The 144,179-nt window shown below is 33.9% G+C and overlaps 1 protein-coding gene across 4 annotated transcripts; it reads left to right on the top strand.

The window, feature by feature from the left end:
- The first annotated feature begins 50,034 nt into the window (after positions 1-50,034).
- Positions 50,035-90,703, top strand: LOC106709439 (irregular chiasm C-roughest protein-like). 4 transcript variants are annotated; one of them, XM_045684627.1, is made up of 20 exons: positions 50,035-50,071; positions 69,988-70,290; positions 72,587-72,737; positions 76,379-76,459; positions 77,130-77,281; positions 77,439-77,530; positions 78,070-78,178; positions 78,536-78,709; positions 83,015-83,117; positions 83,238-83,371; positions 83,502-83,628; positions 84,194-84,339; positions 84,657-84,810; positions 85,104-85,339; positions 86,022-86,180; positions 86,914-87,008; positions 87,167-87,324; positions 88,006-88,113; positions 88,438-88,530; positions 90,430-90,703. In XM_045684627.1, exons 2-20 carry the CDS (start codon positions 70,066-70,068, stop codon positions 90,459-90,461), a joined length of 2,529 nt encoding a protein of 842 aa, XP_045540583.1. In that variant the 5' UTR covers positions 50,035-50,071; positions 69,988-70,065; the 3' UTR covers positions 90,462-90,703. The 4 variants fall into 4 exon arrangements, with proteins under 4 accessions (XP_045540583.1, XP_045540584.1, XP_045540582.1 ...); XM_045684628.1 differs by lacking the exon at positions 50,035-50,071 and adding an exon at positions 59,443-59,619 and having other exon boundaries at positions 83,505-83,628; XM_045684626.1 differs by lacking the exon at positions 50,035-50,071 and adding an exon at positions 59,443-59,619.
- Positions 90,704-144,179: the final 53,476 nt, after the last annotated feature.

Genomic DNA, 144,179 nt, shown 5'->3' with positions numbered 1-144,179 from the left:
TAATAGCCGGCAAAGATTTACAAGGTGGGCGTTTCGGTGGCGGGCTGCTTTAACCTTTACTCGCATTAACAAGATATCGATCAGCTTCACTACGTTTGCAACAACTCTGCTGACGTGAATACAGCTTGTTATCGACATTATTGTAATTTGATGGACATCACTAATCGACGTTTTACTATGTTTATTTGATATTAAAATTCATTCCTTAATAAAATGGAATATAAATATAACTAGCATTTATATGTTTGTATTACATTATGGTTATGTATTACATAGTAGAAATACATAATAATTAAAATTGTATTATTAAGATACTAGATAGAAATATTATTCGACAAGTTTAATAGATTATTTAAATTCTGCTGCTGATATTACTTTGAGTTTTCACTGCCGAAATACTGATATAATTTCAATGTGTATCAGGAATGGAAAATCACGGAAAATAATGAGATTTTTTTGGAATATTTTATACAATTGTGATGTTAAGGGACAGTTTTTTTTAAAAAAAAGTTGCTATGATCAATAGTTTAATGAAAAACCGTTGCTAAGATTTCATTTTATCATCATCATCAGCCTACTATATGTCCCCACTAAGAGTCTCGGAGCCTAACCTAAGTAAGGAATGACTAGGCGATAGTCAACCACGCTGGCCCAGTGCGGGTTGGTTGACTTCACAGATATCTTTGAATTTCTTCGCAGATATGTGCAGGTTACATTACGATGTTTTCCCTCGTCGAAAGAAACTCGGATAGATATGTAAATCAAAAATCGAAAAACACATTGGTACATCGCGGGATTTGAACCCAGGGACTCTAGATTACAAGTCAAGTGCTTAACCCCTGAGCCACTGACGCTCTTGATTTATTCTATATTCTATTATAATTATAAATTTTCTTTGAGATTTTCTTTCATCATTAAATCGTAACACAATTACGGTAAAAGAAGCTTGTTAGAACATAGAGGCAATATTTAACGTGGGAACACAGTATATGCTATTGACGGCGCAGAGTAATTACCCGTCAGCTACCAAGATACTTGAATTTTTTCCCTTAATGCGAATATAACGGTCTCTATTATGTAGCTGATCTGTGTACATCTAATAGTCTTTTGTCTGGATGGTATTTGGGGCAGTAGTGTGAGATTTCTTACATGTCACTAGGGCTTGTTACATACAGTCGAGGACGTTTATTTCCTACCCATACAATATCTTTTAAAGCTCATAATGCACTGAAACTTGTCACAGATATATATAAACATGCTCAACATACATTAAAATGTAAGTGGGCAGGCAATATAATTCCTTGACTGTGTGAACTCATTTTTAATATTTAATTTCTTTTACTGTTGAGTTTAACAATGTTATGTTTTGTTATCTGTCTGTTTTATTCTTTGCTATTGTTTTATTTTATAAGATCTTGTTTTACAAAACATTGTCTTACAAAGTTGTGAATTGATTGTTACATGTAGTGTAATAGTTTATTGTTATAAAGAATGTATTGTAATATGTTGAATAAAGAATATCGTAAGAGTATTTTTAATTTTTATAAAGTTTTAACTAATTTTGTCAATATTTCATTACTTAACTCTTTATCGCGTTGATTTGTTGTTTGATATTATATAATACATTTTATATTCTTTAGGCTTAGCTGAGGGCTATCTTACTAATATAAATGCGAAAGTTTATATCAGGGATTCCCGATGGGGGTCGATATCAACCCCCTGGGATCGATATTGAACTTATAGCATTCCTAATTCTCATTCTGTCTTCTGCTATTGACCTAAGTCAGAATGAAAAATAATAATAACAATAATTGATCTTAAAAGTAGATAATTTAGACTTGGGGGTGTCTGTAGAAACGGTTCATTTTGGAAAAGGGGCCACTTGTCCAAAATAGTTTGGGGATCCTTGGTTTAGATGTATGAATGTTTATTTGAAGGTTTCTCAGGAATTGATCAACGTATTTTGATGAAATTTGGCACAGATGTAGAACATAGTCTGGAAGAATACATAGGTTACTTATTAAGTTTTTTTAATCCGAGCGGACGGAGTCGAGGACGACAGCTTGTTTGATTATAAAGTATCGATTAATTGCTTAAAATATAATATAGAGCACTTTAATATCCAAGTAAAGCATGTTTTCTTTAATTTTCTTACCAATTTATGATTTAATATAAGAGCGTCGGTGGCTCAGGGATTAAGCACTTTACTTGTAATCTGCGGGCCCTGGGTTCGAATTCATGTACCAATGTGTTTTTTGATTTTCGATTTACAGATGTACATTTATTTGACATTCTCAACCTGTACATATCTAATGAGGTCAACCAACCCGCACTTGGCCAGCGTGGTTTACTATGGCCTAGTCACCCCTAACTTGGGGTAGGCTCCAAGCCTCTCTGTGGGGACGTATAGTGAGCTGATGATGACTTTAACTTATACTTCAGAAAACCTTCTATGTTACTTCATTATAATTATTTCAAAGAGATTTCTTCGTAATTTATATATTTTTATTACTTGCTTTACAACTCATTAAAATGATCTCAAGTAATAAAACCTCAGACTTAATTACACAGGTGAGCGAAACTTCAAATTAAAAGAGACAGTACACTAGTCGTTTATTTTTGTTATGCATGATATAAATTACTTCTGTGGCACGCAATCTGTTAATTGTGACGTGAATGGAATATAAAGTCATTATATTTAACGATACCCTTCAGGATATTGTTTAAGCAAGCAGCAAAGGCGCAAAATTTTATAGAGACTCAAATTAAACGAAATTGAAACTTATATACAAGCTATAAGGATCATTTTTGAATACCATTGTTTGGATAAGGAATTTTTAAGTCTAAAATATCGTTTGCGAAACTATCTCAAGATTTTTTAATGCATTTTACTAGTCGAATAACTTCATTTAGACATATATTTCGACTTTAAAAAGAGGAGGTTTTCAATTTGTATTGTTTTTTTAACATCAGATGCGAATAATTTTATTCTATTAAAATATTTATGATAACATTCAAAGAAGAATATTTTCCTTAAATCTTCCTTTACTATAATAATTTCCTTTTGAATGTACCGCCAATGTACAGAAACATAGGGATCTGATTTAATTACTTCAGAGATTAATTACTAAACGAATACAATCTTTATTCTAAGTATAAAAAGAGAGGCAACAAGGAAAAATAAACTTCGTAATAGATTTTGCTTTTATATAAAATATTACGGAGCTCCTCATATATAAGATATTCAAATGAATTATGTAAGGTAACGTCTCGTGTTATAATTTCCTTTGAATAGATATAGATGGACAATATCTATTCATGCTTTTAATTAATTTATTTTACACCACGCAGATGGAATCGCAGACAAAAGCTAGTTGACCTAGTCTTGTGTAGTAATAGCTAGTTCACAGATTCATATGTCATAATATTTTTTAACGAGACGTGTTAAGATATGAACCGATCTTATTCTTCGCCTCGTATGCAATAGTGTGAACAGTATCCGCACACCTTATAACGTATTCCCTTTAAAGTGTACAGAAGTGTCTCTCCGTACACTTCCAACATTTACTTCGGTTTCTTGCAATAAATTATTAATATCACCTTCCTTGCTACTCGGGTTTAGCATGTCAATGAAAAGGGTGGAATTATTATTTACTATACGATCACGACAACATGTGATCTGGAATAAATAATCTGTTACAGTTAATGTTCGTTTTAATATAATTATTCTAATAGTAGAAACCTACACTTAAAGATATTTTTAAATTAACTGTGGCCCGCGACTCCGTCAGTGAAGAATTTAAAAAACACTTAATAAGTAGCCTATGTGTTTTTCCAGACTATGTTCTACATCTGTAACAAATTTCATTAAGATCTGTTCAGCCGTTCCGGAGATTCCTTCAAACATCCATCCATCCATCTAAACATTCGCATTTATAATATTAGTAAGATGAATGTGCATCGGTGGCGCAGTTGTAAAGCGCTTGATAGGATCGGACCAAAATTTATTAGGTCCAGGTTCGATCCTCACTATGTACCAATGTGTATTTACTATATATGTAATTACTATAATATGTAATTACGAGTACATACATATATTTATTCAACATTGTTAAGGTAAGAACACGTTGTGATGCAACTTGAAAAAATTCAAAGATATGAAATCAACCCGTACTAGGATAGCCTGGTTGACTATGACCTAGTCACCCCAATTTGAGTAAGCTTAACTTAACTTCGCAGCTTTTAATTGTGTTAGTGAACAGAGTATTAGCAAGTGAAACGTTTAATTGTAACCTCATTTGAATGAAACGTGATAGTCGTGATTTTTGCAGCGACTATATCGTATTGTGCATGCAAACAAAAGCCACGACATACAAGTCTTTTGTATGTTTTATGACGGCCGAGGAATACTCTTAGGCCTTTCGTACACAAGGAAATGTAAATCGTCGGAACTAATATTTTATGGTCGCGAGAATCGCGTTGCCAACGCTCCGTACCCAGAAGTTTAATACGACGCACGTCGTCTATATTACTACATGTCAACTGTATAGATTTACTCCGCCATCTTGAAAATCACAACAAACTTTCTCACAACAATCTTGACAAACAGGTTGTGAGCAACGGGCTTTGACGATGACAGAAATGACAGCAACGCGTGCTATATACGAAGTAGCTTAGCGACTGAACTCGCCAGGTTTCGAAGATTTACGTTGCCTTGAGTACGAAGAGTCTTATGATTCTTAAACCTTCGGTATCTACAGAAATAATAAGCACAAAATTGATATTAATATATTTAAAAGTCTTATTGATCCTTTGAGCCGGATCTTTGCACCATCATGATACTAAGTTATTGTGTACACGTTGCAGTATTAAACCATAAACCTAATATCTTAATATATCCTTAGATAATAATTACTTTAAACTAATTTCTTCGAGCACTTTATCATGGGACGTTAAGGTCAGAGGTTCGGGACCTGCCTTCATAAAGTATCATAACTAACAAGAACCAGTAGACTGGGGCCCATTTGAAACTTCACTGTAAATATAGTTAAGCCATTTGAGAGGTACTCCGGCTTAAAACTGAAATTACTGCCGCGATATAGACACAACGGGTGTGGAGTTAATACCTAATTCATTGCTATAGGCTCTAATAAATATTGTTTAATATTTTTTGGAGCAATTTGTTAGGTTGTGGTATATAAAGCATTCTCAAAATAGTCCGCATTCGGTGGTAAAATAATTCGTTAAATAAATATTAAGTTAATAAAATGAGAAAAGATGTATAGAAAGGGAAAATACCCGCTTTCTGTAGGTACTCTACTCTATCCATTTAAGGTTGTCAACGCATCGTTAACTTGTTTGAGTTGTCTAAGGACAACGGTTACTTCGTTACTTTCAAAATCAGGTTGGCGCTTGCTCGTTTGTCACCTTATACTATAAAAAATATATTTTATTATATTGTAGGTGCTTGGTGTGTCACTAACTTAACGCACAGGCTGACCCACCACGGGGGTTTCTATCGAGAGCTTACGACCACTAAATACGACACTGCCCGTTCACAAATATATGGAAATTATACCGTACATGGACCCCCTTTGTTTGAATTTAATCCCAGACTCTGCGCGGATTATGCTCGTTCTAAAACTTGGAAAATCGTTGGATGATCTTTTACGCTGGTTGATTGGAGTTTTTCCACTTTTTAACGCTACCTGTCATTTATAAGCTTGTAAATTAGTAAACTAGATTTATCCGTAAAGTTACGAACTTGTGAAAGTACCCTAAGATCCTAAGAGAACAGGATTATTAGACTATGTTCACGCCCTCTCCGAGGGACTATGTGCCCTCAGATTCTATCTCTATCTATTTTATAGATTGCAAAAAGATTTAATGAAGGATTTTAATAGTGAATGGTGAAGATTTTATAGGTATACATATCAAATAATAAAGAACTTCTGAACTTAATATGAATTTACCTGTTTGAACGGTTTTAGTTTCTGGATTATTTGAAGTCAAGATAATTGGATGTTTGTTCGAAGGTATCTCCAGAATGGCTAAACGGATCTGCATAAAATTTGGCATAGATGTAGATCATAGTCTGGAAGAACACATAGGCTACTTATAAAGTTTTTTTTTTTAATTCCGCACGGACAAAGTCGCGAGCGACAGCTAGTCTAACTATAAAAAAATTATTACAGAAATATACAGTAAATTGATTAATGTTGATCAAAGTTCGATCGCGGCACACCCTGTGAATAAATAGTACAAACAACAATATTCAACGAAAAGCTGTCGAAATTTGAGAATATACGGAATCACAGCAAAGAGCTCAGGTGGGCAACATCGTAGTGTTAGGGTTGGCAATAAAATTGCAAGTCAAAGTTGTGCGTAATAAAATGGAACCTGTTTACGACTCACGTTGAATTTACAATGTACGCTTCAAATCACAATGCAATGCTACAAAAGTGTTACGTTACTATTGTAATAAAAAACCGAAATAGTGACTTAAATAAAAATATATAAAACTAGCTCCCGCCCGCGACTCAATCCACACGATTTTTAAAAATTTATTTAATGTGTTCTTCCAGACTATGTTATACACCTATTCCAAATTTAATAGAGATTCGTCGAGCCGTTTTGGAAATACCTTCTAACAAATATCCATCCATCCATCTATATATACATCCAAAAATTCGCATTTATAATATTTGTAAGATTATGTCATAAAACCTAAGAAATATGTTAACTTGTACTGCATTACAGTTACACACTGTTTAGTTAAACATGTTTTTTAACCCTTTGTCCACCGGCGATTGATATGGTAGTTAACATGGTCATAAGAGTATATCTACTTTTTTTTTGGAAAAGGTTTGATAAAAGGATTGACATATATTTAAACTAAAATGTAATGGTGTTTCCATTGTTGAGTTTTTTTGGTTACGCCCAAATATTTTGGTTGTTAATTTTAAGTGAGTGCCAACCCTAGGTTGGGCTTGAATATTGCAGGCATGGCTGCAATCGCAGCTTGCGTAACTTTTAGTATTTACTGCACACCTCATTGCAGTGCCGAGTGCCGTGGGAATTATTTATTTGCATGTTTCCAACGGGCCTACAATACGTGGAAGCTGTCTTCTTTGGCACAGACTTATCTTGCATGCAAAGCAACAGCAAAGAACAGGTATTCGATTCAAAAAATTGATACATACGTGATGATATTTCTATTGTCTCTACGTTTAAAGTCGTAAGTTTGTTTTGTTAATTTTACAGGACTGAATTTTATAAATTATTATAATTTTAGTAATATATAGGGTGTAACTATGAAATACTTAGTGTTTCAATTTTATTTTATCTTAAACATATGTCTATCTTTTATAGCAAGCTGATATGAAACTATCAGAAATCGTTATTATTGATATATAATAACGTGTAGGCTTCTGAAATGCGATCTTGATAAATAAATAACAAAGTACTTAAACCCAAAGCTTTTGGTTATACATATTTAAGCTTAACTGTCTTTTATAAGCACGTTGTCGTCCATAATATCAATCACTAGAAATCAAAGGATTAAAACGTACTAAACTAAACAATATCGTAATGTATATTTTGTATTAATACAGACTAATGGTTAATTAAAAAATATTTTTTATCCAAATAGGACCACCAGGGGCGGAGTTTCGCGGTAACACACATAATAAATACAGTCGAATTGATAACCTTCTTCTTTTTGAAGTCGGCTAAAAATTTGAGTGTTGATTCAGTGATGTTTTTATAAAAACACTTTGGTTTCTTTTCAAAGAAATGAAGTGAATTCTGGATAAAATGTTGCACTTTTTTTGTTCGTTGGCTTTACAAATTGTACTTTGTTGTTAGCAACACTTAAAGTATTAGATAAGTATTAACATTTGCTTGCGAAGATGCCTTTAAAAAATCCTCTTAACAGCAGATGTGAAGTGCCAAAAGATTTATTCATTTTGTTAATTAATCTCACTTGTGTTTTGAATGCGAAAGTTGAACAGTGAACGGGATCTAGATGAAATTTCTAATATAGATTGCAGTCTAGAAGATCGATTTGGCCACTTTCTATATCTGTAAAAAATACGGTTCACATGCGTTAATTATTAATTAATTAATAATCCCGCTGTTAAATATCCACTTTATTCTTTAATTCCATAGGGATGATGTCTAATCCTTGTTTTAAAATGTAATCTTAAACTTAACAGTTTGACAAATACTGATTAGAAATACTAAACCGTACATGACATCGTACATTCATTGACAAGACAAGTCAAGAGAAAGTTGCATCGAATGAAGTAAGAAAGCTTGTTATAAATACGTATTACTTGATATCTTATGTCCGTCTGCACGCTTTCTGATTGACATTGGATCGTTTTTCATTAATAACTAATACTAGAGTTATACAATTACATGGGAAGTTTGCAAAATACACAGTATTATTAAAAATACGCTCTATTATTTATGTGTTGACAATGTTACTAATATTATAAATGCGAATGGATGGATGGATGGGGAATGTTTGTTTGAAGATATCTCCAGAACGGCTCAACGGATCTTGATAAAATTTGGCACGGTTTTAGAACAAGTTTTTTTTAATGCCGCGTTGACAGAGGCGCGGGCGACAGCTAGTTTAAAAATAATTGTATGAAAGGAAGTTTTTAACAATCATCGGATAAATAATTATTTTTAGAAATAAACTAGAAATTGAGTACTCGTAAGTAAACAATTTTTTATAAAGCACATTTTAAATTGCCTTTTTCAAAGTAATAAATTTAAACATAAAATAGTACTCTATTCACTTCGATGTAGGATCGTAAAAATTCGTTATCAAAAACCTAAAATAGTCAAGTCCAAATTGGTCAAAACATTTGCGGCGTACTATATTCTGTCGTAAACTTTTTTGGGTGTCGTAAATTCGAAATGGATATGGACTTGTTCATGTACTATAAAAACTATGCAATAACCACTTAAATTTATACTTTTTATACACATTTTTTTGTTAGAAATTAATAGAACAATATTAACCCAAATGGTGGTGTAGTCGGCTTTTCTAATCAGTTTCTTCCACTTCGCTCTATCCTCACCATCTTCGTCTAAGACTTGGCACTCACTCATGTCTTTTAGCACTACATCTGTCCATCTAGTTTTGAGTTTGCCTCTGGATCTGCGACCGGTAAGGGAAAGATGTAGTGCTAAATTACAGACGTAGTTCGACGGCCTCCTCCTTAAAGAACCATCGTAGCCTACTTTCCTGCATCTTGTCGGCGATGTCGCGCACACCGAGGCTGCTTTATACCTATATATTTTCTAATTTTTATTAATGTTTTCAATTCTTATTGTAGTCGTTTTATTGAAAAGATTATGTAAAGGAATATTAGTAAAAAAAATGCAGTCGAATTAATAACCTCCTACTTTTTGAAGTCGGCTTAAAATTACGTAAATATATCCTTACTAATTTTTAATAAATATAAATTGCTTGTAGTTTTTTTAAAGCTTTTTTTTGTTTTGAAATTAAGAAGTTAACTGTAATCGATCTTAAATGGTCAGTACAACTTATTAAACACAAAATTGTATGGTTGATACAAGTTTTGGTTTCTCAAAAAGAAATCTCGCGAAGGAATGTACTTGCGGAGCTGTTTCGCACCTGTCACTTCTCGATACCTGTTTCAAACGGATGTTGAGATCGTTAACCCAACCAGACAGAGATAGATGAATAAGTGTGCCGTGCGACAAAGAGGTGAATATCAAAATTATTAATGTGCAATAAAGATGGGTTTACCGTCGCGTGGCGGTAGACAGAGAGCGATGATGTCGATCTCCGATCCTGCCGTGCTTGTTTTATTTAATAATCCAGTTATAATAAGGTAGCGTGTACTTTGGTTGGCTTCCGAAGTAGGGCTGGCAACTATAAAGAACAGAGATCCGAACACTGACAGCAAAGAAAAAATGCAAAGTGTCTTATCAACCCTTGACTCTTTTTATCAAAAGGTAGCAATTCTTTGAAATAGCGAAGCGATTCCTGCCCTTAGACATCCTTAACTGCAGATGAGGATGTCTAAAGGACCTTTTATCAACGTAAGAAGTGACGCACAGAAAGAAGATGTTTCCCTTTAATATGCCCCTAATCCGTCAAAACTACTTCTCTTTCCCATTATTTTTTTATAAGAAAAGGGGAAAAGGGACTAAAATTAGGCATCCGACACGCACGATGGATCCTTGGTAAAAACACAGACCCGAATTTTGTGGGCAAAACAAAAGACTATTAGTGACTTGTCAACCCTTGACCGGCTCTGAATAAATAATAGTCCACCCTTGATCCTAGTAGAAAACAAAAAAATACGTCATCTACTGTTTTTTTTTCACAAAATTTGACCCGAAGATATTGTTGTCCCGTAGCCAGAAAATTCAATATACAGTTGTGGAGTTTATTTCCTTCCCATTCCGATGAAATCTAATGCTCATAATACAGTTGTAAAATCTCATCATAGCAACATATGCTCGTGCTTATAGCTCTTATGGTGATAGTTTACGATATACCTAAGTGGGCAGGGAATTAAATTCTTTGACTCTATAAACTCGAAGAATGTACAGCCCTATTCTGAAGGTTTGGATTGTTTTCTTTAGAGGCGTGCATACGTCGCATGCTTTGACGTACGAATGCACCTTATAAGGTTGTGGTTTGATCAGCGCGAAAAGGTAAATTAAAAAAATGCAATACGTGTAAAGCTTGTCAATTGAAACCAGTTTTTTAAAGTTTCATAACATTAACAGTTATCATAGCATTTAAATTTTTGTACATGTTACGTACACGAAAAAGTCCATGTATGAATCTTCTCTTTTTACATAAAAACTTTTTAATAATGTTTGTTTGTCCCCAATGCATTTGTAAAGCACATGACAGACTGATAAAATTTTGAAAGAATGTCCTCAGGATGCCGAAGCCTAAAGAGATAAGGTTTAGCAATAAAATATATATATATATTTTTTTTTTATATTGGAAAAGTTAGCGCTTGACCACGATCTCACCCGGTGAGGTGAAGATGTGGTCTAAAGATGGTACGCTCTAGCTTTGTAGATGCCTATTCACTCTACTCTTGAAGGCCCCCACATCGTACTTGGACGGAAAAACTGACGCCGGCAACTTATTCCAATCCTTAGCAGTACGCACAAGAAACGATGATTCAAACTTTTTCGTTCGAACGCGTGGCACGTCTACTACATAAGGATGGATTCCAGCCGTATGTCTGAACGTCCGATGATAGAATGGTGATGGTGGAATTATATCGTGTAATTCCTGCGCACACTCCCCAAAATGCAGCCTGTAAAATACCGAGAGACTAGCCACTCTACGCCTGTGCTCAAGACTGATTAGATTTAGGTCTTGGTCACCGAACAACTTTTTGGCTCGCCTCTCCACCGAATCTAGTGCCGCGAGTTGGTACTTTGCTGCGCCTGCCCAGATATGACAGCAGTACTCCACACATGGCCGGATCTGTGCTTTATACAGGGTCAAAAGCTGTCGCGGTGTAAAGTACCGCCGTACCTTTGAAAGGACTCCAAGTTTCCTTGCAGCTACCTTCGCCTTAGACTCTATGAACTGTCCGAAGTTAAGATTCGACGAAATTTCGACGCCCAGTAACTGCAGACAGTTGGTGAATTCGAGGGACACATTCTGGAAAGTGGGAGCTAGGGTGAACTCGCTCTTTTTGGCGGTGAATACACACGCTTGTGTTTTGGCGGCGTTGAATCGCACAAGATTGGCCTGTCCCCAAGATGAGACTGCCTCGAGTGTGCGATTAGTACGCTCTACCATGGCCTCACGTTCAGACTGTACTTGATCTCGACTGGTCCTACCTACCGGTAGATATCTCTGTATAACTGTGCTGTCATCTGCATACCCAAAGATACCGGGAATGAGCAGGTCGTTAATATGCAGCAGAAAAAGAGTTGCGGAGAGAACGGAACCCTGAGGAACACCAGCATTAGTGGCCATAGTGTCAGACGAAGAACCGTCGACAACGACGCGGAGCGATCGCTCACTCAGGAAGTCCTTTATCCACTCGATCAGACCAGGGGATATACCGTAGGCTGGAAGCTTGCTAATAAGGCTGGCGTGCCAAACCCTGTCAAAAGCCTTTGAGATGTCGAGAGAGACAGCAATGGCCTCCCCGTTCTTTTCTAGGGCCTCGCCTATTAGGTGAGTGGCATACGCTAGAAGGTCTCCTGTCGACCGATTTCGGCGAAATCCGTATTGTCGGTCGCTGAGGAGATCATTCTGTTCTAGGTACGCGATGAGACGGGAGTTCAATACACGTTCTATAATCTTACAGAGTATAGAAGTGATTGAGATGGGTCGATAATTTGCAGGGTCGGCACGACTGCCTTTTTTAGGCACGGGCTGCACATTAGCCAACTTCCAGGATTTAGGCACTTTTCCAGCTTTGAACGAGAGGCGATACAAACGTGTCAGAATTGGAGACAACTCGGCCGCGCACGTCTTAAGAACAATAGCTGGAATTCCATCCGGTCCACTGGCTTTGTTCACGTCTAGACTACGCAATACTTTTAAGACCTCTTTCTGCCTAATGCGGATTTCCGACATAATCGTCTCGCAGTAGGGGATTGAGGGTGGTTGAGCATTGCCGGTGTCTAGTCGCGAATTATTGGCAAAGAGGGATGCAAATAGGTCCGCTTTCTCTTTTGCCGTGTGAGCTAGTGTACCATCGGGTTTTACCAGCGGTGGTAGTGAGGGCCTACAGAAGTTCGCCTCTACCGCTTTAGCTAGGGACCAAAAAGCTCTACTACCGCAGGGTTGCCTGGAGAGCTTTGCGCCAATGCGATTTATGTGACTCAGGCGAGCCTTCTGCAAAATCCTTTTGTAAGACTTGGCGGCTTGGTTAAAGGCTCTCTTCCTATCAGCTAAATCTGGTAATTTACGCTGTCGAGCCTCAGACCATGCAAGATACGCCGAATGTTTGCGCTTTTCAGCTGCCGCGCATTCGGCGTTAAACCATGGCCGAGCTTTGCCACCAATGGGGACGTCTTTATAGGGTATGAAATATTCCATAGCTTGACGCACCACATCGGTTATGACATCCGCGCATTCCGACGGATCTTCAGAAGAGAAGCAAACCTGCCGCCAAGGATAAGATGCAAAGAAATGACGCATCTCGTCCCAATCTGCTGCCTTGTATTGCCATATTCGCCGAACTCCGCGTATATCACGGTCTGGGGGAGAATAAGACGACACAGATTTCACCAGACAGTGGTCAGAGGTTCCTAAGGGTGAAGTTACCGCGACAACGTATCTGTCTGGATCGGTAGTCAGCAGAAGGTCAAGGCAATTAGCTGTGTGACCAACTATGTCAGGTACCCTAGTCGCTTCTTTTACGAGCTGGGTCAGGTTAAACGACGACGCAAAATTTCGCGCTTCTTTCCCAGCGTGGTCGGTTTTCTGGTATGGGAACAGCCAGTCTTGGTGACAAGCGTTGAAGTCCCCCAAAAAGACAAGTTGCGCTGTAGGATACCGGTGTTGGACTTTATCAGCGGCCTTACTGAGTTGTTGAAATAGCCGAGTCGTCTCCTGGTCACCACTGTGTGCGCGATAGACGCAGGCATAAACGATCTTTTCGATGCCTGTGTCCACCATAACCCAGATTGTGGAAAATGTGGGGTCCTCCAAATGACGCAGACGCTGGAGGCAGATGTCACTGCGGACGTATACACAAACTCCGGCGCGTGGATGAAAATTATGCTCCATAGAATAACCTGGGTAGTCAAGATACGCCGCGTCTGTGGGACATCGAATCTGCGTTTCCGTAAGAAAGAGTAGGTGCGGCTTACTGGTCTCAAGGTGGTGGTGGACCGCATTGATATTAGAGTGCACTCCTCTGATGTTAGTGAAGTGCACTTTAAGCGAGAGGAAGTGCATCCGCTGTAATTTCTTACTCTTTCTTTTTTGCTTGGCCATGAGGAGGGAGTGAATGGATGGAGGAAGGAAGTTGAGCGAGGCAATGGTACAATAACCCCATAACACAGCCAGATATGATGTGCCGATGGGGGCTTGACACGGAGACTGCGGGGACGCCCGAACCCCCCCAGAGATCGCCATCGGGTCCTCTCACCCGGTCGCCAATCGGCACGATGAAGCCACTCTGGGATTTTTCACAGTTGGCGGGGCAGCCTTTCGTGAGTGGCTAACCCACTACTTGGGCCCCCAACTACCTGCGGTCGGCCAGCGGAGAACCGTGCTTCGGATCCCGCTACCCTCCGAGCTCAAGCACCCGACCCATCAATATATAGCGTGTTAAACCCGGCCATCATTCGCATTGCAACTGCTCAGACCCAACCTCCATAAGGCTTCACCAAACATCACACCGGAACGCGACAGAAGTCGCTTGGCGGCGAGGCTTTGCTTGATGGGTGGTAACCTTGAAGCCTGCGGCGAACCTACCACCGAGATTTGTTGCTCGTTTAGCACAACCCAGGGGACACGTGTAGGGTATCATTCAAGTAATTCCTACGGACGCGAGCAACACCATCCCCCAATATTGAATAGAATGTTTAGAATTTTTAATCAAACTTATTAATATTTCAACGAATAAGTACCATACGTTTACATGCATAAAATACTAGCTGTCGGCCGCGACTTCGTCCGCACGGAATTAAAAAAAAATTATAAATAGCCTATGTATTCCTCTAAACATTAAGCTAAACATTCGCATTTATAATATTAGTAAGATATACAAATTATATTAATTGTAGTCGTTTTAGCGATAAAATCCGAGTGCCTAGAAGGAAAATTCACGATAAAGTATTACTAACTACATCGACATAATTTGTATTAGATTAGTACAGTATAAAGTACAACGACAAATTTCGTACAAATTTTGACATAGTTAGTCGATGATTATGAAAACGTATATCGCAATTATTCCTGATAGACTCTTTGAAGCAACGAAGCATAACTTTATATTATTCACATTAAGATTTAATTTTCTAATACCGGATAGGATTATAAAAAAAAACTGATTAAAACTGCAGGTAACTTGAGCACTACGATTTAATTAAAACAAGGACTTTTCGCTAACGTAATTTATTAAGTTAGGTACTTTAAGTTACGTTTACGCCAGGCTTTATATAAAATTGTAAGCCATGCGTTAAGTCAGCCACTTGATAGTAGGCGATTAAAATATATTTTGCGATATTAAATAATTAATTTTAATTACATCACGAATGAAAATATAGCTTCGGTTAGGATTTGACGAGTTAAAAAAGCTAGAATAATATAAGGGATTAAAATTACTTAAAGGTGAATAAATGGCTTGCGACACAATATACTGATTACGAAATTTATAATGCACTTCGAAGAAGTTGTGAATTATATGAAAACGTGATTAACATTAAAAAAAGCTCAAAAAATATTTATTACATTCATTGCCATAACTTCTTTTCTCATTACTGATTTCATTATACTTTCTTTAAATTTATTTTAATTTTAATTATCATACATATCTAATTTTATTTTATATTAATTTAAATTTAAATTAAATTTTTTATCCCACAGTCAAATTATTTTATATAATTTTGTGGGACATAGTTCTATTTTAGGTTATCATTGTATTGTAAATAAATAAATATATAAATAAATAATAATAAGTGGTAAACGCCAACAACAATAACATCAGGTGTAATAATATCACGACCACACAGAAGACACGCGACAAGTGGAAGCAATTTCGCGTTTCGTCTTATGTGTGTAGTGCCGGTGGCCTAATTTTAGTCCTCTTTCCTGTCCCACCCTTTTCTTGTAAGGAAAGTATGGGATTGGGCAGTGGATTTGAAAGGACGAGACGCATAGGAAATGGATATACAGTCAAAATCTGTTATAACGACATCGAAGGGACTACTCATATTGAGTCGTAAAAACCGATAGTTGTAACAACCGGTGACAGGTATTAATAGGAAAGATATGTAATAACATTCAGCCAGGACCTTTGATTTTGGTCAATTTAACCGGTATGTTGTTCTAAACGATGTCGCTATAAACGGTTTTGACTGTATTCTTTTTCTGTGCGTATGTAGGAGGTATTAACTAAAGGTAGGCAACGGATCTGTAATTGTCTATGTGTAGCGGTTGGTTCGCTATTTCGGCGAATCGTTTGCCACCTTATAATTGAAAACAAAAATTATAGATCATGAGGGAAATTTCTATATCGGTGCAAAAACTTGTTATTATCTCTGTTTTGGTGAGAGAATTCACAAATATGTTTGTATGCATGTATTTCAATAGTGAAAATACACAGTACTATGAAAATGATGATGATGATGATGATGTAATCCCGGCCGATATCGGCCACGGCGACTGTCTTCAGCTCCGGTTATAAAAAAAAAATATTTATAATAATAATAAATAACTATAAAAATATTTCGTCCATAAAGAAAAAATACATATAAGTCGGTAACACCTGCGTCTACGATTTTAATTATAGTTCGAATTCAAAATACACTGCAAAATGAGATTGAGAATTTTAAAACGGTTAATTATTTAAGGGCTGCTTTACCAAATCTAGTAACTTGATAAATAGTCTGGATTTGTTTACTTTTATGACTTGAATAAGTAACAAATGGAGTTGACATGGCGTTTATAAAAAACTAGTCGATAGACCGGTCTTTGATATGGTCTTCTAATGATATAGTTTTAACGTTCTTTGAACTAGTTAAATATTTTAAATCTCTAATGAGTATTAATGGAATAAAATATTATTAGATATTGGAGACTTTGGTATATATTGGAGAGAGTTTGGTAACAAAAGTTAATTACTTTGTGCACAAAAAATAGGTTCGATTTTGCTCAAACAATATTCCAGTTAAACGCACTTAGGCTACCAAACTTTATAAATTTCTGATAGGCTAAGTTGGTAATTCTAATGCAGTCTATGAAAAAAATGTTAAATTAAATTTTAGGTCGCTCTGACGCTAAGACTTTTACCATTTAGAGCAGGTCTAGAGCCTGAGGAAGAACATAGGCTACATTTTAAGGCGAAAAAAGGGGTTGAAAATTTGGATGGAAATATATGATGTTTATGTGAATATTATATAAGTTAAATTTAAGTAAAATTCCACAACAACAAAAACAACTAAATTCCCGCCTGTTATCCAGAGGAGTAGGCAGAGACAAAGCACCTACATTTGGCGCGGTCCTGACACACCTCTCTCTATGTTCTTCTACATCCATACATCAAATCATAGCACGTCGGTTAAGTAAAAAAATTAGCCTAACTAAATGCTACCCGAAGACAGTATTTCACGCGGACGAAGTTGCGGTCACAGCTAGTATTGTATATCTCACACATATTATGTTGAAAAAAACTATTCAACTATTTATCTTATATGCAAGAAGCTAGGACAAGTTGCTAGTTACAAAATAAATAAAATGAATTAAAACAGTCACTTAAAATAACTGGTATCCAAAGATTCTGTTGTTTCTAAACATAAAACAAACAATTTTTTGTAACGTCCTGTTAAGGCATCTTTAGTTCTAAGGTTTTTATAATATATCACTATCTCTTTCATACGTATGGTTGGGGAATTTTATAGTATATTCTATTTCCCTCGCACTTGCAGTTAAAACTTGTCGGCAGGTGCAAGCAGCTTATACGGGATCAAAGCGAAAGTGGATATTGAGTTTTGATTCTATTTAAGTAGAACTTAAAGATGTCGATTAATTTGTTGAAAGAAACACTTTTTAAACGAATAATTTTATCGATACAACAGTGATTTAATAGAATTAATAAATATTAAATTTCTATTTTAGTACTTTAGACTACAAGCCAATACAATTGAATTCAAATTATATAGAAGTACAACATTCAATCACACAAAATTTTATATTAATGTTTCGACAAACAACCAACAGTTGACTGAACTATTGCGGTACGAAAAAAGTAAACAATATTATTGGAAAATGAAATTTTCAATGTTCATTACGAAATTCAAATATTCAGCCAGTATTGTATTGCCAATATTCAGTCAGTATTGTATTGCGAAGCCTCTCCTATTGCGTTAATTAATTATTATTTCAATCTCGAGGAATTGCAATTCGTTGAATGAATCAATTAAGCAATCGGATTGTCAATTGGCGATGCATTTTTCATAAACCTAAGGCGCTATTTGTATTGAAGTTATTTTGAATTATATAATACGCATGGACAAATTTCACGCCTGTAACCGTAAAGGGTAGGCAGATATTAAGAACTTCCATTTGGCGCGGTCTGCCGCACCTTTTTTTTTGTGACTGAGTAATCACTGTTTGCCTTGAGGAGGCATTTACAGTTTCACCGGGCTTGAGGTGGCCGGGCGCAGAAGGCGCTTAGCCTAAACCTCGTTTAAGAGTAACTAGGCTTGAGGCTCCCTCAGAAGCCTCGGCTCGGGCTGTTACTTCATTAATGCCTCACCTTTATCACCTCTTCCATATTCATATCGACGGGTCCTATGTATAAGGGCCCTATATAGGGTCCTATATATATATAAATTGATGATTTTTACTTTTTTATTTTAAAAACTACTTCTTAGTCTATTTAACAACATGCACCAAACACAAACACACATTTACAGGTGTCTTATTTTTTCAAAAGAGCATATGCGTCATCTTTTCCTTTATGGTTGAAACTTTGTGACCCTCTCCTGCAAAGTTGTCAATTTACACATTGAGCCTTATTTGTATCGCCATCGATATATGTACGCATGCACGTTCGTTGATTTTGAGTGCTTTGAATACAAACTGTATATACATTTATAATACTCCAAGTATCAATAATAATCCAAGTACCCAGTATTCCTTATGACGAAATAAATACTGAACAGATCTGCACACAAACATACTGTCAGCAGGAAAACTTTTGCGGAAATTATTAAAAACATTGGAAACGAGAGAAAGAAAATAACTAACCTATTATTTTATTTGCAACAACGTATATAAAATACAGACGCGTTGGTGTCGCATGTGAACGCAGGCTAAAGCATGAAAAATAATTTGAAACCTCACCCAGTTGAATGGAAATAGAATTTCAATTGGGGCTGCATTTACACATCTATGGAGCGAGAATTTCGATATTTAAGAGACAGGATCTGGCAAGAGCGCGCTTTCTTCTCAGTAAAATAAACACGAACAATATCTTTTAAACTTTTTTTAACTGTACTGTGAAGAGCATCAGTAGGGACGATGTTAATTGTGAATGAGTTTTAAACTTGCTTGCTTGTTTGTTCGTTTTATGCGTCAGTAAAGACAATCGGCGTAATAATTACACATGCATGTATGATCTTAAACTCACCGTACGCGAAGTGGCTGAATTTATTATTAAAAAACTTAATTAGTAGTCTATGTGTTCGTTTCGGAGTATGTTCTACATCTCTGCCAAATATAAGCGAGTTCCATGTCGTTCTGCAGATACCTTCCATCCATACATCCAAACATTCGCATTTCTAATATTACTAAGAGTAACAGTTGCCTGATAATTCATATGTTTGGAATTTAAAAACATTCTAGTAATAAATATAGTATTTTTAGTGTAGCTTTGTAGCTCTTTGCCTAGTCCGTTTCTTCATAACCAAAGACATTTACCCATCTATAGAGCGCGGGCTTCGACGCGAATAATATTTGATGTCTGTTCGAAAATTTTATTCGACTCGATACGTATGTCATATCCAAATAGTCGCGTTTTATGTATGATTTTATTTATATCAACACTAACATAAAGTTATGTTTAAATAAAGAAAATAACTAAGTATTAACGTACAATTGTCAATACTTAACTTCTTGGTATTTTTGTGTAGCCAGTTTTTGTAATTATATTTTTGAGGTTAGGTTTCTGTCCTTAAATTAACTATCATTTTAAATAGCCTTTTTTGAAAATTGTGTAAAACCTTTTAAATTAGATAAATGTTTTCTTGTGTAAAATATGCTTGGTTGTATTTTTTTTACTGCGATTTCTTTAAATGCAGTTAAGTTCGTATTTATTTCAATAGAGTAAAAAAACTTCCAGTAGTCCAGATGCAGTTAGTTTATCGACATTAAAAACAAGCTTTCATATTTCGATACAAGACATTTGTTGTGTCGATGAGTATCACACGAGGGCAGAAAAGTAGATAAAGCACTACTGGTATTGTTTAAACGCATTGTTGACAAAACAGTACTGTTCTGTCTCATGCGTTAAAACAATAGTAGTACTGCAATATCTACTGCTCTGCTTCACTTCAACCCTCGTGTGATTAGTTCAAACGCGTCGAATGCAGGCACAGCGCGGCTTATCAAGCGTATAGTGCACACAAGTTCGTCTGCACCGCCCGCTCACTTTTGTGATCCATCAGTGCATTGGTTACCTCAGTGCGGTGTCAACTTGGCGCCAAAGCGGACGTCTACTCTATGCCCTTTGACCTAACGTTTTGTTTTGACAATTCTGACGTTTCGCTCGAAGGGTTTCGCGCGTTTACTTTTCGAACACGTTTGACATTTTATTTTTTTTTAAATCAGTTTCAAAAGTTTAGGACGTACATCCAGTGCAGTGTTGTGATTTTCTTTTGTGTTTTAAAAATCGGATTTTTTTAATGGATTTTTTGCACTTTTTTTGGATTGTGTTTTAAACATTTTATGAGGTATGTAATTATAAGTTTTTTTAACCTTTTTAAGTAATTTAAACTGAAAATGCATGTGCTTCGTTGCCTATTTAAAATTAGTAAGATTAGTAAATAACAAATAAATATAATATCATCAAGATTTTACAGTACACGTCAGAAATCAGAAGGATGATTGATTTATGTGTTAGTTAAAAAATCTTTAACTTGTGAAGTAACAAATTTATTTTATTTATATTTGTTATTAGATTCTTTTAATGTAATTAAATAATTTACAAATTAAAATTAGATATGAATCTTACCTATCTACCAATGGAAGTTGTCCTTATCCTTAATTAAGATTGCATTTATCAACAACTTTTTTTGTAATCTCTTTATGAATAAGGTAATGCCATTTTGTGAAAACGCTTAATAAATCTTCTTCAATATACATAGTATAAAACAAAGTCGCTTTCGCTGTATGTCCGTATGTATGCTTAGATCTTTAAAACTACGCAACGGATTTTGACACGGTTTTTTTTAATAGATAGAGTGATTCTTAAGGAAGGTTTGTATGTATAATAAATGCATAATATAGTAGAGAAACACTGATAAATTTAAAGGTTTCTAATGTGAACGCTGTGAACGTTGTGTATAAGGACATTCTGTAGTAGGTATATTTTGCATTGCACCCGTGCGAAGCCGGGGCGGGTCGCTAGTTATATCATAAATGCGAAAGTTTAGATGGATGGATAGATGCATTTTTGTTTGAAGATACCTTCGGAAGGGCTCAACGGATCTTAGTGAAATTTGGCACAGATGTAGAACAGAGTCTGGAAGAGCACATAGGCTACTTATTCAGTTTTTTTTTTATTAATTCCGAGCGGACTAAGTCGCGGGCAAAGGCTAGTAAATAAATAAATTAGTAATATAAATAATAAGAAACATAAACGTTAAAATTTCAAAAAGTTCTTAAGTTTTTTTCGTGTTCTAATAGACGTTGCGGAGCGATATTGTTTTAAAACACATATTTTTTGGTCTTGGTCTTATCGCAGAATTTCACTGCTGTGACAATTGTGTTTTCGTCCCTTAAATTGTCTTTAACAAAAGAGACTTCAAAATATTAATACAAGTATCACGACAGTGGAGTTCTATGGTAACGTTGATTTCATTTTTCACATCACGTATTGGTGACCGTACTGCATGTGCGGTTAACACCTGTATGTGTACTGCATACGTATTGTATTGCAATGGTTTACCAACTATTTTCTTTTATAAAGAATCTTTAATCTTACTTATACCTATATTATAAATGCGAATATTTAGATGGATTGAAGTTTGAAGGTATCTCCGTTCAACGAATCTTAATTTGGCAAAGATGTAGAACATAGTCAAGTGGAAGAACACATAAGCTACTTATTAAGTTTTTTTTTAATGCCGCGCGGTCAGAGTCGCGGGCGACAGCTAGTGAGATTATAAGTAGATAAATCAATGTTTAGTTTTTAAGTAACTTTTTAACATGATAAGGCTTTTTAATGCGTGTAGGTTTTTATGTTTGTTCTCTAGGTATGTTTTTTTAAATAAATGTCGTACAGACTTTTGTTCCATATTCTCTCAATTTTTAAATCGTTGATCAGATGTAAATAAACTTAGATAGATAGTATTGCTGATATAATCTGTAAGGGAAATGAAAAATTTCTCGTTTTAATGGACCTATGAAGTTTTTTTACTAAACCTGTTATTGTATATTTTAACTAGTTTTTTAACAATGTTTGTTAAATTTAACCCAAACGATAGTTTTAATTCTCTGTAGTTTACTAACTCTGAACACAAAGTTGTTTACTTGAACGATGCTTTATTATAGACTAGACTTTGGACGCGACTTCGTCAGCGCGGAATTAAAAAAAACTAGTCTATATTACGCGTACACACATAAGCTACCTTTCAATAGAAGTCCCGTACAAGTCCAAGCAGTTTCAGACATTACCCGGAACAAACACGGATTTGAAGACGGACACAAATAAAAAAAAATGATTATTTTTTAATAGTTTACATATAGACACTTCAAGTTAATTAATTGTACAGATTTATTATGAAAAATATTCTCTAAGAGTCTTCTAAATTAACAAACTCTGAGTAAGGTAATAACTGTTCTTAACAGAGTATAAAAAAATATTTGAATAGAATGACATTTGAATTTTACTGCAACCTATTTATTACCATTGCTCGTTTTTATGTTTTTAATGCTGTAGAAAATGGAGCGATCTTTTTATAGTAGAGAAATGGTTATTCTGCATTCGTGTTGGTGAGGCAGAGTTTCAATACCTAAGCGAGTTTTACAATGTAAGTGTGACGTAGTGTACTAGGTCTTTGAATTTAATTACTAAAAAAATATATGTTTTGAATTACATTATTAGTGTTAAAAACTTTACGGAATATCATAAGGTAATAAAGTAGGTTAAGAATAATAAGGTTACCTTTTGTGAAAAGATATAATTTGAAATTTCTTTTGTAAGTTTATTAAATTGTACGTTAAAATTAAAAATACACTCATAATAATAATAATTCCTTAATAAGAAAATACATTTACATCTTCCTAATATTATAAACGTTAATGTTAGGATAGATGGATGGATATATGTTTATTAGAAGGTATCTTTAAAACCGCTCAACAGATCTTGTTGAAATTTTGTATAGATCTGGAAGAACACATAGACTACTAAGTATTTTTTTTTTTGGAACGAAGTTCCTTATCGCGCGTTGTGAAAGGGGGCTAGACGGAAAAAATTCTTACGAAAAGTTGTCACGACACTTTTTGCTATAGTAAGCTATTGTAAGCTGTGCGGCGTCGCATGTTTCTCTGTCTGTCTCTCTCTCTCTCTCTCTTATAAAAAGCAAGCTAGATATTTTTATTTCTATTTGGCATTGAACAGTGTGGTGTTGCGACTTAAAAAAAATAACAAATTTTTATTACAATTCCTTCACTAATTAATCGAAAGGAACTTCGTTCCATCCGGGTGTCCCTTGACACCTCTCAAGTTTTTTTTTAAATTACGCGCGGACAGAGTCGCGGGCGACACCTAGTTTGTAATACTATCTGACTCAGCAGGAGTCGTTTTCACGTACATCAATCGATCGATCAAAAATTTCGTAACCTCCTGCTGTTCCGAACTTAATTTTCCCGTTTTTAACTTAAAAAGCCGAATACGTGTTGTCGAGTGCGAATTGAAAAAAAAAAAGAAAACAAATAAAAATAACGACCAGTATCTCGAACAAAATTCTGTAAATAGCCATCCAATAAAAAAGATATTATGAAGTAGTTGTCCGGGAAAAAAGCCGTCGAGATGAGTACGAAATGACAAAGATAAGTTTACGTTGAAAAACTTAAATTACGTTCGATTTAGAATCTTATGGCAATAGAGATAAGTGTTATGTATTGTAACAGAATTGGTATTTTTATATTTGTTTGTTTTTGTACATGTGAACAGGTTTGATTCGTATTAGGTCTTGTAATTAGGGCAGGTGTTCAACGGAGATCACATTATTTTGTTGTTTTATCGTATAATTTTTGAATCCCTGAGAGTTCTGAGTTGTGGAGTTATTCTTAAACGAATTAATTTACTATTGATATCAAGTTTTCATATTTATTAGAAACTAGCTGTAGCCCACAACTCCGTCCGAATAAAAAAAACTTAATAAGTTGCCTATGTGTTCTTCCGGAATATGTTCATCTGTGCCAAATTTCATCAAGATCCATTGATCCGTTCCGAAGATACCTTCAAACGAACAGCCATCTAAACATTCGCGTTTATAATATTAGGTAAAGTGATTTTTTTTTCGTAAAAAATTGTTTTATATATGAGACGAAAGATCTCTAAGTCGGTCTCTCATTTCTGAGGATCGTGATCAGTGTGTGTAGGGTTGCATCTGGAGTGGATATGCCTTTACTGACTCCTGTCTTATCTCCTGTCCACATCTTGACTCGGTAGGTCCATCTTGTTGATAAGCGGTCGCAAGATCTTTTACCTTCAGTGTTGCCAACAACAATCAGTTTACACTTTCGTCTCCGAAAGTATGATAGAAAATATATTTATTATAAGTATTATTAAACCAATTGTTGATGAATACCGTAAGATTATCCAAAGATTCGTAATATTATAAGGCATTTAATTAAAGGAATAATAATAATTAAATGGATATGACCGTTGGCAGAAATCTGATGCAATAAACATAATTCCGTTGAAGTCAAATCGTCGACATATTATTATCTAAGACAATATAGGATCGATTTTCGATTATGCACAAGATACTGCGCGTTCCCACTAACGAAACATCGATACAAAAACATAATCATTATTCTGTTTTTTTTTTAAAGAAAGAAAGAAACGAAAAGAAACGCACGGTTAGGATTTCTTAAGTAGATTTATAACAAAGCTTAGTTTCGTAAGTAACAGCATAAAAAATTGCCCATTCGAATAGATAAAAGCGTGTATTACAATAGTCACCGACCGATTATGAATTTCGGCAATTAATAATCAAACTAGATTAATTCCTGTCAAAAGCTGGGCTACGGCATTATATAATTGGTCAGATTATGAACCGTTAAAGCGTAATTATCAGATAGTTTTTCTTTTGAACTACATTTAGTAAAGTTTTCACAAGCTTCATACAAAAGTACAGATAAGTTTAGTCGTCTTTCCGGAAGCCTAATTTTAGTCCTCTTTCCCTTCCCACCCTTTTCTTATTAAGAAAGGATGGGAAGGGGAAGTGGATTTGGCGGAAGATTGAACGCATAGGAACGAGAAATATCCTCTTTCTGTGCGTCCCCTTCTCCGTTGATTAAAGGTAGGCAACGCATATGCATTTGCGGATGTCTATGGGCAACGGTCGCCTCGCTATTTAGGCGAATCTAGGTGGCCGTTTGCTCGTTTGCCACCTTTTGATATAAAAAGGGTAAAAAATTTAGAGATTATACTTGGCATTGTCTATTCATTTCTTTAGTTCACAATATAGTGAATATTATTTTAATCATATATCTAGTCCGATTACAATCTGTTTAGAATCTATCAGTGACATACAGAACGACAAAAAATTGCATAATTATAGCTATAAGGCGCTTGTTCGCCCACACGGTCGTTACAGCCACAAAAGAATCTACGCGTAGCCTTAAAAAACAACAAAAGGTTTTACGCATCAATTCGCTTTTGACCTTAATATAAATTTATTTTAAACGTAACATTACGTAATTTTACTACTTAATGACTATTGTAATAGGTCTTATTATACTGGTTATAATAACAAAGGAAAGACCACATGGTTTGATAGAGCAATTTAGAAGTTACCTTGAATGTGGCCTGTCACTAGTTTTATATTCTGAATCAATATAAATAAATTGACGCAGAGTAAAAACATAACGGAGTACAAAAATCTAAGCCCTCATTCGCACAGGCGCTTTTTTATCGCACGTTAATAAAGACTTCAAATATAGCAAATGCGTTTCAATCGCGCTTTTAGAACGTAACGCTTTTTTATCGTGAGATTTTAAAGCGTTCGTCGCTCGAGCTCCGCCAGCGCCTAGTTTTAACGCAGTGTTTAAAAAGCGCCCGTGTGAATGAGCGCTGAGAGACACTAGTGAAGAGCATGTGACATCTACACTCGTCATCATATCCCTGTCCTTATGGCACTCACGTAAGGTCAGCGCATCAGGTTTTTGTCATCCAGATCTATCTATCTTCTGTCATTCAGTGTCACACACAATCCATCCCCTTGTTTCTAGGCTATTTACACTAAGTGGTTGTTTTAGTAGCTATTTTTGACTGATTATGGCGTTAAAATACATTATTTTCAAAAAGCCATTAGAGAGAAATGCATTTAAACTTCCTTGTAATACGTTTTGTTAATTAACAAGCAGCACTCAAAGCTTTGTCGCAGACCGTTTGAACGAACGTGGTTAGGTACGATCAGTTAAATTTCGTCAATTGGCTATTTTGTACTCACAGTCAAATATAAAGGTAAGTTAACAATTATATAAGATTTTATTTGTAAAGTTTTCAATACTTTAATTATAAACAACATTAAACGAAGTTGTACTTGGGTTTGAATCAGAGACGAGATCTGTTTAAAGTTAGGGTTAGGATTGATATAAGGTTAGGTTGCACTTGCCAAGGTCAAGGCTAACAACAAGGCCTCTGAAGTCAAATCTTAGGTACTGCTATTTTTAAAGTTCTAATAATTGTAGTTTAAAATAAATACATTTAAAATTTTACAATTTTGTGACATTATATTTCGTAATTTGTCGCTTGCCACGTAAACTCGACAGTTTCGGAGTGGCGGGGCGTTGAGGTCTTGTTCTTAAAGTGCTCAGCAAATCCCGAGCACCCTACAATTCTGCGGATAATAGCAAAGCTTAAATGCAACGTGTTATTAACTTTGTTCCTGTGAAACGGTTACGGACAAGAGTTGCTACATTTTACGTAAAATTGTGTGGCTTGTTTCAGTGATATTAATAGACAATTTTACTGGTTATAACTTAGTTATTGAAGTTATACTACTTTAGGCATAGAGTTAGTTAGTAATTGATCGGCTGTATAGGTAGAGGGTGACCAAAGACAGCATTTAATGGATTGTGTGAATAAGGATATTCCTAAGAAGGGAATGAATTCACATAACACTCTTGATAGAGATGTATGGAAAATTAGAACCTACTATGTCGACAGTGACGCTGGGAACTGACAGGAAGTTGATGAGATAAAGTATTGCATAACATTATATTGCTACCAGACTTTCTACGAGAAATTCCTTGCATAATCTAATACGCATTTAGTTTCTTGTGAAAGAAAATCAAATAGCGACAAAAGAAATGGTTTTCTCGCAAGTTGAAAGAATAAACGACACAGCCAGACATTTCCCGGTCCCATTTTTAAAATCGGATTTTATAAATAAAACTCTTTGGTGGGTTAAAATTGAATTTAAAACTCCGGTAATCCGTACGACCACAATCGTTACATTAATTTGACATGTGCAACAGACGGACGGCGCGACGGACGCATTATGATTAATATAAAGGACAATTAAAACAGTTCGGACTCGGTTTAATTTAAATTTCCCGAACGCGTGACTCACGTGCTGAATTTCCGTTTTAAAGTACATTTTTGGTTTATGACTACTACCGGAAGTATTAATCCGTTCATAATGTAGACCTTTGCAATTAAAAAAAAAAAGATAAAAACCTGCCTGTCTTTAATGTTATGACAATCTGGTGAATTAAATTCGATGATTGACTCATTCTACAAAAAAGGTCAAATTATTTTGGTTACAGGAAGACAAAAATTTTAATAAATGCGAAATTTATATAGAGAAGGAAGACAATAACTGTACGGGTCTAGATAAAATTTAAAATCTTCAAAAATAAAAAACTATGTTTTGTGAAGAGTTTTGTTGGCAAAGCCCACTTCGGATCATTGCGTCACTCTAGTTAGCTAGTTATCGTAATTTATAGTAATATTAAAGAGATTGAATTTGGATGGCTATAACGTAGTACATATAGAAGTAGGAGGACCGAAAGAAGTATTGTTGAAAGAGGATTTGTGTAATAAAGCAGTAAAGTTTATTATGAAGACTGATAAAGAGGTACAGAAGAGTAGTAACTAAGTAACTACGCTACGAAATAAAGACTCTACTCTTTTTAATTCCACGTGGATACAGTCGGGCTAAAGTTAGCGTATCAATAAATTAACATAATAACGTAACAAGGCGTATTACGTCGTCTTGGGAGTACAAGTAACACTAACAAGAGTCAGTCCCAAGCGGTTGCAGCACTGTCACTATGAGTGAACGCGGTCAGACCACGTTATCGAATTACAATGTATAACTTGAAAATTGGATTTATGTATCAAATGTCACTTATGAATTTAAGAGGCATTTCCACTAGTAATTCTAGAGATATGCTAAACAAGTAATTATTAAAGGAAGTATTTTGTTAATTTAGATTATGTGAAAAGCCGAATAAATGCATGGTGACAGGTCACCGGTGTGACTTGTGATCGAAGAATGCCTATCAAGCTTAAGGGACAGATATACAATTCGATCGTTGACCTGTCGTATTGTACGGATCTGAATGTTGGGCCACCAACAGAATGTGGATGGCTATAAAGGTAGAGGACGACCAAAGGAAGTATGTTTAGATTGTGTGAAAGAGGATATGCTTAAGAAGGGGGTAAATTCATGACGGCTGATAGAGATGTATATAGGAGTAGTACATACTGTGCCGACCCTCCGTAGGGATAAGGGCAGGTTGATGATTATGATGATGAGATGTATACTTTGTAATGGTGGCGTTTCGTCTACTGTTTGTCTTCTTCTTTGGAAAGGATGGGAAGGGTAAGTGGAACTTTCTGTAACTTCCCTCTTCTGTTGATTAAAGCTAGGCAACGCATTTGCAAATGCGAGTGTCACTTCGTTATGCAGCTTGCTCGTTTGTCTTTTAACAAAATTATTTTTCTTAAACGTAGACAATGTTTAAGAATTCAAATTGATATGGGAAAAGGTGAATTATCTGTATATTTAAATCTCTCATAGCGATGTCAATTATTTTATCGGGGACATGTTGAGTATAAAAAGCCATTTCATAAAAATTTAACAACGCCTAATTGACAATTCCTGTTCAAGTGAACAATTTAAGGGTGCGGTTATATTAAAAGAGTAAGCGTAAAATGTTGAAGTTGTTTACGAAAAATTTACATTATGCTTATGAATCAATAGTATCTGTTGAAAATCTTTAATAAAGTATTTTAGCTTATACGCTATGTTACATTTTGTGTTCACCGCTGAAAGACATATGTAAAATAATGTTGTCATCTCTTTCTTTGTGAAAAAGAAAAAGTGAGATAGCAACATGTTTTTTACGCGTGAAAAAAAAAAAAGAAATTTACACCGCTTTGCGCGTCTTAATGAAGCTTCAATCTAAAACCGGTCTTCCAATATACATGCCGACAAAAGTGTCAGTGCTTTTGTGTATTCGTTTTATTAATTCCCGTTACCTCTACGTCAGTGCCACAATCTCTTGGTAAAAAAACAAACAAAGTCTAACAAATGAATTGTCACGATTTTCTTTACACGAAGTTTACATTAGGTTCTATTATGATGTTTCTTGCTCCTTCTAATTTATAATTCTTAAACAATGAGCAACTTACTTCATGCTTATACTTGGATAAACCATATCAATCGAGATACTAAATGGTAAAAAAAAAATGCATTAATTTTACAAAACCTAATTACGCTTAATTTAAATTCTAATATATAAAATTCTCGTGTCACGGGGTTCGAACTTGAACTCCTCCGAAACGGCTTGACCGATTCTCATGAAATTTTGTGAGCATATTCAGTAGGTCTGAGAATCGGCCAACATCTATTTTTCATTACCCCCCCCCATTTAGTTTTTTTTTAACTGCGCGCGGACGGGGTCGCGGGCGACAGCTAGCATAATATAAAAAGTAAAATATGTCATTAAAAGGTGTCCCTTTAGGCAAGGTTCCGAAGATACTGGCAGCGTTCCTCCTTTGAATGGCTAGACTAATTCTTTGTCCGAGGTAGCTGCCAGCTCTTCGGTCTCCTGTGATACCTTATATGATTATATTCTTTCACCACCAAAAAATTTTCATCACCGTCATCCATTCTTAATTATGGGAGTTTTCACGCAATCCACCCATGTCTTTCTGAAATCGTATAATTTTCTACGTTTATGCATAACTGAGAAAGTATGAGTATGGTCTTCTATAAAGTGTAAATTTATAGTAACACTAGCTGTCATCCGCGACTCCGTCCGCGCGCAGTTAAAAAAATACTTAATAGCGGTATGAAAAATAGATGTCCGATTCTCAGACCTACTGAATATGCTCACAAAATTTCATGAGAATCGGTCAAGCCGTTTCGGAGGAGTTTAACCACAAACACCGCGACACGAGAATTTTATATAAATACTAGCTGCCGCCCGCGACTCCGTCCACGCGCAGTTAAAAAATGGGGGGGGGGGTATGAAAAATAGATGTTGGCCGATTCTCAGACCTACTGAATATGCTCACAAAATTTCATGAGAATCGGTCAAGCCGTTTCGGAGGAGTACGGGAACGAAAACTGTGACACGAGAATTATATATATTAGATTAGATTATAAAGAGCTTTAAATAAGATTGAATAAGCTCTGAAATTAAGGAATCGATTTGAAAAAATCTTTCACTTTTGGGAAGCTACATCAATCCTCGAGTGACATAGGCTAATTTATGACAGGATTTTTTCACACGGACAAAGTCGTGGGTAATTGCTAGTATATAATAAATTAAGTTCGTTATTATTAATACCTGGATTTTTAAATTAAACTATGACTTGCCTTAAACGTTCAAATCAGTTCCAAAGTCTCGTCAAAAACTTGCGCTAAATTCTCAATGCAGTCTTTGTGGCTTAAAGTAATTTTAAAGTAAATTTGCGAGCGTCTCAAATGCGCATTAATCTGACATTATCGACGCTGAAAATTTCCCAACGAACATCGGCTGTGACGTGAATCTCAAATTAATGATTGTGGATTCATTCTAGCATGAATATGAAGCTAGAAGCAAAAAAAATATAGGTTATATTCTGGTATACTAAAGACAATCACAATTTATATTAATAGAAGTCACAACGCGAACCAAACAGTAATCTAGGAATTGTAACAACCAGGTACAAAGGCTAGTTACCATACTTAAGTTAGGGCACGAGGGGGTGCTCTCCTTTAGGTCGTGCAGAAGCCCTGCACAGAGTCCCGGTGCGATCCTTTGGAGATCCCGGAACTCTTAACAAATGCCCTTGAGGATGGCCACCAAGGGGGTTTTAGTAAAGTCTCACATAAACCCTGTCTTTCCCCCAGAAGGCAGAGTATCTTTTGAAGATTTCCCTCGCAAAAAAAGGCAAAAAGATAGATAGATAGATTACATCGACTTTTTACCACTTGGTAATAACTAGTTTGAGTGACCCACATGTTAGAAGGCATCTCTTCGCTACTAAATATGATTTTACAGCAAGCCTCCGTGATTGGATTTATGTCATTTAAAAAATAAAGCTGAGACATTGTCAGCACAGTCTTTTTAGTTATCAAATTTGAGTAATATCTCACTAAAATCCTCAATCAAATTTGTACTCTTTAGTTATGCTATTAAAATGCAATTTCCTTTAATGATTACACGAAAGTATAACAATGTTGCCAGTTGAGTTAATAGAGCTTTTAAAGCAAATCAATTTAAAGAATAAAGAAAAGAAGCGGAACTAATTACTTATTATGAATGCAACGCTATGACACTGAAGTTATCTTTTAATACCTTTTATCTTTTAACGCCACCTTTTACCTTTTTTACTCAGTACCCAGTGGACCATTCGTTATAATATTAAGATGGGTATTAATGTCAAGTAATTGATAGTATAAATATTACAAATTTTAAGATAGTGCTCGTAATAAGAAATTGAGGCATTGCTACAGCAAAAGATTGTAGTAAGTTTATGACGTCATTCTTTCTGCCAACGACTTTGTTCAGGAGTAGTGTGAATATACATTTACTGTCACACTTAATTCGTTTACTAAAGTTGTCCTTAGTGTGAGTTCGTTATGAAGAATTTACACAGAACTTTAGACTACATGATGATTTAAACTACGTTAATAACCGGTTGGTTTCTGAAACCAAAATCGCTGTGTAAAACATAATATGATTATCATTAATCTGTCATTATCTTTGTCAAAACAGATATAAGGGTATGTTTTCTTCTTCTTCTTCTTGTGCCTCTCCACTAGTGGAGGTTGGCCGTCAGCTTAGCGAATGCGAAATGATCTCAGAAACCCACAGTAAAGCTTTGTATTGTGTATGTTCTCTATGAAATATCCTCATTTTTTTTGTCGAATCGATTACTAACTGCCAACTCATGCGAAACATAATGAATTCCTCGTCACGGGAATAAAGTTCAAGGCATTTTATTGATGTTAGTTTCCTGTATTTATATATTACGTACGCTCTATAAATGTGTGTGTTTTAAGACTACATTTTATTCACATGTCTCGTCTACAACTTTTTTCAATATATCAGTAAAGCTTATCTATTATATAAAATTCTCGTGTCACGGGGTTCGAACTTAAACTCCTCCGAAACGGCTTGACCTATTCTCATGAAATGTGAGCATATTCAGTAGGTCTGAGAATCGGCCAACATCTATTTTTCATAACCCCCCCCCATTTAGTTTTTTTATAACTGCGCGAGGTCGGAGAACAGAACAGAGAACAGAACAAAGAACAGAACAAAGAACAGAACAAAGAACAGAACAAAGAGCAGAACAAAGAACAGAATAAATAACAGAACAAAGAACAGAACAAAGAGCAGAACAAAGAACAGAATAAAGAACAGAACAGAGGACAGAACAGAGAACAGAACTGAGAATAGAATAAAGAACAGAACAGAGAACAGAACAAAGAACAGAACAAAGAACAGAACAGAGAACAAAACTGAACAAAGAACAGAACAGAACAGAATAAAGAACAGAACAAAGAACAAAATAAAAAACAGAACAAAGGACTGGGAAAAGAGCAGAGAAAAGAACAGAGAACAGAACAAAGAACAGAATAGAGAACAGAACAGAGAAGAGAACAGAGAAAATCGATATTCTATGTAATTTATCGATTTTACATATTACCACCTGCGCCCGCGACTTCGTCCGCGTGAAATACTGTCTTCGGGTAGAATTTTTTTTAAGGTTATTTATTTTACTTAACCGACGTGCTATGATTTGTTGTATGGATGTAAAAGAACATAGAGAGAGGTGTGCCAAGCCCGCGCTAAGTGTCTGGTCCTGGGTCTCTGCCTACCCCTCTGGGTTACGGGCATAAGTTGTTGTTGTGGTACTTTACTTAAACTTATAAAAAATTACAACAAAACATATAAAACATTCACATAAACAACATATATTCCCATACAAACCTTATCTGTTCCCTTTTGTTATATTGCAGCCTTGAGAAACTTTTACAAACTTCGAATGTTAATTTATTTATATCAAATCAGCAGCCTTAAAAATTAGTTACAAGCTTCTAACTGTAAAAATGACGATACTTCCTTACAAATTACCACCCCCACTTTCAACCCCTTACATCCCTTTTTTCGCGTTAAAATGTAGCCTATGTCCTTCCTCAGGCTCTAGACTATCTGTGTACCAAATTTTATTTAAATTGGTTCAGTAGTTTTGGCGTGAAAGCGAGACCGACAGAGTTACTTTCGCATTTATAACATTAAGTATTTCTACATACATTCTTATCTCACCGTTCTTCATTGTGTACTCTTTACGTTGATAAAGCTTTACGCAACCTATATAATTTTAAATAATCTAACGTCGAAAGCCCAATTAAATTTCATGTGTGTAATTCTATGTCTAACTCATGCCCATAAATATATTATACATTGTGTGTACAAATTCATACATAGTTGTTCTATCACAAATGATACATGATACACTTTCATTTTACTACCAAAATTGCCGAGGGTTAAGATCAAAACTTAGTGAGTTACGTTTGAATATACTAAATTCAGATTTTGACGTTCTGATTCTCACCGAAACGTGGTTAAGGCCAGGCATATTTGACACAGAGATTGTCGACACCAGGTACAACGTATATCGGGCTGATAGGGATCTAAATAAATCAACCAAAACTGACGGAGGGGGAGTATTGATAGCAGTCAAGAAAAGCATTCAGTCAAGCTGCCTAGTTAGTAGAGAATATCCATGGGAGGAGATTTATATTTTGTTAACCACTCCTGAAAATGAAGTTCTTTTAAACGCTGTTTATTTACCCCCAAAATCTGGAACTAGGTTGTATAAATTATATCTGGAAAATCTAGAAAGTATTTGTAATAAGTTTACTAAACAAAAAACTGAGGTATGTATTGTAGGTGATTTCAATTTGCCAGACATTGGTTGGACTCAGGATATCGACAAAGCTTTAAAACCGATTATATCAGGTCTGAATGAGGAAAGTATATCGCTAATTGAAACATGTGAAATGTTAGGTTTGTATCAATATAACCATATATTAAACTCGAATAATAAACTTTTAGACTTGTTGTTTTGTACTTCAGGTTTCATTTCACATATTGAAACAGCTATTCCTTTAACAAAAATTGACAGTTATCACCCCTCCGTACAGTTCTTTAGCAGAAGAAAAAGGTCTCCCCATGTAATGAAAAAAAACTCACTTTCGACATATAATTTTCGGAAAGCAAATTACCCTGAAATAATTAACGCTTTAAAGCAAATTGATTGGCAGTCAAAACTAGGTAACTTGGATACTAACACAGCTGTTAATACGTTTTACGATCTATTATTTGAGATAATTGATGTCCATGTCCCACTTAAGATTAAAGGAAAAACTCTGTATCCTGTATGGTTCTCATCAGCACTGAAAAAGACACTTAAACGTAAAGAAAAAGTATGGCGCAAGTGGAAAATTTATGGATTATCGGCGGATTATCGCGAATATAGTTTACTCAGGGCGCGTTGTAAATTATTACTAAAAACAGACTTCAAGTGCTACACCAATTCTACAGAAAATTTGTTATTAGAAAATATGAAATCATTCTGGGGTTTTGTATCATCTCAGCGTAAGTCAGATGATTGCTATCCGAATAAAATGTTTTTTGGAGACAAATCTGCCGATAATCCACAAGATGTGGCTAATCTGTTTTCGGATTTTTTCAATTCAGTGTTTGAAAAAAAAGTTAGTATAAATGCAGACGAACTAAATATGGAAAGTGAACACATAAGCGCAAGTAATATTACCAATATATTGTTAACCGAGGAAATAATCGCAAAACAATTAGAAAAATTAGATGTCAATAAAGGGCCAGGTCCAGACAAAATTCCACCTATATTTATTAAAAACATTAGGGCCGTGATATCGTATCCATTGTACTTACTATTTAATAAAAGTTTGACGGAGGGAATTTTCCCGGATCGATGGAAAATGGCTCATGTCACACCTATTCATAAGTCGGGGCCGAAAGCTTATGTTACCAATTATCGTCCTGTATCTGGTCAATCATGTTTGCCTAAATTTTTTGAATGTTTGATACATAATGTAATTTATCCACATATAGAAAAACACATAATCGAGGAACAACATGGGTTTGTTAAAAACAAATCAACAACAACAAATTTACTTTTATATAGCAATTTTTTGTTCAAGTCTATGGATAGTAGAAACCAAGTCGACGTAATATACACCGATTTTCAAAAAGCTTTTGACAAAGTAGACCATAAACTTCTTTTGCAAAAGTTATCTTATAATGGTATTAAGGGGAATTTGTTAAGGTGGTTTATATCATACCTGGACCATAGAATACAAAAAGTTACTATAAACGGCTATATGTCCAATGAGGCAGAAGTTACATCTGGTGTTATACAAGGTTCCATACTCGGTCCTTTAATGTACATTATTTTTGTGAATGATATCTCGAGCTGTTTCAAACATGCGTCTTTTCTGTTGTTCGCTGACGATCTTAAAATATATAAAACTGTCAAAAACTTCAATGATTGTATATTGATACAAGAAGATTTGGATCGTCTGGAACAGTATTGTAAAAACAATAAACTATATTTAGCCTATGATAAGTGCATGCAAATATCTATTACTAGAAATAAAAATAACATTGTAAATACATATAAATTGGGTAATATACTGTTAAAGAAGGTAAAATTAGTAAAAGACCTTGGAGTTTATATCGACGAAAAATTAATATTAGATCATCATATTGAAAATACTATCAAAAAAGCATATAGAATGATGGGTTTTGTATTGCGCATTACCAAACCATTTAAAAACAGTGGTAGAGCCCGCTTTAACATCTTCGCACGAATGGGCCGGCTCGCCCGGTGCAATACCACGACCTCACAGAAGACAGGCGTGAAGTGGAGTAATCTGCGTTTCGTCTGATGAGTGAGGTGCCGGAGGCCTAAAAACAGTCCACCTTCCCCTCACACCCCTTTCTAGTAAGAAAGGGATGAGAGGGGGAAATGGACTTTACGGGGAAGGGGAAGGACTAGGAAAGGGATGAGGGGGTACCTCTCCTTTTTCTAGGAGTTGAGATCACTATTAATCTTAACTCATGCAGTCGATCCCCTGCAATTTAAACAAAGCCTGTTTTGGTAGAGAGGGCGAACATTGTCGATAGGCAGCTGTCCTCGGCTTCTCTGGCAATACAGCAAGGTGATGTGATCTGCCTTAAAGGGCGTCAACTGGGATCTATAATAGTTGGCGGCCAATTCACTGCATCCTGTTTTACCACCGGTCGTTTCAGGCAACTGGCCCATCGGATTATGGTAGCATAGGACGAGAGAGTGGATTTGCACGAGCGCAACTGCTTACCCACTAAAATCCATTCACGCGCAGATGAACCTTGGCTATAACTCTCTCCGAATCAAAGCCCTATGGCGATGGAGTAGTGGTGGTGGGAAACCGGATCACGGTGAATCCGTTTCTTAGTCATTTCTCTGCACATAGGCGGTCAGACGAGAGTGGTCGCTCCCGGACTTGACTTAGGCGGAAGTACGGGTTCGGCAGCACGTCTGACGACTAAGCAGCCCTATTTAGGATCGCTCTGCTTACCCCTGCACAGGGGAGGGGCCTAGAAAAGGTGGCCTAAACATAGTCCGTCTTGTACTCTACCCCGCTGGCACACCGCGGCCTTCGGGCACCGAACAAATGCGGTCGAAAAATTCAAAAAGTTAAGATATCGCCAAATACAACACTGACCTTTGCGACTTGGAATGTTCGAACATTACTTGACAGCCCTACAAACTTATGTCCAGAGCGAAAAACTGCTCTTATCGCAAGAGAACTGTCTAGATACAAAATAGACATAGTTGCCCTAAGCGAGACTCACTTGGCTGATAGTGGAGAACTTCGTGAGGACCGCGGGGGATACACTTACTACTGGGTTGGGAAACCTGCTTCTGAAAGAGCTAGTTGTGGAGTAGGTTTTGCTTTAAAAACAAATATCGCTAATTCACTTGTAGAAAAACCAAAAGGCATAAGCGATAGGCTTATGACCCTTAGGTTGCATACCGGTTTAAACAAATATCTTCATCTAATTAGCGTATATGCTCCTACAATGACTTACGATGATGACGAGAAACTGCGGTTTTACAACGATCTCCGAAAAACCCTGCAACATATACCACCCAATGATAAAATCATTCTCATGGGAGACTTTAATGCACGCACTGGCACCGATTTCCACATCTGGGAAGGGATTCTTGGCCGACATGGAATTGGAAAATGTAATTCCAATGGTGAACTCCTTCTATCTTTATGTGCAGAATTTAACCTCTGCATCACAAATTCTTTTTTCCGCATGGCCGACAAGTTTAAAACCTCATGGATGCACCCACGCTCTAAACATTGGCATCTTATTGATTATGTCATCGTACGCAGGGTTGATCTGAAAGATGTCCTTATTACAAGAGCAATGCGGGGCGCTGTTGGTTGGACAGATCACCGGCTAATAAAATCGAAGATTCGTATCAATTATAAACCTCCTCGCCGATCAAACCACAATATTCCGGCTCGACTAGCTTTCTCAAAGCTCATTCAGTCGCGTGAAGTTCAACAAAACCTGAACTCGGAATTTGGTAAAATGCCACCTAACACGACATCTTCTATTAATGAACAATGGTGTAACTTAGCACGATCACTTCATGAAGTAGCTGAGCGAGTTGTAGGCAAGCCGAAAAAGAAAAATCAGGATTGGTTTGACGACTCCGACAATGAGATTACGAAGCTCGTTAGTGATTTTCGGCGCCTGCTAAGGAGCCCAACTGTCAATAGTACGCAACGAAAAACCTTACAAAGAGATCTCAAACTCAAAGTGCGCGAATTGAAAAACCGATGGTGGATGATGAAAGCAGTGGAATTACAACATTTTGCAGATATTAAGCAGACAGGCCTATTCTATGAATCTCTAAGAACAATTTTCGGACCTCGGTTTAAAAAGATTTCCCCAATCTACTCGCGCGACAAATCAAAACGATTAACAGAACATGATGAGGTGTTGCACCGTTGGGCTGAACACTTTAGTGACGTTCTAAATCCACTCACTGATGGGGTCGATCTCGGAGTAATAAATAGTATTCAAGCTCTCCCTACATCTGTGGAGCTTAACACGCCTCCTACTTTTGAGGAATTTCTCCTCGCCGTAAATAGGCTTAAAAACAATAAAGCTGCTGGCTCGGACAGTCTGCCCGCCGAGCTTTACAAATACGGTGGACCCAATATTCAAAACAGTCTCTTTGAATTGACGCTGAAGATCTGGGATACTGAGGATATACCTCAAGACTGGAAAGATGCTATCATTTGTAAGATCTATAAGGGCAAGGGTGATACCTCTGATTGTGGATCCTACAGAGGTGTCGCCTTACTTAACGCAGCCGGAAAAATCCTAGCTCATATTTTAAATCAACGGCTTGGAGAGTTAGCAGAACGGATTTTGCCTGAAAGTCAATATGGCTTTAGGGCCGGCAGAGGAACAACAGACGCTATCTTTATCGTTAAACAAATGCAAGAAAAATGTATTGAACAGCAACGTGACCTTCACATGTGTTTTGTTGATCTTGAGAAAGCGTTCGACCGAGTGCCGAGATCCGCTCTGTGGGCTATCCTTGAAAAGACGGGTTGTCCTGGAAAGTTCGTAAATCTTATACGTCAATTTCATGACGGCATGACAGCTCGCGTACGACATGAAGGTGACCTCACAAAAAACTTTTCAGTTACAAGCGGTGTCAAGCAAGGATGCGTAATGGCCCCGACTCTCTTCGCTATCTATTTCGCTGCAGTACTGCGAGATTCTTACAATAACTGTACTGGACAAATCTACCTCGAAGTCAGATCTGATAAAAGTGTCTTTGACTTGTCGCGTTTTAGATCTAAGCGAATGATACAAGAAGTGTCAATACTGGATGCTCTTTATGCAGACGATGTCTGTCTGATGGCCCATGATGCAAACAGTCTACAAATCTTTTTGAATCGTCTTGACGAGTCGTGTAGAAAATTCGGTCTGCTTATAAGCGTCTCGAAAACACAAGTTCTCAAGCAGCCTGTTCGTGGTACCTCGACAGACCCCACACCGATTTGTCTCCGAGATAAGCCTCTTGAGGAAGTACAGTCCTTTAAGTATCTGGGTAGTTACGTTCGATATGATAACCGCCTCGAAACTGAAATTTCCTCAAGAATAGCAAAGGCAGCGACATCATTCGGCAGGCTAAGGAGAAGAGTCTGGGACTCTCATGATCTTCGAATGCACACCAAGATCGCTGTATACAAAGCGGTCATTCTGCCCATACTTCTCTATGCCACGGAGACATGGTGTCTTTACAAAGGTGACGTAAAACGGCTCGACACCTTCCACATGCGATGTCTACGGTCTATTCTACATATTAAGTGGCATGACCGAGTACCTAACTCTGAAGTCCTGCAGCGGACTGAGATGTCCGGAATAGAGGCCATGATCATTAAAAACCAGCTGAGATGGTGCGGACATCTCGTTCGTATGACCGACTCCAGGTTGCCTAAAGCTATATTTTACTCTCAACTTAAAGGGAGTAAGCGCAAATCTGGAGGTCAGTTCTTAAGATACAGAGATGTTATCAAACGACATCTGACTGCATGTGAGGTACCGGTCAAAGGTTGGGAAGAGCTCGCGCAACAGAGAAGAGAATGGCGCAACTCTGTCAATTTGGCAGTAACACGCTTCGAAACCCGACGATTACAAGACCTGGATGCAAAGCGCCAAATTAGAAAAACTCGACCAAAGCCTTCCTATACCTATACATACGATTCCTCAGGCCGGTTGTACTGTGCGCCGTGCGACCGGACTTTCAAAACTAAGTTCGGATTTGCCAGTCATCTCCGATCGCACTCTCGGAGATAGCAAGGTTCGCCATTGACGGATTACGTCACGGAGGACATCATCATTTAAAAAGCTCTCAAGCTATCTTATTTTGTACAAAACTTTAATTAGATCTCAATTAGAATACGCATCAGTAGTGTGGAACCCACATTATAATACCTACATAGAAAGACTAGAAAGAATACAGAGAAAATTTCTTTGTGCGGTGCATCTTCGCTTGTTTGGAAAACCTTTATCATATAAAAAACTTCAAGAAAAATTTAGTATAACTACACTTAAAAATAGAAGGCAACAAATAGATGCTACTATATTGTACAACATATGTAATGCTAAGTATAACTGCCCTGCCTTGTTGGCAGAAATTCGTTTCAGAACCCCCGCTAGACGAACGCGATCGACGGCGTTACTGGACACAGTTTCGTGCTCCACTAACGCCGGCGAGCGAGCTCCTCTACAAAGAATATGTAAATCATATAATATAAAATTTGGTTCTACAAACCTTTTCGGCAACAGCTTATATAAATTTAAAAAAGAAATAAATGCTATTGTGGGCTAAGATAAATGTATCTATGTGAAACGTAGGTATACTTACAATTCAATTTATTACTATCTGTAATGGGCTTATGACACTTAGTAGTAAGGTTAAGTAATTAAGTATATACTATTAAATTAAGTAGTTAAATTACCCTTGCATTTTATACACTTGTAAATATATAATTTACTGTTTTCATCGTAACGTGGCTTTGTTACCGGGCAGAATATGTTTGATTGGACTGTTTACATATTATTATTACTTGTCACTTTACACTTAGTATGTATTCTTACTTTTTTGTAGCTTCTTTTATAATTATGTATGTCTCAGTGAGAATATTTTAGGATATAAGTTTTTATGTACTTATATATTAGATTGTACGCATGTAACTATAACATAAACTTGTGTCTGTTAATTCTCCGAATAAATAAATAAATAAATAAATAAATAAATAAATAAATAAAGTAAGGATTAGTAAGGATAAGACGTTTATTTTCCTTGTTGTTTTTTGTTTTCTATTATAATAATAGAATTTAAAGACCCGTTTATTACAAAGTAACTATGACTCGTTGCCGAAGTAAATCGATGTAATTACAATAATTGCTATCGCGTTTTTACGAACAAACGTGAATCGAAACCGAGTCGATATTTTCTCACGGCGGCGGCGTGACACAAATCGATTTTAGCGACAAACGGAATGATTGTTTTATATTGTTCTGATTGTTACGCTTTCTGTCTTCATAGAACTCATTATTCTTCTTCTGAACAAAATTAATAATAACCGAAACTTTCGTTTATATGCATTGTCAAGTTATTGTGCTACAGGAAAAAGATTTATCTACCATTAAAGCCTAAAGGCTATACACGACCTAAGCTTGCCGAGGGAAGGCCAACGCGAATGTATATTAATACAAGTCAAGTTCCACTGTCTATATGTTTGGCAAAGTCTATTCAACTGGCCAAGTAAGACAAGTGATTAATTTCTACTGGCGCATGGGCAAACGTATACATACTACTGGCCAAGCGCGCACCAGCACCTTAATTTGTGCAGAAAAAATGACACCGCTCCGAAGTGTGGCAAGTGGTCGCGAGCGTTTGCGAGTAGTGACAAGCTACGCCAAAACACCTCTATACGTTGGCGCTTGTGCACGTTCTTGAGCAAGCAAATGTTGGCGCGAGTAATATGTATTAAGGGATAAATAAATAAATCTTTGAGCTCATCAGAAATTTCTGTACAAAATTTTAAAGTGTCGACCCAATGGTTTCGGATCTGCGTTGATATATCAGTCAGTCAGTTCTTTCTTTAGTGATCAAAACCATGGAAGCTTTCAACCAACTTCACAAACAATAAATGCTAAGGACTGTCGGTGATTGCGACTGAATCAGTCCTTTCAATGTCGTATTAACCGGTTTACGGTTTTACGGTATCCATTGGTGTTACTTGACGATGTGTTAAGGGTTGCCTACAGGCTATAACCACACGCAATACGAGCACAACCTACTTTCATGTCGTTGGCATGGAGCCCTCATTTGTGCGATTTTATCTCTCACCGTTCTGTCTTTCGCTTGTAAATTCATAAAAGTTTTGTATCGTTTCTAATTAAAACACCGTGAACTGTGAACTGTGAAAAAATGTTTTGTAATACAATTTTGTAAGCGAATCGTAAAGTGACATGTTTAAGTTTTGCTATTTATTTATTTACGAGCTATGGCGCGCGACTACGTCCACGCGGAATTAAATAAATCGTAATAAGTAGCCTATGTGTTCTTCCAGATTATGTTGTACATATGTGCCAAATTTCAGCAAGATCCGCTATCCATCCATACATTCGCATTTACAAGAAGAAGAACAAGTAAGGTTGAAAATCTATAACATCATATAAATTATTAATTTACTTTTCAATTCTTTTGTAAGTAAACATTACACGATAAAACGAGAAAGGTAAAACTACGCAACGAAACAGAATATTCCCCCTTCCTATGCGTCTCCACCTTCGTAAAATCCATTTACCCTTCTCATCCTTTTTTTATAATAAAAGGGTGGGAAGTGAAACAAGACTAGAATTAGAACTCCGGTACAAGTCATAGGATTACATTGAGGTTTATAAGTTTTATTTTTAAATTCTTGTACAGGTGTGGTTTATCCGATCGTTCTATTTTCAAGTGAGGGGAAAACACGAGGCAATCAGCTTTTCTAAGGATTCTCTGTATTTCTTCAGAGTTAATAAGATTTCGACATTGAAGTTATATTTATATGGATTCTTTGTATGGGTTGGAAATATGAGAAATATCGCGAACTTTGAATTAAGTCTGACATTTCGAGGCCTTATTTAAGTTTATTAATCTTGAAAACATCGCTATTGAATTACGTAGAAAATTATGATCGCAAAATGCGTAAATACCTGTTATAAGTTTTATTTAATTATGTTTAGATTGTAGGATTTCTAAGAAACTTTAGAACATGACATAGAAACAAAATTAATATTATTACCTAATGAATTACATACTTACGCGGGTAATGTAATACACGTTTGGGTTTGTGAGTCTGTGAGTGAGTATTGTGACATCTTGTGGCCTAAAGGATTAAATCGATAATGTGAAATATCCATGGGTATTCTTTTTTCAAGTGTCATAGGGGTAGGAAATTGGATTTCTCGTTTGTTTAATTAACCTTACTAATATAATGTTCGTAAGAAACGGGATTCTCACCCCGATTAAGCTATTTGGGCTACCCATATTTCGGCACAGTTGCATGCGCCATGGTCACGGGTTGACTGGTGTTGTGCGGTAGTGTGCAAAAATTTTAAAATGAGGTAAGAATCCCGATTCTTACGAACAGTATATTAGTAATAACCACGTAAGTTTAAATTTATATAAAAGTTACTAATATTATAAATGCGAAAGTATGATGTATCTCTAAAATTATTGAACGGATCACGATGAAATTTGGCAGCGGTGTAGAATAGAGTCTGGAAGAACTAGGCTACTTACTAAGTAGTTTTTTTTTTTAATTCTGCGTAGAAGAATTCGAGGATGAAAGCTAGTAGTATTATAGAAAACAAATTTTAAAATAACATTCGAATCAAAGACTAAAAGAATGTAATATTCTAGTTAAATTTTCCGCTCTAGTATGTTACAATGTTTCTATGGTAACAGACGAAGTGATGTTTACGTTCCTTCCAGAAGTTGCTTAACCGCCCATATTGTAAAACATAATGAACGAGCAGGGCTCGAGGTAATACAATTTGCATAGATACGAAGTGCCAAGGAAGCAAGAATGAGTTAGATTACATAAGGATATACGAACTTATTTGTCAAAATATTGTTCATAAAATATACTTGTGACGTGCCCTGATTTCACACGAGTACTAATACAAACAAAATATTACTGAGAAAATTGGAGTAGCGTCCACTTTTCGTCAACCCGACCGGTCGTCACCTTGCCCAACACGCGTCGTCAACTTGCTAACAAATACCTACATCTCGCTCAATAACATTCCACTGTCAAATACTATCGCATTATAAAAATACTGAACAACTGAAGTCTATAAAATTAATCCTTATTTAGTGGCACAGTATTATGTATTAAAGAAAGTACTGCTTTCCCGTTTATAGACAGACTTAATTGCGGTAATTTCTAGTAGTTTCGTTGCCAAGAAGCTTTAAGCTTCGAAATTTATCGCCTGTCTAATAAACTTTCCGTGTTATTTTGCCTAATAACGTTAATTGTCTAGCTATTAACTGAAAACGAGTTAAGGTAGCTAGTTATTTTAAAACTACGTCTTAGATCTTATAGACTGATAGCTATTTTGTGTTCTAACAGATTCAATTTAAATGCTATAAGAACATTTGTGTATATTTAATCTGGAATTATGAAATCAATCGATTAATCATAGATTTAACAGTGGTAGTCAATATTTGTTGGGTGCACGTATGGGCCGGATCGACCGGTGAAATATCACGACCACACAGAAGACAGGTGTCAAGTGGCGTCGTCAAGAAGGCTTCTCACCCTTTTATTATAAGGAAAGTATGAAAGTGGATTTGGGGGAAGAGGGGAAGCATAGGAAGAGAAAATATCCTCTTTCTGTGAGTCTCCTTCTCTGTTGATTAAAGGTAGGCAACGCATCTGCAATTACAAATGTCTACGGGTAGCGTTAGCTTCGTTGTTTCGGCGAATTCAGGTGGCCACTAACTCGTTTCTTACCTAGTTATATAAAAGTAATGGTTTTCATCCTCCAGATTGATTTATATTTCATTTGAGTCATCACTCCCTTTTTAATCATGTCTCCTTCCACGCAAGTTCTAACCGTAATTCTGTTGTTCTTAGAACGTGTAACAAATATTCTTATACATGTCTTTGCTGCTAGTGGAGTGGAAACTCTGGGAGAATATTTTTAATACGTTGCATTTTAGATTAATAGTGTGCTAGGAAGTAGGATATGAGATACAGTAATTTGTCACACGCCACTCACACTGACAAACGATTACGTGCGACATAATGGTGGCTTTTGCACTTGCGATTGACAGTTTCTACTACATAATCACAAGACATATCTGTTGTACTTTAAAAACGTAGTAAGTAGCCTATGTGTTCTTCCAAACTATATTCTAAAAAACAACAACATATCTTACGCTCGTGCTAGACGTAGGCGGAGACCACCGACCTCCATTTGGCATTGTCCTGACATCTCCCTTAAAAAAATTATCCAGGACTTTCGCATTTATAATTTTAGTAATATTCGTTTTTAAGTTTTTTCGCTCAGATTAAAAGAGCGATGGCAGTATGTAAAATAAATAAATAAAATAAATAATGGCAACGAAAAAATTTTTTTTGTAAAGGAAATCTCAAAATAATACTTCTGTTCTAAACCTTCAATAACATAATTATCAAGGTCAGTAAAATTTGAGGAATACTCAGATATTCGTCTAAATGAACCGTAGATTTCGATAAAATTTGTTGTTTTTTTTATGTTTTGTATTAACTTTTTTGTTATTTACAAAGTAATAAATATTTCATCACTGTTTAACGTTTGTTGACCAGTACGTAACGCCTGAAACTTGTTAATCATCTCGTATATTTAAACACGCGTTAGTTGTTTCACGATTAATTTATTTTTGGAAACAGGAAGAAAACTAGTAGTGAATTTATAAAACTACAATACTGAGAGCCTAGTACGAATATTTCCGACACGCGCCTTTCGTAATGTCATCGACAAATTATGTCATTTGTATGAGATTTTGTGTACTTTACGCCCGGAAGAGGCGCTACACAAATTGTAAAAAAAATGTTATCCTATACGAAAACGTACTCACAAATGTTCATGCTAGGATCTCGAGGTATAGAATAAAAACTAAATCTTTAAAATCAATAAACATGCTCAAGTCAGGAGATTACAAATATGGTAACCCCCTTTTATACATGGTGTTACATTGTTTCACCTTATAGCAAACCTTGTATAAAATTGAAAATCAATTTGATTGTATAGAAATGAAGTAAACTTACATTATTATGGAAATTTCATATACTAACAAAATGTATAAATATACATACCTTTCCTTGTTTACGGTAATTATAAATTATACATGACTTTACAATCTAATAACTGGTTTGTAAAACTTAGTATTCAAAACTTCTTGAAGACTTCGATGCAAAAAAAAATATAATTATAAAAACAGGAAAGGTGAATGTGATCGTTTGAATTTATCAAACAAGTTTGCTTTTTTATGTATTAAACATAAGACTAGCAAGAAATAACATTTAAAAGACATTTATTAAGATAAATTGAATTAAAATGAAATACGATTTGTGCTAAAATCGTAAAAAGAAAGGTCGTTAGTGTGTCTAGCACGAATTTTTGTGATAATCGCCATAGTACAGTCATCGACAAAATTTGTATTAAGATTCGTACAGCGTACCAACGGCGTCTTGGGTGTAAAGTACACCAACAATATAATACTAATTTTGACATAATTGATGATGGCGATACGAATTCGATTGTCACTAATAATCGTGCTAGGCCCCCGGGATTAACATTATTAAACCGTTTAATATTTTTAAATTTCTATATTTAGTTTAAAACCACACTCTTCCTAAAATATAAATAAAATAGCTATTGCCGGCGACTCTGTCCGCACGGCATTAACAAAACTTATTAAGTAGATTATGTGTTCTACATCTGTGCCAAATATAATCAAGATCCGTTGCGCCGTTCCAAAGATACCTTCAAACATCCATCCATCCATCTGAATATTCGCATTTATAATATTGGTAAAATTTAATTTTTTTTGTTGACTTAAGTTTATTTTTTTAAAATATTATTACTCGTTTTTATAAGACGGTAGAGCGTTCTAATGGCATTATGAAAATAAGTTATCAAGTGTACTTGTTAATGGACTTATACTTTCTGCGTATCGTCGCATACGTAATCAAAAGGGTACTATTGACCTACTTACATTAATTGTATCTTATTTGCCTTAAGAGTACGTAAGATGTCGCTTTGTCTTTGCTATTTCTTATTCTCGAAGTTACTTAATGACAATATTTATGCTATATTTTTGTATATTATCTGATGTTTTATACACAAATAATACGACGACTCGTCATCATCATCTCTGTTGTATTCGACTCAGGTATTTTTTAAAGTGCCAAAATAGCGATACAACCAATGACCATAGATATTCACAATTGTCCAGACAAACAGAAAGAGGAATATCCTCTTAGCAGAGGCAATACCTAAGAAAAAATTTTTTTTTTCTTTCTACGACCCTCGTTAAATCAATTTTTTCTTCATCCGTTTTCTCCTTTCTTTATATGAAAAGGATGAGAAGGGAAAGTGGAATAACACCCATTAGAGGAAATGCGGAATTCCTTCCATTTCACGCCTGTGTTCTGTGTATTCGCGGTATTTCACTGAGCGAGCCTGCCAATTCGTGCAACAGTTGTTGTTGCTGACGTCTACCACTGGTAAAACTTAAGGTAGTCGTGCCAGTTTTTGGTCCTCCAGATAGATGTAGCTTAAGTTATTTCTGCTTTATAAAAACGTGACACAATGTCAGTTAAAATTAAAATCTTGAAAGAAATAATCAATTAAGTTAAATACGAACACTTATTTTACAACAGTAGTTTAATGGTTCTTCAACAGGTTTTTCAATAACTAATTTAAATTGAATTATATTTTGTTGGGAAAATAATAACATGTTGATTTATATGTGTAAGTCGAGGTGCGTGCAATTAGTGATGCTCATAAATTTTCAATATGAATCGACTGATTGGTACTTATTTATAAAGGTGAGGTTACATTAAATTAAAATAAACAGTCTTAGAAATTTAATTATTCAAACTTTTGTGTGATATTATCATTAACTTGTAATGAAAACGGCTAAAACACTCATGTACATTTGTCCGGTGACACCGACTAGTGCAACAGATGAAGGACCGATGGGCTCGAAACTAGTCGGTGCCGACACCGCACAAATGTACGTGAGTGTTTTAGCCGTTTTTAACTATAATATATTTGAACCTTAAATTTGGAAACTATAATTGATTTTAGTTTGTACATAAACGGAATTTAGGACTCTTCAATAAGATAATGATGCGTTTTAAATTATGAATAAGAATTTCTAAAGAATTTTTTATTTTATTTTCCACTGATGTTCGTAGCGTTTGTATAAATGTTTTTATTTGTTAGTGTATATTGTCAGTTACTCGAAACCCGCATTAAAATCAATTCTAAACACAAATATTACAGAGCTTTAAATCCTTTAAAACTGTATTTAATTTATTTATTGAGCTGTCACTTCAAAGTACAAATGTTGTGCTGTAAATAGAAATACAAAATAACCTAAAATTTTTAATAGTATGTGTTGACGACTGTACTTGTCATTGATTATAATAAAATATAATTTCTATTTTAAAAAGCATTACTAGATTAGTTTTTCAGCCGAACACTTAGCGATATGGTTCATGCAAGCATCAAAATAATATACAGTTTGTGTTGATGTGTGGTACAAAGTAAAAACTTGAGCGTAATTAATTAAAATTCACCATGACTACATAGGAGATAGGCGTTAAGTGGAAGCAATTCCGCGTTTCGTCTGATGAGTGTGGTACCGGAGGCCCAATTTTACCCTTCTTTCCCTCCCCACCCTTTTCTTAATAGGAAATAATGGGTAGGGGTAGTGGATTTGGGGGAAGAGTTTCTGTGCGTCCCATTCTCCGTTGATTAAAGATAGGCACCCCATCTGCATTTGGGGACGTCTAAGGACAACGGTCGCCTCGCTATTTTGGCGACACCATATGTCCGTTTGCTCCTTTGCCACCTTTTGATATATCTTAGTTTATGTGAAAAATGTTGTGTTCCATCTAAGAAATCAGTGTTTCTCCTGCCCAATTTTATACTTGGTAAAATGTTTCATTATATATTTCATTTCTTCTGTAAACAGTAGATCTGTGGTCTAAAGAAGTTAGCTATCCCTGCTCTATCTCATAACTTGGACCTTATTTAATATATATATAAGGATATTGTTGAGTTACATGCACGCGTGCTTTTCAGCATTGGACTACTAACTCGTTATTATAATTTCAATTTGAAAAAGCTTTTTGAAAATTAACGTAATAATGTATTATTCAAATGTTTACGCTAAAAATACTTTTTATGAAGTAACTTGTTATATTCACTTATAACCTAAAAAACAATTAAAAACATTATTTTATAAAACTGCAGGTTTAAAGTATAAGTGAAACTCCGATGGTAGCATTAATATTGAGTTGAGGATTACAATTGTCTTTCAGATGAATTGATTAATAACGAAATAGTTGAAGAACTTATCCCTTTTAAGTACTTTTTTCCTTTTTTACCGCGCTGTTTTTAATGTAAAAATTGTAAAGTAACATTATAATTGATACGTAAATTTTATTTTTTAGGTCAAGGTGAAGACCTCAAGCCGTCTTCTAGGTAAGTAGAAATATGTATCTATCACATGAATAATTAAGCCTATATCGTGTTTGTTTTGAAAGTGGGACAATGTCAACAGTACCATTACGTATAATATCATAGATTAATTAACGCCGGTGAATAGGTAAAAAACAGAAGCGTCAATTGAGTTTGACATTTGTTAACTGTCATAATTTTATCTGTCATTTCGTTTTACTATAAATTAAAAATTAAATATTTATTTAATCTATATTATGTTATTACTATGTCTGTCAAAAATACATATGTGCATTCATTTAATTTTAATAATTGTTAAAGGTTCTTACGTCCGCACTCATAGAAATATTGTTATCCTTTCTTGGTGTAGTTTTAGTTTAAGAAATATACACTAATGTGCACTCTTAGTGATCATTTATCATCTCTGAATGCGACCTTTAACCATTGAGAACTAGTTTCATTGTGTTTTTAAAAAAAAGTTAATCTACAAGTAATTAAGTATTATATCAAGTAGTACTTTTACATGTCTTTTTATAGTGTCGTAATGTCTTTATAATCGATGTCCCAGAACTAATAGCATATCGATATCAAACAGTATCTGATAAAAGCGAGTATTTCCAGTCATTAGTGTCAGACCGAATGGGGATTTGTAGAACACAAATCCGCAGCAATTAGATGCTTTAAGTGCAAGACCTAAACGTGCTTACATGCTGAGATGGACAATACATTAACGGAAATCTGTGCCATAGTGATGAGAATAACGATTATATATCGATATTTGTAACGACTAAGTAATTGATACATTTTTATAGATTTTAATAACTGATAAGTAGATCCGTACAGATTGGTAATCGCAAAAAGTAAATAAATTGGATAGGAACAGGGAACAGGAACAGGCTTTTATCAGTAAATATTTCGTATTTAACTATAGTATAGTAGTGCCTCAAGTTATAAACTCATTTGATAGTTTAAAGTGTGTCTTCAGGTGCTTAAGTTATACCTTCCTTAAAGGCCGGCAACGCATCTGCGATTCCTCTGGTATTGCGGATGTCCATGGGCATCGGTTCAAATAACTTTTTGCGGTCCGTTGCTCGTTTACCTCCTTCTACAATAAAAAAAAAATTAAAAATCAAAGAGAATAGCCGTTGTATTCTAAAAATTGTCTGCTGTTAAACATCATCCAGATTAGTTCAGCCAGTATACTTGTATACTGTATACGAACATGTATTCATCCATCCAAAATTTCGTATTTATGTTATTTGAAAGACTGAAGAAGCGTTGTCCAACTTTTATGCGCTGACTTGCTTTTGCCCGCAACTTCTTTCGCTCAGAATTAAAAAAATTACTAAGTAGCCTATGTGTTCTTCTAGCCATCAATCCATCCATCTATATATTCGCATTTATAATATTAGCAAGATTGCTTTAACAACTGAACCATTTTAAAACAAGATAAGATTATTTCATTCGATATAAATAAAATCAACGCATCTGTAAATAACTGGTACGATGACCCCAACATAATATAGGAATGTTTATCGACGGTATTTTAAATGTCAAACTTTGACAGTTATGGCTTTAAAGTTTATAATTAATTTAAAAACTAGTAATAATAATTAATAGCGATATTAAAAAAAATACTAGGAAACTCCGAAATTCGGTTTGCGCTTCAATTTATACAACTTTTCGTCTATTTTCGACCAATTGATTTTTATCAATGTTTTTTTTTTATATATTGAAAATTAATTGTGCGAAAAACATTTATTAACAAAACAAATGGTAGAGAAATGAAAATGGCGACGCACCATAAGTAAAGAGGTTTTGATTTTATTTGTGTGACGTAATTATATAATATTTATTGACACTACATTTGAACTATTACTTAAGAAGTAAGATTTAATCAATTTGTGATCTAATAAACCAAAAACCGTTATCAGATCACGTTAACAATAGTTACATTAGCTACACAAAACAATTTAATTAAATTAACTATGTTATAACGTTATAACGTTTCAGTTTAAACGTTTTACCAAGCCGTTATATTAACCAGTTATGATTTAAAATTATTTTTTATTAAATCATGTCAATGAATGTGGTTATTTCTGTTTATGCTAATTTAAATTAAAAATTGTTTTCGGGTTCGTTTACATTACACAAGAGTTAGCGATTTTTATTTAAATTTTATTAAAGTAAATATAAGGCATTTTTATTCTAATCGTTAAATCTAATAAATAGATGACTGAATTTCAGCTATTCTCTCTAAAAAAAAAATTGAAATGAAAATATGTTTCTGTACGGGTGTTTTGAAAGTGGAATTTCACGGTCATTAGTAGTAATTTTATATTTATTTTGATTATTATGTTTCAGATGACACTGTTGTTAATAAAAGGCATGTTTTTGGAAATTTATAAAAAACGTATCAAGAGAGTCAAGCACATATAAAATGATTACTTAAATTATTTAATAACGAAAGTTCAGTTCTGAAAAGATGGCTTTAATTTTTATTTTTTATCGCTAAAGCGTTAACATAACCTTACCTTTATATTGTGAGCCGTAAAACGCTAGCATATATTTCGACTAGTTCGACATCCAATTAGCTTAATTACTTTGACGGGTTTGCTATTAAAGTCGTGAAGAAACTTGACTGACTACCAGTTTAGTGTCTGTTTAAGTGATCTGTCGCTTTAAATACCTAACGGAACATGTTTCAACCAAACATTTTGAGTGTCTGACTGTGAATCTCAAGTGTCGTGATTAATGTTTGCCAAAACTGAGATAATAAAATGTTACAAGTTTCCTTGATTTCAAATTATTTTAACACATAAAAAACATAGGATATTAACGCAATGGGAAAGGATTCGGATATCTTACTCTCAAGAATATTTAATCTAACCTAAACCTAAACCAAAAAAGTTTGAGAACCACTGCACTGATCAATGCAGTGGTTCTCAAACTTTTTTGGCTATAGAACCCTATTTTGTCCTAGTGAATTTAAAAAGTAAGATTAACAATTTTAGTAGTTGCCTACAACATCGTATACGCAGAATTGAAAAAAAAAACTAGTAATAAAAATAAATACGTAACCCGAAGAAACCCGAATTCAAATTGGTTCAGTAGTTTCGGAGTCTATTCAATGTAAACAAACAAACAATCAAATCTTTCCTCTTTATAATATTAGAATACAAATAAATTTTATAACATTTTCATTTTCATTAACTAGAGGAGGCAATTTTGTTAACTTGCAATGAAATTTTAATGTTATATTTATAAAAGAACATCATTTATTACCTCTTTTCATATCTCGTTTATAAAAAAAATGTTCAACATTTTTTACTGAATTAATGAAAAAAACGAGATCCGTAGCTTTTCACAGCGGAAAGGTTATCAAAGGGTGCCTTATATTCGTCAGGTTGTCAATCACTTAAAAACTATAGGCCGAATGGTTTGCGTTTTTCTATTCGGCGAGAGACTTTTCCATTTACAATTCAACGTGGGATCAGAAAATGTATATATTTGACTTCGATACATTCTGCTACCTTTGACTTACCTCGTATTTTTGAGTAAAATAGTATACGAAAGAAAATAAACAAGGATTTGAATATGTCAGTTAATGTTTGGAGATTGAAAGGCAGCTCAATAAGAATAATAAAGTCATCTAAAATTCCAACTAAAGAAGCGCCAATAGCCCAATGCTAAGGTACCGACGTCACGCGATCGTAGATTTGAAAGTCATTCGATTACTGTCATGTACTATATTCTAACACAAGTCTAGAGCTTAGTTGGAATGATTACAAGATGAGTAAATTAGTGGTTGCCCGCGAATTTGTCTACTTGAAATTTAAAAAAAAATGCAAAAAATTTTTACGTCAAAATTGGTCCAGGCGTTTCGAAAATTACTTAGAACAAACAAGGTTTTGAGATTAAAAAAAAACAAGTTAAGAGAAATAGGTATCACAAAAATACTTAATATTGTTTCTTTTGCAACGAGATCTGTATTAGGGTCCCTAATTATGCTGTTATAATCCGGGATATAAGCGTGGTTTATTATATTTATTTTGCAATAATAAATGCGCAATGAAGCAAACTTACATCTGACAATTAACACGTTCCTTCTTGTACATGTCGGTTATAAATGTGAGACAGTTGGTAGATTGCAGACTGAGGTAGGTTCGTGTATCTCAAAGGAATCTCTTGTGAGACATTAAAAGGGGCTGCTTTACATTCAGAACAAATTACCTTAAATGTAATTCGCCGTCTACATAACCTAAAGCCAATAGCACCTATGTAAATGTTAGTAACGCAATTTACAGAAAAAATCTTTATTAAGATTTATTACGCCACATATAAAAGCAATAGATCTACACATATTAATAAAATAGGAGTGTCTATATGTAACATAAAAAAATTTATATCTCGTAAACATGATGTATTTGAGTTGTTGATTGCTGAAAACCAATTTTTAAAATAAATTTTTGCCTATTTCCGCAAGGGCGTTTTTTTGGGGTGATCTCGGGAATGGCTGAACCTATTTCAACAGGACTTTGACGGCTAAGTACGAGTAGCTGATGGACGCAGGCATGTTATAGGTTACTTTTTTAAATTCGGCGCTGACGAAGTGGTGGCAAATAGCAACATATCGCAAATTTAATGCCAACAATGTACTGTATGATTCATCTTGTTTAAGTGGCTACTTTCACAATAAATTGTAACAAAAATAGTGACAACTTCAATGAATTTCATCCATAAAAAAGCTAACAAAATTAAACTCTTAACAAAATGACATTTAAAAGGATACACATGTTCTTAATTTAGATGCTATTGAAATTTCACCCTTATTACCTTTTGCCATAAGGATATTTTATTCTATATTTAGATTTAGGCATTGAGCACCCTAGGTCTTTAATTATAGAGAATGGTTTCCCATGCCTTAGCCACGTGGGTTTATCGAGATGGATGAGTACAAAAAAAATGTCACCGTATGATTGTGAATATCGACAAATTTTAATCTTACCAGCGAATTCAATATATCTAATATATAGAGAAATCAAATTCTATCATTAGGGATGTTAACATTGAAGGTAAAAATCGATTAGCCAAAAATCGATTTAAAAAAAATAAATTTATTTTATTAGATTTAAAAAAAATTAAACATTCATTTAAACACAAAAAATATTATAAATATATATTTTTTGTGTTTGTGTTGTATCACAAAAATATTATAAATATATATTTCTAATATCATAAACAAGCTGTGCTCGTGATTTTGTCCGCGTGAGATACTGTTTTCGTTCCAAAAAAATCGTTAAAAATGTACAAAAAACGATTTTTTTTTTCAAAATCGATTATTTTTTTAACATCCCTAGTTTTTAATCTACTAATAACTTACGTCAAATAGTAAAAGTATTCTTTTTTAATAAGATAAGGGGGCAAACACGCAGCGGGAACATCGAGGTGTTTAACGACGCTTCAATTCATCAATCATCCGTAAAATTGTGAAGAAATATATTTTCTAAACAATAGTATTTTTTCACTATGAGCAGTTTACTCTGTTGATTACAGTTTGACAATTTAATCGACATATTATAAACCAAATAGAAAACGTTAAATGTGTCTTGTATACGGTTAATTTAGATGACAATTTTTTTGTTAGTTTATAACACTAGTAAAGTTTTCAAATGGTTATGTTCACAATCGTACAGTGACATGTACTCGCTCTGTTGCATTGCGGACAAATTTAGCGAGAGACTGCGAAAAACGGACAAAAAGTTGAGCCAGACGTTCTCACCCTTTTTTTTAAAGGCGAAATTTTCCGAGTATATCAAGAATTAAACCGGGCACCGGGCACATTCGGTTTGTAAAGCGGCGTTTTTTTTTTTCAAAGTTGTAAAGTGACATTTTTTCACTTCGTCAGGACTTTTCAGTTTTGTTCGAAATACGGGAAAAGTTTTAATTGCTTGTGCATTTATTAAATATACTTTCGCATTTAAAAGGTTAAATTTTTAACCTTTTGAATGCGAAAATCAAAGATTCTGATTTATGTTGTGCATTTATTCGTATCATAGAAGTACAAGTGAAACTCTACAATTCTAACAAAGCTTTTTAATTTTCTTCAAATATTAAAGCCAAAACCAACAAAAAAAAACATTAATATCCATTATCCATCCAAAGATTTTTGAGGTCTAAGAAGATACCAGAATGAATCTATCACAGACTGGAAAGACCAGTTTTTAATTAAATATGAATTACGTAAGAACATTAGATAAACAAAACTGTCTTCCATTTTTGAGTTGTATCGTAAATTAATGGGGAGAAAAACTGAAAGCTCTATGTAGGTGGCTCCAGCGCCAAGAGTCCGTTGTCTTCTATTATTTGTCAAAATTTTTATAAATGGTTCTCGCGATTTTTCATTATATTTAAAAACGTATTCATTATTGACAGTATTGGGGCTCCGAAGCCGGAATGCATCCACAGATGGAAGAAAGCATTTTTTTTTGTGAGCAAAAGGCAGTTTTTTTTTTTTTTTTAAATCATTCACAATTTTCTTATGTATAAATCGTATATTATCTTACTTCTTACTTAATATTATAAATGCAAATGTTTGGATGGACGGATGGATAGATGTTTGTTTGAAGGTATCTCCAGAACGGCTCAACGGATCTCAATGAAAATTGGCATAGATGTAGAATGTAGATCATAGTCAAGAAGAACTCATAGGCTAATTATTATGTTTTTTTTAAACTACTTGAGGACGGAGTCGCGGGCGACAGCTAGTATTTAATATCCATATTTATCCAACAAGGCAACAGTTTAAATGTCTGTAGTATAAATCATGGTAACACAATTTATAGTCATACCCGTTGTAGGATAAACTGTAAATCACAAATTGTAGTGAGCAAGAAAACATAAATTTAAATTTTGATAGCATTTCACAATACCCAAATCTGACTACATAAATAAAGTAAAACTACAAATTATTTAAGATCTTAATTGATCTAGAGAGGACATTTTATAATCTTTAGAGAATTTTAAAAGCAAATCTTTAACTGGATTGATAATTATTCCTTACATTAAAAAAAATATTTTGGAGTAAACTAACATTGTTACTATCGACTCCATAGTTTCCTGTTCTTTTTTTATTGACTCGCACGTCGCGTTCCGATTCATTTGTTCTTGACATCGCGTGAATTTTTGAAGGAAACGCTTTGTTTCATAATACATCATCCATTGAACAGGGACTTTTGAGATCACTTTCTGTTACAATACGTGTCTCTATTTTGTCTATCATTCCATTTTCAAATTAAGAATGTGTAGCAGTCACTTCTTTTTGACAGCCATTTTTTATCGAATATTGGTTTAAATGTCATTTCTGTGTTATATGGATATGCCTTTAAACGGTTTGTGCTGTCTTCATCTTATAAGGAAGAAATTTTAGTCTGCAATTGATTTGTGCTCTACATTCCTGTGACCAGTACTTTGTTCGCTTAAAAACATTAAGGGATATAGCAAAGATATAGTATTACAAAGCAAGACTATTTACAAAGGTATTCAAAATGCTTTTAGCGTGAATAAATTTAGAATCTTTCTCTTCGGTAAATATGCGGTAGGTGTTTTTAAAGTTAAATGTGTCCCCTCTTTACTTATAAATACCTTTCGTCCCCTACCCTGTTGTCAACACCCTCTGAGGTCTATGGTCACGAAGATAACAATACAAAGCTTAAGATAAAAATAGAAAAATAATTTACAATATAGTCAATTTATATTTGACACCCATATGTATGTATCAGTTATAGCCTGACCAGGAAATTAGAAAACCGGGTGCTACAATTTCCTTTGATATACCAATATTTTTTATCTATTGACACGAATACTATAATTTCTAGGTAGCCTTTAGAATAAATAAAAATAAAACATCGTTAAATATTAGATCAAAGATTTTTTTCAAATATCTATAGTCGGGTACAATGAAGTGATTTCATTTTATTGACAGCTTTGCTTCGTTTAAGAAGGTGATCCTCTTTTTATCGTTTTTTCTATTGACCATAAGGTCCGTCTATTGTTATGGAATTGTCATATAAATTTATCTTTAGTACATTTGCCTTATTTTGCGGTATAATAGTTGCAGAAAAATGCTTTGCATCTACGAAAGTAACCAATACTTTCTTACTAATATGTTTAGGGTGTAATTATCTTTGTTTGGTTACAAGATTAGGTCTTTTTTCCAAGTTTTTTGTTATATCAAACTAAATAATTTCCTGGACACAATCTTTATTAAAAATTAAATAATTTTATTTCCTAAACTGCCTATTTTATGTCGTTTTAATAAAAAAAGAGGGTAGATTTGTTTGTTTGTTAATTTGGATTTAATAAGCTCCGAAACTACTGAACCGATTTGAAAAATTCTTTTACTGTTGGGAAGCTGCACTATCTCCAGTTGACAAAGGCTGTATTTATTACTAGATTTTTTTAATACAGCGCGAAAGAAGTCGCGTGCAAGAGCTAGTGTAGTATAAATTTTAATTTGAACACATTGCCAGGCTTCACCATATGTTTTCACACATTAACCGACTCAAAGACGTAACTATGATTCATGAATGATGGGAACATTACGAAAAAACTGTATGACTCACCATTTGGTCGAAAATACGTACGCGGTACATTGCCTACAGGAAATTAAAATTTGCATATGGAAACTTTTAATAAAGAAGTCAATTAAGGGTTAACGCCGACTCGTCAAATCATTGCCCACTCGGCACCGCTACGCCTTGCGATCGCCGCAGCATCCACTCGTCTCCACCTCAACTTCGCCTCTCAGTAATGCGCGTTAACCTTAGAACAAACGACTGATCTAATATTTGTCTGCCTCAAGTAAATCTGCACTATACTTTAATAACCCTATTCGTAATCTATTACAGTATGTGCTCTCTAACTGTACCTTTAAGCCTGTTTGGTTCCGATAGACAACTTCGTTCACGTTAACTGAACTAATTAGATTGTTCATTGACGGTTTATAAAAATGACTATTAAAAATAACAACTGATGTTCTTAGTATTGTTGATACAATACTTATGAGAGTAGTTGGATCTTACTCTACTTTTTTTTGAACAGTTTCTACGTTTCAAAACGTTTTCTATCGATATTACTGTGAATTTGAACAGTCTTTACATCTTTTTAAGAACATTAACTCTTTACCAGTCAATAAGCTATTATCAGATTTGTGATTTCTGCTGTTAATCCTCCCGACGGAAAATTATTTTTTTTTGGTGATCTTTTACCCTAAAATGGGGAAGGAAGTTCTACAATAAGCCCTCCAATAGTCGTCCGGGCTTTCATGAAACAGAGTCTTTACAAGGGGGCGTATTCTAAAAATATACATTTGAATATCCTAAGCGCACGTTTTCGAGTTCGAGTTAGTCACGTACTCGACGCGCCCGACTCTCGTTCGGGGAAATTCCGAAATTCGAACTTCGAATTCTTTTGTTTCGAATCCCGAAAATGATCGAGTGTGTTTAAAATATACTGTCCAATATTTTTATTGAATTTGTGAAGGATTTTTTTGTGTTTTATGTACACTAGAGGTGAGTTTTTTCAATTACGATGATAAAATGTATAGTAAAATGCTCGTAAATTAAGTGATATTAATAGTACGTGTATTTTTATTGATTTAAAAATATTTGCAATAAATTTTATCTTTAAATTAAAGTTGATTTAATATAAAAATTGTGACACAAAAAGCTCCGGTAGTTTAGCTTTTCTCCGTCAGAGTTATTGAAAAATAGAAAAGAATTGGCAAAGTCGGCCAATGACCCCATTTTCTCATTTAGAATAATTACATATAGTCGGAAAAGTGGGCATAATAAATTTCTCCGCGTGCTCTATTTTTCTTGCTTTTGAATTCAATAAAGTTTTCTACGTAAGCTTTTATTGGCCTTGGAAATTTTACTTTATAGAAACTTTTTAATTGCTTATTGTTTATTTAAGGCGCTCTATTTTTCTTTCTCTCCAACCTATTGGTAGTCTATAGTTTTTTCTTTTTAAAAAATTAAAAAAATATATATAATTTATAAGTAAATGTGTGTTTTGGTTTTAGTAGAATAAAAAGGACAAAATAAGTTCCAATCACTGAGGGAATTGGCGTAATTGTCAACTATTTTCCCGCCATTTTTGTGACGTCATCAATCTTTCCGGACATGATGTATCGCTTCTTCGCGCTCAAATATTTGTACCTAATATTTTATACAAACTTATAATAACAATATATTTTTAGTTTTATTTCTTACAGTACGCGTAATAACTTAGACTTCCGTTTTATACTTTTAAGTAAGAATAAAAAAAATTAACTTTCTATTAATAGACTAAATAGAAAAATACTTAGTTAACGTATACTTAGTTTAGTGTAGGTACCGACTATAGTCTGAAACATTATTTCACTATCACAAATATTAGCCTTATTTTTTTGTAGCCAGACTTTATATATAGATTATTCTAACGTTATTAATTTTAAGAGAGTTATGTGTATTAAGTTATATATATAAAAAGATAAAAATTACACAACAATTTCACATAATAAACCTAAAGACCATCTTTTTCATTACCCGCTTACGTCATTCCATGAAACTTATGACACAAGACGAAGCTATAAACTAGAATAAAAGCACTGCCCTATTAAATTGCAAAGTAGGTTAATATCACAATATATTATACTAGTATTTTCTTGTTTAAAAATCTTATAAATATATCTCTTTTAATATAATAATGTCAGTTAAGTAAATTTAAAAAAGGAAAATGACAATTTTTTTATATATATATAAAAAACCTTGGTGTACTCCATATTTACTCGAAAAGTATGGAATAAATAATGAGTACAGTTGCCTCATTGACTTATTCCAGTCAAGTAGAATATTAAGGGAAGTGAAGCTCTTAGGATCACAACAAATATCAATAGATAGATAAGCATAAGTTACAAATAATCATAATCTGTACTAAAAACGTCAAGGTATCTTAATGGACTTTAATTACATATGTGCAAATCTTAAAATGGACTCAAGTGGACTTTAATGGGAATCAATAAATTTATTACGATTACATCCTGTCAAAATCGAATTCTGCATTAACAGAATCCATTAAACGGTAATGTAATTTAAAAGATAAAATGATCGCTTAAATTCAGAAGGACATTCAGATATTTAATGGGACATTTAGAGAACTTACGTTTGTTTGTACAGCGTCAAATTCAACGACAAATCTCATAAAATCTTACTTCTTACTTAATATTATAAATGCGCATGTAATTATAAATGGATGGATTAATATTATAAATGGATGGATGTTTGTTTGAAGGTATCTCTGTAACGGCTCAACGGATCTTGATGAAATTTGGCACAGATGTAGAACATAATCTGGAAGAACGCATAGACTAATTAATATTTTTTTAATTCCGCGCGGACGGAGCCGCGGGAAAAATCTATTTTGATATATTTTGTCGGTGATGTTACGATAACGCATATCGCAAATGTTCGTGATAGACCCTGTAATATGATCATATACTAGGCAATCTACAGAAGACTAGGAAACCTATCAGTACCATCATTTATCGTCAGAAAAATGTCAATGTAAGAAACGGTTTCACTCGACCTCCGAGTTTTTCGGTACAACTTCAACTGGACTCTCAGCGGAATAGTTTCGTTAACCATAAAATATTGCTACGCCGGATGTCGCAGTCGACAAACACATTCCTACAAATAAGGAAAAAAACCTCAAAACATAACGAACTGGACTTCTGAGAAGTATTGTTTATGTAAAAAAATGTCTGTTTTTATTTTCAACGTTTAAAAGCTTGTATTCCAGATTTTAATGAGTAACCTTGTGTTCGAATAAACATTAAAATTTGGCATCTAAATAAAAAGAACTATATTAAAGACTTAATTTATCAAAAACATATGGTCGAAGTTCGAACTATACTAATATTATAAATGCGAATGTTTGGATGGATGGATGGATGTTTGTTTGAAAGTATCTTCAGAACGGCTCTATAGATCTTGATGAAATTTGGCATAGATGTAGATCATAGTCTAGTAGAACACATAGGCTTATTATGTTATGTACTTTTTATGTTTTTTTAATTGCGCGCGGATGGAGTCGCTGGCAACAGCTAGTAAGACATATAGAAGACATTGAGGCTAAAATAAAATTTGTTTTAAGGTGATAGGTTGTGCTGGTGGTGCTGTCAAGTCTCACATGACCTTGTCTTTCCCTCAGAGGGATGGCTCTATTTTGAAAATTCCCCCCCATCCCGAAAAAAAGGTCAGCTATTAAATTTAGTTGCTATGATTCTTAAAAGTATATGTAAAAATCTGTAATATAAAAACGTTAGTCGTATATTTACATTACACACTTTAGTAGATATTTTCTTAAGAATGATAACAACACTACATATATATTCTAATAAAGATAGTATTCCTTTTAACTGTGTACACATTAGACATATCTCGCGCGGTCTCAGAATAGGACCCCGACGTTCTCAGTTTGTTTTACTTTTGTTTCCCATTCCCATCTAAATGTGTACGAACGTTGAACTTTCGAGGGGTCCACAGATAGCGTATTAATACTGAAATAGATCTCAAATACATTAACAAATACACTCTTACCACCTGGATTGGTTTGTCTATTTGAAGCAAAAAAAACCGTCTAACCAATCTCAACCGCTTCCAACTTATTAACATTATATCAAAGCTTTTTCACTTTTTGTCGCTACCAATAGTTTAATGTTAACTAAGAAGTAGTATCTATAGAAACTAACAGAAAACAAATCGATGGATGTGAAATATGAGTGGGTTGATATGTCGCATACCAAGTGAATATCATGTTATTGCCCACGCGTGGTATTCCACCGCAATCCCACGTTGTGATAATGCGGTTGAAAGTTAATACTAGCAAATATAGAACTAGCCTAAATCACTCGTTTTTTGAAACGTATCATAAATTTATATTAATAAAGTTTCTAATTTAAGTGTTTATTGGTAGCATTGTTTTCGATCCCAACCACTCTAAAATGTTCTATCGTTCACTAACGTTAGCTAAGCACTTCAGCAGCAACTAAACATAAGGTATAACTGTAATTTGATTAATTAAGATTCTAATTTTAGTATGTTATCAATATTCAACCGCACACTGATGTGGAGAAGCTCCAGCAGCAACAAAACGTAGTAATATTAGAAAAATTTCGATCATTAAGGTGTCCGATCTCAACCACTCTACAAAGTTCCATCATAATACCGGGCAATAAGCCACGGGGGCGTTGTAGAGTGACATTTGATATTTTTTAATGGGACCACACGCAAACGGTGTCGTGTGTTAGAAATATTGCGTGGGCGTTCCATACAAATTGTATCGGTCCATTTAAAATTACGATAATTAATATAACAAGTGATGACGCAATAGGGTACTTTATTGCGTAATGTTTCTTAAAATTTAATTCACTCGGTGGTTCAGAATTAATTTTTATGTGTCAAGTTTGTTTTATAACTTTGGGTGATTGTTTTAAATTATTTTAGGTTATTAAAGGGTTAAGGAGCTATGTTTGTTTAGAAGGTAAATGGCAGTTACAGTTTTATTGAAATGTCTTCTTAAAAAGAGGGATGTTTTAACACCCTATTAGAAATAAAATATCTTCTTACCTCTTAAATTTTTTTTTAGCGATTTGTGTGCCTAGTTATTTTAGATCGTCGAGGACACATTTTATTCGTCTGTAAGTTTTTTTTACTGTGGGTCTAGCACGAAAATTTTTGACTCGCCTTCAATCGTTATCATTGTTAATTTTGTTAAAATTAGTTTGAGATTTTTGGTTTTCTTTACGCCCGACAGGGGGCGCTGAAAATTTTGCCAATGACGATAAGATGGCGATTGTCACAAATATTCGTGCTAGGTCCACTGTTAGTTTACGGCCTTTTATCGTTTAAGAAATGAAATGTATTAAAAATATGTTAGATGAGTGAAAAAAATCGATTATTTAGGTCGTTATTTCGTAACTTTGTATGGTCAGTTACTCGTTGTTGCTACACCAATCTTTGCTCGCCGGGGCTGGTCCGGACCGACAATGATGGATTGTGAATCGCACACAACAAATGCATTTACCAGGTCCGCGTGATATCTCGACAAAATGTACAACTTTATAACTATGTTTGGACGTGCTTGAGTGTATTTAATGGCTTGCTACATCACGCTACGAAACTGAAATTATCTGTAAGTTGAAATTCAGTAATTTAAATTTACGATTATACTTTCATTTCAAATTTATTTAAAACTAAATTTACAAAATATTTTGTTATAAGTAACTACAGGTTTTATTTATCTAAATACTTAAATATCTATACTCGTATATAATTAATGTACACATAATAATAAAAGTGGAGTCTTTATGTAATATCCAAAAAATGACATTTTTCATACATATGATGTTTTTGATTTACTAATAACTAGCTTTAACCCGCGACTCCGTCCGCGCGGAATAAAAAAAATGCACACAAGATAAAAAAGTTCCTATATCCGTCTCCTAGTTTTAAGCTACCTCCCCATCAATATTCAGCTAAATCAGTTCGACCGATCTTGAGTTATAAATAGTGTAACTAACACGACTTTCTCTATAATATAGAAGATGAAAAACTAATTTTTAAAATGTTTGTCTGTCTGTATGTCAGTCCGCAAAGCCGCGTTTGATTCCAGATAATCTCAAGAACTGGTGGAACAATTTTAATGAGACTGACGGGATGGTAGCTGATGCACACGGGCATATTAGAAGCTACTTTTTTAAATCCTGCGCAGTATCCTGAACTCTGTTATTCTCCATGCCATCGTTATATACATTTCATCTCATACATTCTCTTTTAATAAATAGAGATAATAATTTACTTTCGAGCAGATATTTCAATTGTAGAAACTTACGGAGAGAGACTACAATTATTTTTATAAAATAAAAAAACGTTCAGTAATAAATCCGAAATTCTTTCGTTGTATAATTTCATGAATAAATATAAGGGGCGCCTTTAAAAACAATTACGGCAATGAAAATTGGCCCTCAAGTCAGCTAGTGACGACCACCTACTGTTTTGTTAATTTATAGCCAAAGAAATACGTAAAATTAACTCCCTGTTTGTGCTTAAGTGTGAACAGGGGTTTTTTTTATAAGTTTAAGGGAAGTGTTTATTAGTCACAATGGGTTTGTAAAAGAGTTTTATATATAGTGATTATTCCATCGACCCAAATATAAGAGTGAATAAAAGTATGTTTGTATAGTTCTATATCAGCAACTGTGAATGTGACTCTTTCTTACTAATATTATAAATGTGAATGTTTAGATGGATGTTTGTTTGAAGGTATCTCCAGAACGTCTCAACGGATCTGGATGAAATTTGACATGGGTATGGAACATAGTCTGGAAGGACACAATTTTTTTAATTCCTCGCCAACGGAGTTACGGGTAACAGTTAGTTATTTCATAATTTTAAAGTTGTGGGTTGATATTCATTCGATCTATGACCTCATATTAAAAAGTTATAGTTAACTATTTCTCGCTTAATTTTTTATTACAGACGCTTACAGCTAACGCACTAATGACGTAATTCATTAAAAATAAAAAATTACATTTTAAGTACACTCAAGAGCAAAAGTTTAGCGCGTGTAATAGTGGGCGTGGCAATATAATTGATAGGCGCACGAGTCATTAATCATTAATTTTCTTATCCCACGAATAATTAAAGCGATAATTAAAAGCAATCCTTTAATGGATTTCACGAGCCACGTATAATCAACATTTATGTTGGCCACAATTGTTAAATTGAGTTGCGTAACGTGTGATATTGTTTATCTCCGTGTGTGGGGGCCTTTATATTTTGTAATTACTTTGGCGCGATGTAAATGTAATAAACAAGTGTTATTAAAAACTTTTGTTATGTTCTTGTTAATAGAGAACTAAAAATATAATAAAGACAAACTATTCGTTAAGACGATTCAAATGAGCACAAACTTGATGAGTTTGTGTTGATTCATTGAGAAGTTCCTATGACCACTTTCCAGTTTCATCATCAGATCATCACCATATCGTCATAATATTGCATTGTCACACGATTTACATATGGATGTAAAATTTCAGTTCAATCAGCAACAGGAAACTAAGTAATTTAATTTGCAAAATTTGATAACAAACATCGGGACAGAATCTAAATAAAAGCTTGTTATTTTACACTGTCATCCTCTCATTTATTAAAAAAGGGGTCACACCATTAATATTTTTGTACTTTAGCAGTGGATACCTACGCTTATTTAAATACTAAGTATAATAATACAAGGATAGGACTAACGTAGAAATCAAACCCTGAACTTTATACACTAACACTAGAACATATCATCTATACAGTAAATAATTATATGTCCGTATGTTATAAAAAATCAGCTCACTATACCCCCCTCAGGGGCTCAGAGCCTATCCCAATTTCGGGGTGACTAGGCCAGGCCAACCACACTGGCCCAGTGCAGGTTGGTTGACTTCACACATATCTTTGAATTTAACGGAACGGCTTTGCGTTTAACGGAAAATATTTATTTTTAATTTTGTCTGTCCGTCCGCAAATGACTGAAAAGATTTTGACCTAACTTTTACTGGAAGATAAGAGTAAGTTAGTCTATTTTATTCTGTACTGACCAAGTCTCGAACGAAAGTTAGTTTAAACTAAAATGATGTTAGGATATAAATGAAAAATATTATGAATGAAATTTTAGTATAGTAAATATAATGGAAATATTTTTCAATGAAAGGATAAAAAAAACAAACTATCAATTCATGGGAACTGGCAACCATCTTGGCCGCAGACCGCGACAATTAACCGAAGTACACATAATTATAAAAAAGTAGGCGTTAAAATAATATTTGTCCCGACCACATGCGCCAGCGATATGGTAAGTAAAAACATAGAGCTTACGAATTTAGAAGGGACTAGTGGTAATTCATTTACAAAACGTTTTTAAGGATATTTTTGAGTTTGATTACTATTTAACTAATATAACTTGTATATCCCAACTCATCATCATCATCAACCTGCCCTTATCCCTATGGAGGGTCGGCACAGTATGTACTACTCCATACATCTCTATCAGCCGTCATATCTGAATTTACCCCCTTCTTACGCATATCCTCTTTCACACAATCCATCCATACTTTCTTTGGTCTTCCTCTACCTTGTATATCCTGTATATCCCAACTAAATTTCCAATATTTTAACCTTTAAATAAAAATAAAAATTATTAAAAGATTGCTTTATTTTTTTTTTAGAAAGTAAAACATCTTTTTTTAACTATGACTTAATTTTTTTTATGACAGCTATTCATTTAGCAGGTATCAATGACTGTTTTTCAGCCGACTTCAAAAAGAAGGAGGTTATCAATTCGACTGAATTTTTTTTTTATCGTATGTTACGCCACTTTCAGTGGTCGCATACCCTTGTATCGAGATTACACTGTCACCACATGGCCGAGGCATGTGCGGGACACATTAGTATTATCTACTTAACATCTGCATTACCACTGAATTATTTTAACATTTTAAAACGACAAATTTAAAAGATAAATATGTGATTGTTTATTGATTGGAAGTAAAATAAACTTGTAAATTAAGTTTAACATGATTCCTAGTTTTACGTGAGCTAGAATATAAATCGAATATAACTTTATAATTAAAAATATACTGATTTTTACCCTTTTATGCTACAAGTAACAATTACACGAACATACTTGAAAAGCAGTTCTATCTTTGTATATATATCGTAACGATGATAAGTGTTATTTCAAAACGTGAATTCTATTTGTTTCGATGTAAACTTGTTGAAATATTCTGTTTAAAAAAAAAGAAAAAACTTGAAAGGTGTCAAGGGACACCCGGATGGAACGAAGTTCCTTTCAATTAATTAGTGAAGGAACCAATGTTTATTCTATGCATAAAAAACTTAAGTCTTCACAAGAAGTACATTTTATTTCTATGAATTTTCGTTATATATTGTCACGTCGTTGCCATGGTGAAGTAGCGCTCATTCGTCGTTAACATACTTACTATAGCAAAAAGTGTCGTGACAACTTTTCGTAAGAATTTTTTCCGTCTAGCCCCCTTTCACAACACGCGATAAGGAACTTCGTTCCAATATAATAAACGTCCAAACGTAATTAAGATGTTTATTTTGAAACAGTTACGTTGAAATAACCGTTGGATAATTGTCGCTAAACATTAAAATTAAGCAGCAGGCAGCGCAATAAAACGGCTTTGTGTGAATTATGCTAATAATGTACTCGTTTGCATTTTATACTAGCCTAAGTATATTTGTTTGGTATAGCTTATAATCAGAAGTCCAATTAGACTAATGGTTAGAGGTACGGTCTTTCGATCTAACGAATATAAGTTCGAATCTCGGTTTTCGATACCACTAAAATAGTGAAGTGACGGCTGCCTGTAGACATCTTATGCAAACTAAAATTGATAGATGCGTTTTTGCCTATATTGAAAAGAAATAGGATAACGTAAACAAATTAATAATATCTCTCTCCATCTCTCTTTCCTATTTTTTTTAGTCGACTTCAAAAGGTTATCATATTCGACTGTATTTTTTTTTTCTTAGATTGGGTAGGAAAGTAGAACTAGAATTTCCTTTTTCCCTTCCGGCACCATTACTATGCATATAAGCTAAAACATATTAACAAAAAATTATTGCTTATATACTCGATCAGTAGAGTTAAAACTTGATTCTAACACTTTAATAAACCAGACCAAGTGACTATTATAGTAGAACAATTTTATGAATAATTAATGCTTTGAAATATTGACGTTGTAAAACTCTCTCGCAATCTTTTGGTTATTGACGACCACCTGCAGCGGCTGTTGATTTATTTCCTAGTTTAAAGTAAGATAATGTTGTAGCGATCTTTTAAGCGTTAGTGTGAAATTCTAATATATTAAAATACTAGCTATCGCTTCCGACTCTGTCCGCGCGGAATTAAAAAAAAACATAATAACAGTGTGGAAGAACACGTAGGCTACGTATTTCATCAAGATCCGTTGAGCCTTTCCGGAGATACCTTCAAACAAACAAACATCCATCGATCTAAACTTGTGCATTTATAATATTAGTAAAATTTGCTGTCACCCGCGTTTCCGTCCGTGTGGAAGAAAAAAATATATGTGTTAAAGTAGCCTATGTGTTCTACAACTAAGCCAAATTTCACCGAGATCCGTTTATCTGTTCCAGAGATACCTACAAACAAACATTTCATCAATCCATCCATCTAAACATTCGTATTTATAATATAAGTAAGATAATATTCTTGTCTTTATTAATTCAAAGGCAATTAGAGAGATTGCATTATGTTTTATAAAAGTATGCTGTAAGTAAAAAGACCATAAGAACCTAACAAAGTCTTTTAAATCGAGGAATATATATAAGTAAAAATATTAACTTTGTCATCAGCTTAATCTATCGGTTTGTGTCTAATATTAGACACTTTATCCCCTTAACTCGTCAAGAATAATGTGTATTTAAAAATAATCTTCAGAAGTAAAATCGTAAAGACAACTACCACTGATTGCTCTGAGTTATAAACATCATCCGGTGATCATAGACGCATCCTTCTATGATAAATTAAAGACTATTAATAACAAGTTACCAGGATAACATTCCTACAAATAAAGGGTGAGCAAATAAAAACCAAATAAGGTATAGAAAATATGAACCTATCTAATATATAAAAAGCTTTTTTTCTGTATATTTGAATGCCGGAACATCTGTTCAGAAACAGTAGTCTATCGTTTATTGGTTAGAAAGGAGAGATATATATGTATATTTTTAATACTTTTAAATAATATAATTCTTAGTTTTATTCAGTTAGTAATATTATGTTTTCCTTTGTTCCAGATCATGCCCTAAAATCAATCTCAACAAATGAGACAAAATAATTGTTCTGTACATCATGAGACAAAGATATAAGCCGACATGGCGGCAAAATTCAAACGATTCGAAAATGGAATGCCGAATATAGTGCGCGCGCGCGGGGATGATTCGAAATTCGAAAATAGAACGTCCGTCGAGGCGGGTTCGCGCCGGAAACAGCAATGGCGTCGACCGGATGTCGGGATTTGGTTACTGTCTCTCGCCGCCCTTTTTGTATGTGTTAATGCTTACCAGGAACAACGTTTCGCGATGGAACCCCAAGATCAGGTTTGTATTTATTTTTAAATCAAATTCCGATATATTTTAAATTAACATATGTGTACAATCAACAAGCCAACGAACTAAAATAATTCTTCGTCACCTTTTAACTTGATAAGCAAGACTCAAATACTTAGCTCTTAATTGGTACAAGCTGAAGAGCACGCTTCTTCTCAACGTGCCAATTCAAGCAGAGTACTATACTTTTAATTGTCGCATGTCTGTAAAGTCATAGCATTTCAGCGTTCTTGCAAATTATATTGTTACTTACTCTACAACTAGAGGCGACAGTTTCAATTCAGTGCATTATTCACCAATTTGTCAAATTAATTTTTATCATGGCGTTTAAATATATAAGTAGTAACATGTTAAACAAGCTTCTGATTCTCTTATGAATATTTATAATCAAGATTAGCGCGATCTTGATATGTACGAGCATTATTCAGTATATAGCATTAGATTTCCATGTTGTAAATAAAAGTTAACGGCCTTGCCGTTGGTCCTATCAAACTGTTGTGACGTATGGTCCAAGTTATGAGAAATAGCGAATGTTTTAAATATTACCAACAATTAATATTATTATAATTATATGGGTTTTCAATAACAATACAAGTATGTCTGAGATATAGAAAGTATATTTACTGTGAGAATAATAAAATTTAATATTTTCTTTAGAAATGCTTGGGAGTGAAAATTTATGTTTTTATATCATATAAATATTTTTTCTATCGTTATGATTGAAATAACTGACATAATATTGGTATACCTCACATACTTGTTGATTGTTGCTTTTTAATTTTTGAAACTTTTTCACATCTTTTGGTTAACAATTCAATCGACACATTGAATCCTCTTTTATATCATAAGGTGGCAAACAAGCAAGCGTCACCTGAATAAGCCTAAACAGCGAAGCTACCAATAGATATCCGCAATTGCAGATATACCCATGGCATGCCATTCCTAGGCATGCCCTCCTTCGTCAAATCTACTTTCCCTTCCCAACCTTTTCTTAAAAGAAAACGATGGAAAGATGGACTATAATTAAGCCGCCAGAACACACAAAATCCTCTATCATTTTGATATTGTGATGTAAATATAGACAGATAAATGTATGAAAGAGAGAGGGGAAAAGGTTGTATTCTTGAATATGTATTTTTTCTAATTGAGGACGTTGTAGTCCTAAAAATTAAGTTGTGATTACTTCTAGTCAATGTGGTTATATTATTAGTAAATATCAAAAGCTTATGAATTAGAGAAGGTGTTGTTTTAATTTGAATAATAAATTAGTTGATTTCCATAGGCGCAGCTAACGTTAGGTTTATCATCATGATGCTATCGAAAATGAAAACATAAATAAAAACCTATTCAAATTACAAATGAATTAAACATATATTTTTTTGTTTTAATATAAAATTCAATAAAGGAAAATATTTGACAGTATTTTGTAGACCAATTTATGTTGTAGTTATGATTATTTTTTCGAAATCTGGTTCTATTTTAAATTTTCGGAACATGTTTTATATAATGTTGATAATTATCATTTGATTTTAAGACAAGGAACAGATAAATTTAATTGTAATTTGTAATAACTAGTGTTAATATGTCGTAATTTAAATAAATGTTGTACTAAATAGCGTTGACTAATTGATAACAATTTACATTATAGAATAAAAAAATAACACTCGAGCGAATAGGCTATGATTGACGCGGTCACGAAAGAACCTTGAAACTATTATATATATTCTATATTCACAGTAAAGTATTCTTAAATTAAAAAAAAAAATATTTAAACAATCTTACTAATATTATAATAAAAACGGATCTCGATGAAATTTGACACAGTAAGTAGTAGAACATAGTCTAGAAGAATACATAGGCTCCTAATTGTTTTTTTTTAAATTCCGCGCGGACGGAGTCGTGGGCGACAGCTACTAATATAAATACGAATGTTTGGATGGTAGGTATCTAAAAAACAATCTGGAAGAACACATAATGAACCTATGATCCCGAAAACGTTCTATTCTCAAAACTGTTCCCGTAGGATACGTTTATTTACATATTTACTCGATGACTCCGCAACGTTTCAACACATCTTATTGAAATTTGGCACAGATAAAGAACATTATCTATAGCAACATATGACATACATTTCACCCCTTTTTTAATTCTGCGCAGACGAAGTCGCAGGCAAAAACTAGTACACAATAAAATTTAAATCTTACTAGCTAAAGTTATTATTGGTATTTTACTTTTTCCTTTCGAATTTATTAATTATATTAATGCAGTTTATTTAACATTTGAACAGAGCGCAATAGTCGGGTCGAGGGTGACACTGCCTTGTCGAGTGGAGAACAAAATAGGCACGCTGCAGTGGACGAAAGACGACTTTGGTTTGGGCACACAGCGCAACTTGAGCGGTTACGAGAGATACTCCATGATTGGAAGCGATGAAGAAGGTAAATATTAACTAATAATATTAAATAACTTAATGGTTAAAGATACAATATATTTATCATGAAGTCATGGGTTCCCTGAAGTCATGAGCCGCATCGATTAACAAGTTATACGGGGTTTTAGACGAATACAGATTTGTGGTGTAAAATTGATTGGGGACTACATGGGACGAAACTATATTTTTCAATATTGAGATTACTCATTTAATAAATAAACACTATAAGGCTTAACCAACGAGTAACTAAGACAACATAAATCTTCGAAACTGTTGTATCCTTGCGTCATGAATATCGTGTCGCGCGCTATCCCTTCACACAGTGTTAAATTGTTTATTCGGTCAGTAGAGGCATATCGACTACATGTAAATTTTATAGATATGATCCGCCACCTTGAAAATTGCATTGACTTTTCTCACATCGATCTTGATGAACAGGTTGCGAGCAACAGGTTTTTACGGATAAAGAAAAAAATGGCGGCGACGCGTGCCTGTGTATGAGCCTCTTTGGCATAGTATTTCGTAAGTCGCTTATCGACTAAAATTGCCTAGTTTCGAAGATTTAAGTTGCCATGTGTACGATGGGCCTAAGTATATTTAATTACAGTACAAATTTTTTTGCAAAAAAACTCGTAAATTTCTCTTTTTATACAATACCACTTTCTCAAAATGAAAAAATAAAATGGCACATTGGCCGCCATGTTGGAATCTGACGTGCCTTTGTTTATTTGATTCCGGTATTGAATTGAAATGAATACACGTCGATGTATAAATGAGAAGATGAGAGATGTCTATGAAAGTTTTATGCCATTTCCACTGAGCCGTAAGTGTTTTCATTTTACAACCCATAAACTTTTTCATATCTTCATTTATTTTTGGCCATTACGCGATCAGTGGAATTGATCCGTTACATTAAATCATAAAACAGTTGAACGAACTGCAATTTAAATTAATCATTACATTTATAAATATAGTATACATTACGAAACCATGGCCGTAAGAGAACGTAAACAAATAGACTATTACTGTTCGCGTTTTAAAACGAGATATTTGGCACAACCAACAAGTACGAAGTAATGAGAAAAATTTAGGAAAATCATGTTACGTATTTGTCTTATTTTTAGTTTTTTTTTGTATTACGGATACGCACCTGTTTTACTAGTCGTTATTATTATACACGTACGGTTTGAAGCGGTCACCGTACAGCCGGCATAGTGGACTGCATTTTGCGTTCCGTGTATGGCGGACACCCTCTGATGATTACCCCATGGGTATCACCAAGGGGGACATTTTTTGATTGATATGAATTCACCAGTTTTTGCATTAAAAGCTACCTCTTAGTTTAGTTAACAACATGCACTAAACAAAGACACATTTATAGGTGTAAATGCTATTTTTTGCTGAAGTAAAAGGACCTATGCGGCCTATTTACCTATGTGACTGAAACTTTGGGAGCCTCTGAAAAGTTGTCAATTTTCACATTAGCCCTTATTTGTAGGAGCTATCAATATACTTTTTTTAATTAATTATAGCTGTCCTTTTCCTATCCCCTAGACCTAGCCTAATTCACCGGCTCACCACCCTAAAGAATATATATTTTGACTTGAATCAATATTTTTTTGATTCGTTGAACTCAATCGCCCCAATGGAAAAAACCCATTTAGTGGATTCAAACAGTTCAATGAGAAAAATCCCATTGGTTCGATCGGACTAACGGAAAACCCTCAATCTGTCCGTGTATAGTCCAAATACATTTTTTAATTTTTACTATCATAAAACCATTAGATAACCAAAAAAGGTGAGCAAGGTTTATTCAATAGTACATAATAAAGTAGAAAGCATAATTTGAAACAAAATATTTTTCTACATGCTAAGATACGTGTTTGCAATTAAATAAATAATTGTTCAATTCTCTACTGTTTAATAAAACTTGAAGGTAACAAGTACAAATTAATCTACAATTCCCAAAACGATAATAATCAAGGTATTTTCTTTAACGCAACTAGCTTTTGTACGAAATGTATTATTAGAGCTTTTGCGAGCTTTTGCCTATTGGAAGTTCATTGCCCCGACGTTGGCTTGGGATATGATGATTTCTTGACGCATTCAAACTCAAATGTTCTCAAGGTCATTGAAATTTGTTCACATTTATATATAGAGTTTACAGAATTAAAAGGATGCATAAATACTTCAAATTTATAACAGAAGTACAGTCAGCTGCAAAAAATATGTACACATTTATTAATGTTTAGTAACTTGTGCAATAAATTGGTTTTAAAAAATGTATGCACGTGACCGTTCATATGCTTCCGACCATAAATACATCTTATGGACGGATACTTGCATATTTTTTGAAACACAAACTTTTAATGTTTTGTAAATGTATACAAATTTATGTTGTTGACTGTACAGTCGAGGATATTTATTTCCTATCCACATTTTTTTAACGCGTACAAAGTAATAAGGTCGAAAACTTGTCATAGTAATATGCTAAATTAAAGCTCATATGATGACAGTTTGCTGTATATTAGATACTAAGTGGGAAGCGAATTACATCCTATGAATGTACATAACTAAGAATACATCATACTATGAAACATTAAGAGGTTACTCTTGCTATTATATTGTGGTGACCGTAAATTAAGGCGTACAAATCACACCCAGGAACCCTTACAAATCAATATAATGGGTAATTTGGTGAATTTTCGAACTAATAACACGATCTCTCTCAGTCTTATGACGCTATACACATTCGAGTCACGTTTTGCATCATCGAGAATAAATAATTCGACCGCTTTCCCGAATTCTAATTGAAACTGTAATGTTTAGTTATGCCACCAGAGGGCCAAGACAAAAGTCACTATCAATTAGAAATGTCGCCAGTGGATAAGGTCTTAATATTTGGAACTTTATCTACGATAATTTTTTTAATATTAGATAAATATTACCTTAAATCACATCTTCTTATCTATATATATAAAAGAAAGTCGTGTTAGTTACACTATTTATAACTCAAGAACGGCTGAATCGATTTAACTGAAAATTGGTGGGCAGGTAGCTTAGAACCAGGAAACGGACATAGGATAATTTTTACCCCGTTTTCTATTTTTTTATTCCGCGCGGACGGAGTCGCGGGTAAAAGCTAGTTTGAAATATATATCAGTCATACATATTGATTTACTTTAATCAAAGTTTGATTTTGTCAAGGACTTTTGGTGATATAAAATAATAAATTGATGACTTATCCTTTTTGGAATGAAAGGGAAGGAAAAACAAAATAAATCTTAATTACTACGTATGGTCGTGTCACAATAATTATGTACCTACAACCCTGGGAGAAAGCCGATTTTTTTTTTCTGTAATTGAGAAGTCACTGTTTGCCTTGAAGAGGCATTTACAGCTTAACCGGGCTTGAGGTGGAAAAGCGCAGATTCCGCTTAATCTATACTTCGTCTAAAGCAATCCGAATCGAATGATACCTATTTCGTAGAAATTGGTTGAGTACTTTAAGCTACAGGGGGTCACAACGCAAGTTTCCTTGATACTAACATACATACAGACTCACATCCTGAGTTAGTCGGGTAATAACAAATGAAAATCAAATGAATTATTTAGTATCTCAAATTTAATATGCACATTTGGTTGCAGGTGATTATTCTCTAGACATCAGAGACGTGACTTTAGATGACGACGGCAAATATCAGTGCCAAGTTAGCTCGGGCCTCAACGGTAAGTTTGCTCCCATGTGTAAGTACTAAAGTAAAGGTAACGCAATGTTATAACATGCAATGGATTTCATAGTCTATTTTAATTTAAAAATAACTATAAAATATTTGTTCAAGATCTGGTTATATAAACAAAAAGTAATGAGATTGAATGTGGATGGCTATAAAGGTAGAGGAAGACCAAAGAAAGTATGGATGGATTGTGTGAAATATTATATACGTAAGAAGGGGTTGAATTCAGGTATGATGGTTGATAGAGATGTATGGAGACCGACCCTCTATAGGGATAAGGTCAGGTTGATGATGATGATCTGGAAATTATCATAGAAATTTTGTTTATAGGTCGACTAAGTTATCTGACCTGATAAGTGAACCTAAATTGTGTCAGTTCACTGGGGCCCGGGCCCAATAGTTTATGTCTAAAATTGTCACAAGATCTTCGTCGGTTGTGTGGCTGGCTCTCTTGTGACGTTTTTTTGTTTAATGCCATTTTCTGTGCCTATGTATGTTTCACTTATTTTCCGACAGAAACAACCGATATAAAAATTAAATTCTTGTTAAAAAACAAAACGGAAAAAATAAATTGGAAATTCTTAAACCAACCTAAACATTTGCTTCCAACACGCCAACATTCCATTATCTGTCGGATGCATCCAATCAGCTTTATATTCCAGGCGAGCCGGCAATTCGATCTCGCTACGCCCAGCTCACGGTGTTGATCGCTCCCGATCCCCCTCGGATCGTACAAGGGGCTTTCATTGACGCCACAGAGGACCAACCTGTGGATATCGAGTGCGTTTCCGAAGGTGGAAAACCGGCGGCTGAAGTGAGATTCTTCTTTATATGTTCCATGCGAAATTGCTTTTGTGATCGAGATTTTTAAATTTGCTTTTGTTTGCCTGCAATATTATTATTATTGCATTTTAATTTTTTCCTGTTTATTATTTGCCGTTTTAATTTAAATTAATTATTGCTATGTATAGATTACGTGGGTAGACGGAAATCAAGTTGTTATAAAGAAGAATGTTCAGAATAAAGTTGAACTGATGCCTGACGAACAGAGATTCAAAACGAGGTAAACAATATCATATTATTTTATTATTACCTATATAAATCTATATATATAAAAGAAAGTCGTGTTAGTTACACTATTTATAACTCAAGAACGGCTGAATCGATTTGACTGAAAATTGGTGGGCAGGTAGCTTAGAACCAGGAAACGGACATAGGATAATTTTTACCCCGTTTTCTATTTTTTTATTCCGCGCGGACGGAGTCTCGGGTAGTATTATATAAACTGAAAGTTGAACTTTCAATTTTATTCAACAACTAGCTGTCGCCCGAGATTCCGTCCGCTACAAATAAAAAAATTTGATGTCATTGTGTTCTAGTTTAGTGTTCTTGCAGACTATATTCTACATATGTGCCAAAATTAATCAAGATTGGTAAAGTCGTTTCGGAGATACTTTTTAACAAACATCCATTCATCCATTAATCCATCCATCCCAACTTTTGCATTTATAATATTAGTAAGACAAAATATTTAAAAGAACAAATTAATTAACTTGTTAGTACTTGTGGTTAACAGATGTACTAATTTATCAATTGTTTTAGGTCAGTGTTGCGGTTACTACCTAATAAGGTACACCACAATCAGACAATCACTTGTCAAGCACAGAACACTGCTGACAGAGCGTACAGAATGGCTTCTGTGCATATCGAGGTAAGTTATAGTTAAGTTATTACAATTAATTTATAACTGAATAAACATGTTTGTTTTTGAAAGAGGATAAAAGCCTTGACTTTTTTTTTAATCTTCCTTTTCTGGACTGTGAATGACTATGACAAAGAGATTCAAACATATCAATTATAGAACGGACATACGAATCACTTTCCTACAAACAGTTTTATGATAATCATCAATAGTGCAACGTCATTAGCAAAAAACAACATTTATTTTAAACTAGACAACCCAACAGCAAAAATTTTGTATTTCAATTAGATTAGCGATGTCCTGTCTATTAAAATGTTGAATGGCTGTGATATTGAATTTTACATTAATCTCTATTTTTTTTTTTAGGTGAAATATGCACCAAAAGTGACAGTCACACTTAAGTCAGAGACAGTAAAAGGAAGGATACCCGAGGGAAGTGAAGCTAGGGTCGGTTGTTCTGTGGATGCAAACCCACCTGCCCAGGTGTACCAATGGTATATCAACAATAACCCAGTCATAGGAGACTATACTGATGAAATGGTAAGTTAACTACGTATTCAACTTGAATTTAAAACATTTACAAATCACATTTAAGTTTTTACAAACATTTCTAAAGGTAAATATCATCTTTTTTATAATTAAATCCAAATATTAATTCAACAGATTGATAGGAAAATGTTTGATTCAGATTTATAAAAGGTTAAATTTGATATTAAAATTGTTTTGTTAAAATAATGACTTCAATTGAAATTCCTGTAAATACATTTACTTTTATTAAAAAGAAAAAAAAGTGAAAAGTTGTAATGAAAATAATAATTTCATGTGTTATATCGAACATAAACAAAATCTACATGAAAGACGTAAGTAATTAACAAAATTCACACACAACATAGTCATATTTTAATAAGGAATTCGCGGAATATAATCTATATATATAAAATAAAGTCGTGTTAGTTACACCATTTATAACTCAAGAACGGCTGAATCGATTTGACTGAAAATTGATGGGCAGGTAGCTTAGAACCAGGAAACGGACATAGGACAATTTTTACCCAGTTTTCTATTTTTTATTCCGCGCGGACGGAGTCGCGGGTAAAAGCTAGTAGAATAATACATGCCTTAATATTTTGAAGACAAGCTCGCCTCATGCGGTAATTTTTCATGAATATATTTACTACGTTGCTTGGTACATCAGAATAATGTATACCTTAGGCAGATGCTGTGCGAATGTTTTATGCCAGTATAATATTTAATTTGATAACGCTCCGACTCGACTGACAAATGAGCTACCTGAGAGATGTATGTCACGAGCAAGGCGGTTACGCTGGCGTAGGAAAATTATAAAGACTCGGCAAATTGGACATATCCTAAGAATTCATTTGCAAAAAACACTAATTATATTACAGAAAAAACACTTTATTAAGAAAGTATATTGTGGACTGTAGTCATAGCAACGATTTCCGTGAAATCCCAGGAAACGGACATAGGATATTTTTTACCCCTTTTTCTATTTTTTATTCCGCGCGGACAGAGTCGCGGGTAAAAGTTAGTTTTTAATAATTTATAGCTTTTTCCAGCTGTGGATGCATTCCGGCTTAGGAGTTCTTCTTTATTTCTGGCACGGTATTTAAGGTAGACATTTAAATCTCTAGAATAACGTATAGAAACTTTGACAGATGACAGTCGACTTTTGACGCTAGCGCCACCTATATAAGGCTTACAGTTTTTATCCCTATTGTATTGTTGCCTGCCAAACTTTGATTCTTTGATGGCTGCACGGAAAATGACAGCCAAGGAAAGGTTACCTTTTCAAAGTATCGAAACATAACAAATCAATTTGTGAATTAATTCATAAGATTATTTTAATATCTAATATTGACCTGGCTAAAGTACAAACGGACTTCGAACACGATTCGCTTGTGACACGCAATTCTGGGTTCTCTGCTTAAAGGATAGAATGTCCTTGCGGTTTAGTTGATTGTGTTTGTATTTCAGATCGAGTTACTCGTTCGCTTACTGTTTACAAAATTGTTTTTTTTTTCTAGAAGACCACCAAGAAGAAAGGTTTTTATTTATTTTGTGCCAACAACTCCTACTGTGTGGTACCTATGGCAATACTACGTTAGGTTATGTTACGAGGGAAGTTATAGCCTTATAATGATAGTCCTTTCATCCACATTTTCAGCAATGGTCTGTCTGTGAAATTGGTAACTCATTATCTTCTAGCATCAGAAATTTCACTCCCGTTTTAACTCGCCTAAGAATTTCAATAAAGCAGTACAAGCTTTCCAAATTTATTCCACTAATCCAAAGTAACGATATGTAACTTGCAAAATGTACAAGTAGACTTACCCAAAGCAATCGTAACATAACCGTGTACAGCTGCAGCAAACGTATGAATTTTTCAACAGACTGCACTGAAGCACATGCACGGCTACGGTGAGATGAAATTCACTACAATAATTGCCAACGTTTTATTGTTGTACGTTGAAATTAAAGGAAATTAAACCGACTCGCAACTCGTTTAAAATTTATTCTAGCGACTATGAATAAAGTAAATTACACGCTTGTGGCCAATTCGTACGTAAACTTCAATTATATCGTTTGTTCTCTTTTGTTTTGCTACTTTGAGAGTAAAATTTCTCGTTAATTTTCCAACTTGTTTATTATGCAAGTATAGTTTTTGTCTGAATAAAACACACAACATATTGTTAGCCCTTTTATTATCATTAAAAAAAGCAGAATAATATTACGGCAGTGAAAATTAAATCATCATCAACCTGCTCTTATCCCTATGGAGGGTCGGCACAGTATGTACTACTCCTCCATACATCTCCATCAGCAATTCGTAGTCTTTCAGCCCTATAGCACATACTGTAATAAAGTTTTGGCTTTAATAGTTTTCACAAAATTAAGAAAATTAAATCAATTCGAAAAAAGAAAACATTTCCTTCTTTGTTTCGGATAAACAAAAAAACAACTGAACTGATTTGAAAAAGTGAATCAATTGAAAACTATTTGAACATTTAGTAATGTAAGCAATGTGATTTATTAATTTATCTATTTTTATGGACAAAAACGATGAGACACTAGTAGTATAATTTTAATAGTTTCACTATCACATTAGTACATTTTCAAAGCACAAGATGGCGTTTTTGTGTTGTAATGTACGTAGTTATTCCAGACATTTTCTCCAGTAGAGCTCCTTTCTGTACATCTCCCGAAGAGCGTGCACCTCATTTTGAAATTGTAGTCTAAAAGAAATTGCACACCGCTTTTCTTTAATTTTCCTTATCTTCACAAGTATTTTGTGTATACATAATATAAAAAAATACGTAAATTTTAATGTACCCAGTTAAGCTAAAACTTTGTCCACTTTGACAATAAAATTTTCATTTATAACTCTATTTCCTATACAAGGAGTCAAGAGTTTAGAAGCATACTATTTTTTTAGCCGACTTCAAAAAGAAGGAGGTTATCAATTCGACTGTATTTTTTTATGTGTGTTACCTCGAAACTCCGCCCCTGGTGGTCCGATTTTGATAAAAAATATTTTAACCGAAAGGAAGTGCTTGCAGATGGGTCCCATTTTTTTTTTAAATAACTAGAAGACTAGTAGATTTTGAATTTATTAATATTTAAACATTTTGTAAACAGTTTTATCGCAAGCTGATATTAGACAAAAACCAGTAATCATGATTATTGTAATATAATTACGCGCTTCCGAAATGCTATCTTGACAAATAAATAACACTTATACCTTAAGCTGGCTATACATATTTAAGAGTAAAACGTACTCTTTTATAACCATGTTGACATAAAATCAATCACCGGTGGTCAAAGTGTTGAAACACGTGTTCGAATAAACAGTATCTAACTGCAATTTTTTTGAATAATACAGTTTCTTATATGTAGGTAGCATTTGAATGGCAAGAGAATTTCTGAAATCTGAAAGAAGTGCAGTAGTTTTTGAGTTTTTTTTAATTGAAAACTAAATCAATAATCCATTTATCATTTACAAGTTTGAGAAGCACTTTATTTACAAAGAGGTCTCTCGATAAATATACAAAAGCCTCAATATTGTAGTTTCACAAGATTTATGCCTGTTACACACGATAGCAGAGCAGTTAACAGTGCAGTACATCTGTTATTTGAACGCGAGCTTAAACCTGGTTCCAATTGAAGTTAACCGTAGATACTCGAAAATTCCTAACTAAATTCTGTTTTGTGAAACTAGCATCAGGTCGATAGTGTGTTATTAATTTCAAGTTCGTAACTTGTAACTTTGTATGTTGAAAGGTACTTTGTCAGTGTCGTATTAGCCGTTAGGGTTGCTGCGTTTCATTTTATGTTGTTAATGGCTAAGGGCAAGACTGGCCAATTCTATACGTAATTTACCGCAAATTTCTTGTTGACTAAAAGCTTGATTGTTTATTTATATATCACTCTATTTGTAATAATATTTTATATAACTACTAACGGCTGAAGTTAGATTTCCACGGACTGGTAATAACAGGAGAATTGTAAAGAACTCTATTTCTTTTAATAGCGAAAGGACAAATAGGAATGAATCTCAAAAGAATTAATAAATACTTCATTACTGTAAAAAAAATTGCGAGAAGTTGCCAAACACACACTGATTAGACTTAACACGGAATAGTTTCACTTCACTTTTGTCTTCTGTGTGGTCGTGGTATTTCACCTGTCGACTTGCCTCAATCGTGCATCCAACAAATATTGTTGCTGCATCTACCACTGTTAAAAACTACCATGAAAATTAACTATTTAAAAGATATTATTTCAGTTAGTTTTAATTTTTTTATTACATTAAATATCTTGTTGCAGATAATCTTCAACGTATCTCGTAAACATAACAAAGCTGTGGTGAAATGTGAAGTCAGTAATGCTGTGGGTCAGAATGAGGGAACTTTTAACTTAGATGTTACATGTGAGTTTTTTTTTATTTCAATTTAATTTCATATTTCAAATTTAGACAGATAAATCTTCACTAAGGCACTACTTAGGTAATAATAGTATGTAATAATTGATCTTATACTCTCTTTTATAGACCCCCCGTCTTTTAGAAGTCGACCAAAGAACATCGAAGCTGAGGTAGGCGCGCGGGTGACACTTAACTGCGATGTTGACGGCCAGCCCGAGCCGGAGATCAGGTGGCTATTCCACGAACCAGGCAGGATCGGGGTAAGTGAATACTTTGATAGAGTTACAGTAACGAACTCAGCGTTATGTTTTTAATAATTCTATTGTAATTCTTTTTTTAGGAATTGTTATTTAATAGAAACTATTTTATATGAACGTGCAATATCTTCAGCAGGTTAAAGGGAAAGCTCCAAACTTGAAGGTGACAGTGAACAACGAGACTGCAGGCAGTTACATCTGTAAAGCTACGGTCGATGGGTACCCAGAAATAGAGAGCGAAGCGACTATCTTTATAAAGAGTAAGATGGTTTATTAAACATAGTCTTTTATGTCTATTTTTAAAGATATCATATTAATAAATTATGGAAATTAACATTAATTGATTTCAAGAAAAAAGGAATTAATTCATATACTGTTCGTAAGAAACGAGATTCTTACCACGATGTCAACCCGTGAACATGGCGCATGCCACTGTGCCGAAATATTGGACGCTCAAACAGCCTAATCGTGGTACGAATCCCGTTTCTTAGTATATTAGTAAAAACCACGAAAGTTTGAAGTTATGAATTGATTCATATCTTTAAGTCATTTTGTAATATAAAATATTGAAAAGCGATTTTACCAGCCTGATAAAGTAGAATGTTTTACGTAATATGCAAGTGTTTTAATGTCGGTACTTATTTCTATTTCATTATCACTTTACGTAACCTTTTTAAGAAGCGAAGTTTCAGTAGATGAGATAATATCAGTTGGATTTTGGATCTTCGTTGTTTCTGTTACTTTTAATATCACTTTCCTTAAACGAGACGCTATAATCTTTAGAATAATCAACCTTAAGATCTTAACAATAATGTTTATTTTTAGGTATACCGAAAATATTATCGAACAGAACACAGTTTGGTTCAGAAGGTGAGATGGTCAGAGTGGAATGCGCCGCGTTCTCAGTGCCTAAACCTGATGATATCAGATGGTACTTCGAAGGTCGAGAGATCAGTGTTATACAAGACCCAGTAAGTTTTTCATCTGTGTTATTCTTATTAACATTCATATGAACCTTTTAATACTTTATTTTTCTAAGGTTTGATTTTTGTAAAGTTGTTGCATTTCTAAATTGGTTCATGTGATCCATTTCCTGGAGTCCACCGAAGACTCAATGGTGTACAACAAACTTTGAATTTGGTGAAAAAACGTAATAAGCGAGAAAAAGATCGAGGAGACTACGAGGAAATTTCTGAGTTCGAATCCTATAGTCAGCGAAGGTCTTTTGTTAGTTTATAAATTTGACGTATTGTTAGACCATTATATTTGATTTATGATTTGTTACCAGGATTACGCGACCTTAGAAGAGACGTTACCAGACGGTGTAATTAAATCTAGTCTAGTTATCCGAGCGAGCCAGTCTAAACATTACGGACTCTACAACTGCAGTGTTACCAATGAATATGGGAATGCGAACGCGGCTATTGCTTTAAAGCCTTTAAGTGAGTATACATACAATATGACATACAACTACAGGGTGCTAAGAAAGTCTGGAGTATAACGAACAAGTTAAGGTCGTCTCCAGGACGAAATTATTTGTGAAAAGAAACCGTAGAATTACTGGATAATCGTGAATGAAAAGAAAATAGTAATATTTGTTCTAATGAGAAAATAGTAGATTGTAATTTTTTTTTTAAACTGTTGTATATATTTTTTGGGTTGATACTTTTTTTTTAAATTGGAAGGTCTTGTAACTATTTAAAGTACTATTTTATTAATGTTTTCTTTTTTGTAGAAACACTACCGCTGTTTATAATACTTATCGGAGTGACATCTGGCATTATAATCTTCTCTGCTTTCGTCATTCTTCTCGTGATATGCCATAGAAGAAGAAGAAAGAAGAGTCAACAAATAAACGAGAAGCCAGATGTAACAGTTACCACGGGAGATATGTATAAGGAGAGTGACAGAAGTTCTAATATCAGCGATTTGAAATTACAAATTGGTCAGAACGATGGCAGTTATGAATTGGTGAGTTTATAAAAATCCCATTCCAAAATTACAGAAAAAAATTCAATGCCTTTTCGGATCTTTCACTTAATTTTAGGCATCAATTATGTTAAAAGTTTCAATTAAGAAGGTTTAATATTTTGAACCTTTGCATCAATTTATATGTTACTAGCTGTCGCCCGTGACTCCGTCCGCGCGGAATTAAAAAAAAGGTAATAAGTAGCCTATGTGTTCTTCCAGGCTACGTTCTAAAATTTCATCAAGATTTGTTGAGCCGTTCCGGAGATACCTTGAAACATCCATCCATACATCTTAACATTCGCATTTATAATATTAGTAAGAATTGTAAATAATTTTTGCCTGTAAGCAGTTTACTGTTAGGGTGCAATTTCATTAGTCGATAACTCGGTCAGCATGTGGGGAGTCCACGCATACGGTCTAACAACTAATGAAAATGGTCGTCCGATGACTCAGTTGACGAGTACAATGCGCGATGAGTAAAAATAAAGATAGCCCAACGTTTTCTGGACCTGAACGTTTAATGAAAACGGTTCGGGCATGCGAGTGGTATGGCATGCGTGAACAGGAATTCGCTCGCACCATGTATTAAGCTAACGACTAATGAAACTGCGCCATTATCTGATCAATTGTTAGGTTACAATTGAAAAAGTACTTTTTCCTCACATATTTCTTTAATTACCAGGACTACACGAGTTCAGATCGTTCTGAGATAAAGAACCCATCAGGGCTCCCTCTTGCCGGCCCCGTGGTAATGCCAAACATACGACATGATGATCCACTAATGCAGTATGGGTATAGTAACGATTACTCCGATCCAACGTATAGTGATCCATATTTTAAGGTAAATATATACATTTAAAAAGCAAACTTTGTCTCGGAAACCTACGGTTAATTATTTGTTTATCTGTTTGTTCTTTTTTAATTGTTCATAATTTTGATTGGAATATTTTATTGTCTAATTATTTTAAATTTACGTTTAACTTATTTGAGCAAATAAAATTATTTTAATTTTAATTAATTTCGAAACTTAATTATTTACTGCTATAAAACCAAATCACATATCAATTAAAATATCTATTTTAATCTATTAATAGTGGGTTTAATAGGTCACATTTGACACTAAATGCAATAACGAGACCTTGTTACGGCAGACACAAATTATAATTTTTGAAGTTAGAACTGCACTATTGCTTACCTCTTGTTTAAATCATATCAATCGAACGTCGGTCGTTATAATGTGGCTTCAGTGAACTCTTTTTCTTTTTAAACATTAATTACGTTACGAAAAAATCAAACGAGAAACATGGATGTTATAACAACTGAAATCGAATCACAAATGTAGCCACTGTGTTTACGCAGCTCGTCTTACTATGAAGCTAAAATTGATAAAGGTCTAATGTGGCTCTTAAATTAGCCAACCTATAATATTAGTAACAACAAAATCATATACAGAATCTTGCTGTTTAGATTATTTATATGCTAGTCCTCTTTATATAATCACCCTTAAGTTGAATATTTATCTTTTAAGTTGTGAAACTTAATTATAAAGTTGTAACATGTTTTAATATTTCTAGAACCCCGCGGGCTATGTGTACGACTACCCTCAGGGTTACATACCGCCTCCACATTTAAGAGTCCAGTCGCCTACACAATTGGAGGTACCTAATAGGTAAGTTAAGCGCTATTTCCACAAACATCATTAATTCGACATAATTTTGAAATAAATATTTTGAAAATAATATTACACTTTTGTGTGCACTTACCTAAAATGAAACTAGCGATTGCATTAGTTATATTGGGAATAAAGTCGAAAAATTTTATACACAGATCACTGCAAGGTTCATTGACTCGCAGCATCGACACAGCGTCAACTCTACCATTGTCAGCTGGCAATGGTTCGCAAAGTAACTCATTGCAACGAACGAGCAAACCGTCCGACGAAACCGATGCGATTAATAATCTAGGGCTGCCTATGGGCGGAGAGAGTAAGTACACGTATTATTGAAATCTTATGCATTTAGAATCCTTAATTGGTCAGTAAGGGATAATTAATGACTCTGAATGAGACACTAAGATTTCCTTTTGTATCCGCAAAATTTTAAAATGAATTTATTAAATTAAGATTTTTTGAACACCTTCATCAACCCTTATACGTACGAACGCTTTTTACATCGCTGGTAAAAATAGCTTTCAAATAGAAAAATTGTATTTCCATCTATCTGTCAATACAGCAGCGATTTTAAACACGACGCTTTTTTATCGTGTTGTGCTGCATTTTGAGCGATGGGAGATCGGAACAAAAGTGATATTAAAGCATTGACGAGTTTTAACGCGGCGTTAAAAAAGCGCCTATACGAATAGACAATTAACAATGTTGCCAAATGTAAATCTCAGTACCCAAAATGCAATACAGCGCTATAAAAAAAAGTGCTGCTGTAGGAATAGATACATGGAAATGCGCTTGTTTTTTTTACCGCGTGTTAAAAAAGCGCCCGTGTGAACGCAGGCTTAAGATGTTACTAGCCGTTGAATTTCACAGCTCTTGTATTACATATTGTCCCTTTCATTAACTTTAATAAAATAGAGAGTACAAACATTGGTACTCTATGATATTAACACATTAAGTAAGTGGGCCGAAAGTATTAATTTGTGTACCTTTCCCACAGACCCGCCTACGCCGATTTATGCTCAGCCGAATACTAAAAGCAATACAGGCATCGACTTAAGATATGCCGCAACTTACGGTAACCCGTATCTTAGGAATAGTTCTGTGGGTGAGTTAAAGTGGTTTATTTATTATAATTGATAGTTCACTTTTTAAGACTTTAAATTATTTCTATATATTTTTACTTATAATTTAATCTATTCTATTCATATTTCTTTCCAGTATTAGTTCTTCTGCCTGGTTAGTAGTAAATAATATTAACTTAGCTAGAGTTGATTTGAAACAATTATAGTTATTAGTTTGTAAAATGTACTTTGCCTTAGATGTATTATTTCAGTTTTTACTTCATTAGTAGCAAGTATTACTCTTCTTAGCAATTTTCATGATTATTACAGCTTGATTTCTTTGTAATTAACTATTATATATGGTGTAGGGTACGGCAGTCAAGTGCATACAGCGAAGCCTGCAGCAACGCCTGCGCCTCCACCGTATTCGGCTGTCAGAAGCTCTGTCGCCATGCCTTCAGGTACATAACCGACACCACATTATAGGTAAATAAATACGTATATACAGCATGGGTTTGTTTTACTATAACATTAATCTGTGACAATTAACAACAATTTTGCCTCTATCACTATAAGTGACTTGTTCGAGTATCTTTTTCTTACACACGCACTATTAGTCATACTTCTTTCTCTTTCATGTAACGAAATGCGTCTAATCATGACGTGTTATAATTTTACTTCTAGTTCTACTTCACATTTTCTTAGTTCCATTTTAAATCTAAGAATCAATAAAATAAGTGTATGATATAAACGGCTAACAAGAAATAATACCTTTTTGACTTTACCATGAACACCCATTTTAAAGCTATTGACAGAGCATTTTATTCAATCAATAAAATTACTTATCCAAACGAAACCAACGATTTGCCTTGCGAGGATTTGTTTGATGGATCATTATAATGTTGTTTTAACAATTTTCATTCATTTCATCGTTTTTTTCTTGTAATAAAATACCAATTTAGAAAAGTATAACTGTTTATAAGTGTAAATTTATTGTAGATGAACTAAGTAACTTGAACAAAATCTACGTTACCGTGCGTTTTCATTGTCAAACAACTTTTATAATATCACTAGCTGTCGCCCGCGACTCCGTCCGCGCGCAGTTAAAAAAAAAATGAAAAATAGATGTTGGCCGATTCTCAGACCTACTGAATATGCTCACAAAATTTCATGAGAATCGGTCAAGCCGTTTCGGAGGAGTACGGGAACGAAAACTGTGACACGAGAATTTTATATATTAGATATTGCTATCTCTCTCATTATTATTGGAAATTCGAAGATGAAAACATATTTTTGCACAGATATATATTCAATAATAAATAACATACTGCATTTAAAATAAAACGATAGTTTTTGATACGACGTACAATAGGTATTGATTGAAATTTTTCAAACCTTTTTGAGGTCACCTATAATTACTTACAATAGTATACGGGGTTATTAATAATTACTAGCACACGATTACCTTTGATATCAAGGTGTGTTGTATGAAATATTCATATATTGATTGAGGGGTTCGAAACTAAATTGTAAATGTACGGAACCAATTCATAAGTAAAATATACTTTACCTAACTTCTTTCATTGACATTATACTTATCATATTGAATTTTAAATTACTTAATGATAAGTTGTAATAAGGATGTAAACTTACACTTTAGCCTCTGTTCACACTACTACTAATACTACTCCGCTGGCGCAGCGACCCAAAGTGGGTCTTGGCCTCCGACACAAGAGATCGCCAGAGTTGTCTGTACTGTGCCTTCTCCTGCCAGTCCATCGCTTGTAGCTCCAGCAGGTCTAGCTCTACAGCGTCATGCCAGCGGTATCTAGGTCGGCCGATAGGTCGGCGGCCAGTCGGGGTCCCGAGATACGCTGCTTTGGCATTCCGATCTTCCCCCATCCTCATAAGGTGGCCAAGCCATCGGAGTCTGTGAGCTTTTTCTGTTCACACTAAGAAACTATTTTGATAGACAACCCTGGCTATAGCAGTTGATTACACTTGATTAGGAATATAATAAGCGCTGAAAGCAAAATTGTCCCTAATTTTCGCAACAAATTTTAAAGCTAAATTCAAAATCTACTAGTCTTCTAGTAATTAAAAAAAAATGGGACCCATCTGCAAGCACTTCCTTTCGATTAAAATATTTTTTATCAAAATCGGACCACCAGGGGTGGAGTTTCGCGGTAACACACATAAAATAAAATACAGTCGAATTGATAACCTCCTTCTTTTTGATGTCGGCTAAAAATGAGACCAGTTTTTTGCGGTTATTAGCTTAGTGAAAATGGGTTTTATGAAAATAATAAAATTATTAATTTATGTAGGAACAAAATTATAAAAGCATTTTTTCTTTACAGATAATCAGTCTTCGCAAGGAACGAATGTATAGCGAAGGCTTTTACGCCTTGTTTAGGTGATGGACATTTGATACCATAGACATCTATGTGCAAATAGATGTAACTGTAAAATAATATGTTCCTAAATAGACTTATTGCAAATGGACTGAATTGTATGTAAATAAAAAAATAGTGAAATTATAGTCTAGAATCTAAAATGTACAGTTTTTTATATATTAAATAAAATCTGGTCTCTTGACAACTTTGACATTGTGTATTTCAAAATGGCGATTATGCGACACTTTTTCCTTTCGATATTATAATTGTTTTGTTAAATTAAAAAGAAAAATTTGAAAAAATATTTACTGTAATTATTTTTAATTTCTTGAGAAATTATTTTATAAATACTATATTTGAATGGTAATTTTTTTTCCAATTTTCAGTATATTTTCCATTTAAAAGAGTAGATTGTTTTATTTAAGGAATATAATTATCGTATAGTATTGTAAAATATTTGCTCAACGAATATGTTTTAACGTGCATTTCCATTGTATATTATTGTAGCTATGAATCAAAAATTAAAATACAAAGATTTTTTAATTTTGTGTCTGTTTCCCTTGATTTTTATATAAAATAGTTATGTTTTTGTAATATTTACAATGAAACACGAGTGTTTAGTCCAAGATGTTTATAAATTATAAAAAAAAGCAATTCAATTAAGCATTTTTTTTTTCATTCAGAACGTTATCATTTGTTCGAATAATGCAATTTGTTGGCCAGTTCTATATTTAATCTATTTATGTAAATTTTTAATTTATATCACATTATAAATTAAATAAACTTTGAACTATATAAGTCAAAAATAATACAATCGAATGTAATAAAAATTTCAAATACGAATATCAATTTCAGAATTATATAGATTTTTTTAAAGATATATTGAATATTGTAGACAGATAATTTCTGTGATATAACTCCATAGATTAAAATTAAGTTTAAAAAATTGTTCAACCTTATTTTCTGCCAGTACACTTTATCCTCTATGATGATAACAGATCAATCAACTGTAAAGGTCTTGATTTATGTATAGTTCTTTGCAAATATCTTAGCGGCTCAAGGTCCATATCGGCGCATATCCCCGCTACACAAAAGCTTGTATTCTGCGCTGACTAACGCGATGTTAAGAGCCGCCAAGATATCCGAAAAAGACTGTAGCATTTTTGTACTATTATTTTTATTATTGACCACCGCCATTGTATTCCAAAAAACATTATAGAACACAACTTAATATCTAGTATTAAGACATGTATAGAAATCCTTTTGCATGGAAGTGTTTTTTTTTATTCTCTGCATGCGAAATATTATTTGCTATAATTTTGTTTCCGAAATATATCCTTCATAACTTTACATTGTTTTATTAAAAAATCCTACTAATTTCAAATTTCAAATCCATGTAATAAATAAAATCACGAAATATGTTTCGTCTGATGAGTGTGCGTACCGGAGACCTAATTTTACTCCTTTTTTCTTTTCACCATTTTCTTATTAGGAAAGGATAGGAAGGGTAAATGGATTTAACGGAAGAGGGGACGCATTGGAAGGGAAAATATAATCTTTCTGTGAATCCCCTTCCCCCTTGATTAAACGTAGGCAACGCATCTGCAATTGCGGATGTCTATGGGTAACGGTCGCTTAGATGTTTCGGCGAATTCAGGTTATTTACTACACATTTCTATGAAATGACATTTGGGACTGACATTACAATTAGGTCGAAAACTTGTCACACCAACATATAAAAGTACTAAATTATAGCTCTTATGTCTATCTATCTTTGTTGTTTTGCTGTACGATATTCGATCCGAAGTGGGAAGGGAATTTAATTCTTTGACTACGTAGACACTACATTACAAAGCGCCCATCGCAATCATTAACTGGGCGGTCATCAAAAGCTCGTTTCGAACTTTTTTCTCCCCATTTCTAGGAAATAAAACGTTGTGAAACTATAGTTCAGATGAAGACATGTTCTACGAGAAAATTATTACATTACTTGTTATTACAAAGTAATTTATTTTATTATATATAATTGAGTAATTTATTTGTTTAAAAATAGCATTAAATAAAATGCGTTTTTATTCCCGAGCTCTGTACTAAAATCATCTAACTTTTTACTAAATTAATTCTTGTATATTTTTTAAAAATTAAATCAAGAATTAAAAAAATGCTAATGAAAAGTCTGCTCCCCTTGTGGAACCATGGTGTAAAAAATATTTGAAGGATAATTCAAACAAAATCACTAGACTTATTAAAAAAAAATACATTATAAATAGCTTTAATAAGATTAAATAGGCTTCATTTAACGAAATTAAATTAATAAACCATCAAATAAATTCATACAAGTAAAAAATATGTCATCGAGAAATGCCTTCTTTGTGAATATGAAAAATGATATGCATCCAATTCATTGCGATTTCTGATCGAATACAAAGAGAGATGCATAAAAAAGGGTCAATTTGGAACAATGGCATGTGCAATACAGAAGCACGTTGTAAAACATCGAAAGGATGTTGACTATACTGTAAAGACATATTTACCTAAATGTGTCTACAAAAACCATAAAGAAAGTTGAACTTTATATCCATAATGATAAGTATCTAAATGTAAATTTTATTATACACTAGCCGACCCACAAGTAAGATGTAATCATGTTATTAGTTTCAGATAGTATTTTTGATTTATTTATTGCGAGTAACTTTGCCAATTAGAGTTAAATTTGAAAATCCCATGGCAGTGCCATCTTTTGATTTAAAATTAAAATTAATACACATTCAATTTTTAATACTCAAATAAGATTGAATTTAAAAAAAATACACGGACTGTTGTATGAGTCTGGAAACTGCAAACTATTTAATTAAAAAAAATTAAATTCGCAACAAAGCAACAGACAGAACAGTTATACATAAAAGTACAGATACTGGTTAGTTGACATCCTACGGACAGTGAGGTAACCGCAATGGAGTATTGCGGTTACAAGCTGTCATATTTGCAAGTTAGAAATACAACCCTGGCTATATATAGTTACAATACTATACAGCGGAATAACGAAAGCAATGTCTGGGTATTGACCTCTTACATTTATTGCTAAAAGAAAAGTATGCTTCAATCAAATGATCGAAAACTTAATAATATATCCAACGTAAACAATTAAGTAATAAAAAACTCTTACCTTAATGAAATATTTCTATATTATTCATTCTATTAAGCTGTCTACTAAATAACAATGTCTAGCAATTCGTTGACAGCTAGCATGATATTGATATAATAAATTCTAATATCTAGGTAACTACGCAATATATAACAATCTATTGTCTTGCTCCCCCGAATGGCTTTCATTCACCTCATGTGGGTGATTAAACAGAATTCCCTAACAGAATGCAACGCAACGGCTAAATGCTACACAGACGTCTTATGGCCCAAAGGTTTACTAGTTGTTTGTAATTTAACAAAGAATATTTTGTACTGGAAATAGCGAATCGAAATAATTTCCCGTTTGAAGTTGTATTTAATACACAAGTAAGTAATGGTAGTGATCAATTAATATGAACTTAGTTAAAAGACACACACACACACACACACAGTTTAAGACAAATTTCAGATTAGTTCATTTATTCAGTTGTTTATTGAAATTTTAAAAATAAATAACTTACGGATTTGATGCGCCAATTCTCTGAAGAAAAAAAAATATTTCTCAATAAATCTGATAGCTTTCCAAACATTACCTAGAAGTAAATTGAGCAATAGTAATTATAACTTTTTCTACATTTTTAAAATTAAAAATGACTAAATCGAAAAATCATATAATCAAATAATCTGTCTTTTTAGCCGACTTCAAAAAGAAGGAGGTTATCAATTCGACTGAATTTTTAGCCGACTTCAAAAAGAAGGAGGTTATCAATTCGACTGAATTTTTTTTTTTTTTTTTATGTGTGTTACCGCGAATCTCCGCCCCTGGTGGTCCGATTTTGATAAAAATTATTTTAATCGAAAGGAAGTGCTTGCAGGTGGGTCCCATTTTTTTGTTTTTTTTTTTATTTCACTATGTCTTTAAAACCATAATTCTGTAAAGATTGCAAAAAAAATGTAATGTAGCACTTCTTGTTTGCGTTACATCTAAGTTTTTATTATCCAAAGATGGCCGAAAGTGTCGTATCAACAAATATTTGTATCGTAGGGTACTTTTATGGGCTGTAATTTGGTATTATTTTAGTGGATACGGTCTTGTTACGAGCCAGAGTTTTTGTATTACATCAAACAGACTGAAGGCATTACACCGCAATAAAAGATGGCAAAATATTGACGTTGTAAAACATTACGTACGACGTTAACGTGAAGTGCCCTCTTTATATGGTGAATAAATTCCTTATTCATGGTACAAACGGTTTCTTTGTTGTTTGTTTAACTTTGTAACAAAATCTAAGGGTGAATTTTCTTTGCCGAAACATACGTTAAATATCATGATATTTTTTTTTTATCTGGATGGTGGCAAACGAGCAATCGGTCACTTGAAATCGATAAAATGGTAAAGTCAATACTGGTCATAAACATCAACTATGTGTTGAAAGGTTAAAGGTACGTTGCTCATCTTAAGCATTGTTATGGACAATATAGTTTTGTATATTTTTCAGCAGTAGAAACATGATTTCTTTTTAAAAAATTTAACGGCTTCAGTAAAAAACTAATAATACCATCGTTCGTCATTAATCATCATCATCAGCTCACTATATGTCCCCACCGAGGGGCTCGGAGCCTACCTCAAGTTAGAGGTGACTAGACCATAGTCAACCACACTGGCCAAGTGCGAAACTAATAATACCATCGTTCGTCATTAATCATCATCATCAGCTCACTATATGTCCCCACTGAGGGGCTCGGAGCCTACCTCAAGTTAGGGGTGACTAGACCATAGTCAACCACACTGGCCAAGTGCGGGTTGGTTGACTTCACACATATCGTTGAAATTCTTCTGAGATATGTGCCATCGTTAGAAGACTGAATTTAGCCTTAAAGAACATATCAATTTACTAAACAAAATAGCTTCAGTAATGACTTTTTTGATCGAGCCATTAAGTCAATCACAAAGTATGCCTTTAGTGAGTTTATGTGTCCTTTTATTGCTTATCTGCTACATAACTATTAAAATAATTACAACTAAGTTTTATGTCAGATGAACCAAATAATGCGGGCAACGTAATGGTTACCACTACTGGTCGTAAAAAATAACAAACGCTAATCTGTTGTTAGCGTTTAGGATAGCTGATAACGCTAAATGAGTAAAAAGTCCGACGTACAATATCATAACTCGATTTTTGAACATTTTTTTTGTGTTTTTCTAAATGCTAAGAAGATTCAAAAATTTAACGGAAGCAGTTTCATTTTACTTTTTAATAAGACATTTTTCTTAGTGTATTTTAAAAGAAGTTGTCTGTAAAAAAACAACATAATTGCTAAGACAACAGAAGTTGGAACACGGCCAGATATTTACCTATTTCTCAATTAACTTGAATTTTTCTAACAGGATGTGCTTTAAAATGTTATATATAAAATTACTTAATGTGCCGCTAACTAAAATAGTACGTAATGATTTTTTTTTTTTTTCACCTTATCATCCAATATTAATTATATTGCAGTGAAAGTTAGTTCTTCACGCACACGAAATTTTGTGCCACAATAGTTGTAGCACATAATTGTAATTTATTTACATCATCATCAGCTCACTATACGTCTCCACTGAGGGATTCGGAGCATACCCTAAGTTAGGGGTGACTAGGTGACTGTCAACCACGCCGGCCAAGTGCGGGTTGGTTGATTTCACACATCTTTGATTTTCTTCTCAGATATGTGCAGGTTGCTTCGCGATATTTTCCTTAACCGTAAGAACGTCGGATAAATGTGTAATCAAAACATATGTAAATCAAAACTCGAAAAACGATTGGTACATGGCGGAATTCGAACCCAGGATCTGCAGATTGCAAGTCATGAGCCACCGACGCTCTCAATATAATCACATGAAATTCAATCAATTATTCATATTAGACGTGAAGCGTTCGTACTTGAATTGTAAACGGTAACCATCTAAATAGTGGAAAAGAGAAAAAGTAGTAACTAAATAATTATATCCTGACCCTGCCCTAGGGAACTTTATTGTAACGTTCAGGCCTGGCACTCTATATAATATTTGCTGTTATGGGAGACCACGCCCTGTATACACAATGACCACATTAATTTGTTACAGAGCCGTTAATTGAGACGTCTTTATGCAACAATACGTCAGTATAATCAACGTAATATTGATATTAATTATTCACAGATCACTCAAAAGGAAATGGATAGAGCAAGTATGTTTTGAGATTAAATAAAATTTATGTTAATTGCGAAATAAATTTAATTTTATGTGAGGTTCAATGATTTATTGAACATAAGGAGTAGGTTGTTTGGTAAAATGAAATATAGATATAACTTAATAGTGGTAGAAAGCGCAATAACTTCTTTTGCATAAATACGTCGGCCGATACGACCACACATAAGACAAGGGTAAGTTGGAAGTAAATTCCACGTATCATCTAACGATTGTGCGTGCCGGAGGCCAAATTTTAGTCGTCTTCCCCTCCCCACTATATTCTTACAAGGAAAAGATGGGAAGGGGAAGTGAATGTGACAGTTGAGTCCACGCATAGTAAGAAGAAAGTATACTCTTTTTGTGCGTGCCCTCCTCTGTTGATTAAAGGTAAGCAACATATCTGCACATTTTTATGATCAGCGGTCGCTTCGCTTTTTAGCGAATTCACGTGGCAGTTTGCTTATTTACCACCTTATGACATAAAAAATACAAGAGTGGTGTACCAGGATTGTGCTTATTAGACGTCACTTCAATTTCTCAACATGTAAACTTAGAATGGTATTTAAAGGTATTATTATAACAGTTTTTGACTTTATTCAGTACAGCATAATATCGTCCTTGCAGGCACGTTAATTGAAGTGACATCGCCTCACCGACCGCGGGACTACATTTTCTCATAAATAAATTACGTTTTTAATCTTCGTTAATTTTATATGTGTATCAAAACATAGCGTAACGTAAATTACAACGAATTAACCTGCGACCTAAATGAAATGTTCACGTACCTATAGGACTTTTTTGCGAATATTTAAACACTTTACTACCACACTCTGAGTCTCCGTGGTCTCTAAAGGAATCTCTCAGTGTTGGTTTAGTAAGTGAATTGTACTGTGATGAACTGCTTAACATTATTACAATCTTATTAATATTATAAATGCGAAAGTTTAAATGGATGGATTTATCTCCTGAATGGCTGAACGGATCTTGATGAAATTTGGTACAGATGTAGAACATAGTCTGGAAGAACATATAGGCTACTTACAAAGATTTTTTTTTAAATACCGTGTGAACGTAGTCGCGGGCGACAGCTAGTGAGAAATATTTTTAATCTCAAATATTTATGTTTGCTATTTGATATTATTATAGTACCCTAGATGTTTCAATATTGAAGGAATTTGTGTTATTAATTTATTGGGTCACCTAGCCAATAAGTAAACGGGTTGAAGCCTACGAAATCTACTATGTTAATAGTTCACTGTTGTTTCGCATGATATTAAAAAAAGATCTTCAAAAATCTTCATAAATAGATAAACACTGATAACTAAAAAGATAATGAAGGGAATTAATCAACTCCAATAGACAACATACAATAGGTAGTAGAAAGTAAAAAATATTTTTTCCTTTCCTAGCTATTTCTTTAACAAATGAAATTAACATAAAAATAATAGTAATTACCACGTTCATTTATAAAAATAACAGTATGCAAATAAAAAAATTGTGAGTTATGATTATTTACGTAGGAACCATCGATTTGTCATTTAAACGAAATGGTAAATTATTTCATATTAGTTATTATATCAGATGATTTAAAGATTACTTCTTTTGTAACAATGTTGATTGACTTTTTAGTAGGAATTTACTTTTATCGGAACGTGTTAATAAATGGAAGTGCATATTCTTGTGTACATAAAACGCAATTGGGCCAATGGGTCATCAAATTTGCATACTCGTATCGCAGTAAAAGCTTTAGAAAAACACGCGCTTCCTATGTTTACATGTTTTAAATTAACATTTTTTTTTTGCCCCACTGACAGGAGGGTAATTTTTTGTTGCTGCTACGTATACCCATTGTCTTGTTTTGTCAGTCTAACTGAGGGTTTATATGACCAAAGAACTTATACAAACCAAATTCTTGTCTGTAATGTTTTCGTCGAAAACTAGTTACAGTAGCAGAATGTCGTAGTAAGCTTAGTCGACAGCTAAGAATGTGGTATTTTACAAGTATAGTAGAAACCCACATTTTTCAGATGAGTTTAAAGTCCTAGGAAGCTAAAAGGTATGTACATTGCATACGTAACTATGACGCTAATGTCTAACCTCTAGAAAGCTCTAAGTATTTTAGTATGTACCTTTAATAAATTGGGGTAGAAATTAACAAGACATACAATTCAGAATTGTAGTAATGTTGATTTAGGTCCGTACGGGCATTCGGTCGTTCATTACACATATCTTTGAACGTTACGCAAACTGCGTTGGCTTGTGTGCCCTTTGCATTTAGATACATTATATAGAGTGTTTCAATTTGTCACTATATATTTTTTTATTGTGTTTCATTTAAGTCCATTGAAAATGGTATGTGCACAAAATATCGACGTACGATATAAGATCAACTTTTTAATGTCCTATGGTTGTAAACGAAAATTCGCTGAAATAGCGAAAAGACCGCTGTCCATAGACGACAATTGCAGATGCGTAGTCTACCACTTTCCGTATCCATCATTTCCTTAAAAGAAAAAGGATAGGTAGGGAAAGGGGAGTAAAATTATTCCTCCGGCAAACGCACTCATCATATGAAACACGAAATCAATTCCTTAATCAACTTCTCTGTGGTCGTGGTATTGCACCTGTCGAGATGTCCCATTTATGCAATAAATGTTTTTGTCGCTGGCGTCTACTACTATTAACAGTACGTACTACGTATTTTTATTAAGTAAATTTTGTAGCACTCACATTTTCTTATTTCGAATTAGAGATAGGGTTATGTGTGGTAGAAATCAAAGCTATGCTAGGGGCTAGAATTTTTCATTACTTTTAGAAATTTTCTTTACATGTTTTTTGGGTCTCGATGGGAAATTAATGATGTAAAAATTACGCGAAGGCAAAATGAAGGTGTTCTGAATCATCCTATATACAGTTCTATGAATGCAAATGCAGGTAATCCTAATTGCACAGATTTGAACCTGGACCCTGTCCAAGTGACTGCCGTCATCGTGGCACAGCACCCACTAGATTAATTACGGGGATTTATTAGTACAGGCCTTAACTATTCCGACATATAACTAACGCATGAATTAATTCGGGTAATGGATTGGTTTGCAAGCACTTAATAACTATAATGTAAGTGTAAGCAGAGTTAGAAATCTTGTTAACTTGTATGTTGGGTTTCATCTGACTGAAGTGGGGTATGCGTCTACATGAATATAACATGTATCTATTTCCTACTTAACTTTTATTTTAAACTAGGTTTTACCCACGCCTCCGTCCGCGCGGAAAAAAAAATAGAAAACGGGGTAAAAATTATCCTATGTCCGTTTCCTGGTTCTAAGCTACCTGCCCACCAATTTTCATTCAAATCGATTCAGCCGTTCTTGAGTTACAAATAGTGTAACTAACACGACTTTCTTTTATATATATAGATCTCAGAAGCCGCTTAAGTTTATATCTTATTTATTAACTGTCATCTCAGGATCATATAAAATGGTAACTGAAGCAGTACCATCGACTAAATTTTTCAAAAACTATATTAGAGGATAAGTACTTCAATCTCTCAAAGTACCTCCCTCATTTCTGAGAATCGTGAACAGCATGTGTAGGGTTGCATTTGGAGCGGATGATTTGTTTCTACCGGCTCCTGTCCAGCAGGTCTCTCACAACAGTGTAAAATGTTTACCTACCACTTTTTAGCCGACTTCAAAAAGAAGGAGGTTATCAATTCGACAGTATTTTTTTTATGTGTGTACTGCGAAACTCCGCCCCTGGTGGTTCGATTTTCATAAAAATTATTTTAATCGATAGGAAGTGCTTGGAGATGGGTCCCATTTTTTTTTTTAAATAACTAGAAGACTAGTAGATTTTGTTTATTTATTTTTGACTTTATTTGAATGTAACTTCAAAATATATCGTGTAGCTTTTATTTGCTTCACATACGCTCATTTTATATTCTACGTTGGGCCGGGCATTATTTACTCAAGTCATTTGTTTTCCTCTCATAATTCAGTAAGCACGAATGGCGTCGACGATTGCCGCTTCTAAGAGCACGTATTTCTATTTTCAAGATGTCCGTAACACTATACAGGAAATTTCAAGACATAACTTTTTATTTTATAATTGGGTTTGATACTATTTTGTGGAAGTTTAATATAAGATAACGATGGATCTTTCAAACTATTAATTTATTTCCATCGATTTATAAAGCGCACAATTATAACTCAATCTAATTACATTTTTGTTTTTTGTAACGAAAAAAGTCGAAAAACTAAGGTATTAATTTTCAAAATCTTACCATTAGAACTTCCTTGAGTAACATAGACTATATTTATCGTTATAAAGTGCTAAAAAAGGCTTAAAAAAGCATAAAAAGTATCAACGATAATAAAAGAATGAAGAATGCTTCACGCTTTTAACCATTCATTAAGTGACGTCATATCACGAGGACAGCCGTTATTTAAATGGTCAGGCTATTACGAAGCCAGAATTTCATCCGAGAAAAAAGTAAAAAATGTACCTCTGTAAATAATTAAGATAATTTTTTATGACGCTGTGTTGGGTTATTCAAATATAAAGGTAGTCATTTTAAAAGTTTTTTTTCTTATATAAGCTATTTCGCCTACTGTTTCTGTTAGTTGTTAAATAGAGATTTTTCTTACAAAATCTGCAAACAGAGTCCCCTTATAAAGATTAAAATAAAAGCAAAAGAACATAACAATGTAGAGAAGCGTAAAATGTTATTTTTTCATGTTTTTTTTAATTTGAATTTTAGTTAAAAAACTGGTTATTGTTTGTTTATTTTAAGACTTGCAAATTTCTTCGAATTAATCTTACTAATATTACTAGCTGTCGCCCGCAACTCCGTGCGCGCGGAATAAAAAAAACTCAATAAGAAACCTATGTGCTCTTCCAGACTATGTTCTACATTTGGGCCAAATTTCATCCAGATCCATTGGGTTGTTCCGAAGATAACTTCAAACAAACATCCATCCATCCATATAAACATTCGCATTTATAATATTAGTAAGATTGTAATGGTGAAAGGTATTTTGAAATATGTCAAAAAGTTTTGAAAAATACTTTTAGCATATCTTCGCTGTGAAACATCCTATATATCGGATAAAAATATAAATATATAATTTCTATAAACCAACTTCTTTAGTATTTACAGCTATATACGTAAAAAAATATTTCAAATCAAAATAACCTTTTTGAGACTAAAACACATATAATCACTAAAGAGTTATAAAAAAAATGAAATGATTGTGTCTTGTTATATTACTTACTTCGTGTTACCATACTTATTTCGTGTTGCAGACTTCAAAGAGCGTTTGCGGATATTATAACATGGAACTAGCAATTTTCACATCAAAGACGTCCGACGAGTTTGTTCCTGTTCATAAAGATACGGACTACGAATGAATAGAGTGGGTTATATATAAATTTTTACCCATTTAATAAATCTATATATATAAAAGAAAGTCGTGTTAGTTACACTGTTTATAACTCAAGAACGGCTGAATCGATTTGACTGAAAATTGGTGGGCAGGTAGCTTAGAACCAGGAATAGGACATAGGACAATTTTTACCCCGTTTTCTATTTTTTATTCCGCGCGAACGGAGTCGCGGATAAAAGCTAGTAAATTATAAATTAGAATTGTGATTCTAGAAAGGGACAATTGCAAGTCAATAGTAGCAAAGATGGATAGTTGCCATGGTAACGGTGATTTTCAGTCAAACGTGATGGCCTTCATTGACATATGAGTATTTAAATTTTGACATTATCAATTACAATGTTTTACGCAATGTTAACAATAAAACAAAGTTTTTTTTGTGTAACAAAAATGAATGGCATTTCATGCGAATGAAGCTGTACGGGAACAGCTAGTCTCTATGTATTCGTACTTCACTGGAAACAGCTTTTATGAATTCATAATAGGGGGCGCTATTAACAATATAATGTTCAGAGCGAAGTTGTTCGCGCATTCGAGTATAAAGTAATTTAATTACTCTGTGGCGGAACTATTTTATACTTGTTCTATTTTATGGAAAAGTTATAAATATTAATTTTAATAAAATAATTTAATTTGTTAAGAATAAATATACACTTTTAATAACTAAGCGTAGATAAAAAATATTACTAATATTTGAATCTTCAGTTGCAGTCACTTTTCATAACAGAAATATGTATGCAAAACATGTAAAAAAAATGAAATATAAAGGTACTTACAGTTGAGGACGTTTATTTCCTACCCATTTCGGTAAAAAATTATTTAACGCTTAAATCGAAAGACGCTTGTGACATTAACACATGCGAAAGTTTAAATGGATGGATGGATGTTTGTTGGAAGGTATCTCAGTAACGGCTCAACAGATCTTGATGAGATTTGGCACAGATGTAGAACATAATCTGAAAGAACACATAGGTTACTTATTAATTAGTTGAAAATTGCGATGTCAGTTTTTCGTACATCATTCGATACTAAGCGGGAAGCGAATTTGATTCCTTCACTGTATGCGATATAGGGAAAAGGGCGATTTTTTCCCTGTGATATGTGTGAATTATTTTTCATTCGGAAATTCATTAGAGTTCGTTTTAAATGCTAATACGTATCGATTGGGAGCTATCGGCTCGTGCGGTGCCATGTTTTGCAAATAACCGAAAAGCGAGAATCTTTCATTGCATATATGAGTTCCGTATATTAATTCTACAATTCTAGGAATCTATGGCGACTTTTATGTAAGGAAATTTATGTGTTTTTAAGACAATAGATGTCGCTAGTGTGTGTTTTTTTACCCCATGTATTGTATGTACAATTAGACGTCCACCACCGAAATTGTAGGACACAGAGATACAAATTGTTCACTAAGGTTAGTGTAGATTTATGATACTAAATTTTCATTATGGTTGACCTCATGATTCTGAGTGTGGCCATTATTTAATTCAAAATTTCGCCTTTAGCGGTTTTTTAACTTTTAATTTTTTTAGCATATCTCCATTTTAGATGAAAATCAAAAAGGGAATGGTCCTATCTGGATAAAAAAACGTATAAAATGTTTGGAATGGCGTAATACGTGAAATTTGTGTTAACGATCTTTGAAAGGCATGTGCTTAATCACTCGCGGGAGCTTCACACCAATCTCGGAATCCCTTTTCAATATTTGTGACATCACAGGAATAGAAAATATTGAAGTGGGATACGGGGAAAATGATTAATTCGTAAAAAAAACACTGTAGTGACATATAACATTCAGTGAAGTTATCTTAAATTCATACAAGTCCCCCACTGAGGGGCTCGAGCCTATTTAAACCAAGGCCTTAGTCAAATAGAAGGGTAAATTCATAATGTTTGTTTCAAAATAAAAACAATGGTAGAGCCGGCAATAAAGTTTTGTACGAATGAGCCGGCTCGGTGCAATACCACGACCATACAAGACACACATATGAAGTGTATGTAATTTCGCGTTTCGTCTGATGAGTGTTCGTGCCAGAGATTTAATGTAAGTTCTCTTCACCTACCCATCCTTTTATAAGGAAGGCATGGGAAGTGAAGGCGGATTTAGCAGAGGAGGGGTCGCATACCAAGAGGAAATATCGTCTTTGTGTGATCTCCACCTTCGTCAATTAAAGGTAAGCAACGCTTCTGCAAATGAGCTACGGTCACTTCGCTATTTTGGCGACTTCAAGTTTGATGTTATGCCGTTTGATCGTTTGCCACCTTTTGCTATAAAAAGAATCTATTCATTTAGATAAAGTCCATTCTTATAAATGAACTTATATCATCGTTCTGGTAGTGTCAAAATTAGGGGAGTAACTAGGAAGTACGTACTGTGCTAAACTTCAGCAGGGAAAATGGCAAGATGGTAGGAAAATGATGGAAATTTGACTATGAAAGACATTCTAAAATGTAGGTACTTCTAAAAAATGCGAATCTGTAGATAATATTTAGTTAATGGCCTTGAATGACATTATCACGTGCGCCAACTCAAGTAAAAGACAAATTTCCAGACGAACGATAATTTCTGTTGAATTTCTGACTGCAATGTGTCCATTCCGGACCTTTTTCTGATTCAATGGGTTTTTAAGCGTTCGCCTTGTGACGGTACATTAGTTCCGATGTTTTATTATATTGAGGTCCATTTGACCTTTCTTTTTTATTTTAAGTGCCATCTATTGTTTGTGATGAGTAATGCGGAAATGCAAAAGTTTTTACCCAAAAACATCAATTGTGAAAGTTTCTGTTATATACCAAAATTACATACTACATAATGCGGAATTCTTTTTATGTGACTTAAAAATAAAATCCGATGTTTAGGCGTATACAAGTGGCTGCTTTCATACTTCATGCTTCATCTGATTTGCTAACTTATAAAAAAAGTTTCTTCTTAAGTTATAATTACTTGAAGAAGAACAATGTTACGTCTTTAAGTTTAAGTATGTATACAAAATAGTAAACCAATCTTCGCTAAGATATACATATGAAATCCTTACTAATATTATAAATGCGAATGCAACTCTGACTCTATCTGTTTGTCGCGCTTTCATTCCAAAACTACAGAACCAATTTAAATAAAATTTAGTACTCAGATAGTCCAATGCCTGAATTAAGACATAAAAACTTTTTTAATGAGCATAAAGGGTTGTAAGGGTACGAATGGGGGGATGAGAAGTTGTATTAAAGTATCGTCATTTTTACAGATATGATCTTAAAACTTATTTTTTAGGTAATTAATATGACATTTTTAAATATATAACATTCTAAGTTTGTAAAAGTTTCACAGTAATTAAACGCTAAACGAAGACAGTATTTCACGCGGATGAAGTTGCGGGCACAACTAGCTAAAAATATTGAATTACGCACTTATAAAAGAGATTTCTATTCACAGAATACAATTGCAAACCGTAAGTTTCTTGTGCCGAAATACATTAAATTTGCCATCATTTTCATTTTAGTGGAAAGGACGGAGATATGAATATATTTTTGTATATCGGTACATATAGCATATAATAACCCATGTAATATACCTCTGGGAGTCTTTATACTCAACTAATAACAATTATTTTATCACAATAACCGCTATTAATCTGAACAAAGCAGTACTTAACGTTTATCTACGATGTTGCCCACAACAAAAGGTTCTGCGGTAAGCATAAGCTTGCACTATCCACAACAGATTTTCAGCTTAGACAGTTTTAAACTAAACAATTTGCATTTTAATACAATTAACTTTTACATGACTATAATATTACTCATTTATTCAAATTTATGAAAGACTATCTGTGACCCGCGACTCGGTCCGCGCGGAATTAAAAAAAAACGTAATAAGTAGCCTATGTATTCTTTCAGACTATGTTCTACATGTTTGCCAAATTTCGTCAATATCCGTTTAGCCGTTTCAGAGATACCTTCAAACATCCATCCATCCATCCATCTAAATTCTAAACATTTACGTTTATAATATTAGTATGTTATAAAAATACCCCGGAAACATCAGGATCACAATCATATTCCCAGGGAGGCCCTGGAGTGAATCCCGTTAAGAACAAGAAGACGTGGCCATCCTTAACAAACGTAGCAGCGCTCAGTGGCAGCCGACATGAAGACAATCGGGCTGACATTGCCCGACACGAGACTAAACGCAGAGCCCAAGATAGAGTGAGCTGGTGGCGCACTGTGAACGCCGTCTGCCCCACAACGGGGACATAGGACATGAAGTTAAGTCATAAAAATACCCTCTAAAGAAGTTTACGAATCCGAGGTAATATCTAGTGAAATTCATTATACCCGATTTAAAGTACCCTCCTCTTAGTAGGGTAAAAATAATATACAATTTTAAATCTTTATTATATTTAAAAGTGTGTTTAATAAGTGTTAAAGGTAATATATTTTATTATTAAACAATTAAACATTTTCAAAGTTGTAAGAACAGTTTTAGTTTCTTGTGGACGACATTGATTTATGTTGCTAATGGCCGAAACGTTTCAATTACAGAACTGATGACTCACTTGCCTGTATTGATTTGTTAACCTTTACTTTATAGAAATAATAAATTAATGGTGTCTTTAATTTTTATATATTATATGGTGGCAAACGAGAAAGCGGTCACATGAATTTGCCAAATGTTGCCCGCCTTCAATCAACGGTGAAGGGAACGCATAGAAAGAAGACATTTCTCCCTTCTACGCATCACTGCCAAATCCAGTTCCCCTTCAAATCATGTCCTTATAAGAAAAGGGTGGGCAGCAAAAATGGACTAAAGTTAGGCCTCCGCCACGGACACTCATCAGACTAAACGTGGAATTGCTTCCACTTCACGCATACCTTCTGTGTGGTCTTGGTATTTCACCAGTCGACCCGGCTCATTCATTCACCCAACAAATATTGTTATTGCGGAATCTACTACTGTAATCGTACTCATATTATAAATGCGAACGTTGAAATGGATGGATGGATGGATGTTTGTTTGAAGGTATCTCCAGAACGGCTGCATGGATCCCGTTAAAATTGAGGTATAGTCTGCAAGAACACATAGGCTAATTAAGTTTTTTTTTTTAATTCCGCATGGACGGAGTCACGAGCGACAGTTAGTTAATCACATAAGCAAGTAATACAAATGTCATCTAATATTAAAAATTCGAATTTGAAAAAATTTACATTTGATAAATTTCATCATCTAAATATTCCAACAAAAAGCTAAACATTTAGTGCCTGATTTCATTTAATATATTTCAGCGGTTTTCTAAACAATAACCCTATACAAGTCTGGTTGTATAAAGTGTACAGGAACAAAAGAGTGTCGAGCGTACATGAGAGCTCTTCGCTTTGAAAGCGTGCGATCCTAACCATCCCCTTTTATCTTATTCAACAATAACTTATTAAAGCCTGATATACACCAAAGGTACCTTCTACACATTTTTAGTAAGTATTAACAGTTGCCCACGCATTTCGTCAGCGTGAAATTAAAAAGAAATCTAGTCACCAAGAGATAGTTTTGCCTTACAACAGTAAAAGATTATCCTCTTTTTAACATTACGTGGAGATAAAGTTGTTAATTAGCAAGCGGCGATCTAATTCCGCAAAAATAGCTAGTGACCATTGCCCATAGACATCAGCTGTAAGTTAGAAAGTTGCAGATGCCTTGCCTACCTTTAACAATCATGGGAGATGAAGGACAGGTAAAGAATATTTCTCATTTCTCAGTCGTCACTCCCTTCTATCATTGTTGAAGCTTCTACGTTCGCTAAAGTTAGGTCAAGTTCGAATTGTCCTATGCCTAATAGTCTACATTAATCGATATTGTTGTTAATTATATATGTTATACAAAAAAATAAGAATTTAAAGTTGAGTTTTTAGTCCGTACAAAAACATTTTGTTATCTCATTTTTAAAGAGTAATTTGGACGGTTTTGTTTTAAACAAGTGTTTTGTCAATGATTATGTACGGTTATAAATATACCAACGCTCGTTATTTTCACAAAATACGCGTGTGTTTTATTTAGGGTGTGAGAGATTAATGCTGTTTAAGGCCACTTTAAAACTCCTGACGTCCTATCTCGTTACGTTCCGTCATTATTTTAATAGCCTGACCGTTATGCGGTCACAGAAAAAGTTAAAATTTGACCGTATGAAAGTTAGAGGTTATTTTATGTATTCGTTATCACACTAATATTATAAATGCGCATATTTAGATGGATGGATGTTTTTTAGAAAGTACCTCCAGAACGGCTTAATGGATCTTGATGAAATTTGGCACAGATGTAGAACATAGTCTGGAAGAACACATAAGCTATTTATTATATTTTTTTAAAATCTGTGCGGATGGAGTCGCGGGTGACAGCTAGTTAAATATTAAATAAATATACGGGACAATAAGGGTAGTTGAATATGTTGAATCAGTTTGACAATTCAGTTACCTCATTCAAAAAGAGATATTTTGAATATTTTTTCGTTTGGCCTAAAAACCATTTCCCGAAGTAAAAAAAGTGTTATTTCTATACCATAGACAACTAAATAAATATTTCAAATTACATTCTAAAAGCAACATATTTTATAAATACAATTATTCTTAAATTGTATTTCCACGGTCGGATTCGACTTGGAAACATTTTCTATTCGTTCTTGCAATCGACAGATTTCTTTAACCGACGTACAAAAATGGGGGTTTGTTCGGGACAATTCGAATTTAAAACTTAGTTCTCCCACAAAAATATACAGTACAGTAATTAATAGCTTTGAATTATATAATTTTTTTTTACTAGATAATTTGTAACTTGTTTTTTGTATGTATTTATTAATTTAATTACATAACGCTAACAGACGAAAACACTATTAAAATAATTGTTTAAAGTTGCTGCATATAAAATTTTAACACGAAAGCGTTTCACTTTACCGGAGCATCTCTTTTCTTTCTAAAACTTAGAGCACTTAGCTCTCTCCGCATAGCCTTTTGTTTCGCTCTGCGGCAAATATGACAAAGGGGCATAGATATAAGGATTTTTTTTATTTAAACTGACACTATTAAAAAATATTGCATCCAAAAAATCTTTAACCATAAATATCATCAATGGCCTGTAGTAATTCAACACTATGTGGGGTAAGCGCACCAGTTTTCGTCCATCAGATCGATCTATAATTCGTCATTACAGTCGTCACTTTTTCTTAATAGTGTAACCTTTCACATAATCCAACCATCTCTATTATAAGATATAGATAACTACACTAAAGTATTGAAATGTCAAAATCCATACATACAGGCGGCTCTTACGATATATCCCTTTGTTTTGTAATAATATGTTTTTGTCTATGATGAAAACATTTTTTCTTTGGATTGGAATAATATATCGAGGTCGGTAGGGTCGGCGCACCAGGTTTTATAAATCTAAATGTTTCGGCTATTTTTTTTCCGCCGGCCGCATGCCTGCTGCTAACCCTACTTAGAAAAATATATACCTATATACACGCTAATTGATTTCAAGCTATTCAGGGTGTTGGTAACAACAAAACGCACATACGTACCAAAAATTACCCTCCTGTAAGCTGGGCAAAAAGAACCAACATAAACAAGCTTTAAATGCAAAATGGTAAATGTTTATTTATTATCGCGAGTTTCACTTCCTTTAAAAGGTACAAGGGCTTTAAAAATGAAGCGTTAATAAATCATAGCAAGAGACCGGACATCGAGCGTCCCGGGGGTCAAGGGCCGGAGATAAATTAAATTATTCTATTCCTTTTCCATCTGCGTTCTTCCCGAAATTCGTAATTGAGAGAGGCGAATTCCTGGCTCTATCAGCGGGATGTAACATAGAGCTGTAAATACCACCTTGTAAGTACTTCAACAAAGGAAAGGTGGTAAGCATTTTTCGTTGGCAAACTGTGCACAGTTCGAAAAAGTATACGCCTGATCTGAGATAACACAAATCATATTGTCAAAAATAATTTTAGAGACCCCAAATAATCATCAGTTTTACATAATATTTTTATTCAATAAATGGCGTTAGTAGTCATAATTTACGATGGACAATTTTATGTGCCAATTCTTTTAGTCTTCAAAGTGTCTTGCTATGTTCCATAAATATTATATTTTAATTGTTGTCACCTTTATTAAATTGAATACACATTAAATATATAAAGTACAACTCTAAAAATATATTTATTGTTGTGCATGACCTAATTTAGTAGGTGGATTTAAGTCCGCGGTAACAAGGTTGTGAAGGCCTTTATTTGAAAATCTTATTTTGTAACATTTGATTGAAGGACTAACATTTTGGAGACCCGTGTATACATCGTCGATTCACACCTTGTATTGATTTTCAGCTTTTGTATTCGAATTTACAAAACTTTTTGTTTTAATTATAAAATTTATGTTCTTAACTACACCCCTTGCTGTTGCAGGGCCAAATAATAATGATTTTTATAACGTCCACGATATTCGTTAATAGCTTATACAAGCCTTGGCCGCCGGACGGGATGCGGGAGCACCACCTCAGTAACACTATTTGCAGAGCTGTTACACGATGGCGTGTGATCCTGGTGGTTCATCACCACTGGAACCGCGGGCCTCTGTCTTGATCAAGACGGGGGCCAAGAGGTGGGTCTCTATAAACCCTAGGCGGCATCAGCGGGGCAGGGCGGGGATCCCGAACCTGCATTGCACGGTGTCGTCTTGGAGGAGCGCCTAAGGGAACAGCGTCTCTTGGGGCGCAGAGAGGGCTCCTTCCCGGGGTGGTCAGTAGGGCGTCGCGGTTGAAAAATAACGTGATCCCATGGCGCCCCACATATGTCCTTGAGGGAACAGAGGGGTTCAGTGGGTATGCTCCCATTCGGGGAGAGAATCTCACATAAATAACGCGTCTGCCCTGAGGCACGGAGTATGCATAAAGCAGTGGGAAACCACTGAGAAAAAAAAGCCTAAAAAATTTGACCATAGTATATTTAGAAGTCGTGGTTGTGATACTATTTTAAAAGTACCTATTGAACCTAATTATCCGAGTTTTTAGTTAAGGAATTATATTATCTAGATGTTTTTACTGCTTTGAGGATACAAGTTTAAGTTTTGCATTTTAAGGTATATTTCAACAGATTCAAATTCTGACACATTTAATTGTAAAAGTTTACAGCACATCCTATAATTATAATTCCTTTGTTTTTGTATATTTATTTTTATTAGGGTAGCAACACCGTATATTCGGGACTCGAGTCATATTTCATAATTGTCAAATAATGACCGTCATTTAAGTTGGCTTTGTTTCTGTGAAAAAAAAAAATAACATTATACAAAAGCGGGCAAAGCTTTTTGATTATCAAACAGTGATTTGCTTTTAAAAAATGCTCGTCCATTTTTTACCCTCGTTTTTTCTACCTGTTTACTTATTTTTACGTTTAACTTTTACAGTTAATGTGTTCTTACAATCTTGTTCTAGAGATTACTTTTATCTATTTGTTTAATATATTTATTAACTTGTTAAGAACGACATCATCATCATCATCATCATCAACAGCCTTTATCTGCCCACTGCTGGGCATAGGCCTTTCCCAATGCCTTCCACAGTACGCGGTAAGAACGACATACCGTATAGAAATTATTAAAATAGTTTTGTGTAATTTATTTTTAAAATTAGGTAAATAATTTTATGAGAAGGGTAGAATTAAGCACAGGTTACAATCAGAGCTTCAATATGAACGTGAAGAGGTACACCTGAGAGGTTAGGACTAGGAAGACATGGACGGATCGCGTAATATGACAACTGAAACGTATGGATGAAACTGGTGCACTAACCCCACATATAGTAAGATAAGAAATGGAAGATAATGGTTTTGAGTGAGATTAAGTGAATTTAAATATAACGACTGACAGAGATGTTTGAAACAGTAGAACATACTGTGACCCTCCATAAGGAAATGGTCAGGATGATTATAGTAATGTGAGTAGATTCTTACTTGACAGATTACAGTTTTTCACATTACATCTTCGTTTATAATTTACACATTCTGCGAAGCTGACATAGGTACAGGATAGTGTGAAATCTATTTGCATGCAATTGCTCTCAGTTATTGTGGTATCGTTTGAGCTCGCACCGCGTCGCGTGGGATTCAATTTGCGAATCATTCTGATACACCTCGACAGAGTTCCGCATTTACATATTTAAATTAGTTCTCGTCAGGAACGCGGAATTTCTTTGATACTTAACGTCTTCAATTTGTTACAAATTTTTAGGTTAAGATTATTTTATTTTAGTTAAATATTAAGTTTAATACGTTATTAATGTCTCATTGGTTTAAATTATTTATGAAGTACGTAATGAATTGAACATTACTGAAGGAAATTTGTATCAAAAATTATACATCACATTAATTTAAAATTGCACAAAATTTCGTACCCTTTGTGGATGTTTTCTGTTAGTCAAAATAAAATATTGATTTTCCAACTTCTTACGGTAAGATAATACACAATAAAAATATTTATAAAATCACAATATTAGGTACCTAATATGAAGTGATGAAGACCTTCCAGCAAATAAGATGATACCTATAAAACAGAAAAATATCTTTAGATCAACATCTCAAATCCATATCTAAAATGTAGCTTGCTCGAAGTGCATAATCGTAAAACGTCTAAGTCTAATCTTATTCTTTTAACATTGCGAGTATTCTTATCTACTGTGTCAGCAACTAACTTGGGAAGGAGAATCCCTAGAGCTTATACTATAAAGTTATATTATGCAAATTAGAGTGCACATAGCACTTGTAACTGTGGTAGAGTTCCCAGCAGTATTAGCTGCTGCACTAATGGCCCGCTCTATCGGTGCGATCAACCAAACAGAAGAAAGGTATGAAGTGGAAGAGTAAAGAAAACAAGGAAATATCCCTTGTCAGTACCAATAAATGTCACATCTCATCATGTTACAGTTGCTATGGTTACCGAGCACTTAACACCAGGTACTTGACCGTTGAATGCTGCCTTACATCTTATTCGTATAGCGTTATTTGCTGCCTGCTTGTCTCCCAAAAACTGTAGCGTTGATGTTAAATAACTTTTAACCTTCCTAAATAACTGGAACAGTAGGTACTAAAAGATTATCCTTATTACGATGGACAGATACTGAGATTAGTGCGTTCAAACATATTACATTTTATTACTAGCTTTGATACTTTGTATTATCCGACGCGAAATTTATATTAAAGCATATCAATGGCTACTTTGAATTCGTAACAAAGCTTTTAAATTTATCAGTTAATTTATGTACAATGAAATTAAATGATTATTTCACTGCCATTTCCTAATAGGTAGTTAAAAGCGCTTAACAGCAAATTAGGGGAATAAATAGTTTCAGTTCTATTGTTATTGGTGGTAATAACAATACGTTATGGCGTACGATTTTCAATTGTTTTGCGCATTCAACTCTTGTTGCAGTGTGGTATTGAAACATAATGAAAGTGTATTGTACATAGTGAAGTAACTAGATGTAAATACGCTAGCGGTCGCCCTCAACTTCATCTGAGGAAAAAATAGTAGCCTATAAGATTTTTATATACACCAGCAGGAACTACCTTCCAGTCAAAGTACCATCAAAATCGGTCCAGCCGTAACTGGAGATTATCAGGAACAAACGCGGGCTTACAGGCAGACAGATGTTTTTTTACGCGATATATAATTTTCCTTTAAGATACTACATACCGACAGTCTAATTTTATTTATATCTATATATATAAAAGAAAGTCGTGTTAGTTACACTATTTATAACTCAAGAACGGCTGAATCGGTTTGACTGAAAATTGGTGGGAAGGTAACTTAGAACCAGGAATAGGACACAGGATAATTTTTACCCCGTTTTCTTTCTTTTTTTTTTTTATTCCGCGCGGACGGAGTCGCGGGTAAAAGCTAGTTTATATATATAAAAGAAATTTGTGTTAGTTACACCATTTATAACTCAAGAACGGCTGAATCGATTTGACTGAAAATTGGTGGGCAGGTAGCTTAGAACCAGGAATAGGACATAGGATAATTTTTACCCCTTTTTCTATTTTTTATTCCGCGCGGACGGAGTCGCGGGTAAAAGCTAGTCTATATATATATAAAATAAAGTCGTGTTAGTTACACTATTTATAACTCAAGAACGGCAGAATTGATTTGACTGAAAATTGGTGGGCAGGTAGTTTAGAACCAGGAAACGGACATAGGATATTTTTTACCCTGTTTTCTATTTTTAATTTCTCGCGGACGGAGTCGCGGGTAAAAGCTAGTAAGATATAAAATAAAGTCCAAATAGGACATGGTTGACTTAGGTTAATAGGTATTTAACAAACGCATTCAAGTTTTGACCATTACTACTAAACAACACGTGAGAACATAGTCAAAATTAGATTATTCTTGTTAATTTAATAATAATTTAATCTAACTAGTGTTTAGATGGATGGTTGGATGGATGTTTGTTTGAAGGTATCTCCGTAACGGCTTAACAGATCTTGATGAAATTTAGCACAGACGTAAAACATAGTCTGAAAAAACACATAGGCTTATTAAGTTTTTTTTTTTAATTCCGCGCGGACGCAGTCGCGGGCTACAGTTAGTATATATATAAACCGTACATAACATAGGACATTTCAATAATTTTTATCTTACAAAATTTACGAGGGATTGGATATTAACAAAAATTACGACATGTGTTTCAGGAAATTAAATTTCCAACGGATTCGAAGAGTTTTACGCATATTGAAATACTTTTTTTATAAGTTCAAGGTGAAATTGTAAAATTACTTTTTATTATAATTATATTTTTACGGTATTAATGTCATGGCATACATTTACAAGGTCAAATGAATTGAAATATTTCTCGTATTAGTCCAACTATTACCCCAGATCTAAGACGTCTGGGGGTAAAAGATGTCCAAGTATACCCCCTATGAAAAATTTAACATTCCGTATAATGTCAATTCATTGTAATCTATACTATGATAAATGAAATTGTTATTTTTTTATTTCAAACATACTTTTATTAATTAAAAAAAAATCTCCTCTCCTCCTTCATAATAACTATTGGGGCTATTGTACAAAACTATAAAGGGTGTTTAAATTTTCACATGGGGTATACTTGGACATATACCTTAGGGTTATATTTCAGAAGGAATAGATGGAATAACCCGACTTCTCGGTGAAATTAATATGGCCAATATTACGAGTACAATCATTATCGTACGAAAAGAAAACCGAAATGAAAGAGGCCTTTTGATAGCTTTCATTCGGTGTAGAAAGATTTTTCCTTAAATGTGATGTTTCTTTTTCTGTCAAAGGTTGGCGAAAATAATTAACTATACCGCACTTACTAATTAATAAAAATAATATCACAAGCCTCACGCTTGGTGTTTGCTACAAACAACCAATTACCAAACACGTGCCAAACATCTAACACAAACAGGTATACGCATGGCGAACTTGCTAGTTTATTCCAGATTGGGATGATTCAAAATTCTTTGATTTGTATAGAAAGACCGACAACGACACCGATCAATGGCACCAACAGCGAAAAGCGATACAAAAAAGGCAAACACCCATCCAGCCGTTCATGTTTGTTAATATTTGCCCAACGGTAGGAGCCGGGTTTATATTAATAAACGATTGACGAAGCCAAGATTGTCTTTTATTTTTACCTAAATTCTAATTTTAAATCATTATGTAAATATTACGTAAAAACATAACTGACCGCAAAGCAGTATCAAGCCATTTGTAACGTGAAAAATAGTCAATCTCTATCATAAGCAATATGCTTTTCTGCAGTTGTTACCGCGATGAAAAGCCACGTACTATCTTCGTTGTCACATCATCAAGCTGCCCTTCTCCGTACAGAGGGTCGGCACAGCACGTACTACTCTTCCAGAAGTATCTATCAGCCTTCATATCTGTAGGATAGTTAGTTAGTTAGTTAGAAGGGATAGTTTTTTTTTCTTAAATTACGTAGTAAAGTTCAATATTTTATTTATTTTAATCAATAATAATTATTTGTTAATTTATTTTTAGTAATACCTGTGGATATTTTTAATTATTATATCGAGGTAGATGAAACTTATTTGAAAATACCGACAACGCAACGCTCGAATTGTTATTTTTCTATAACCTTTAACTGACAGGATCTGTGATGTGGTTGTATTCCTATTTGAAAATGTAACGAAAAAATTCTAAACTTGCTTGCTTGTGCGCTTGTTTTTTGTATGTTAATTATTATAAAGTTATAAGTTCATAAAGATATTTAAATTTTTCGTGTGAGTTTTATATGCTTATCTGTGTTGTTTATCTCACCCCCGTGAAAAGTGTCCTTTTGGCTAATAATGTTTGATAATGAGATATCCAACTTGTCACCGACAGACAAATATTTAATTTTCTAAGCACGAATTTTCATAGATACGGTGGACCTTTGGCAAATTAACCCAAAAGTTGTCGGGGGTTAAAGGGGGCATTATAAGAATAAATAATGAGCTACCCTACGTAGGATCAGAAGTATCCCAGTGCCCTCTCAATTAACGTGGAGTTGAAATTAATTTATTCTAAACAGAGCATTTTCAGGTGCGGTTATAAAACAAGCGAAAGTATAAAGATACATTTTGATCCAATGAAAAAAGTCATATCTCATATAAAACCTATTAAGAGACTCTATTCGTTGAATAGTTTGATTAAAACTACGTACTAATACATAAGTAGAGGAAATATTATCTTCGTGTGTTTCCTCTATTCCGTCTATTAAAGGAAGGTAACGCATTTGTAATTGCAATTTCTATAGGCAGCGGTTGCTTCCTTATTGACGTATCAGGTGGTCGCTTATTCGTTTGTCACTTAATGATATTAAAAAAAAAGAAAAAAGATAACATTTTAGTGTTTTCTATAGCCAATGAAAACAGTATAGTGAGTTGTTTAACTTCGAATGAACATCTCAATAAATTTACGATTTTGATATCGTATAAAAGTGGTACGTGCATCGACATTTAAGTTTGATTTTATGGGCTCTGATATTAAGTTTAAATGGCACGTAAGTTACATAACTTTTTTTTTTACAACTGTCTATATTGATGATATAATGCTTATTTAAAATTTCACCCAATTCGTATCATATCTTGTTTGTATATTACGAATTTGAAAACGCAATAGTTTTCACGTATGTATCTATATTTGTGGGACATATAATAAAAATGGAACCGGTCGATTTGTCTGTATGTTTGTGTGCGTTAATCTTAAAAACGGCTTAACTGATTTGGATACAGTTTTAATTAATATTTGGTGGTAGTCTTCACTTAACTTTTAGTGTTGGTTTCATTTTAATCTGAATGTAAATAAAAATGAAGTGACAATTTAAGGTGACCTCAGATTTATTTGATCACCTATATAAAACAGGATTCAGTTTAGCATGGATAAAGTCAGTTGATGATCCACCAAGGCCACGCGAACGATGTTGCTGGCAGATAATGTTTGTTTTTCATTTATGTTTAAGAAAATTTATAAATGTCCGCTAACAGACGCACCATACCTTTACGGTTACCTATGTGTTACTTTTTAATGCAACTTTATGTTTGTTTATTTGTAAACATAATGACGAATTAACTTACTTCTATGAGTTAACTACCTTCGTTATATCGTCGGTTAATTAAAAGTATTTAAACCGTATAAAAAAAAAATAGGTTACTTTTATTCAGGTTCCATGTTTATTTTTAATGAAAATAATTAGCTAATAAAGAATAATAGTTTACGGTAATTACGTTTATTTACTTAACTTTTTTTATATCAAAAGGTGGTAAACTAGCAAATGGCCACCCGAATTCACCGAAATAGTGAAGCGATCGTTACCCATAGACATCCGCAAATACAGATGCGTTGCCTACCTTTAATCAACGGAGAAGTGGACGCACACAAAGAGAATATTTTTCCTTCCTATGCGTCCCCTCTTCCGTCAAATCCACTTTCCCTTCATATTATTATACATATCATCATATGGGAATTTCATAATGATATTTGTTTGTGTACTTTATGTCCACTAGGGGCGCGGTAAAAAAACTTATACATATATTGTCGATGTAGTTAAGAAAACGTTCTCATGAATATTCGTGATAGGCCCCCAGCTATTTTGGCTGCAAATGTTCATAATTATGTAGGCACAAACATAAAAACCAACAAATAATACCTAAGCCTACCATACCGCGGTAATCCTCTTTTGTCAGGCAAAAATGTCAACTTCAATTTAAAAAAAATAATAATAATAATATGTATTTCGTATGTTATTATTTAAGTCGGCAAACTTCGAAATATCCATTAATAGCTTTCTGAAACATCCTGTACAACAAGTTATATTTAACTGGCTCGGAAACAGATAAATTGATAAAGGCAAGGCAACTAATATTGAACGCAGAAGTTTCTGTATGTGAACGGAACATTTAGACTGCAGTTTCTAACTAAGAAATTAGTTTGGCTTATATTTTAAGTGATATTATATCTTTTTAGGCTGAGAATTAATCGTTTAATTTTTTGGCCAACTGATAGTCGTGATTTCTGAAGTGTTCTTCCTCGAAGTGTTAAAATGTTGTTTGACATCCTGCTGCTATATTGATTAATTATTTTGGAATACCCTTCACTAAAATACAATTTCTAAGAACCCACTTTTATTACTGATTCAAAAAAAAAAAATATCTGAAATATTCTTGCACACTTAAGTCTCTATCCAAAAATACGTTAAGCTAATAAAGTAAAGTCGTAACATGGTAAAATATGTCCGCTCCCCTTCTGAATAAAGGCTATTTAGGGGGAAAGTACGTTCGATTTCCTTTATTGCCTTCCATAAAGGTGTTAAAGTTAGTGGATATAATAATAAACGGGGCATTACTGAGCTAACCCGGAAAACTGTACTATCGTAAGACATCGAAAGATGTTTAAACTGATATCACAGTGGAAATGTTATTAAATATTAACAGTCAATAATAAGAAAACTACGTCAGCGCAATGAGGAGAAAAACTGCCTTTTGCTAACTGTAGATGTCAGCATGATCAACAGTGACTAGCACTAAATATTCTACCACGGATATACAAAAACACTTTACATAAAACTAGCTGTCGCCCGGGACTTCATCCGACCAGAATAAAAAAGAAAACTTAATAAGTAGCCTATGTGTTCTTCCAGATCTTTACATATGGCAAATTTCATCGAAACAAACATCCATTCATCCAAACTGATGATGACTACTCCGTGGACTTTGATCATAGCAAAAACTTCGGTAAATTTTGACTCAAAAAATCAAAAATAAGTGATTTGTTAAAGGTAGTTCATAAATTATTTACAGGAAAAATTAGCTTTTTTCCAGCTGTGTATGCATTTCGACTTTGGAACCCTATTTTTAATCATTTTCAACATTTTTATTTTTATAAAAAAAAGGCAAGATGGACTTAAAAAACTTTGACAGACAGCGGACTGTTGACACTGGCGCCATCTACTTAAATATTTAATTTTCTCTCCCCATTGTTAAAAAATTATGTTAATTTACATCTTTACGCAATATATTTTTTACTGCGTTATTTTACATTATCTTACTTTTGGATACATGGTAGCCTATTAATTCTAATTAAAATTGAATATTGCACTTGTCTTATCTTTATTTTACTTGGTTTTTATCAAAACATATTTTGTTTTTGAACTCGAATGTAATTTGGACAAATAGTAGGAGCCACGAAATATTCAGCATCTGAAAGCTGAAAGGAAAGTAATAAAACTTGTTAACAAATTCATAACCTAAATGAATTTGTTTATTTCTTTTATTGCTAGTACTATTACGTGCCAAACATACTTTTAATTTTATACTAGCAGTTGCCCGCGACTCGGACCGCGCGGAATCAAAAAAAAATCAAGTAATAAATATAGCCTAATGTCACTCGTAGATAGCGTAGCTTCCTAACAGCGATTTTTTTAACGGTTCAATACTTTCTTAGCATATTCAATGCGAACAATCGAATTATTTTTCGTTATAATGTTATAGTATGTAAAATGTAGTACCTAGTATAATAAATTTTGTTTTTACTTAAATGATATTTTTAAAGACAAAAAAATACACAGTACATGTTACAGATAGTTCAAAAATTTAGACATTTTGATAAATCACACACTATATTATACCCCTATATAGCCGCAGAACGACAATTTTCGTACTTTATCATCGTGGGAGCAGTGGCATATTCCACTTTGACAGCTCAAAATATTCCCCTCGAAAAGACAATTCCCCTGCCCGACATAACTAGTGGCCACCTGGGACTTTATCTTGACATGTCTCTACCCTTCTCAAAGACGTAGCCTCGTGCAAGATTAATTCGCACACCGATGGAACTAGAGCGAATTTAAATAAGACATTTTGATATTTTCAGTCGTAAATCACTGACTAAATCTTAACAATCAAAAAGGGGTTAAATGGGTTAATATATTAAATACTGTTGTCATTTTCGGTATATTCAAAATGCTTGGGCATTGCAGAAACCAATGGATACGGTTGCTTTGACTTTGTTTATATAAACAGATGTTAGAATAGATGTCACACATTTGGATTCTTGACAAGTATAGTAACCATACCTCTCTTGTATCCATATTATGTATTATAAAATAACGCTTATTTTTATAATTATAGTCTACTATAGTGAGTACAGTATTGTTAAATTCAAAGTATTGCACTAAAGATATTAATACGGGATAGATTTTCTAAAAACATTTGAGGTTAGGTGAATGAGCCAAATTAACAAGGTTATGTGTCTATAGTCAAAGAATTCAATTTGCTTCCCACGTGAAACCGAATTTTAAAGTTAAAATGTCACCATAAGACATATTACTTAGCTCGCATTTACTGATATGGGTAGGAAATAAACGCCTTCAACTGTGCATGCATTAAAACATTATGTTAAGATTGTTCAGTTTAAAGCGGTATAGATAAATAAAGTTATCTGACCCGGTGGGCACAAGTGAAACTAAATCAAAGTATCTCACTAGCGGCCCTGTCACAAAAGTACAACAAGATGCTTGTCGTACTGCAGCTATCTTGTCTTACATTTAATTTTCTGTGTCTAAATATTTTTTGTCTGTCTATCACTTTCTGTTATATCTGTTTTTTTTTGTATATGTATTTTTAATCTGCACTTCATATTTAAATAATCAAAGCTAGAGGGCAATGGAATTTGAGTACACGACTCGGTTACATTTGAAAACATAAAAGTCGAAGCGCCTCTGAATAATTCACATCTGGTAAAAGCTCGACTCGACCTTGTGTTAATGGATGTTTTCATACAAGCTTTTAAAATGTATTTTGTTTAAAAATATTACTGCAGAAAAAATTGTGCAGGTATCTGTTTGCGAATTACCAAACGAAATAAAAAAAAAATGTGAAAAATTCGAACCATCTTTTATAAATATGGAAGTAGCGTTTAAGTATGCGATTTCAAACTGTCGAAATCCACTGTATCATTTGTTTACGCCCATGTAATGAAGTACAAATGTTTTTTCTACGTCTTCAACGAGTGGTTCAAGCCCGCGGATTAGGGGTGACTAGGCTTTAGTCAACCACACTGGATTACAGGTTAGTTGACTTCACATACATCTTTGAATTTCTCCGAATATTGCACATATCATGAGACTTTTTACGATGCAGGAAATCATCTCGATGTTTACTATTACCTTGAGAAAATTTAGATTGACATAGTTATAATTTTTATCAGGTATTTCCGTATAATTTAGACCTACCCTTGATATATGTAGGAATGCGTTTGAAGTCAATTTTAAATAACCTTGTTTATCGAAAATAAGTATTTCATGAATAAAATATAACTTTTAAAGTTTTAAGTATACATAAAAATAAATAAAGTACACTTAAGATAACGCTTGATATTTAAAAAGTTTCAAATAAATGCGACTTGTTTGTTGGCAACGTTTACTGCGTTTTGTTTGATCTCTATTAATTGTGTGGTTATTTACTTAAAAGAAGTACAAGATATTTACATTAAAGATAATCTAATCGATGGTTTCTGAGACTAAAATCCCTGTTCTTTATCTTTGACAAAACAGAGATAACAATATATATTTTTTGAAGTACTAGCTGTCGCCCGAGACTCTGTCCGCGCGCAGTTAAAAAAAACTTAATAGGGGTATGAAAAATAGATGTTGGCCGATTCTCAGACCTACTGAATATGCTCACAAAATTTCATGAGAATCGGTCAAGCCGTTTCGGAGGAGTACGGGAACGAACATTGTGACACGAGAATTTTATATATTAGATTTTGGTTTATAAATCAACGACTAATCATTTTAATCCTCTAATAAAATTGGGATGTCTGAATGTAATATCAAAAATAAATCGTATTTCGCAAACATTAATTCAATGGAAATCTAAATAATGTAATCATTATAAGGCTGTAATTACAGACTAATTAAAAAATAGACAAGTTTTCACTATAAATTTAAACAATGACATATTCCAAAAATAAATACAGACACAATAAATAAGAACGTCTGCCAGTGACATGTGTAACTATTATTTATTGTTTTGCATTTAAATGACGATTTTAATTTTAGTAATTAGAATTTTAAATAGTTAAGGAAAAATAAGACTTACCTTGCACTGATACAAATTCAGTGGACCTAGCAGGAATATTGATGACAATAATTTTCGTAACGATTTTCAATTATTTCAAAATTAGTATGAAATTTTTGGTGTACTTTCCGATCGATACATACACAATACGCACTGTACAAATTTTAATATTTTATCGATAATATGGTGATTGTTACAAATATTCGTGCTTGGCCCCCACAGGTCGTAAAATAATTTTTCGGTAGTCATACGTCATATTGTATACGTACAGTAACAACCTTCAAACAGTATAATGCGAGTTGGCAATGCGTGAAAACTTAATAAATATGCAATAGTAGTCATGGTAGGTTATGAATAATTTTCATAGATATTTGTAATACCCCTCACTCACCTTGGAACGGAAAACAATTGGATTTGTCGACATAAAATATGCTAATATTACATTCGCGAGCATTGACATGTTGAATAATATAATAGAACAGGAATAAAAATGAAAGGATTGAGTATTGATTTTATGTCATAGACCGATTAAAATACGAAAAAAGGAAAGGGATATGGCCAGGGAGTTGATTCTTAAATGAAGACAACGCATCTGTTGCGGCAACACCGGCCCTGGAGTTAAGTGGCCAGTGCTCACCGCGCAACCTTCTTTGTACTTATGTTTTTTTTTCTTCTTTTCACTATTCATTTTTTTTCTATAAATAAAAAATCTTATCATTGTAAGATTTTTCATCAGCAATAACAGTTTTTTCATTATTTTGCTATCGAAAAATCATCAACACATCTGTGAACTGTGAATGCGAATAAATCTATGGAAAACGCTCAATTCGCTATTTTAACGAATGTCACTCGCAATTCTAGACTAGCAAGAGCTGTATGGATTGCATGAAAGATATGATTGAGAAGGGAGTGACGACTGAGATGACGGAATAGATCGACCTTTAGGACGAAAACTTTTGCGTTGACCTTACATGAGTGGGATAAGGCCATGTAGCTGACCGCTCTTAATTCATAATTTTAAATATTACAGCGTCAAATATAAAGCATCTAATTACTTTACTACGTCTAACTACAAATTATACAAATTTGCTAGTGCAATAAAGTTTTAATTAGTCATGTAATTAAGTACCACATTTTATATCATCTTCTCATGGGAAATCAACTGGAACCATATAGAGATGAAAATAAATTGACAGTAATAAAGTTTCTTAATTTGTTTTGTTAATATGTGAGAAACATATTAAAAGAGATTACGCAGACATACATATCTCTTCGTATTTCTCTTCTTAACCTTCTATAACCTTGTGCGCCGACTCCACGTGAGTTGGATAAGGCCAGGGAGATGATGGCCGTATTTCTCTTCTTCTCTCTTTCGTCGTGTCAGGCGGCGTCAGAAATTTGATAATTTGATATCTCTTAGTGAAGTTTTGAAAGACCAATTCAAGACGATTATCAAGAATATATAGGTGGTAAAGAAGAATAGTACCACTGAAGTATATGGTGATCATTAACTACTAGGGACTACGAAGCTTAATGTTTTTCTGTTAATAGTGTTTTCTTACTCATTTTTATTTTTGGTGTATTTTGAGAAGTAATTTTGGGTTATTTGGCTATAATTATTTAGTTAATATTACATTTAATTTTAAGATATTCTACCCATAGGGTTGGCGACACGCAGGCAACCTTGTGTGTCGACCCTACGTATTGGGATAAGGCCAGGAAGATTATGACGTATCAATAGACAGAACTATAAATTAATTTCTAATTCACGACTTTTTCCTCTAGGAAGCAAGTCTAGTTTGACATAATTGTCCGCTCTATAAATATTTTATTTGAAAGTCTTTGTATACAGATTAGTGAACTTAGAAAAGTTTAGTTTAAATAATCCATATTGCTTCTTGATATTATTGAATATGAATGAAATAATTTGAAGATATTCAACAACTGAGAAGTAATCCATCAAATTCATAGTCACGTAATAGTCAACGGTTTGAAATGTTGAGTCGTGACGAAATATTCCAAATACGAATTCGTGACAAGACGCCTCAGCTCTAACTATCGACATTATTGAAAATTCACTAAGTATAGAAATGCTTCTTTGAAGTTTGCGTGACGCAAATATTTATTAGTACAATGAAAAAAATCCATGTGTTATGGAAAATGTTGCTAGTAAAAATATTAAAAATAGTTATATGAATGTATAAAAATTTCTTGCCATTTCAGTCCACTGTCCGCTTAAGTAAGAATAAATGTGACTACAATAAAAAACATGGGCTTTACCGTGTAGCTTCTAAATCCAAACTGAATTACATAAAGTCACCTGTTGACTGTCCACATAAGTAACAAGTAATGCAACAAGGGTAGCCAAGGTATCCCTTGGATCTATATAAGGCAGGCTGAATAATGTTTGCGAATAAAATGTCGTAAAAATAGTAACAACAGTTTTCAAAAGCCACCAAACATTTAATATAAAAAATTACTAATGAAAATGTACTAGAGAGAGTTAAGCTCTGCAGTACATCACTGCATTTCTAATGTAATGTCACAAAAATTACATGTGTACAAAGTTTAAATAATTAGAGTGTCGGTGGCTCAGGAGTTAAGCACTTGACTTGGCAATCTGCATGTCCTGGGTTAGAATCCCGCCACGTAATGGCGAAAAGTGGATTGCGGAGGTTCATTTGGCCACACCAAATGGAGGTCCATGATCTCTGCCTACCCCTCTGGGTTACAGGCGTGAGTTGTGAGAGTAATGATAGTGTAAAACATAATATTTATGTCATCAGAAACAATAATTGGTTAAACCGATTAAGAACAGACAACGACGATAAACTCTGGAGATTTTTTTTATTAAAGTGTTACTTCGTTAGATGCGAAAAAACCTACAAAAGTGAAGTACAGTGAATTGCAAAAGCGGTTATAAATCAAAACAGAAAAGAGATGAAGAGTTACAAGCAAGCGGAAGCCAGCAAACAATTTGTTACTAAACTATACTCGCCGCTTTAAATTGTCAACCGCGCGACAACCGTACAGTGGAAAATTTTCTTTACCAGTTCCTACTAATCCTGAACTCACATTTCGTTCTATTTTTTACCCGTTATGTTTACCTATTTATTTTTACTCCTTCCTCTTTACTTTTTTTGAATTCTAGTTTCGTAAGGCGGTTAAAAATTCAATGTGAATGAGATTTTCGGCCACAGTGCTATTCACGGAATTGGCTAAATTTCTTTCGTTATTCATTTTAAAATAAAATAATTTACTACGTAAGTACTTGTAAGAGTAGACTGAAAAGGCTATTGTTAAACTAGCGCAGTATCTTTCACTTAGCACACTTACAACAATCTTCTATTATAGAAGAGTTAACTGGATTTATTGATGGATATAGCAACGCACATTCAAAACTACTGTTAACACGTAGGCGAGCACTCATAAATGATTTTACGAAATGTTTCGCCTCGATATTTGTGTGGGGTCCAAAGTTTATATAGAGAAATTCCTTCGGCGGAATTACTTGAACATTAAGGTAAACTCTTTTTAGCACAAATAATTAACTTTTTCTTCTGGTTCGTTTTATATTCGTCCTTTAAAAATTTAAATATATATAATTTGGTTTGAAATTTTAAATTCTACGCGGATAAAGTAACGGGAGACAGTTAGTCTTTAATATAAATGAATAGAAATTGTTCAGAATGTATTACAATGCATTACAAATCATTTAACAGAATTATTACATAACATTTCACCGAAGATTTTCTCTAATAACCTGGTACTTAATATAACAAATCAGACATCCTTTATCAAAGACGACAAAAGTTTTCTCGTCGTTTGAATTTAACGAGTCACTTAAATGCTTTATTTGAATCGTTTTTTTTTATAATCATTTGTCACTCCGACCCTCGCTCGACACGGGATTAATAATGGTTTTATTCGTGTTCCTTTAATCTATTTTTTTTCATATAAGCATAATTTCCTGGAAATTTTGCGATTGATAAGTTGCTAATATTATTTGGGTATACGGTGTCAAAAACTGAAAGCGTAAAGTAGATGAAAGTAGAAGAAAAATCCGCACCTCAGGTCCCTGACCTTGCCTATGTTAGGGGAACGAGAGGGCGGCATAGCGCCGCCCAAAAAAAAAAACCCCACCCGCAGCTGTAGTGCCTCAGATGATGATGATCCGATGATCCTCTTCTATAGAGTCAAAGAAATGATGTTTCTGTTAAATATCCTTAAAATAGGTTTCTAACGTCACAACACCTGGACAAAAATGTTCTTATCTCCGTTATTTCAAAGCGAAAGAAAAGGATATGTGACATAAAAGTGTGTCTGTGAAAATCCACTGTAAATAATTCTGTTCACAGTTTAATTAAAGATTTAAGAGTAGATTTGAAATGGTTAAAAAAAAGTAACACATCACTGTCGCACTCAGTATCTAGAGTTAATAAATCTACATTAAATGTCTACATTAATTAACAATTGACCTCTTTGAGTGTGGTAGATTTAATTTATAAATTGAATTCGACATTAGTTGAAACGAAATTAGCTCGAATATTCAGTGAATAGTTGTTTAATGAACAAGATTAAGGTGAAACTGTATTACCTAAACCAAATCCCGGGGCGCTGATTGCAATCAAACACACATCGTACATCGATACTCGTTCAATTCAGCCGGGGTTAGATCGCATTAGGCCATTAAACCAGTATTTGCTGTTCTCAATGATTTATAAATCGAACAATATAAAGCAGTAGCGGAACCACATAATATTCAAGCTATCAAGCTTCGTAATATAAACTAAATAGAAGTAATTATTATTTATGACGACTTGTACACACATTTACTTATTACCCATTAAACAACCTCTCTCTATAATGGTAAGCTGTAAGAGAACTCTTTTAGAGTTAAGCTCTTCTGTACAATACTTAGCATTTCTTATGTAATGTCTCAAAAATTATATGAGGATGTACAAAGATTAAATAAATAAATAAAAAAGTAAATCCAAATATTTTAAACAACTAGAGAAATGTAGGAAACATGATTACTGGAATATCTAAGTAAATTTTTACATTATCGGTAGAGGTTGTAACAGCATTAGCTGGTGACAAGAAGATCAGGCCTACAAGCAAAAGTATTTGGCAGCATTATTGCATTGCCACGACCACATAGGAGACAAGCATGAAGTCATTCCGCGTTCCATCAAATTTGAGTGTCGGTTCCATTTTGACCGCCTTTTTCTTTGATAAGGACTTCATTTATGTACTTGCACTTGTTTTTACGGTCAATGTCAGTCAGATTCTAAAACTAAACCTAAAATAAAAATAAAAATAATAATAAAATAACATTTAATCCTTCGCACCATTACAACGCAATTAAAACTAACATATTACAAAATAATTAAAAATACATAAAACAGAATAAAATGAAAATTACACTAGAATAAAGAAACATTTATAATTAACGTTGCAATGCTGACCAGATAGGGTCCTCCCTCAGCTTTGTATGCTGGGTGCTCCTCTCTGGAACACTCAGCGCTGATCTTCCGCGAAAACCCTCATGACTATCCGCACGCCAGTTGCAGCGGTGGATAACCAAACATAAATATTTATAAGATAAATAAAAATTTCAATATTACAAAAGATAAAATAAGATAAGAAGTAATAAAAAATATAAGAACTATGGTATAAAAAGAAGTTAAAGTTATGTATAATTAACGGGTCCTAAGTTCAATATGCAAGGTATTTAAAACAATATTAAAGAAAAAAAAACTTATTCGCTATCATTACTTCAATATAACTTAAAACAAATAGAAATTCTGCAACAATATTAGTCTCCCTTTTACATAATATGTACTTCCCTTCCACATTTCGATAAGCAGCCAAAGAGTGCAGGACAAAAAAAGAAAAAAAAAAATTAGAACCTGTACTTACGGTACCTAGACATTCATGTTTCCATACTGTATCCTTTTATTAACTTTATTTATTTTACATCTTCTGAAAAAGCTTAAGAATAAGAGGATAGAAAATATTCCAAGCGGAAAAATACCTAATAAATATTAAATACGCGGAAATCATGAATAATTTCGCAGACCGCGCCTATGCTAACACAACGGCAAAGAAACAATTGGATACAGAAAAGATACGCTTATATTTCATTCATGAAAACTTTGGCCGTGGTCTTTATTTTTTTGAAATATTTCTGACCCGTTCATAAGATTTACTCGTCGGGCTCTTGAATTTCCAGTTCCGTGTGTTTTTCCGTCAGATTCCATTGCCTAAACAAGCCTAACAATAAATAACCTCAAAAATTAATGTAAAAAAACCTCGCCATATTGTGAAAACTGAAACTAATTTCTTTGCGCACATTAGAAAGTGATATAATGAAGATGATGAACGATTGAAGCGCCCTCAGTCATGGTAGCTAAATACTTGTGTGGCAGAACACCTAATAGATAACGTAGTCTTGATTAAGAAAAACTAAAAAATACGTCTAAGGCTCTAATAGATAGCGCCATCTATTGGGTGGGTTTTGAAACAAAGATGTTAAAAGCTAATTTTTTTTAACTAAATAAACACTTATTTTACATAAAATACTTTAGTATTTTGAAACAAACTCGAAAAAATCGAAGAACTATTTAGTCGATGGAACAAAAATGTAACGTGATTCGAACTCGTTCTTTACATATTTAGAATTTTACTTCCTATGTCTACTTACATGTGTTTTGTGCTATCCATATGGAATTTCATTTCAAAAATTTCAATTTAATTTATAACCCACGTAAAAACTAATTTAGATTCGCGCGAAAAACTTCAGCTTCTTTTCATCTGGGTAAAAAAAATTGCATGGATGCATTACCTCCGTTCTGAAAACGAGACGCGTGGCTATTTATGTCAGGAATTAACACATTAAGAAGTGGTTAAAAGATATGTATAAGTGAGATAGCTTAGTGTCTGGCTTAGTACCAACTGGCAGGGAAAAGTTTACAGTACCTCGACTAACAATACTTTACAGCTTTGACTTTTAAGAGACAGGATCTGACAAGCGCATTCCACTGTGTCAAATAAAAATGAATTAATAAAAACGGTCCTTAACTTGCTTGTTTTCGTGATAGTATTGTGTTTGATAATTTTTGAATCAGTCAGCCTCATTTTTGGGCGCGTTATGCCGCCCTCTCGTTCTCCCCATGGCGCAGTGAATAGCAGGACTTTATTTTCTTTATTTATAAAAATCTTTACATTTTTCTCATTAAATCGGCATAATTATAAACCACAAGTGTAATTATCATCTTTATCTCACCCCCTGCGAAATGTGTGAAAATTAAAGTAGTGGCGGCTCTTTGTCTAGTCCGTTTCTCTCTAGTCAAAGTTTTACAGAGTTCGTAACAAATGCGACTTGTTTGTTTGCTCACTCGCCGCTTATAACTCTTCATCTGAGTATTATCTGATTTATAATAACCTTTTGAAATAATTCATTTGCACCAGAACTTTCCAAATTTTTTTTCTCCTCAAAATGTTACTAGTTTCGGTTATCCCCCAGCTAATACTTTTCTTCTAGAACTTGTGAATCATCAATTTTATTTCCCCACGGGTTCTTTGACAACTCTGGGAATCACTGATCTACACTTCTTACTTTAACATTATAAATAAGAAAGTTTGGATGTATGGATGGATATTTGATTGAAGGTATCTAGAGAACGGTTCAATAGGTCTTGATGAAATTTAGCACAGATGTAGAACAGAGTCTCGTTTGTGAATAGGAAAGAGCTTTATATATTTGTTACGTACATAGTCAAAAACTAGTGGACCGATTTCAAAAATTCTTTCACCAACAGAACACTACATTAACCCCGAGTAACATAGGCTATATTTCATATTTTTACATACCATTAAAACGTCAAATTGAGATCATTAAAGATGTGACCACTCAAACCGAAGTCTATTAATAACCTATCAGAAGTTTTCACTGTCTTAAATCGTATAAGATAATTAAATGCTCTGCAATTTACTTGAGTACCCAGAAATTTGATTGTAGGTTAAAGTTAAAGTGCTTAGTATTCGTATGTGGGCAAAGTTGCTAATAGCATTCGTAGTCAGATCTATGAATGCTGACGTATCACTTTATATTTGGAAAGCATTTAAATGTTGAGTTAATAGAATCAATATTGACTCTCCAATTATAACAAAGCTAGTATGCTACATAGTAATGCTCTTAAGAAATTAAAACTAGTTTTAGATAACTATTTTGAGAATGAACAATTTAAAAAGTGTCTGCATTTCTTCGAACTATTATGTAGACCAGTGATTCTCAACCTTTTTTTTGTTGCGGCACATATTTAACGATTTAAAAATTTGGCTGCACACAAAGAAAAAGATAAAAATTATTTACTTACTACAACACACTGCATAAATAGTTTATCAACTGTATAAAATTAATTGTATCTATATGACATTTCTAGACGCTAATTTTTTTTTCAACAATTTTTCCGTCATTGTTCTTTTATACGAAGAAATACAGACACAGTGTGCGTGTGCAGCAAGTCAGCGAAAGTCAAAATTTGGCGGCACACTTTTGAAATTTGGCGGCACACAAAAGTGCCGCGGCACAGTGGTTGAGAATCACTGATGTAGACCTTCGGTAGGAAAATATTAGTTTACAATTAAAAGATCTTCTTTTGGATCTTTGATATTGATTTAATGGCACTTTGATTGAATAATCCGTTTCACATTATTCATAGATAGAGTTCAAATTTTATTACCTGTTTATAAGATGTCTAATCCTAAAATAAACTGATGAATTTCATATTTAATAGATCTATTACAAAACAATACATCTAAAATGTTTCTTGATTTAAAGCTGATAGAAAATATCACGTTCTATAAATGTATTCGATAAACTACATGATCCAGTAATATCCCGCGGGACATCATCGAAGGAAATCGTGTTTATTGAACACTGGAGTCAAAGAAACATATGAAAGTTATATAAATATTTTGTTTTAACAGTTTTTCTGGTATAATCTGAAAAATGAGATATTATAACAAATAAATCAAAACTAGTTTACCTTTATAAGGCTGTAATCACAGACTTATTGAAAACAGACACGTCATCATCATCAGCTCACTATACATCTCCACTGAGGAGCTCGGAGCCTACCCTAAGTTAGGGGTGCCTAGACTATAGTCCACGCTGCCCAGTGCGGTTTGGTTGACTTCACACATATCTTTGAATTTCTTCTCAGATATGTGCAGGTTGCATCACGTTGTTTTCCTTCACCGTAGGAACGTCGGATAAATGTACATAAGAAAATCGAAAATTACATTTTTAAATGGCGGGATTTGAACCCAGGACCTGCAGATTGCAAGTCAAGTGCTTAATCTCTGAGCCACCGACGCTCAGACATGTCAATCAATCATCAATCAGACATGATCATTAAAGTGAAATTTGAAACTTTCCATAACAAACTCGTAGAACATAACTGACATTGTGATCCAGTGAAATGTATAAATTTATTTATGGTAGGGGAGACAAAGCGGCGATTCTTGGATTTACTCGAGCGTGGCAGTTAAACATAAGGAGGGAACTTGCACCCAATCGTGTATCCTACCACAAATTAAAACCTCCATATAGAGATGCACTCTTTGGGTAGCCTCAAAATACTAAGTAAAAAGTAATAATTCAACGCTTCAAATTTTTATTTAAACACATGTTAATTCTTCTGGATATGCGGGTAAAAGCAAAATAGGGATTTTTAAGGTTGACACGTTGTGCAATTTCCTTTGGCCTTTTTTAAGATTCTCCTTTATAAAGTAAAGGATGAAACTAGCTTAACGTCATTAGGATTCTCGTTGGATTTGCGCTGCAGACTGTATTTGCAGTAATCTGATTGCAATCAAGGCATTTACTGCTTCCTAGATTGCAGATACGTACACATCTAGCTAAAGTCTAGACTCAGGACTTTATTGCTGATTATAGCTGGGTTAATGGCTATTGTGAAAATATAACTATATTATTGAGGTTTTTTTATTGCTTAATTTCTAGGTGTGCCAACTTTATTCCATAATATAATACTTCTTTGGGAATTTTGTAGTAAATATTTATATTTGAAAACGCGCCTTTGCTATCAGACAGATCAGAAATCATAGTGTATTAGACATACTCATAATCCAAGCTTACCTTGTTAATTTTTGTATTTATGCAATTTTAATATGCAGAGTAATTATTAAGCGATTTTTCCCGTCACTATTTTTCTCTATTTTGCTTTGTGCCATGTCTAATTTTTCATTATCTGTGGTGTTTTGTTTGAATGTTTCGCCAGTGGATACCGACTTTAATATGTATAACTTCCAAACATAACGTCATCAATCTTTCAAGTAGTCGACCAACGAAGTCCGGCGATAACGCGAATTTGCATGGAAATATGCGCCAAATAAATTCACTTGACATTTTTACAAAATGTGCCTTCGCTTGTTTTGTGAATATTTTATGTTCGCGATGTTTAACATTAATCAACTTTATTATCTTCTGTATGAAGTCGTTTAAATGGTCCGAAAGAGGAATATGGATGCCGTAAATATGGGACATTCATTCGTCAGGAGCATAATTCTGTCATATTTTGCTTGTCGAAAAAGACGGACTATCATACGGATCTGATCCGTCAAAATTTGCAAGCCACTTTCTGCACTTTAATATCTTCAATTGTGTAACAAATTAACGTTTTGTTTTTTTGTTTTAACCATACTAAACTTGGCTTTTTTATGATTCAAAGAATGATAATAAAAAAAATGACCAATTTAAAAGTATTGATTATTAATTGCTACAAATAATAACTAACACTGGCTGTTGCCCATGACTTTGTCCGTGTAAAATAAAATAAAAAATTGAGTCGTTAGCATTAGACTATATTTCTGTTCCAAATTTATTCCAGATCTGTTTAGCCGTTTCACAGTTGCCTAACAAAGATTCGTATTAGGAAAGTTTTAGAATAAAAAAAAATGAAGAAAGATAGACATTACCTCACCGTCAAGGACCTTATAGTTCATAAATTTTCAACAAGTTTAGGTTTAATAAGATACTATGACATCTCAATAAGTATTATCAACGGAGTTATTGCGAAAAATATTGCCTAACATGATAATAAAAATTTCACATCGAATCACATTTAGATAGCCTTATCCCGAAATCTATGGACGCTGTAATCGGGAACGAGGAGATAAAAGTCGTAATATCTTATGTGAAACTACCTTACAATATGTGACAAGGGTGTCGACACAAGATGGCGTGGGGAACGTTTTTGATGATTTATATAAATTCGCACGTTTAACTGTCTATGAAAAGATGTTATCAACTTGTTAACTATCATCAAGTTATTTTAAAAGACAGGACTTGTCAAGCACGAGCTTTTCTTATGTCAAATTTAAATGAATAATAAATTTTTATATTTGCATGCTTGTGTGACACGTTTTGTGTGTGTAAGTTTTAAGTCAATAATCTTACTAATATTATAAATGTAAAAGTTTAGATGAATGGATGGATGGATGGATGTTTGTTAGAAAGTATCTCCGGAATGGCTTAACGTATCATGATGAAAATTGGCACAGATGTAGAATATAGTTTGGAAGAATACATAGGCATATTTTAAGTTTTTTTTTATTTCGCGCGGACGAAGTCGCAGACGACAGCTAGTACGTTCATAGAGACGTTTCATTTTTATCTATACCTCACCTCCCTCGAAAAGTAATGGATTTTTTACAATCGCGGCTCATTGCCTAGTCCGTTTCTCTATTGTCAAAGATTCAGAATAATAAGAAACATATTATATTTATAAATCTTTGCACTTTATAAAGATTTTAAATTATTTTTAATTAAATTGAAAAAGGTTAACTTATTCATATAAACAACTCTTAAAGTAATTTAACTTGAAAGCACTCGAAGGTGGTTAAAACTTACCCTCATTCCATGATACTAATAAGCGACTTCAAATTACTTTCTAACAATTAGTAGTTCAAATTCAAATCCCCTTTAATTTTGTATTCCATTATTTCTCATCTCGCATTTATGAAAGTACAAGACTTGTATTAAAACCAATAATATTGTTGAACAGCTTCTCTTAGAGTTAATTTAACTTCAAATGGGTGGGAAACTAAGAAAAGTAGGTATTTATATTACCTGAAAATGATGTATGAATGTGGAAGAAGCGAGAAAGTTCTCAAACACGTTCTCACAAAAGCAAGTACAAACCTCTGTTTACCTTGTAAGTTACAGGTGTGAATTGTGTTATTGTTTCATTTTTCATATGTTTTTGAATAAATACTCTTTTGATTTTTTTTCATTTTCTACAAGAAACTAAGTGCCTTCAAAGAGAAGCATACCTCTCCACTTAGTTTCAAGTTCCGTGTAAACGTCGCGTTATGCACATGGTGCGTCTGGAAGATCTCTTGTGAATTTTCACAAAGTTCTATTGGAATTTTTACTAAATTTGACTATTTCTATAAAATAAATAATCAAAAGAATATTATTGTGCAAGTGAGAATTTAGCGAAGAATTTATTTCTGTTTTTGACTTTTAAAGCACATACCTTGTCTGGCGTCCTCAGAACATCAAAGTGTCATCAAAATATGTCTATATAGGCAATAAACATAAATACACTGAATTTTATTTTTATAAATTCTCAAAATATAATTACGTAAGCTTAACCTGGTTTCAAGTGTGCACAAGTATCCTTAAAGGTATACAAAATTCATTTGTGATGTTTATGTGAAAAAAATCAGTGTAAGTACAGAGAGCATAGCACGAATATTTTCGATACGTACCTTCGTAACGTCATCGACAAAATATGTCCAATTTTGTATGTATGTGACTTGTTGATGTACGCACGTACGGAAGGGGCCGCTGAACAAATTTTAATACAAAATTTCTCGATGACGTTACGATAAGTTCTTAGTAATATTAGGTCTTTACATATGAAATTGGCGTTTTTCGTACTGGCCACTTTAATCACGAATTTCTCCTCTTTGGTAAGGAGTTCCAAATTCAAATTTGTACAGCTATAGACTCATGTATTTGTGGTTCGATGACCGTCATTCATTTGTTTTTTTTCTTCTGTTTTTTTCTGTTTGCGTCACTCATTTTACAAAATGGAAAACTTAAAATATCGCATTATTTACGAGTACGAGTTCCGCCGTGGCACTAGTGCTGCGGAAACGACTCGAAGGGTGAATGATGTGTATGGCGGTCGTGTTGCAATAGAAAACACAGTTCGTTTTTGGTTCCAACGTTTTCGTTCTGGAAATTTCGATCTGCAGAACAAGCCCCGTGGACGGCCTGAGACTCAAGTTGATAATGAAGAGTTGAAGGCTATTGTGGAAGCGGATCCATCGCAAACCACGTCCGAGTTAGCTGCAGGCTGCGATGTTAGTGATAAAACTGTTTTAATTCACTTGAAGCAAATTGGGAAGATTAAAAAGCTTGAAAGGTGGGTACCTCACGAATTGACTGAAGCAAACCGGCAAACGCGCGTCGACTGTTGCGTTACATTACTAAACCGGCACAATAATGAAGGTATTTTAAACCGAATCATTACCTGTGATGAAAAATGGGTTCTTTACGATAATCGGAAGCGCTCAGCGCAATGGTTGGATCCTGGCCAGCCAGCCAAATCTTGCCCAAGCGAAAATTAACCCCAAAAAAGTTACTTGTAAGCGTTTGGTGGACTAGTGCCGGTATTGTTCATTACAGTTTTCTCAAATCTGGCCAGACTATTACGGCTGATGTCTATTGTCAGCAATTGCAAACCATGATGGAAAAGCAAGCATCTAAACAACCTAGGCTGGTCAATCGCTCCACGCCACTGCTGCTTCACGACAACGCTAGACCACACACTGCGCAACAGACGGCTACTAAATTAGAAGAGCTTCAATTGGAAAGTCTAAGACATCCTCCGTACTCCCCGGACCTTGCTCCAACAGATTACCATTTTTTTCGAAATTTGGATAACTTCTTGCAAGGGAAAAAATTCAACTCCGATGGGGCAGTCCAAATCGCCTTCAAAGATTTTATTGATTCCCGTCCGACTGGTTTTTTTAGTAAAGGGATCAATGAACTACCTATGAGATGGCAAAAGTGCATAGAAAATAATGGTTCATACTTCGATTAATTAAATATATTAAAAAATATTCGACTTTTTGTTCCTCCCATACAAAACGCCAATTTCATATGTAAGGACCTAATATTCGTGCTAGGCCCTCTGAAATGAATTTCGAGTGTGGAAAGGACGTAGTGTATTATTTTTATAATTCAACGTCCAATCTTTACATGCATTGTTATATGAGGTCAAGTTACGTATTGTTTTATTTTTCTGTTTTCAATTTTCATATAAAATAACGAAATAAATTTTTAAAATGCAATTCGATTTCATATTCTTTTACCTTCTCCCTTCATTCTGTCCTATTTAATTGAGAGCAATAAGATCAGTGCTTTTTAAAAATAATAATTATTAAAGGATAAATGATTTTCCTCTTTTATATCAAAACAAGCTTATACCCGCGGCTCCGTCCGCGCGGAATAAAAAAAATGCACACAAGATAAAAAAGTTCCTATGTCCGTCTCCTAGTTCTAAACTACCTCCCCATCAATTTTTAGCTAAATCAGTTCGACCGATCTTGAGTTATAAATAGTATAACTAACACGACTTTCTTTTATATATATACTAGCTTTTACCCGCGACTCCGTCCGCGCAGAATAAAAAATAGAAAACGGGGTAAAAATTATCCTATGTCCGTTTCCTGGTTCTAAGCTATCTGTCCACCAATTTTCAGTCAAATCGATTCAGCCGTTCTTGAGTTCTAAATAGTGTAACTAACACGACTTTCTTTTATATATATGAGATAGATTTATACTTGTTTTTTTTTTTTTTTTAGTATTCACCTCATTGGCAATTCATATCGTCAACGGAACGGATGTTAAGGCTCGATATCGTATTGTTGAGCGTTTTATTATATCTCAAAGTTTTCTTTTCAACTTGTTCCCGTTTCTCTTTTGTCTTATTGAATAATTCATTACAAACTTTAAAACGGACAATAAACATCTTGTTCAATTAAATGTCGCGATAATGCAAAAAAAATGACTAGTGTTTTCATTTATATTGCGCCTTAAAACAAAACTGTTATTATTTACAGTATGAGGTGGCAAACTACTACCATAATTCGGCAATATAGCGAAGAGGCTACAGCCCTTAGACATCCGCAGTTGCAGATGCATTGCCTACCTTTAAAATATAGAGAAGGGAACGCATAGAAAGAAATTGTTTGCATCCTTTCTCCTGACAAATGCACTTCCCCTTCCTATCCTTCCCTGTATGAGAAGGGTGGAAAGGGAAAGCATCAAAATTAGGCCTTCGCCACGCATTCTCATCAGACGAAACGCGGAATTACTTCCACTTGACGTCTGCGCGGTGTTCTGTGTGGTTGTGGTATTGCACCGGTAAGGCCACTCCATTTGTGCAAAATATGTTTCGGTTCAAAGGAATTGAGAATCATATTTCATATGAACCGATAAATAATTTTAAAACATTCTATCAAATTTAAAGCAACAAAATCGAAGTTAAGTACAATTTCTGTTTTACATTGTAGCTTGTTTTAACAAAATTTACGACCGACACAATAAATAATCAACTTTATCACAATGCAATAAAGTATATTTTCGTATAATATAACTAAAAGTTGGATTAAAGCATCGCAATCTAAGCTAATAAGTGTTAACGAGCTTAACTTCGCGCTCGACGTAAGTAAACCATTCGGATAAATTGAATCGACTGAATTATAGGAGGAGGTGTTTAATGTTTGTTACATTTTGTCTTTTTTTAGATATATGATGTATTTATTTTTTAGATGCCAGCAATAGTATCTCATGCACGAAAAGACTAGCTCACCCGGTGCAATCGTGTGCCCGGTGCAAAGAGGCAGCGATCGCTTCGCTATTTCGGCGAATATAGTGGCCACTTGCTTGTTTGCCACCTTATAATATATAAAAAACAATCAAAATTTCTGTCACACTTTTACTTTTTTGTCAATTTGATAGTATAAAGCTTTGTTTGATGTTTTTTTTTTATATTAAAAGTTGACAAACGAGCTAACGGCAACCTAAATTTTCCAATACAGCGAAGCGACCACCGCCCATACAGACATTCCCAATTGCAGACGTGTTGTTTAACTGTAATCGACAGAGGAGGGGATGCACAGATAGAGGATATATGTTCTTCTTATGCGTCCCTCCTCCGTCAAATCCACTTCCCCTTCCCATCCATTCCATATAAGAGAAGGGTGGGAAGGGAGTATGGGTAAATTATGCCTCCGGCGCCACTCTCATCAGACGAAACGAGGAATTGCTTTCATTTCATCTTCTGTGTGGTCGTGGTATTTCACCGATCGACCCATTCGTGCACCCAACTAATACTATTCCTGTTGTGGGATCGACCGCTGTTAAAATTATCGTATTTGATATGTTTGATAACTAGTTCAAAGTTTGTCAAAAATGTTTGATCGTTTATCAAGATTATAAATAAAAATGTTTTTGGAGAAGGTATTTTGGTACAGTTAAGCTAATAAATAACATTAAAAAGCTTGCACGATAACGTCTACCTCAGTGTACTTTATAATGTTTTTTTTACATTTAAAATCATTTTAACATAAAATTAGAATAATGTAAGAGGAGACACTATTAATGATAAAGCAACTCAGTAATTAAGCCAAATAAATTGAGGGCGTCATTAGCATAATGCAATGAAATTTACACTGAACTTCCCATTTAACTAAATAGACGTCGATATGAAAAGATTTATTTATATTGAAATATTACCAGAAAGAACTAGTTAGTACTTTTTAACAGTTCATTTAATGTATACTATATTATTTAGAGACAACAGGTTCATCCTAATGACCGAACTCGTATTGATGCTTTTTTATTAGCTAACTATAAGTCCCCACCGAGGGACTGGGAACCTACCCTAGGTCAGGACTAGTAACTAGGCATATTCAACCATGCTGGCCCAATGCTGATTGACTTCACAAATATCTTTGAATTTATTCCTAGATATTTACAGGTTATCAACACCATGTCTTTTTAGCCGACTTCAAAAAGAAGGAGGTTATCAATTCTACTGTTTTTTTTTTTTTTTATGTGTGTTACCGCGAACTCCGCCCCTGGTGGTCCGATTTTGATAAAAAAGTATTTAAATCGAAAGGAAGTGCTTGCAGATGGGTCTCATTTTTTTTGTTTTTTTTTTAAATAACTAGAAGACTAGTAGATTTTACGTCCTATTAATATGGTAGAATACCTTTTCACGTAACTCGCTATTTATATTGAAGTTTACTCGGAAGCCATTCATTCGTGCACTGAAATTTTGCCAATACGTAATCAATAGATTTCCAAATACTGCTAATTAGAGTCGAAGCTCATTTCATTAATGACTACTGATATACGAGGGTTATTTATTATGTTGGCAATGAGAAATTGAGAAGCAAAAGGTTAGAGTGGTATATACAAGGAAAATAAGGGGCATATAAACATGAAGTTAATGAAATTGAATGTGACTATAGAGGCAGAGCATTATTCAAGACATGTATGAAAGTGTACAAACTTTTTCGACCTCAGTAGGAATAATGTGGATGGAAAACAACTATTCGACCAAGGTTGAAATGAGAAATCTCTAAAGTTGTCATTTCCTAGAAATACCCATTGCTTTTAATCAAGAAACTTTACGCAAAATTGATTACAAACTGGAAATGAACCTCGGCGAACTAGCGACTGCGGCGGTGACGAAATTCAAATTTAATAAAACTTCAAACAGAGCCGACTTCCTACCTTTTGTACAACACAATGTAGCTTGTCAATACAATGAACATACAAATGGAAATTCGCAAAGTGAATTTCAGTGACAAGAGTCTAAATCAGTCGCTGCTTTTAAAGTTACAGAGTTTGAAATTATAATATTTTATTGTTTGATTTTTAAGATGGATGTGTGGTGTAACTGGAAGGTATAAAGATAAGAATGTGTATTTTAGAGGAAGTTTGTACTCGTAAGTAGCGCCTGTGATTCAGAAATTGAAAAACAGAAGGTTAGCCTAGTTTCGACATGTTATCACATTAATAAAAAAGTAATGAGATTGAATGTGGATGCCTCCAAAGTTAGAGGAAGACCAAAGATAGTGTGTATGAATAGTGTGAAAGGAAATATGCGTAATAAGGGGGTTGACCCCCTTCTTACGTATATTCCCTTTCACCTCTGAGGTCGCAAACAGTGGAAGGAATAAAATATGCAGTTTTTCTACCGGTGAAAATAATTCGTCTTTAGATTGAAACGTAGTATATTTATATTCATTTATATAGAGTACGAAATCAACTAATTCAAATTATACTACCGAGCGTTGCAGGAATACGTATCGCTCAAACATTACTCACTGGAGCACTCGGCAGCAAATTAATGGCCAAATAATTAATGATCAACTTGATCACTTACCGCTTTTAATCGTACAAGGATTTCAGATGAGAATTAATTTCCTGATGAGGCAAGTCTAATTAATAATAGATATGTCTATTAATAAGCTTTGTTAAAATATCTATAGAAATAAAAAATATAGTTGTTTTTGACAGCAATCATAAATTGTTATTCGTCTGAAAATCGATCAAATTTTTTGTCAAATATGTTTTATCAAGATAATTTTATTTACATTTATCCGACATTCTTACTGTGAAATTAAACATCGTGATGCAACCTGCACATATCTGAGAAGAAATTCAATGATATGTGTGAAGTCAACCAACCCGCACTTGGCCAGCGTGGTTGACTATGGCCTAGTCACCCCTAACTTGAGGTAGGCACCGGGCCCCTCAGTGGGGATGTATAGTGAGCTGATGATGTATTTTATTTATTTATTAATTCCTCTTTCTATTATAAATTATACAAAGACACGAATAAAAACTAATTTATCGAGCATTTCAAATTTCCTAATAGGAATAATCCTAATAGGTCCAAATTGGATTTCTAAATTAGTCGCATTGCGTATATTATTATACCAAATCTACCCTAAGTGGCCCCTTTAGTGACCACTTAAAGACTAATTGAGTATGATTCCCTTCAAACAAAATAAACGAAACGTAATATTACTCAAAGCGAATAAAATTGCATAAAGATAGCTGTAGATGGAAGACAATTTCACAAATATATTTTTGTGGGCAGCGACCGCGTCTTTCGTAATAAACCCCTTTGGCGACGCGCGGCAGTAATATTTCCTGCCTCACTGAGAAATGTTTTTGACATACGGACATTTATGATACCGTCGGCTATCGTAAGGCAGGAGTTTATGCTTCTTAGTACTGCCACAATATGCCACAGTTACTTTTAATTATTATGCACTAAGTAAGTGTATTGTGTGTTTTATTTTAATGCATTTAGCTTGTTCATTACATTACCGTATTTCAAATTGTTCCGTACACTTGAGCAAAAAAAAGTTGGTCACACTTTTTTTATTTACTTATTCCTGGCCATAATTTCGTCTATTCTTTATAGAAATGTTTTTAGTAGTAGGGTTTATTAAATGGGTAATGTAAGTAAGAAATTAATACGGTTTGTTTTTATCCAAGCAATTTAAAGTTGTTCATTGGTTGAGTTTACTTATTTGCTGTTAATAAACAGCCAAATGTTTTGTTGGGCAAACTTAAATTACTTTCCAGGAAAGAACAGCGAATCATTGTTTTGGTAATTTCAGAACCATAGAAATACAGGTTTGGAAAGTAGCGCCACTGTTGGAGCAATTCAGAAGCAATAAATAAAAATAATAAATGAGAAAGTAATGAGATTGAATGTGGATGACTAATAATAAAGACCAAGAATAAAGTATTGATGGATTATGTGAAAAAATATATGTGTAAAAAGGGAGTGAAATCAGATTATGATGGCTGATATAAATGTGTGGAAGAGTACTACACGTTGTGACCCTCCGTAAGGAAAAGGTCGGGAGGATGTCGACAAATACACTTTTGGACAAAAGTTTGACACCATTTTTTAAAGTCGTGTTAGCGTTTTTTTATAAGAGAAGGGGGCAAAAGACTTCAAAAAATTTAATAACAAATATGTATATCATGGTTAATTTAAATGTAATTAAACTTGTCCTCACAAAACACTGACTAAAATACTAATTGCTCATTAAGATAAGGCAAGTTTAATTACTTTCTAACTAATTTAACTTTACAAATGCGGGTTTCTAACGTATTTATTGTTAATATGTTTATTACGTGTTAGGATGTAAATTATATATTTCGGTATTTAAATAATCCAATTTATGCTGTGAACTGGAAACAAATCTAAGTAATATTAAAAATTCGTATGTTTAGATGGAATGAATGTTTGTTAGAAGGTATCTCCAGAACGGCTTAACTGTTGTGATCTTATGAGAAGATGTACTCATCCGGTTTAGTATTTATAATAATTAATTCACTTAAATGAAGGTAGTACAGTGTCCATGTTGCTTTTGGAATAATACCGTGTTAGGAACGGAAGTACTGTGGGGGTAGTCTCAAAAAGGCTTTATAAGGAAGCATGCGCTCCGTCATCGCGAGAAATTTACTTTATTTACGAGATGTTACGTTTATATTATTGCGAGGACTACTCAGAAGTAGAGTTGACGTCGTTATTCCACCGTTAGATTTTTTTATATACTTTTGGAATTTCATTATAAAACGTATCTTGATGAAATTTGACACAGATGTAGAACATAGTTTGAAAGAACACAGACAACGTATGATCATGGAAATGTGTACGGTTCCCGTGGGATATATTAAATTTACATATTTACTCGATAACTCCGCAACGACTCTCGAATAACACTTGAGATACTTTCTAGTCTTTCTTTTAATTCTGTGCGAAAGTCGCGGGTAAAAGCAAATCTTACTACTAAAGATTTTATGGATGGTTGTTTGTTATCACGTATGAAATTTGGAATAGGTAAAGAGTACAGCCTGAAATACTCGTAGTGTATCTACTAACAATTTTTTCAGTCATTTCTTATTCCACGCGGACGGAGTCGCGGTCGACAGCACTACTTTGAAATTAAAAACTTATCTTGGACTAGTTTAATGTTTACTGTGGATTTCCACTGTCCAAACATCAGTAAAAAATATTTTGTTTTCTCTGTTTATTGCTACAAGTGTTTAGATAATGGAAACCCACGGTGTACAAAACATGTACATAATTAGAAAAATATAAATCTTTCAACTTTCACATTTCGCCATAAAATAAAGACTGATACATGTTTACC

This window comes from Papilio machaon, chromosome 27 (assembly GCF_912999745.1).
Source record: "Papilio machaon chromosome 27, ilPapMach1.1, whole genome shotgun sequence".
Taxonomy (NCBI): domain Eukaryota; kingdom Metazoa; phylum Arthropoda; class Insecta; order Lepidoptera; family Papilionidae; genus Papilio; species Papilio machaon.
Note: the sequence above shows the minus strand (reverse complement) of the source record. Positions and strands in the feature narration are given on the sequence as shown.

Coding starts and splice junctions, on each gene's coding strand:
- LOC106709439 (XM_045684627.1), top strand. CDS start 70,066: ATGGCGGCAAAATTCAAACGATTCGAAAATGGAATGCCGAATATAGTG. Junction 85,340..86,021: donor ACGATGGCAGTTATGAATTG/GTGAGTTTATAA, acceptor TTTAATTACCAG/GACTACACGAGTTCAGATCG. Junction 88,531..90,429: donor CTCTGTCGCCATGCCTTCAG/GTACATAACCGA, acceptor TTTTCTTTACAG/ATAATCAGTCTTCGCAAGGA.